Source organism: Perissodus microlepis, chromosome 12 (assembly GCF_051167445.1).
Source record: "Perissodus microlepis isolate ML-2025 ecotype Zambia chromosome 12, ASM5116744v1, whole genome shotgun sequence".
NCBI lineage: Eukaryota > Metazoa > Chordata > Actinopteri > Cichliformes > Cichlidae > Perissodus > Perissodus microlepis.
Genome location: NC_140472.1, coordinates 16185944 through 16330122, shown reverse-complemented (window position 1 = coordinate 16330122; position 144179 = coordinate 16185944). Strand labels below are relative to the sequence as shown.

The following is a 144179-nucleotide window of genomic DNA, read 5'->3' as shown; positions in this document are numbered from 1 at the left end:
TCTTTCTCACCACCTTCCCAAGCCTCCCCCCTCCCATCTCTAGTCTTTGCCTTGCCTTCAACTCCAATTTTGGGCACAATGAAGTTGTTCTGGCTGACAGTTTGGCCAGCAGAATAAGTGTTGTTTGAGCCTGCTGTGTGGCCCTGTAGTGGGCCCATTCTCCCCTTCGCTGGCTCAGTTACCGAGAGCCTGGTTGGTGGGACACGGAAGACATCCGTCCCCACACTCCCACCCTGACCCAAACAATTAGGCTCAAACCACCACGAGGCTCACCTGCACCTCCTCCTTACATGTTCCTACACATGCATGGATAAACACACATCTGTTATGGTGTAGCTGCTGCTACACAAAAGCCAGGTTGGCCTGATTTACTCAGTTACTCCATGTCTTGTAAGACGTGTCAGAAAGGATTCTGTATTGGGGTCAGCTGGAAAGACAAAGCCTGCAGCCCTCTCTCCTCTGTCGCTTTCAGTAAGCATCAACCAGCCTCTCTCTCCAGCACCCCCCTCTCACACACACACACACACCCGTGCCCCTGAATCCTTCTGTTTCTTCTCTCCTGTTTCCCTTTTCTGATGAGTTACCAATGAAATACAAAAATGCACACTATAAATATTCTTCCTCACGCTACGTCCAACTCTGCGTGTACACACACAAAAGGACAGTCATGCACAGAAGCCAGGACATGGGAAAGTGGCTGGGAGAGGCACTGATGGGGGGGGGACCATATGTCCAGACGTTGTATATCAGTCGGCTCACCCCCAGCGCTCTGCCAGACCACCATAACTTAGTTTGTCTTCAGCACAAAGTTTGGTCCAAGCTTGGCTGGGTTCATTAGGAACCTATTCTCTGGAACCAATGAAGCTCAACAGACCTCCAACAAAGGAGCTAATCACACCCACTGCTGCTCCCGCTCTCTTTTCCTTACCTTCAGTTTGATTCTAAAAAAAAATGCCTCTATCATTTCCAAGCAGTACGACTCCTTTACTTAATAGAAAACCAAAAAATATATAATCTGATGATCCCAAACAATGATTATTCCAACAGTTAAATGATGCCAAAAACCAGCAGTTGTCAGCTAACGATACTTTTTTATTCTTTTCTGCTACAGAAGCAAACGTGGATAATTGTGCCTTCACCAGAGAGTCACACATGCAGCTGCTTGTATATGTGGATGGACTTACAAAGTGTCATGTTCACACCTGACAGACACTTTCCTCCCTCAGATGTTTGTGCATTTTTGAATAGCTGTGTGTAGAATGAATCCCTGCATACAATGTCTCGTATGTGAATCCGAGTGGATGCGTGAGCAAAAGGATGTGGTGCACTGACAATGGAGAGCCCCGGGGTGCAGAATACTTGAAATGACCTTGAACCTCGGTATTCTCCATTCCCATGACTGCAGGGACGGTGAGTATGCCTATGTGTGTGTGTGTGTGTGTAAGAGTGTGTGTTTGAGAAGCAGAACAATGAGGCTTTGCACTTTCTTTTTTAAAACACATCAGCTCTTCCAAAATTCTTCATTCCAGAAAGTCAGGGATAAAAGAATTCCAAGTAATCTACGTATATATATTTAAAAAAAAAAAAAAGCAGAAGCAGTTTTTCCCTTTGATAATTGAATTTTTAGATATTTCTTTAATAAGAAAGACATATTTAGACATATTTTCAAGTTACTGTCACAGAAAAGACCTTGTGAGTTGAGCTTATCACATCATAGTGAGCTATCCACTGTAACATACTCCAGTACCCCCGCCAGCCCACAGCAACTGTATTTGCTCACCCTGTATCCAGCAGAGAAAGAAGCTTGCTCCATACCATGTTCCCTACTGTGCTCACAGGCTAAAGGCAAGCATGAACGTGGCTGATCTGGACATGGCTTAAACACACAGACACTGTACACAGAGGATGGTCCCAAAGCACACCAACACACACAAGAAAACACACACACTCATTGATGTGCACGCAGATGAAGAGGACTTGGTGGGTTAAGAATCACAGTAGGGGGTGCTGATGGTGAAGGGAGACCCAGCGAGGGGTGGTAAAGGCCATACCACTAGGCCCTGCTTGGACACAAATGTCAGCAGCATGATGACCTGTACACAGGAACCCACAATGAGAGAGTACAGGATATGATCAAGGAGGAGAAATAGATAAAAAGAGCTGGCAATGAAACCAAGGCAGAGGTATATATAAGGTAAAGAGAAGCTCTTAAAATGTATAAAGTAATTTGAGTTGAGGCTTTAGGAAAGAAGATACAAGCCGTGTTATTTTTTTATGTTTTGTCTTTTGTGTGTTTTCAAATGACAGCAAAGGCAACCTCTTTCCATCTCTTTCTTTGCAAGTGAACAGCTCACCAGCACTGGTGAACATTTCACCTTTTCAAGTGCAGGAGGAACAAAATGCCCACTGAAGCTTTAAACAATGAATACATTACACACATTTGAATATTCCAGGTGATTCAATCATCGTCCATAGCACACATACAGTATGAAATGTCGAAACACAACACTACAGTGTTTCCAAGAACTCAGAAGACAAGAAATATAAACACAAAGACACAAAAGCTGATCCAGTTACACACAAGCAAACAGACAAAAAACAAAGATATCATAATTAATCAATAATTATTTGCATATTCTATTGAGAAAGGATAAGATCTGGACTAATTGTGGTGTTGACTTAAGCTCCATTAGGTGTGGTGTCAAATTTCTCTCATAGCAAGCTCAATAAAACATACTGAATAGCCAGTAATAGCAGTTCACACACACAGGTATTCACTGACGCTTGAGTCCTGAAGATTAATTTAACAACCACCTGTATAAAACTAAGCAGCCAGGCACACAAAGCAGCCGCCATGCATGCACGAGTTTCTTGGCATACACAACATGGCAGGTGACTCTGCCTTCAAAGTGAAATTCTGCTGCTGCAAATTGACCTGCTTTTTGACCGTTTTGGGGGTGGAACTGGCTCCTGTGATTGGCCACTAATAACGCAGTAACAAGCACACAGTCTCCTTGATTGGCTGATTCAGTTAACTTCCTTCCAGTAAGTTACGCTGTGGCACAAGCATGAGCAACACTTTAGTAAGGCTTCAGAACCTGAATCTGATATGCAATATTTGCCAGTACCATAGGTACCAGCTGTCCTGCCTTTCTGTTGACCTATGTAGGCATGGACTTTCAGAAATCTGCCAAATTACGTTCTCCTACTTGTATGGAAAGAAATATAATTTTTCATGTTACTCATTCATTTTTCCACCATATGAGTCTGAAGTGGACTGAAGTGATAAGAGATGAGTATGTCTTGTATGTCTTTTTAAATAATTAATTAATTAAAAACAGACTTATAAGTATGTATATATGTATGTATGCAATGTTCCCTCCAAGCTGCGCACGTGCGCAATTGCGCACTGCTGGCACGGTCTCTGCGCACAGAAAATCTGCGTTGTGCACAAAAAAAATCTAACCTGAATTGAAATTAAAATTAATACTTTAACAATTCTGTTTTGCTGTGTGAGTCAGTAAGTGACTGGCTGCTCCCGTATGGGATTAGAACGATGCCACCTTATTCCATAGTCCAGCCAATAATGCGATTCACATTCGTATATATGCAGCTAATCAACGTCGTTGACAGGCTATGGCAGCGCCCTTAGCTAGCAAAGCGGCGTGACTGATGTGGAGTGAAGCCACGTCAATGACAACGTGTACAACCATTGGAGATGTGAGCAGGACAGACGGAACAATTGACGGAAAAAGCGTGGACTTTATACCAGTTTTTAAATTGTGTTGATAGGCCACGTAAAACCAGAGTTATGATAAAAATATTAGCAATGTTTGGTTTTCTTCCTGAATACTATCGTTGTTTATATTTACTGCGGGAAGAAATGGTAAAAACTGTGTTTTATAAGGAAAACGTTCGAAAGCACTCTCCACCAAAAAAACCCAGCCTTTCCTATTGGTCGAAAAATGTACCATGTCGACCAATCAAAAAATGATATGGCAACATGGCATTTAGTTGTTTAGGAAGGGGGAAGTTTTAGGAGTGACAGCGGTGTTTTGAGATGTGAGAGATTTGTGACGTTTAGCGCAAATCTTGTGTAGTTAGTGTGTAGTGTAGTCGATAGTTTTGTTGTGTGTGTCAGAACAATGAGGCCACTGCTGAATGTTACGGGTGTTACAGGAGTGATACATCTCCTGTTGTCAGGCCTGCAGGTATCAGGGTGTTGTTCTCCTTTATCTCATAGTGGACAGAGATTATTTTTTGGAGTGGCACAAATAATTTGTGTGGCATCAAATTTGATGCAGAACAGCTGATTGTTCTGTAAATAGTTTGAAATGTTTATTTAAAAAAACGCCTTAGCTGCATTTTTAGGTAAACAGCTGCAAAAAACGTTGTTGTTTGCATAACTCGGTTACTTTTTTGAAAAAGTAACTATGTAATTACATTACATTGGTCATTGTATACTGTATTTTGCAGACAGACAGCTACAGGACTCTCTCCCAGACCACAGACTCCTAATACAAGATTTTTTTTTTTACATTTTCATTGTAAGTGGGCTAAAGCAGTTAATTAAAAGTAGTCTAACATAAATGTAAATGCTGTAATTTGATTATTTTAATAAACCATGTAACTTGGATGGATTCGATGCTGGCGTGACCACAGTGCACACGTCTGCTGTTGCTCACAGTGGTCCAAAGGACCGCTCAGGGAGTTTGTGTGTTCGCTGAGACACATGAAAAATTAGAGGGAACATTGTATGTAAGTATGAAATAAGTATAGACTTTACTTACTTAACAGCTTTGTAGTAAAGCCCATAACGTTCATAGTTTATAGTCTTTGAATCTGCTGTGCGTTGTGAATTAAATATATTGCAACATCATTAGAAAACAAATGCTTTTTTGTGGTAAAACTAGAAAAATTAATTTTCCAAGAAAACTGAAGGATTGTTCTGTATTTTCGCTAATTTGACCTTTGAGACATTAATCCTTTTAAATGAGAAAATTTAAAATCATGTCAAGCATCAAAGTTCATTCTGAAGGACATTTGTACACCGTTTGTTTAAGAAATTGTATTCAGTGTTAGAGTGTATTATGCCCCATGCCACAATGGGAAAGGTGACTGAAATACACACACACACACGGGCACAATCTCTAGATGGCCATATTGAAAAGTGTGAATGCCCTGACAAAAACAGGAAAAGCTGATTCGCTGAACCCAAACCCGTGGCCATTTTTCTCTCAGTGAGCTCTGTCTTCAGGGGAAAAAAAAAAAAAACAAGTCCTGAATCCTCACTCATAATACAATTTTTCCTCTCTCTCATGTTCCTTCATTTCCTTTTGTTTCCTCTATCTCCAGCCTCTACCTCGAATCACAGCAAAGTTCCTCGGTGAAAGCAGTCTATTCTACTCATCACAGACACTTCTACAGATCCTCAGCCAGACAGTTGTGATTTGTGCCTGTGTTAAGGCAGAACTACTCCTTGCCTTTTTCACAATAAAGATTGCTGCCATTATCTGGAGCTATTCCTCTAGATGACACAAAAAAGAAGAAGAAAACATGGGGGTAAGAGGATGAAGGAATTTCATCCAACCACTGTATGAACTGCTGATGGAAACTTGACTGACAATTTCATATGCAATTGTCAGTGTCACTCACGGATACGTTGTCATGTCTGATTCCCATCTTCTCAAGCTAAGCTTTAGTGGGTACAGTGTGTCGTCAGTGGACAGCTTTCAAATGTCTAATAAACTTCGTATTGTTTTTATTAGTTTAGATAAATGGGACTAAATGGGGTTTGGGAACTTGTTTTCTAATTCCGATTTAATGAACGCTTTTGTTTCTGTTTATTCAGTCACACACACATGTGACCTTTGACTGCAGTAAAACCTGAGTAATAATTCAACCCATGTGGCGTGAATGTGGTGGACATGCAAATTCAAAACTGTCCCCTTTCACATTGATGTATCAAAGAAGATCTTTTGTGGCCACTGGGCATTGAGGGTGGGAAAAACAGAGATTCGAGGGGGTCCCTTCAGTCACTCGTTTGGGCTTTGAATGAGCCAGTGCCCAGGCAGGAAAGATGGTGTGCCAGTGGTGTGTGCTCTCTGCTAATTGATTGCCTCTGCTAACAAGAGCATAATGTATTCTATTGTGATCATCCTTTGCCCATGTTCATTAAGCCAGGAAGCAGTGTGATCTTTTCTTTTTGTCTCGGTCCTGCCTCTTTTACTCTCTCCTGCTCCTCTCATCCACCTCCCCCCACTCCCGCTCCTCTTTTTCTTTTTCTCCCTCCTCTTCTCTGCCTCCCCCCCCCCCCCCCCCCCTCTCTCTCTCCGGCACTGGATGGGAAAGGTGATACAAAGGTGGTATGACAGGCAAAACATCCCTCACCATCCCAAATGCAAAAAGAAAAAAAAAAAAAAGGGAACAAAGGGCAGGTGGAAGGAATAGAGTAGATGACTTTTAGAATGATGAAGGATGGAAGTATCGATGAAAGGCTGAGAGGGAAAGACGGGGTAGAGAGGTGTGTTGGAAGAGAGGAGGATATGGAAACAAGAGGGAGATGGTGAGAAAAAAGACACAATGATAGTGTGAAAAAAAAAACGAGGATCAGAGAAGGACCTCTCACTACCTTCCTCCATACCTCTCTTTTTCTTCACTTCCCCCGCCCGTCCCAGCTTCTGTTACTGCCAGGTTCCCACCTGCTCCTGCTCTCTTCTCAACACCCCCACCCCCCCTTTTCCCCCTCTTGCCCCTTTTTTACCCACCTCTCATTCCCATTTCCCTCTCCCCCATCTTTGGTTCACTTCTTAATTAGAGCCGACTGGACAATAGTACCACTGTTGCCCATGTTTGGAATCCTGGACTGAAACAATCGCTGTTTACCCAAGCGGTGGCACAGCCTAGACTCTCTCCTTCATTATAGCTGGGCCAAGTCTGATTACTTCTGTTCTGCAAGTGCTAGAATACACCACTGAGCCCGCCACTACGACTCATCCACTTTCCCATCTTTTCAGTCATAACTTCAGCTGCTCCCAGTTGCTAGCCTTAGTCTCCTTTTGATTTGCATATTCATTACCAATGACCAACAGAACCGCATTTACTACAGGAGGAGAATAAGACGGATAAACAAGCAGAGAAAGCAAAACAGAGACGAGATGGGTTATAAATGATAAAGTATTTCAAAAAATCATTTGTTGAATCTGATCTATTTTCAAAATGACCTTCATAAACTAGGACAAAGCTAATTTCTTTATTAAAAATTCCCACCGGGGTTGAACATGCTGCAGGCAGTGGCAGCATGACTGACTGCAAGAAATAAGAGAAAGCTCTCTTTCCATAATGGTCTGAGATAATAAAAAAATGGCATGGAGGTACTGTTATCAAGCTGATGCTTGTGGCGAAGACACGCTGAATCAGTGGATTGAAAGCCTTTTCACTCAGCCACATCCCTCAGCTCTGTGGCTTGTAACAGAAGTATGCTACCAGCACTATGCAAAACAGCATCATGAATATGCGTAATTAGGTGGGACTAGTGTAATTTTTCTGGGTTATGGGATGTGACATTTGTGGGGCAGGAGCATACATCAGTGCAAGCCCAACTGACAAATGCAAATCCCTTTCTCTGCAATAAGCCTTTTTACACTTTGCAATACAAAATATCCACTTTGCTTTTATTCACCTAATAGCTGTATGCAAAAAAACAAAAAACATACACAGGTGCACGTTTACACTTTGCATGCATAAACATAATAAAGACACTAAAAAAGCGCCTTGAGAACACAGCACAGCTTGTGCATTTGAGCACAAACTCTCAATCACACTCCATTTTAACAACACAGAGACAGGTAAGCACAGTACATTTGTGTTTAGACAAAAAAAAACAGCAGCAATAAATGAAGGCCTAGTTGCTTTTAAAGGTAGCGGACACGAGGGCATCACAATTACTTCATGATAATAATGAAAAGCGCAAATCAATACAAAAAGTCAAATTAAATGTGTCTCAAAAGGACTTAAAGGATGCCAAGAGTCCAGCAGGAAGGTTAACAGAGGGCTGATACGTCAATGTGTTTAACAGAGCTACATATGCTTTGATAATGAGCTTTTATTGTTTAAACCACAAAAAAATCCTCTAAGACAACCCCAATCGAAACGATATTGTTAGGAAATGTATGCAAGGTAAGATTTTCTGCTTTTTTTCTAGATTTTTTTACAATGTCATTGAGTTATGCTGTTATGCCTGTTATTGTATACCTTGTGTGTGTTTTTCTCTCCTTTTTGCATTAGTATTCAATTCAGATGAAATTTCAAAAGACCGGAACATATGAATTCACAAAAAAAAAGAAAAAAGAAAATGACAGGTACATGGCCAGGGGTACATTGCCAAAAGTATCTATTAATAATTGGATCATATTCTTATACAACCAGGCACACTTGCATACACACACAAGCATGCACACTTTCAACACACCTCTCTAGCTCTTCAGAGAGAACCAATTTATACATACTGTACTGAACCCCCCACCACCACCTCTCATCTCTCTCTTTGCCTTGCCATGCCCCTTTTCCTTTCCCCATTCACCCATATAGACACAAACACGCACACACACACAGAGACACGCACACATAAACACACCGGCACGCAAAGCACCCTGACACAATCCACCACCCTGCCACACATACCGAAGGGGAGGACACATCCCTCATAGCGCCCAGGAAATTAACTTGACATTTGATGCAGACAGAAAAAAATATATTTTGGTGGGGGAAGGAAGAAAAAAAAAACAAAGTGTACCAAAGCAGGGATAGCATAAACCCAGCCCTTGTTCACCCTTCCCCACTCCACCCTCCTTAAGCCCAGGGATGCATTCGAGGGGGATTTTAGCGATCTGCAATGCAGACGCCACTGGGTGCCCATGGAAAAATGAGCTTCATCTTTTGCCTGTCCTTGCCAGTATATGCTGTCTGTCCTTCTTTGTTTCCATCTTTTATGATCTAGCCGCTCCATTTTCATATCCATATTCGTGCAGATTTTATTTGGAAGGAACTTGAAAAATATGTGCCACACTTGATGTTGCTTGCATTTCAAATCAGCCACACCCTCTAAGATATTCTTTGTGAATAAATATGATGAAGGATGATGATGTTTTAATTTGTTTCAACTTGGCTTTTTTTTTTTTTTTTAAATTTAGCTGTTATCTGCTAAAACCTTGGAATGCTACACCCGCTGCTATTCTTTCGTTTACATGCAATATTTAAATAGCTTTGCAAATCTGGTTAATCACTCCAAAATGAATAAGCGTTTAAGAAAGCAAAAAGCAATAAACGGTCTATTGGTTGCAATTCTGTGCAAAAACCAAAGCAAACACGGATGTTTCTTTAGCAGCGCACCTAAAATTTAACGCAGCAGACTAGAAAATAAAGCGCAGCATGATCTTGCATAAGATTAACATAGTCTTGTAGTAACCTCAGCAAGGAGCACAAACACAGAGAGAGAGCAAGCCACAGTTAATACATCATTATGCCCTGCTACCGTTTATACCCGTGAACACACACAATGTGCAGCGAGACTGCAGACCAGCTAGTGTCTGTCTCAATATCCCCTGCATTAGACATGCAGGAATGTTAACATCATTATGCACAATTGTGAGTGTGTTTCTGTGTGTGCCCTCCCCCTTTTTTTCCTCCCCTGCCATATTGTGTCTGCGGGTTGGTCCGTGTGTGTATGTGTGTATGTGTGCACGTGTGTGTCTGAAAGAGGGCGGTGTTATTTAAATATGATTGTTTGCATGCGAGCAGAAGGCATTACTGACTGTTGACTGTTGTCTTGATCAGCTTTGGTCATCGGGGTGAGATGCTACGGGAATTAATTTCACATGCATAATTATATTGTGCAAAATGTTCAGTTTTTGATAAGGATTTTATTGGGTAACTGCAGGATTTATATTCAAATAAGGTATGAAAATGAAATACAAGCAGGGAAATCTAAACCCATAAATACATTTCAAGCAAAAACAAAACAAAAAACATTTCATCTAAAAAAAAAATGCTATGTAATTTAGGATGTAAGTAATGTGACTGAGTTTAGTAGACCACAAATTATTCTTTAAGGAATTCTATGCTGATGAAACCATGATGATGCAGTAACCCTGTCATGGCTCTGAATATCCATATTAACAGCCAATTCTAATATCAAGAAATATAATGCAAGCATATTGCTTTTTAGAGGTAGAGGGAAAAGGGCCTGGCTGTCTTTACCTAATCCCTATAGTTTCTGTATCACGTAAGATAAAGTTTTCACTGTGATGGCAAGGAGGAGGGGTGTGACCGTTATTAGCATGGTGCCACTAATATCTGCTCTGCATTTTTCTGAGGTGGTGCAGCCAAAAGATTGCATCATCCCAGCTCGCACGCTCACACAGACACATGCATGCTTTTTGCAGCCAGTGAATCACATTTGCATTCACTGCATTTACAATAGCGTCCTCAATGAGCACTATACATTTTGTTGCATCATAAAAATGGAACGCGATTCTCCGCACATAATACAAATCCATATATCGTTTATGCATTGTGGGTAAACAGAAATAAAGAGGAATTTATAAGGAGAAAGTCTTGAGAAGAGATTTACAATGAGATTCAAAAGCAGTATTCTTCAGTTATATGACACAACTTAAAGAAAGACTGTGTGCGTGAGTGTTGTATACAAAGTCCTTGGCATCCCTCTCTGCTTATACAAACTCCCCCCCTCCTGCTACTACGCTTTCTCTTGCTGCCAGCAATTTGCATGTATTTGCATGATTTTTACGATGTGCATATCCTTTGTTCTGACTGTATGGTGATGCAGAAGAAAGCCTCCCTAAGCAGCGCTATTACACAGCCCACTGAAAGCTACTTAGATATTATATGAAAAGGGGGAAAAAAGAACTGTAGCTTTATATATTTTAATTATGACTTGATAAGATGAGATGTGCACAAATACCAAACTCATCCTCTGGTGCATCCGTGATTAGAATGAAGGGTGTTGGGGGTGGGAGTGGGGAAAAAAAGAGATGAGGATGTTCTAGTTTTGTGGAATTTTTGAACAAGCATGGAAAAGACATATTATGCTATCGCTAAGAGGCATGAGCATCTGCAATATATAGCATGGGGAAAGGATTGCACCCAAGCATGAAATATGGAATTACTTGACAAATAGGAAATAGGAAAATTATAGATGGAAACTAAATCATTGAAGAGAAAGAGAGAGGGAGAAAAAAAACTTTCAGTATTTTACAGTGTGTTTTTTAAATAATTCACTTTTTCTCCCTTAATTTCCACTTTGATTTTATTCATCCTTTTATTTTTTTTTAATTGTCTCTTCTTGTATAACCTGATCATGAAGAATGAAGCCTTCATATTTACTGTGCTGTTAATACTGTGCAAAATTGTTATTTTGCTCTTTGGGATTGGACGAATGCGATGCTTTCTCGTATGCTGGCATCTTTTGTTCTGTGCTGTTGTTTTATCTACGAAGACCAGACAACATGCGCGCTCGCGCACGCACGCACTCGCACACACATACACACAATGACACTTTAGTGCTCCTTAATCATACAGACACATGCAGATGACTTCATTAATCGCTGTGGGATAGCACTGATGATACAGAAGCCGGCCTGCAAAGACTCGAGGGCTTCGCTGAATGCAGGCGGCACATTATAAATACTTACTCCCGCTGGCACCCTAATAGTAAGCAGCTGTACTTCAAATCTGCATGACTGATAGATGATTATGACTATAGCATAACAAATGAGGTGATGGAATATAAACAAACAATACTGTGTAGCAGACATCCTTTATTTTTTATTAGTACTTGTTTTAATGGTCGACAGATATGACTAAAGGAAGATTTACAGTGTAAATGTTTTTGTGTTGTCTAAGTTGCCTTGAGGCGACTTTTGTTGTGATTTGGCGCTATATAAATAAAATTGAATTGAATTGAATTGAATTAAGTTGTGTGAGAGAGGGAAAGAGAATGAGGGTGAAATTTAAGACTTCTACAGACTTTTGCAGTGACTGCTCCTACCAAGTGACTTGCCCTGACCTTCTAATTGGCTCTTCTGAGAAGTCCACCGAATGTGTACGAGTACTGGGAGTAATTAAGAACAGTAATGCCACAGGGCACTGTGACCTAAGGGTGCTAATATGCCACCATACCGGCGCTTCTTTTTTTTTTTTTTTTCATTTTTTCAGCATCAGCAAGAATCAAACTAAGAATATATGAGAATATATGATATATATATGGAATATTATGAGGAATATTTGCTCTTGCTGTCAGCTAATTTAGAAAGAATTTCATTCTTATGAGAACCATTCATTAAACTAATCATTAAAATTTTTGTCTGCCTACGATTGCATAAAAATGTTGCATGTGAACAGCAAGATGCCTTGCACATAATTAGTGTTAATGTGCGGGTTCTGGTAGCTAGAGGAGATGTTTCTTTTGCAATCACTTCCTGGTTGTAGTTAGTGTTTGTGTGTGCATTGTTGTGATGATGAATAGTGAGCAGTAACTTCTGTTTCCCCCGTGCTTGTTGTCTTTGGTATCGACCACAGGGCAAAGAATGGGTCATGGGATTTGATATTGCCCACGATCACGTTGCCTGAGCTCCCTTCAAACCGCTGTTATTCTGTTTACTGTGTCCTCTGGACCACTGCTAACATCTATGCCTTTATCCAACACACACGGGCTAACTTTGCTGCAGGCAAACACACACACGCACACACGCACACACACACATCGGTGGAGATAGGCATGGAGGGGGGAAAAAAATCAGTCAAAACAACTGGCAACAAAGAAATTTGGATGTTTCAACAAAATTCTTTATTATTTTGTATTCAAAACATCCAAATGAGTTTCAAATGCATAATAAGACCGCAACATGTGTCTGGCAAATCGATAATTCAATTATGTTTTATAGAATAAAACAATTATTAATAAAAAGCCAAGCAAGAAATTGGTACCGAGTGTTTTATCGAAATGTTTTGTCCTTGAACTACCAGAGGTCACAGTAAACTCATGTTTCTGATAGATACACAAAATGCACTAAAACTAAATGTTCATACACGTTCATTTCGAACAGTTTAGACCAACAACACACACACAAACACACACTTGGTTTATTAACCAAAGCTCACCTCGTGTGGGTCCATTAGAGAGCAAAACCCCCGAAATCTTGTGTTGACCTCTACTTCCTGCTGCAAGCAGTTCCTCTCTCAGCTCCCTTTCTCCAGCACTGCAGCAATGAAAGACATACACAACACAAGCAGGGAGTGTTTACCAAGCGGTAACCTTTACTTGTTGAACAACTCTTCCCGAGCAAATCACAATTAACGGGTTTTCACCAAAAAAAACATCGGAATGACAGCAAACACACAGTTATATGGTTAAGGAGGGAAATAGCTACCATAGCTAAGTTTGCTTGGAGGAATTCAAATTGGCAATAACTTTGTGCAAATGTCTTCTCAACCTTTACTCTTTGCCACAAATAGTACGCCAAACCTGGGACCTTACAGAACATGAACGGCTGACTTGCGTATCACTTGAAGGTCATGGCAAGCAGTTTTGCATACTTCAAAATATCATTATAAATCTTTGCTCAAATGTTAAAGTTTTTGCTGCGGCGTTTAACGCTATAATATTAAAAGAGTCTGATATTTCTTGTAAACTGCCTGATTATCTCTGGTGTATGTCAACACAGTTTCTGCAGCCATGTTGTTTGAGTAGTGCATTTGAGGTCAGAGATGGTCATTACAGACTGCAGCAGCCTATAAGGATAGTTTGAGACTTAATTTGTGACTTTATCCAGCGAGCCACCATGTGAACCTGAACACATCCTTAAACAATCAGGAGTATTTAATTTTAGCTTCTCATTTTCTGTCCTTTTGCCCCCTGTATATGAAATATGACCGGTGGAACTCTCCTCACCTTGAGACAGAAGTCAGTTAAAAAATTGGCCCGATGTCAGAAAGTTGAACATGGATGACAAAGCGTGCACTTTAGACATAACACTTCTTTAGGTTTCGCCGCTCTCATGTGGTGCTTATGACTCATTAGGAGGCTATGTACAGAAATATACTGTAGGCTACTATGTAGTCACTTTAGACTGGCTTTCTTTCCTCCTGTGTTCCCAAGTGATTGCGAGACTCTTTTAGCGAGTCAGTGTCAAACTGACAGGTGCCACATTTTATTAGAGCCCTGTATTAAAGCTCTCGCGCATGTGCAAAACAACACATTCACCCTTGCAGTGCGTGCTGTAAGAAGTAATTAATAATGCATCTACGACATCTTCTTATTTTTCCCATTTACTTGCCTTTTTATTTCATCAAATACAGGTTTTACAAGCGCATTGATATCAAGCACCCTGAAAGAAACGTGGAAGTCTTGCATCTCTAAATTCAATCAAGACTTCGGGAGTAAAAAAAGAACAAAAAAAAAAAAAGAACCTAAATAAATAAATAAATCACTGAGATATCGGTGCATATTCTCATACTCCCCACTGCAATGTTCCACATATTTCTGAGTGTGTCTTGCGGTCGTGTGGCAAACCAGTGTGCGTGTGTAAGTGTCTGCATTTGTGTGTTGCTGTGTCTATGTGTGTTTCTAGCCCTACGGCAGAGTTTAGGGTAACTATACAGCATTCCCCCTCCACCTTCACCCTGTTCCCTTTGCGGCTTGTGTGACTTGTCTCATCCCATCTCCCTCCTGCTCCTCTATCTCCCCGCTTCGCTCTGCTCCCCTTGCTCTCCCCACCACCACGCTTTGAGCCTACATGTGTGTTGGGTGGATGGGGGGGGCTGGTAGAGGTGCTACACTCTACCAAAAAAAAAAAAATTCAAGCTGGCTTTCTTTTAAGCGGCACTGTGGCGATGCATTGGATGCTAAATATAATGCAAATTGCAGACGTATACATATCACAGGCAATCGTGCACCGAGGCAATAAAAGAGAACATAAAGGGTAATGTACACGAGCCATAAAATGATTATCTTGTGTGGAGAAACATTTTTTTTTTAAAAAAAGCCCATTTAAGTGAGCTGCAGAGATTTGGAAGAGATTGTAAATTAAAATGGGGAAAAAATTATGTCTATTTTGACTGAAGTGACGCAGGATTGACGGTGTCTTTCCCACATTGTGCGACACCTTCCAATTGCACCTGCCTATATGACAAAAGGGAGTAGTCGCAGAACAAAAGCATTTGCTTTATGAGAGGTGTGTCTTCTCTCCACCACCGTGGCTTACAGTGTTTCATTATCCAAAGTCAAGGTCTGCTTTGCCACCCAGCTCCCCCATGCTGCCTGTCTCATTTCCTCTCAGTAACAATCCATTAGCCAACGCGAGATTCAAACTCACAGCCTTTTAATTATTCTCACATCTTTGGCAATGCGCCAGGGCATACCACTCATCAGAGGAAACCGGGAGGTAGGGAAGGGGATCAGCTGATATTGTGTATATACTTTATGCATGGAAAAATGGGACAACAGGCAAGTGTGCAAGGACGCAGAATTCACATGGGAATAATTACACGTAATCTTTGAGACAGTTTCAACGTATAAGGATGGCAACTCACAAATGAATAGACTAACAGCAATGCACATCCACGTACGGGAGTTAACGGCCATTTTAAGCTAAATCTTGAAATTGTAGCAAGAGCCAAATTTCCTTCGATAACATACTTTCCCCAGATTGGTGAGCCCCATATTTTTTGGCGTGTAAGCTGTGTGTGTGTATTTGTCATTGTATGTGTGTGTGTGTGTGTCTTTGCCTGAATCCTCGGGATGATGTGTGGCATAATTCATCTTGAATAATTTCCTGCACATTCTTTTTCATGCTCAGGAGCACTTCACGATGAAAGGGAATGCTAATGCTGCGTCTGTATCTGACTGCACAATGTGTGTTTGTGCACTGGGGATGTGAGTGCGTGTGTGTGTGTGTGCGGGCCCGTTTGTGCCCGTGTGTGCCAGCTCACTAAGCACATTTATGATAATTAACAGATAGGAGAGGTCAGCTAAAGTGTGTGTATGTGACAGCGAGAGTGAGTAAGAGAGAAGGAGACAGAAAATGATAGGGAGAACAGTAAAGCGTTCATTTACATAAACTTACAATATTGTCAGTGCCTTTCTTACCCTGCTCTGTAGCGTTCGTATTGTCATTTTTGGCAAAGCTTCCTTAAAAAAAGTATAATTGAAATTCTCAAAAAATTCCCTAAATTCTCACTTAAGGTAAAATGCTGCATCTTTTATCTATAATGTTTAAGTAAGCAAAGCCATGTATTTATATTATATACAAAAAGTACTTTTAAATTGGCAAGTGTTTGAAAATCATAGCAATCAAACAACTTAAAGAACTGCTTAATGTTTTAAAAAGATGGTAAATGCACACAATTTAGTTCTTTTTTCATATATATATCTATATAGATATAGATATATATAAAGAAATAGTTGGAGTGTCTCATTACAGTGCTTTCATCGGGGCCTTAACGAAGGCTCCGCTGAAAATTGTTTCCAGGGATAAAAATACACTGACGTGCCAAATTGAAATTCCCAAAATATTAGCAAATGTGATAGCCGCAGTGCCGGTATTAGCGTTCGTACACAATAAGCGGCGAGCAACAGAAAGCTAAACACAGGTCGATCTGCTAAGTGACAGTAATCGAAGGAATTAATAGATGCAAATGAAATGCTCGGCATGCATAGCTGCCGACGACAGTATCTGAATAATTGACTCTCAGATCTCTGTGCTATCCACATGCTTCACGGAAATTTGTATGCATTAATGTGTATGCGTGCGTGTGTCTATGCCAGCGGACATTTTAGGTCTACCCTCCCCACAATCTCACTACCGCCAAACGCCTTAAGATGGTGGCACCTTGAGGCAGAGAGAGACACTCTTACAGAAAGCCAGTCTCCTCCTCCCTTTCCCCCCCTTCTTTCTCCTCAGGTCCTCATGACAACACAGGACAGCCCCCCCACCCCCACCCCCCCTTCCTAACCCTTAGCCCCCCTAATAAATATTTAATTCATCCCTCTCTAATAAGGATATTAGGCGAGTACACCCCAGCCCTGGCGTATATGCATGAGTCCTTTCTCATCAAATTTACATAAAAGGGCCAGATGCTAATGCGAGCGTAGCAACTACTGCTCACCATTCTATATGCAGTGGTAGTGCTTCCTCATCCAAGTGCTCATATAATTTAATTGCCGAACAGCATATATTTTTCAAACGATTCTCCGTATTCAAATTTGTAGCCCGGCCTCAATACCACATGCCTTACAAAGCACGCGAAGATGGGCATATTTTAATTGTAGGGGATGCGCGTTTAAAATATTTGCGCTTATTTAATTTTTTTGCGAAGCCCCTCCTCTCATACATAATTACAGAGGCACTTGATATGAAAAAGGGGGGAAAAAACAATGAAAAAGGGCGTTGTGTTTTACACAATCAGAGCCCGCTCAAAAATGAATTACTAATTCAACGATTAAAGCCAGTAGAGTTTTGGAAATTGCGTTAGGATGACAATGCAGAGATAGTTTTATAATAGGAAATGATGACTGAAAGACTGAAAACAATGAGAGGCAATTTGAATTAAAACTGCACTTTTTGCACAGATTGCGGTTGTGTACACAATGTGTTCTATATTTAAGAAAACAACATCTGAGTGTGTGTTGCCCTAACACCCTAACACCATCTAAATGCACGCAATGAGTATAGCACGCAGTCTTGTGTATGTAATTAATAGAGAATGAATTATGCAGTGACACCAAATGTATTATTTACACGCTTTGAAGCAGGTTTCAGATGCAAGTGTACTAATTAATTTATAGTGCATAGTATTTGCATAATCAAAAGCCAGCAGAGCACAGATATAGACAGGCAGACAGCCAGATTCAGACTTTAGCAAAAATAGCACTTGTGCGTACAGCCTTAGTCTGCACTGCTGCTGCCACAGTGCTGATATCTTATCGTACAGCCACGAAGCTGAAAGCATATTTTACTAGTAAGTTGTTGTAATGTTAGATTTTGGGGAATTACAAACATCTTATCAGCTTAAAAAAACACTCCATTAAAAACTTCAACAGGAGGTGCAGATAAATAGTAAGATAAGCTATATATCAACTTGGATTTCAATTATTTATTTATTGATTGATTTTTAGACAATAAGGTGGGAAATTCTTTTTCTGTTTTTTTGTTATGCATTAAAAAAGGCTGGTTTGTATTTCCTCAAAATTCCCTCCTATGTCTGTTTTTTTAAAATTGTCTCAAAATTGAGCTTTTTGTGGAATATTTTTTACACTGTGATTAACTTTAAAGGGGATGCATAAAATATGGGGGGAAATGTAGGGTGCTTTGAGAGCATACTAGCATGCATACTGGCGTTGCAGATTAATAAGATTTGGGTTTGGGTTAAGTGAGGGGGTTAGAAGTGTCAGTCTTGGAATTACCAAATTTCAGCTTCACTTTTGCCTTTCCTTAATGTTCAGTTAATGGAATAAAGTTCAGAGTTTTACGCATGCTCAGAACATTTTCAGGTTATCATAAGATAGTTTTAAATGATGAATGTAAACTCATTTTGGTTCCAGTTTTTAAGTTTTGAAGATGAAATTTTTAAACGTAGTCAAAAAATTTGACAGTCTACTTACATTTTATTTCTAACATCATACTAAAACAGATTAATGGTAATATTAACAGAGCTCATAGTTGCTGACAAAGGCAGGATTACACCATACAAACAACAAAAATGTGTTGCTTTCAAACTCAATCCCATTATGTTGCATAACAGACATTTGACAGTTAAGTGACTGACTAACATGTCGGTCATGCATATCCACACAGTTAGTTGAAGGAGGGGGGGCATACAGTGTGGTAGAGCACAGCATTCCCGCTGCTCCCCACAAGACATTCAAGTGGCCATGCATGATGTCATTAAAAAGGGCTGGGCCATGACATTCTTTAGTGGATTATTGGCAAGTTATGGTTGGCTGGTCTGTTATGGAGAGTGGCTGATCAGATCCCTGTTAATCAGCAGTGACACCCTTAGTGAAGTTAGTGACACTTTTAAGCGTGCGTGTCTGTAAAACACGAATTTGCTATCTCAGACTCTGTTTTGTATTATATATCGAGACGCTTATGAATTTTTCACGAGCTAGATTACCATAATGACTTCAGTTTATGAATTAAAAAAAAGGAGGAAACAAGAAGAAACCTGAAGCTAATCAATTAACAAATGTAAGGGATTTAAGCAAAAAGATGTAACCTTACACAAAAAGCTGAGACAGGGGTGGGTGGCATTCTAGTTTCTTGCATAAAACACTCTGTATTCACCTGCGCACCCAGACACGCACACAAACACACACGCTGAAACTAGGAACCTGTCCTGCATTGGCAGGGACTGATGCTGCCATGCGCAAGGTGATCTCACCTACCGTTGCCAGGGCGACACCAACCAGAGGGAAAAGCTTATTGTGTGTGCGCATGCGTATGTGTGTATGTGTATGTGCTTGTGATTGTGACAGAAGCTTGTGCTGGAAGAAGAGAGGGAGGAGTAGGAGAAGGAGGGCCTGCAGGAATTCACATTGTGCCTGGCTTGTTTAAGGTTTATGCCTCATTCACTTACTACCCTTTATCAGGGGAAATACTGAACTGGCTCATTCAATTATCAAGGCAATAAATTCAGCACAGTCGTGTTGTTAAAATAGCAGGCCAGCGCTTTATTGGAGAAAAGACCAACATATGGGGAGGAAAAGAGGACCGTGTCAATTAATTTGCATATGCTATATGGAGAGACAAAGATAAACAGGAAAACATGGAGGCCTTCATGCATACATGCTCACACACTGACAGGCATGCAGACGCATACAAGGATGCACACTGCAGGCATACATGTAAGGTCCACCACACTTGCACAGCGCTACTCATTTAGGGAAACAGACAAAACAATCCCCCCTACTACCAGCTGGTAATGTTGAATTCTATTAGTGATGAAGAGCTAACTCAGACTATAGGAGTCATCTGCTCATCAATGGGTGGTGGTGGCCTAGGCTTGCTCCACAGCCATGAATGCACTGAATTCATTACCCCTGGTGCACAGATGGTGTCTGGCCGCCTGTCTCAAGTTCAAGTTCATGTCCAGGGGACACACACACACATACACACACACACACACAGATATACACAAAAAGAGTGAGACATGGCCCAAGCCAGACAGACGTTGTTGACTGAGACACAGCTATTGTTCCCTTTCATCAACATGACTGTGGTAGTCTCACTAGCTATCCACGATGCATGGTAGGGCATAAACGCCACTATGTAGATACACATGATGTCTTTTTTTTTAAACTAAGTGGCTGTAACTAACTAAGTAACGTGTATAACTCTGTATACCCACAATCTGCCAGCTTTTCTAGCTGCACAGGAATATATATATATATATATATATATATATATATATATATATATATATATATATATATATATATATATATACGTGTGTGTGTGTGTGTGTGTGTGTGTGTGTGTGTGTGTGTGTGTGTTACCTGTATGAGAACTATATACTATATTCACATCCTTTGTGTGGCGCACAAATTATCCAAGTCTGGTACATACTATAAACCTGCTATTGCACCTGCCTTACACAGCACAGAGGCACAGAGGAATCACATAAAGCGCCCAGACACACTCACATAAAATATGCTGATTGCACATCCAATGAATATGAAAACACCTTCTTTGATGGTCGTCATGGTTATGTTACTCAACAAATCAGGTGACAACAGTGGTGTGGCAGCAGTGGACTGCATGTGTGAACATGGATGGAAGGCTAACCGATTATATATATATTTAAAAAAAAAAAAAAAAAAAATATATATATATATATATATATATATATATATATATATATATATATATATATATATATATAGCTATATATATAGCTATAGATACGAGAATGAGAGCCTTGTTTGTATACTATACTGTACTAGGAACACCTCCGTGAATAATATAAAAGCTTCCTCACAGACTGGAGGACACTTAACTAATTTAAGGCATATTTTAGAGACCATGCACAACAGAAGATGCACATTTTCAGGATCAGTTAAATGTAAGTTTCAGATGGGGCCAAGTAATCATCACATGTAGAGAATGCTATTGATTATTTTTTGGACTTATGGCAGCAGTGGCTTCCACTTCATATAAAACCAGCATTTTGAACCGAATTAGAATTTAAAAGCCCAAAAACTACACAAATGCTAGCTGCCAATCATACTGCATCTTCCCTGCATGCAGCAAAGGAGGTTATTAAGTAGGAGAGACATGCAAGTGTGATTTGCAACTGTTTGAGACCTGATGCTGCTCTCTCCTGGTAATAGCACAACCAAGCATTACATTTCAAATTCTATTCACAAGCCTTGAACTAAGGTCCATTAGTGACTACTAGGATAGAGCAGCAGCATACACAAATTCAGCATATATGCTTTTTCTTTTTCTTTCTTTTTCTTCTTCTTTTTTTTAAGAAAACCAAAATATATATATAGCATAATTTGTAATAAGGACAGGCTGAATATGCCACAGTCGAAAATTTGGCTAATGACAGGCTATGAGATGTTGCCTTAGTGACGGAGGCATTTTTTTTTTTTTTTATATTCCTGACTCCGAGTTGACATTTGGTGTGCCCCCCAGACTTAAAAACACTGTTCTCTTTCATAACGCTAGACAAGGATTTCAATCGACTTAACCGAGGACAATAAGACTTGTTTTATTCACCGCAGCTCGGCCCAAATTGTGTTCTCAAATTTCTTTCGGCCAAACGACCCGGTATTGTATGCCGTCTTTGACAGGGGTCGGGAACAAGAGACACTAGTTTTGTCTGACGGTGTGAGAAAGTCTGCAAGAGACCTTTTCAGCAAAGCCGGTGTTGAATTCAGCCACTGTGCCTCTGTTTAACACGGCACCTAAATAATCCTCTGTTGCAAAAGACTCTGAACATATGCTGAACTTGAAATAGGACTTAATCAGATGGGGTTTTTTAATCTGAACTTTTTTTAAAAAAGAAAGGGAAAAAAAGAAAGGAAAAACATACACTGTGAATGGGAGTACAAAGAATGAAAATGAAGTTAAATCTGTAAATATTCAAAATAAACAGGCAAGCTGGAAACACGTGGGTTGCAATGGAAACAACCTCTCATTTTTAAGATCAGGCAATCATCGAGAAGGCTAGCAGGAATCTTCGCAAGCTTACAGGCGTTAAAAGCTCGAATCTACAGCACCGTGAGTGATAAACTTCTTTTACTGGAGGAAATGTGTTTTCTTTTTTTAAAGGCCCGTCTGAGGGAGGCAGTTAAATGTGCGTTACAACGCTTGGTCCCATGTGTCACCCCACAGTTTTATCTGTGCCAGCTAATTTTCTACCCCCGACATTGTTTTCTTAATCTCAATTAGGACGTTCGCGGTCAAGTTCAAATACAAAGTGCTGAGCTGTGATCCATTCAGCTGCTCCAAGACTCATTTGCAAAATTATTCTCGAGGAAAATGCCCGGATACGCGCGCACACAGGGCACATGCGGCCATAAACCGCACAGTTTTAAAATAATGACACCCCCTCCACCAAGTCCTCATTATCACTTGCTACAATTGTGGAGACATTAACGCATTCAGGACCGTTACTACTCCAAGTTTAGTAGCGCCGCGTCGGCTGGGGCTGGGAAACGTCGCCTCTTTCTTTGGGGATGCAGATGAGTCTGTTGCACTTGACGTCTTTTCATGACCCCTGTCGTCCCCCATCCCCCCACCCAGCCCCTCCAGGTCCTCACGGCGCTGTCTGTCATACTGGGCCTGGGCATGGCATTGCCACTTGCCCCACCGAGCGTGGGAATGGGATCGTCCAGTCGTTCACATCTCCTGCACTGCGGTTAACGGAATCAATTAAGCGGGCCCGATCCCCCACCCCCGCCCACCCCAACATCTCCCCAATCCCCTCCCTCCCTCCTGTCCTCCCTCTTCTGCCACCTCCCTCCTGCTTTTACCCCTATTCCCCACCTCTCTCTCTCTCTCTCGCTCTCCATTTTTGTCACTCCAGTATATGTCCTAATTATTACTGTTTGGGATGCCAGCGCCGTTTCCTGGCCGGACTCGATCATGCTGGAATAAGAAGCATGGAGTCGTACACGTGGATTACTACAGAAGCTCTTAATGCCAATCTTTAATGCTACCCATAAGCTTAAAAACTACATTTAGATTGAAAACAATTTGTAGAAAGTATGAAACAATTTAACATAAGTGTTTCAGTCTAAGGAAAAGTTCAGCGTGTGTGTGTGTGTGTGTGTGTGTGTGTGTGTGTGTGTGTGTGTGTGTGTGTGTGTGTGTGTGTGTGTGTGGTTAAATGTGGATAAGCTTGCACGTGTGTAAGGGGAGGGAGGGATACAAAAATAATAATAAATAAAAGAACAAAAATAAACCCATTTAGATGAATCACATCTACAGTCTCAGGTCCATGGGGAAACTGAGTAGGAATAGGTGGTCCAAAAGTCCTCGACGAGTCTGGAAGTAGTTTTTACTTTCGGTTATCTAGCTTTATGACGAGCAGAACACTCATACAGCTAGATAACCAAAGATAACAACCCACTTCCCAATCTTCAGCAATAATCCACATGTGTATTTCATCTTCTGGTCTCCAAGTTTCCATCTCTCAGAACTCAAATATACATAGCGGTGGGGGAAAAAAGTCATCAGTTTCCTGTTTCAAGTCACATTGTGCATTATATCCCTTATATTCCCTTATTTTTGTCGTTGAGGGGACCATAGTACAGCCCGAACTGTTAGACACCTGGTGTAAAAGAAAAAAAAAAGATATATATTCCCAGTGTTAATGTCATATTCACTTGACATTAACCAGTATTACTGAGTTGAAGAGGGCCTTCAAAATCGCGGTAAGGTGTAGTCATCCTTGCACGGGGGCCATCATTTGCAATGCAAATAGCTTCAATCCCACAAAAGGCTCTTTCGCCTCTATTAAGTCGTTGTGGCAGTGGCAATAGATATCCTGCGAGGCCAGTGGAGAAGAAACGCGGCAGAGAAGGTGGGAAATCCTGTTTCCTGTGGAAAGTGCAATAACAGCAGAGGGAATTACGACGCAAATGTTTCGGATTATGAAGACAGGAGCTTGTTATTTTTTTTTCTTTCTTTCTTTCTTTTTTTTTTGGCCACAGTGTCAAGTTGTCCGCTCGCATCCAACGTGTACTTAAGGAAAGATAAAAACCGATGACTCTGAGCCAAAGGGTCCGTTCTGCAGGCTTGCATGGTCGATCAGTCTGAAAAGGGGGGGGGATAAGGGCCATCCCCAAAGGATAGGGGGCTGGGGGTGGCCAAAATATGGACCAACCCCAGTGAGGTCAAAGGCCTCAGACCACGACAAAGTAACTCCGGTGATGTCATAAAAAAATCGCAAATGCAGCCTCATATCAATGCTCAATCTTCATCCATTACACAGAGCGCGTTGGAGTAAGTCCGCCTTGCAGCGAGCAGTCTGCACACCCTCTCTCACACAGGGATGAAAATGGATGGCAGAGGGAACCATATGTGGGGTTTTTTTTACACAGAATGAAAGCGATTCTACTGCTTTTAGTGGGAGACGCGAGCAGAAATTGCAGCTATTAAACAATAAAAACGAAACAACTTTGTGAGGAGAGCATCGCTGCGCTGCTTGAGCGCCAGCGTCTTCCTGTCTAGGCTGTATTTTTCTATTCGCAATAACACGGTACCCGTTTGCTCACTGCTCTGCTCCTCACACGAGACACATCTGTACAACAGGAGTCAAATTGCTCTCACGTGCTCGATCTTTGCGTCGAAATCCTTAATAGCCGCTTGTGTGTTGTTGTTGTTGTTTTTGTCTTTTTGCCATCGTCGCAATCAGATGGGCAGACTACAATGGCATTCAGGTAGGCTGCCGGTGTCGCCTCCCGCGGAATGAGACCCCAGCGCTTTTCCGCGAGGATGTTAACCCGCTCACTTTTTCCGTAGAAATGTAAGTAGTTAACTGATAGCTCGGCACAAATAGGTCAAAAATATAGTGGCTCTGTAAGTGTGTCAACAATAACACGCACATGGAACATGTGATGGATCATGCGCAGGAGCATGCAGCTGCAGGTTATCGAGTGTATTTCTTGTATCCTGTGCAGAACTTTGATTCTGTTCGAACTGCGAAAGGCTCTCAGCTCACAAAATAAAATTAAAAAAGTCAATCTCACACCTTGGCTGAGTCGGTTCATGCGTGCATATCAGTGATAAATTAACATCCAGTTATTTGTCAATGGCACATTAACTTTTTTTTCTCCTCTTCTTCAGGTGTTCCATTCACTTGCTACAGTTTTAGACCTGGCCCTCAAGTGTACTCTCGTTTCGTGGATGGGAGGGGCAAAGCAGAGGTGTTTTAATGAGCAAATATGAGTCACAGGGCCTGTGCATTTCAATGGGGGATTACTCTACACACTTTGCTCCTTCAAACGTTCACAGTCACATCTAGTAAATTCATATTTGCAAATCTCAGCTGTCCATTTCCAAACAACATATTCCACTCGCAACGTGATATATCCGAATTTGCCCAAATGCCATCTCCGCACAATGGAAAATGCCCCAAATTATATAATTTACGCACACATTGTTAATGTCTTTATTTCTTTTAATGCACCGTAAGCTTCACCACATCCAAAAATCATCCTGTCCTTCTGTTGATCTGTTGGGTGACTAACTTCATATCATTGCGGTTTTCATTATAAAGCACACCTGATTAAGGTAAAGAGGGGTTCAGAATGGGCCTCCACACAGAGACCACGCTCTCATTACAGCTCACCGTTTTTCAGAGGTAAGACCTGCTGATCCTTGTGCAATTACAAGAAGCTGCATTTCCGCGAAAGTTAAAGACACAATGCCGAGAAGCCAAACATTTCAGAAGGGTGCAGTTCTCTTTGCAGTATTAGCTTTATTCGAGCATACGACGCATTCATGCGTAATAACACCTACATAAGTAAAACTGTACAACGAACGCTTTGTTTTTAAGACGGTGTGTGACGATTTTGGTGACGTTATTCATTCAGAGTAAAGTCAAACTTTTTTGTCTTTTTTGTGTCTTTTGTACCAAGACATTTCAGGTCCTTCAACAAACATGAAAAAATATGCGATTGGATCTGTTTCTGTTCCTAAATGAGTCCGTCCTTGTTCTCCTTTCTTTTTTCAAACACATCGCTCTCGAAATCACACTTCTCTCACTGCATCCAGTCCACACAAACAAAACCCAAACACGGTGGATTCAATGGCGCTGAAGTATGCTTTATGTAGGTGTAATAATAATGTCAAATTTTGGACAGCACTTCTTTTTATACTCGGCTGTTTTTCATAACCAAAGAGGACGAAAGAAGATTATCTCTGACGCACCTTTTACTCTAGTAACACTGCTGACAATCTTTAAAGATGACTTAATTGCAGAAGGCTGAAATGAAAGAGTGAAGACGCTCTTAAAGTTAATAGCATTAAACTATTCTTTGTGAGAATAAAGCCTAACTTAGGATCTGAATGCATCTAAAGGGTGCCAATCAGTGTCTTATTTCCAAACTGTGCAAAAAAGGTTAAAAGCCACAAACTTCACATTTCTTTCCTGAAAGTGTAACGCAATTGCGAGACATCATTCAGCGACGTATTTTAAGAAAACAGCAGCGCACGCGAGCATGTTTTTAAACGATATTCTAGATTCAACTTTTGCGCACAAGGAAATATTTAAATCAGACACACAAGTTGCACTTACTTCCTAATGGCGAGTCACAATCAGACCAGAAGCCGTCCCAACCCGGTGAAGAACAACGGGGTCCGAGTGTACCGTGATATGGTGTATGTTCCCTTCAAATATCCCAGCCGTATTATTTGGTGGGTGGGGGGGCGGAGGGGAGGGGGGACTTTAAAATTGCCGCTAACACTCTAGCCTGTATTCGGCGTGCTACAGCTGCTCTGTGCAAAGCATGAGCATCCCACGCACATGACAGACGAAGAGAAGGAGAAAGAGGGAGGGATGGGGAGAGGGAGAGACACAACTTTCCCATAACGTCTACAAGCACCAAATAAAAAAAAAGTGCATGCACAGTTGAGCTCCTCAGAGTGTGCAAGTTTTTTTCTCCCCCTGTTGATGGTGGGTTCGGATGAGGAGGGAGGGGGTGATGATGATGATGAGGAGGGGTTGTGGGTTTGGGGGGGGGGGGGGTGTAAAGTCCATCCTTCTGTGTGAGCAGAGGACGTGCTCTGAAATTCAAACAAGTTCCCTCGGTTCTTTTGTTGCACGCACGAACTAAGGCAGCATTGTTCGCGGTTTGGCGTGGACAACTCCCTCCTCTTGCCTGACCAGGTTGCGAAGTGAGCCTCGCAGTTGGGTGGTAATGAATTTGCTGCAGGCGCTTCGCTAACACGCTTTGACAAACGGAACGCATTTACCGGTTTCCAGACAGAGGGGAAATGATTTGCTACATGCAATTCCCAAACTAAGTCTAGAATGGGGTCAATAATGAAAAGAAAGGGGAGAAACACACTTTTAAACTTCACTCAGAATCTTTTGATTCAATCTCGGTGTACAGCACAGGCCCATACTAAGACTTATAAATCCACCTTGGTCCCAGTTGCCTAATAAGAGGTAGGCTAATCTCATAACACACAGACCGCCCCTCCCAAATTGGACACACACACACGTACGCACGTATACACAGCTTGGAGAGAGAGTGAAAAGAAAAGAAAGATGAGAGATTTTTTTTACACCACAAAAAAAAAGTTAGAATGAAGTGACCCACTTGTCAGTAGCCTACAAGTAGCCAGTGTCTTTATATAATTCTCTCGGTGAAGACGTACTTTTTTCTTTTTCTTTTTTGGGGGTGGGTGGGGGGTGGGGGGGATATATTATACTGTTCGATATTTCCCAGTAAAACTAGTTAAAAGGCTTTCCTCCTGCCAGAACACCATTTCTTCCAGGCAAACGCCTCGGGCTTCCCGCTCTGTTATTTCCACCGGCCACAATTTCCACGTAGCCTATTTTTCATTTCTTTTAGCAAATCATCATGTGACCGAAACACGGAAAATGCAAAAAAAAAAAAAAAAAAAAGGAAAGGAAAAAAAGGTTGGCGGGGGGGGGGGGCTCCAAGCATCCTCTCTCATTTACCCCCCTTACCCCAGCCCCATCCCTTGCCTAATTGCAGGCGTATCCATTAGATTCAACCGGATTCACGTTTTAGTTTAACAGCGAGGGCACGTTCAATGACGTAGACAAGCATATCAGCTACGTGCAGCCATATTTAAATACATCAAGGCAATTAGCGCATCAAAATATGCAAATCCCTCTTACTACATAGTCCGCCCGGCCGCAGTCGGAGTATTTCCCCTCAGCCTGTTCTTGGTGCTTTGCCGTATTGAAAGCCAACATAGCTTTGTTTTGTCTTCCAAAGAAGCTTCCCTAATGTGAGCAGGACAGAATTAAAGGGAAACATGAAGAGAAGGAGAACCCAGGCTCCTGCGTGGAAAACCGCCCATGCGTAATGAGACGACCCGCTCCGCCATTCTCAATTCTCCGACGCCGTTGGCTCTGGTGTGCGTATTATTTTTAATATTGATGCATATTCAGAGGGTAGATTTGCATTACACACTTCTTGCTTGCTGTTTATTGCGACGCATTTCCTCATGTTTTGACCGTTTAGATCTGTGCAGAGCTCCTGTGCACCTAGCGATGATTTCCTTTATTTTTCAAATGCAGTAATCAAATTATTTGACTAATTCTGGCTTATATTAAGCCGACAGCGAAGATAGCGACGTCACTGTGTGCTTAAGAATTAAATAAAACACTGGATCTTAATGTAAATCGGCGATGTCTTTTGAATACGTAAATGCACCATGCATGAACAAAGAGCTCTCTAGTGGGCAAACAATGGGCACTCAGCATAGGTGATAGCTTAGAGGTGATACTGATACGACTGTCTCAGAGCAAGAAAATGACAGTGTCGAAAAGTAATAACTAAAAAGTCTGCTGTCCCGTTTGTGAGGAAAAAAAAACAGTGACGCAGCGCTGACATTTAGGTTGCAATTGCTCAGCCTGTCTCCTTAGTGTCCGTGCACGCGCACAGAGCTGATGCCAGGGACGAGAGCGCGAATGCAAGTGCTCTTGGAGAAAAATATCCACAAACATGATCACATGTTTATATGAAACCAAGTAGAAATGCGTTAAAACATCGCAGTTTTCACCTTTTTTCTCCTCCCTTTCCCTCTTTTTCTGATTCATTGTGTTTCCGCACGGGTCTTAAATGAAAAATCTGACCACTTACCTCCAAGTTATAATCCAGCGCTGCTGTTGCTGCTGCTGCTGTTAATTTGTGTTTGGTTATAGGTCACTTTTCGATCAAGTTGCTAGGACGTTTTCTGGGAGGTCAAACTTTCTTCTAGCAGCCACAGCAGATGCAGCCCCTATGGCTACTCCCCTTGTCATTGAACCTTATTCTTAAATTGCTCGTGACTCAACACCAATGGTCAGGCTGGCTCACGTAAAGATATTCAAAGCCACAAGAGTCCGTCACCCCACCTATGCGTGGCTTCTAACTAGAAAGCAGCCTAACATTACTTGTTATAAAAAAAATCTTAGAATATTTGGGAGTCCATTCATCATCCTTTGTTGCATCACACACGTATTCATCACCATCACCAAAAACCAAAATGTAACGCGTAGGCCTTTATCGTTGGAAATGATAAATAACATAGCATATTGATTAGTGGTCAATTTTAAGAATGTTTAGTGTTCACTCAGGTGCTATAGCCTGAACAAAATGAACGATTCTTGCGGTAATAGTTATGTTGTGATTTAATGATGACAATGTGAAGAAAGGTTTTTATAGTAAAGGGTCTGGAAAGGAGGCTTTCTCTTTTTTTTAAACAAATGTAACCTTTTATTATTTTACTTGTTATCCTTTTAGTGTAACCAAAACGGCAAAAGAAAAAAAAAGAAATGGATCTGCGCAATTCGACAAAGCAAAAGAAAGAGCTTATGATGTTATACGTTTTAATTGGGAGACCACTACGTTTCTGAGCACGAACTTACATTTACACTTTCCAGTTCTGTAATCGGAGTTGGGGAGGAGATCAATTCGCTGTTCCGTCATCCTCATTTGAATTGTATATAGAAGAGACACCTTCATGGTGGATTCCCACTGTTCCTCATGGTAAAATCACTTGTTTGCGTGGATAATACAGCCTTTATCTCGGGTCTTATCAGGACAACAGATCCCCAGCAAATGAGACAATGTGATTTCAAGTAGGGGCACAGAAAATCGAAAGGCATGTCGTTTTTAGGAATAAAAATATATATATATATATTATTGAGAGATGAAGCAGTGATTCGGTTCTCAACATGCTGAATTTAATCCTCGTTTAAAAGGGAGCAAATCAATGAGCGAAACCAGTTTGGATCAGATAACATTAACTGATCTTCGAAAAGACAAAAATAAATAAATAAACAAAATAAAATAAAAATATTGCATATTTTCCCATTTGAGGCCAGGGTAGACGTCAGCCTACGATGCAGTTTGTAAGAGGACCCGGGGCGCTTTGTCTGGCACATGAAAACGGTATTCAGAAACTGGCGTAATGAAACACCTCCAAGGTAAAGAACCAGCCAAGCTATTTTTAAACTGAATACCTGAAACTGTAAAAGTGCGAGGTCTCTCTTGCAGCTGTGTTCAAAAATAAAAACTTTTTTTTCTCTTATAGTAACAAGAAAAACTGCATTATTATTATTATTATTATTATTATTATTATTATTATTATGTCACAGTTGTTGTTGTTTTTTTTCTTTTCTTTGCAACACAGTACACATTATCATTGTTTTCACAATCGGATATTAAGCAGTAATTGTTAGAATTAAATGATAATAAATAGTGTATTATGTATTTACACTTACCTCAAAGAAAAATGGATGAAGCAGCTGGTGGAGTACACGGGACCATTCAGGGTCTGGTCTACAGCTTCTTTTGGAGAAAGACGGTGAGGAAGATCCAGGTTGTGAGGGCATCGACTAAACAGCTAAACGGTGACATCTAGTGGTGATTTCTAGTTTGAGTACTCACGGTGAACGAGTGGGCAGCCTACAAGGGTGAACGAGTACCTGTTCCTACCAACGCCACACTGAACTTGCGCAATCCAACGTCATGCGTGCAATTTAATGTACATTCATGATCTTAAAATAAGCCTGATGCTGGAAACACACATGCCCTCAGAACTCTTTCGCTTTTAATGTTACAAAAGCAGCAACTGAAGCCCTAACTGGGCTTTAAGCTAAGAATGTATTTTAGATATTGTTTCCCCCACCCTGTAAATGTACAAGTGCTGTCTTGATTTTAATTTATTTATTTGAATTTATTCACCCTGAAGGCGCTGATTTTTTACAATTCGTTTTTTTTCCCCTTTTTTCATTTCTATAGGTTTTTTTTTTTTTTGTTTTTTTTTTATCAAAAAAGTGGCAGCCCGTTTGCAGATTCAGGTTTATTGCATCAGTTTGAAAACTGTGAAAACTGCTGTCACAGTATATTATTTTTGATAGATAATTCATTATGGTTGGTCTGCAGTGACCTTACAAACCTTCTTTCACACGTTACTTGTAGAAAACTCTTCAAAATCACTTCAGTGTGTCTGGTATTAATGTAATGGCGAAAGAAAATGTGAACATTTAGACAGTTTAGGAAACAGTGTCAATAAAGATGCTGTAAACATTAAAACTGTTACTTGCCGGCATCTGCACACTCCTGCTCCAGTCTGCACAAGTGAAGCAGTCAGTACAATACATCGGAGCATTAGCCTCATTGTTATCTATAATTTTAAAAGAGTAACTCCTTTACTTTTAGATCGTGCATAATTGTTTAAAGCATATTTAAAGCGATGCATGTAGACATGTTGCTGATGTAGCAATTACTTGTGAAATAAAACAATATCCAAAACGTGTTGAATCTGTTTCTTCGATTTGCCACCTTTAAATACGTGCAATTAATAGATGACGTGTGACAAGTTTTTGTATCATTTCTTGTTACCTATTAAATAAAAAAAAACACATATTTCTCAGCGAAAGAAACGACGGCCAAATTGTAGACTACAAACCGAGTAGGGAGGAAAAACGGTAGAAAAGCAAACGAAACCTAAATGCAATTAGTTTCTCGATAATTCTGAAACCATCCTACAGGTAGGCCTATGTTCACAGCAACCCACTGCAACGTTTCTCTTCCTGGAAAATATATTTATTCATATCGATTCACAATTTTTCTGCATGTGCTAAGTAAATAAATAAATAACGCTAACGTTAAGAAGCGATAACTTCAAGGAACAATGACTTCAGACTAACAAGAAAAGATAGAAAAGGGGCCTTTAGAAAATATAGACGGTAGACATATATTATATATATCTAAAAAAAAATAGAGATTTATATAGAAGAAAAAAATGAAAAGAAAAACGCTATCAAAAGGTTTTCTTTGGCATTACAAAATGTTCGAAATCTCGCGATGGATTTATTTTTTATTTTTGTAAAACTGTAATTCGTTTGTTTTTTTCTGTGTGTGTGTGTGTGTGTGCCTGTCTATATGGGTATTCACTAATGTTATTACATTTTCATTCGAAAAAAGTGATTCTTTCAGGTAAGCTATACGGACCTGTACTGCCTGCAGAAAAATGCATGAACAGTCAGGAAAATTTCTTCATCTTTTTGCGTTTTGATAACAACACAACCCAATAATTGTTACAACAAAGTTAAGCTATATTTTGGGGGGTCAGTCATTGCGAAATAACTGTTATAAGAAAAGCTGAAAAAAATAAAGACTGTCATGGATTTTATAGAATAAGCTGTCCACTCTTTCTTTGATTCACACTTCTGAGTTGTTTTGGTTTTTTCCCACTTTTTTTTATTGAAGAAAAAGCGAGTAGGACAGGAGTAGGCCTAAACCTTTACCTTGTTTCTTGTCGTGTGGGAGCATACAACTGTGATTGCATTGTTTAGGATCTATGTGCTCTCATGTTTAAATGTAGTTTGATTTACTACTCAGAAAGACATGCCACTGTAATTGTGAGGCCAACTGTTAAAAAAAACCTGTTTAAAATATTAAATAAATGTTGTTGCTGTTGCTTTTTTTCAATTATTATTTATTTGTCATTATAAATATAAAAATGCATCTATTGAAAAAAATGTGGATGTCACATTATCTGCGAGTGAAGTTGCTATGGCACCATGTCCCTTCTCCATTTCCTCATGGAAGCTCTTTGTGTTGATATGAGTCTGCATGGTATGAAAGCAATCGCTGTATGGGATGCATGTAGAAACAAGTCAAACACAATGAAATCACACCAAGTCACATCAGGATAACTAAGAAAGCCAGTAACTTTACTGAAATCTCTGCAAAATACAAATAGCCTTTCCCTCCTGCAGAGGAGACTTTTATTTCATCCCCATACGTTTTCACTACATACAGCTGAATCAAGTCCCTTGAGTTACAGAGATGTGATTTTAATTTAATACCATCTTAGTCTCAAGTGGCGACAAAGGCCAGCTTATGCCGCTGAAAGCCGCTCCTGCATTCCAAAAAACCTTAGTTACAAACGTCCGCCCCCATCATCAGGTTTATACAAGCTACATTGATACTACAGACTGACTTTTTAAGTATTTTAACATATTACTCTTTTTTTTTTAATTTCAGCTTTTGAGTACAACTTAAATAAACCACAAACACAGAGGAGCAACAAAGAATCCCGTAGCATGTGAATGTTGGGACCTTAAGCGATTGTTATTACACATGGCTGTACAGGTGAATGGTCTCCCCTTTGCACGTTAAGTGACTTATCAAAAAATCAGCTGAGGTACTGCTTGGGTCAATTTTGAGGTACCAACATTTAGTCTGATATAGTAATGACAAAGAACAACTGATCAACAGATGAAGAAAAAAAATTGGCTTCAAATTGAACAAACGTAGAAAGAAGAAGAAGAAAAAACAACATCAAAGATATAAAGACAAGCTTTCTCCATGTCTTTGGTTAAAAATACTGTCAAAACTATAGCACTCTAATTAACTGTCAGGACATGTTGGCATTATTTTATTCAGCGAGCAAGCAGTGTGTAATGTTGATTGATGAAGTGAAAAACAAGTACAGCTTTCACACGGGCCTGAATGATTCCGAGTTAAGTAACAAATTGTAAATAGAAAATGCGTTTTTCCTTTTCTTTTTGTTTTTTTCCCCATGTAACCTTTTTCGATACGCTGCACAGGGAGACAAATGAACAAGAAAACAGGTAAATTAATACGATTCCTATGGACAATGCAGTTTGATGGCTAAAGCTACAATAACTAACTGAAAGTGAAATGTGAAAACAGTTGAATTTAAGCAGAATCTTTTATTATCTTGTTTCAATGCTTGCAAAAAAAACCCCAAAAAACCCCCCATATATGAATGTGAAAATAAAAGCTGACTTTACAACACAGAAATGCCACTGGCTTTGGTTTCTCCACACTTATGCTGCCTGAAACATCATATTTATTTTTTTCCCAACCTTTTTTTTTTCTATTGAAGTTTAAAAAAAAGAAGAAGAAAAACACTGTTATAGAGGCTCTGCCCCATTTGACTACACAGACTGTATACAGTAACAACCTAGTGATCCTGCATGAAATATGCACATAGAAATATCATAACACTTAAGTGACAGCAGATACGGGTGTGGGAGGCGGAGAGATATGTGGCTAGTTTCATTGTTTAAAAAAGAGAAAATCAAAGCTATTCATCAAGAATAAACAATTGTGCTTCTCCCATACCAGCATGATCAGTTTGTTCTTTTTTGTGTCTTACGCTGAACTGTCTGTGACAGTGTGGTAAAGGATGTGGAACCCTGTTTTCGAGACTGGAGCGACACAGAATTAAATTAGGTTTGAAAACAAGAGTACTTAATCACGATGCATAAATCGCATTACGTTAATGCGATTCAAAGGAAGATTTTACAGTTTGCGTCTGAGCGACATCTCCAACACAAGGTAGACTGGGTCGAAAATTGAAGGTGATATTCAAAATCGATGAGGTCAAATCTCTGTTTTATGACTGCGATTATTAAATTATAATAATTTGGACTCCTAACGAAATATCCGGATGCATAAAAATGTATTCGGAGACTCCGGCTTTGTCATATTTCCTCATCAGTGTGACAATCGTGTACGTTACGTGTCAACATTTATTTCTGTGTGGTCTCCAGATTCAGCCTCGTGACATTTTCCACTAGAAATGAGGTTTTTCAGCATTCAGGCTTCAACCCTGGCAATGCTTTCCAGCTGGTTTTTAAGGTTAGTCTAAACACCCCACCCAAACAGCCCTGTTCAGAGTTAAAATGAAACAAACCAGACAACATGTGCAACAGCACATAGAAACTTCACTAAGAAACCAACAAAAAAATCATTATTATATATATTTATATATTAGAAAGCTATACACAAGCATGTTAATTTCACAGATTTTTTTTTAAAAGATTCTTAATATTACCATTATTATATATAATAAGAAATACACGTTTAAAAACAAACCTCTACAAAGATTAAACAGTTCAGCAAAGCATTGGATCTCAGTCTGTTTTTCATGGCTTGGGGCTTGAAGCCCTGTCATTTCCCCTCTGGGTGAACTATCCATCTCTTATTGGCAAAGCTATCAAAAAACACATTCTGGCTTATAGAAACTACAAAAAGCCACAAAAATGCTTTGCATTTTATTCCTTTCATATGAAAATATAAGCAAGTGTATTGTACAATTGTTTTTTTCTCTTTTTTTTGTTTATCAATACTGAATAGTTAATACTAGATCCAGAGATTTTCTTGATTACGCCGACATAGCTCTTAGATCAAAGAGTGGTCCTCACTCCGTTCTTTAAGGGGAGCACGAAAACGATCAAGGGTTCCACACATCTAGCATCGGGTTTTCTCGTTTACCTGTACAATCCTTCAAATGTTGCATAATAGCTTTTTCATTTAGTGAGTAAATAAATCTTGTAATGTCTGGCGACTTTTGACCCAAGGCCCTTTTACCCCTTTGACCCGCTATTTACATAAATACGTTGAACCTGCAACATGACATCATCTAATGTTAACACACATTTTTGCAAGGTAAAACTGCAGAGAAGGTCTATAGCAATGAAACTGATACTGTACACATGTATTGTTTGTCCAACTCAAGTGCTAAGGTGTTTTTCACTGGACACAATCACGCTCATCTTGGTTTTTTTTGTTGTTTTTTTGTTGTTTTTTTTTGTCTCTATTCACTGATATAGCACTGGGGCAAATTGTAAGTACGTTTTATGAAACAGAGTACCTGACCTTTTTTTTTGTATTTGTTGATATGCACATCTGTAGACACGTGTTACACGCGTTAAGATATATGCATACATGATTCTTTTTTTTTTCCACAATACAATTTATGCATAGTTCCCCAACAAAAATACCCCCAGATCCCATCCCAAACAACAACTACCCTCCCAAGCCCCCATTACAACACCCAACTGCTTTATATAATGTCAATATGTATAACACGCACACACACGCACACTCAGCAAAATCAAAACAAGGAACAAAAAATAAGGAAAAGAAATTACAAACAGATTTTTGGAAAGGGTTGTCCCTTTGCTTTCCTTCAATAAAGAGAAAAAAGGAGAGAGGCCATGGGGTTGGGCGGTGAGTGACTCATGAGATCGAGTGCGAGGAGGAAGAGGAGGGAGCTGACTGTGGGGCATCGTAATGCTGCATTGTCGGGAGCTCGGGGCAACTTGGGGCACTGCAGAGGAGTGGACAGTGCAATCATGTCGCCCATCCTTCTGACAGGCGTACCCGTTTGATGGAGGGGCTCTCACGCTCATCCATGGCGGGCCGGGCCAGTCCCAGAGGTGAGTGGAACTCATTCCTGTGCTCATCGCGGTCGCTGCCCTCATGGGAGCTGCTACAACTGCTCAGGCTATCAACAGGGGAGCGTCCCGAGTCCTGGCGGGACGAGGGGTTCTGGGGAGGTGGCACCCCGCCACCGTAGCCCCCCGGTGTGCTGCTGGTGCGATCTCTAGGAGGAGAAACAGGTTCGGACTTGATGTGGAGGCTTTGAGCAGAGGGCAGGGACAGATTTGAACCCTGACATAAGTGAGAGCTAGAACAATTTCTGTTGGAAGGAAAGGAAACGCAAAGGGGTTACAGAGTTACAGAGCAAGAAACAAAGTGATTTTAAAAGTCAGCTCGTAACACGCACACATACACACATGCCGGCATGCATACATACACACTCGTGAAAAAAAAAAGTGAGGTGTCACTTGTGTTCGATCTTGCAAGTGAAGATTGAGAACAGTAAAGTAGATTTATGAGTGTGGCATTTCAAAAAATAAAAAATCTCTGGGAGTAATTCATGTGTTACTTCATGCACTTCCCAACAACACCTCAGAGTAAGCTCTGTGCACTCACCCTAGCTGGCCCAGCGCTGAATGCTGCATGTTCTGAAGGTGTTGCTGTTGCCACCCACTCATTGAACCAAGGTGTAGAGAGCTGCCACTGTTGAAGCCAGACAGGGAGGACAGGTCTGTGCTATTCAGGGAGTACTCTGTGTGCAAACACATATGAAAAAGAAGAGGAAGATTCACATTATGGTTTGTTCAATGAAGTGAAAAAAAGACAAAGTTGGAGCTCTGGTAAATCCTGCTGTGACATGAATGTGTTCAAGTCACTGGGTGGGACAATATCACCCTCTGCTGTTAGATTGCTGTATAACACCCATTTGCACCCAGAAAAGAAAAGCTTGGTATACACAATACAGAGTTTAAAAATAAATTTGGATTTGATGGGTCATTTTGCGTGTAATGCAAAATTATACAAACTGCACAAAATAACTCTATGTTTACAGACACACTGGGCAACGTACCGGTACCATAAGAAGTAGAAATGGCAGATGGGTAACCGCCCATGCCTTGTCCTGGTAGAGTAGGAGTTGCTACTGATACCACTGGGGTGGCCAGTGACTGAGCAGACTGAGAGTTGTTTATTCTCTGGTTCTGTGGCAGAGGAAGAGAAGACAGAGAGAAAAAAGGGGAAGATGGGAGAGGTTTGAGAACATAAAATCTACTTCCAGACAAAACAAACAAAAAAAGTAATAAACCGAGAAAGTTTTTTTTTCTTTCTTTCATTTCTTTCTTTCACTCAACAGATGCTGAAAGAATGAATGTGATGCCAACTTCTGGAGAAATTAATCACTTGACATGCGGCAAGGCTGAACCCTGCCAACCCTATCATTTACCACCCTTTTTCCGAGGGCCTACTGTCGCTATAGTAACACCGCCGGTTTCCACGGCAACGCGGGGTAGCAAAGGCAAAGGAAAGGCACTTTAGTGAGGCAGAGGGGAGGGTTTGTCAGAAAATCATGGAGGTTTGATGCAACATGAAAGTGTACTCTTTTGTTGCCTTTCATTTCTACACTCTGAGCAGTCCTGTGAGTTGCACATGTGCAACGCACAATTCTCCATGCAGGTGAAAAAATATGAGGAAGAAAGGGAGGAATGGATACACACACGCACACATACAAATAAAAAGGCCAGGTTGCTTTTACTCTGGCACACCACTGGATGGCACCATGTGCCCTCAAAAAACATCGCACGAGGCGACACTGAGGCCTTCAGCAGAGTCAGCAGCAATAAAGGTGAAAGTTTCTCTGCAGTCAGGATGGGTTTTCTTGCAGTAATAAGCCCTTTAGTCAAAGCAAAACTGGATTCAAATTAAGAGGTTAGTATCAGGGGACTGCATCGCTCTAGGATCATTATGCTTCTTAGAGGGTTTTTTTTTTTTTACTGGAAAACTCGACAGCTTCAGAATGTTTCGACTGTTTCAGGGTTGTTCTTTTTTTTTTTTTTAATCTCTAATTTTGAGTTGCAGTCTGACTTACCAATAGCAGATCGACATCCTCAGACTGATGGCATTGAAAGGGGAGGGTAATACATTCAAATTAGTGAGTGTAGGTGAGCACACACAAGTGGTGGTGGCTAGGCGTGGATCTAGGGATGGAGCTGCATTGGAATTGAGCCAACGGAAGCAGAGCTAATGTGAAAAGAGGATGCTAACAGCTATTGTAACTCTACTAACACACTCATTTATAGGAGGGAAGAAAAAGAAATAAGGGGGACCTTTGGAAGAAGCATCAGCATTCGCAAACAGACACAGCAGAAGTGATACACTGTAACTGCCAGAATATCAGCCTTGGGCCAAAAGTACATTTTAAAGAAAGGCTTTGGTTTAACAAGCTGCCAAGACTAATCAGAGAAATGTGTACCTTAAGTCACAATTATCACAAGCATAACCTCATCAACCCAAGTCTGATACGATAGGATGAAAGCAGCAGAGAGGACATGAAAGGAAATAAACAATAACAGCCAAACCTGACAGGATACCCCCACCCCTAGAAAGGTAGCAGGATATGCAGGAGGGAAAGTGGATGAGGAAAGGAAGCAGGTTGAGAGAGGGATGCAACCGCTACTCACAATGGACGGCATGTTGTTCTTGGCACCAGGGGGGATGAGCACACGTAGGTCAGGTTTGCGGTTGTTCATGCCCAGGTTCATGGGTGGGGGAGACTTAGTCTGCATGTTCTTGTTCATGCCACCTGGAGAAACCAGCAGACCAGGCGAGTTGCGGTGGTTCCCATATCCATTTCCTAAGAGAGAGCACAGGAAAAAGGCAGAGAAACATTTAATACACCAGTGTTCTCCTTTGGTATTTCTAGGAAGGCGCACTTACATGTTATTAAACCTGTGTCAAAAGTTTAATGAATCTCAAAACTCCTGCTGTCCGTGACGGTGTGACCTAATTATGAACTACAGGAATCCATTTTCACCTTGTACTCCCTTTCAGTGTTTCTGCCTCATCTTCACTTCCTGTGGTAGGAAATTTATTAGCGCACCGTCCTGAAAAGAAGACTTGTAAATGGTGCTTCATGGAAGCGGTGCACACTGCTGGCGGAGCAGATGTGCAGTTTTCGTCTTCATTACCAGTTTTTAGTGCCCACACGACAGCACCTCACCCTAAAACTCTGCTACCGTCACTGAAGGCTATATTGTTCCCGTTTCAGCCAGCGAATCTTGCCGAAACATCTAATTTTGGGTAGCGAGACCACAGAGGGATTGGGTAAATCGTAGTTAAACACAGTTCTGAGGCTCTTCTAGACAAAAGTCGTGCCTTTCTCTTGTCACTAGACCTGGATTCCTCTAAACATGGAAGGTCAAGCATACAGCACCAGTTTCTCCCTCAAAAAAAAAAAAAAGAAGAAGAAAGGTAGTCCTAGCAACATCATTAAAAAATTGAAAGTGGAGACTTATTGCAAGCAACATGGTCTTTGTTTCTAACCCAATCCCACAGACTGCTTCCCCCCCCCTTCCATTCCTTCCCTCTTCCTAGGGGTAGAACACAGGGCACTGTGTGGACGTTCCCACTTGAAAGACGGGCAGGAATTATACGTTAGACATAAATGAATTTCCTAATCATATACTTCAGGGGAAAATGAGTCACAGATGTCTTCCTGGGCAATTTCCCCTGCTGATCTTTGTTTAATTTGAGAGCGAGGTTTTTGTTGTTTTGAAATGAAAAGTCTCAAAAGCTCAATTTGAACAATCTGAAGAGTAAACGACCGCTAGCAGCGAGAGAAAATGAGGCCGCCTGACAGAAAACGAGAAAAATAGTGTTGTGTTACTGTTGGCGCTGATGTGTGTGCCGACGCGTGAGGCCTGGTATTAGCGCAGACTTTGTGTGTCACTGTATGTTTTGCTCTATGCAATGTTTCACGCTATAGGCGCCGTATGACTTGAGGCTCTGTGAGAAACGTTGCTTCTGCACGAGCCACGCGTATATGGATGCACATGTGTGTTTTGTATTGGACCCTCTTAGTTCCAATGTCAGTCTCACATTAGCAAAGAGGCAGCTGCCTCTTCAGTTTTCCCGCTCTCTCATTCTCATGGCTGGCCCTTTGTGAGATCGAGTGGGTGCATGTGGAGACAGATGAATGAGATCTCACACACACATAACACACACCCTCCCAGCACACATACACATACTTTAGTAAATAACCCAGCAGGAAGTACATCACTGTTTCTGTACAGATGAATCAAAAAGACAGTGAGCAATGGAGAGACATTAATACACACTTTGGTCAAGATGACACGGACTTCATCTTGGTGACAGTCACTCAGACATCTGTGTATTGCTACCCTGTGGAGATGGCTGCAGTCCAGTCAATTATATGCTGGATGACTTTAATCATGAGTGGCACAGGCCAGTCCTTTAGCACTTCAAAAGTAGAATCACAAGCCAATTAAGCTAATGAAGCGAGAACTGTGACTCAAATCGTTCTATTCTGCAGCGTGATCAACCTGATTTTAGGGCGCACGCATTCAAAAGAGACAGATGATAACCAGAGTTCATTTCCACTCTCCTCCTCTATTACTATTTTGCGCAGTCGAAGTGCGGCGCAGGCTGGCGTCAACTGTTTAGAGGAAGTACCAAAATTAAACACGGCCCAGCAGGGAGTCTTTTTGGCTGTTGCGTTAAACTCGATATAGGGAGAACAATATCTGATCTCAGATTCAGATAAATAAGGGTTTTTTTTTTTGCTATTGCTGAGTTGTGTGTGTGTGGTTGGGGGGGATAGCTAAGGTCAGAGCTGAATGATTACAATCTGGCTCCATGGTTAGCTAGGGCACTTCGAGATACATGTGACAGACAAGACTCCCCCCCATCCATCCCCCCATCAGAGTGTTCTCTCTGTGTTTTTCCATCTTACACACACACAAAGCGCACACACAAAGGAGAGGTGTGGTTAAACTCATGTAGATTTTACTGTTACTGAACAAATTTCTGATGTCCTGTTGTGGTCTAACAGGCGCGCTCCATTCTATTCCCCATACACACACTCTTCCGTTGCGGTTTGGCCAAACGCGCATTCAACCCTGAATTCTCCAACTGAACAAAGGTGTCACACTTGTTCAGTTGGTGTAGGATGGTGCCGAAACTGAAGCAGACAGTCATCAGCTTGACCTTTTGTCAGTTACTATATGTGAGCGCGTGTGTTCCCTTTTTTTAAAAAAACTTGAATGAATGCGATCAGAGATGTCCTCGAGATGTACCTTCTATGCAACTCATTTAAAGGAGGAATCGAGGCACGAGCAGAGTGAGAGGTGAGAGGAGATTCTTGTTAATTCCTCGCTGTGCTTTGGTGAGAAGCGTGTGGACAGATGACACTTGCTTAATTGCGCGCATTCAGGTGGAAAGGTTTTCACAAGCCGAGGCCTCCATCCGGACTTCTTTCCTGAGTGCTCTTTTTTTCTTTCAACTCACATTCTGTCTCTCATCATGCAAATTGACAGATCAAAACATATGCTTAGATGTAGGCATGAAAACTTTCCATAGGAAAGCTACGATGACTCAGCCCTTCAGTAACATGTCCTATTTACACCTGGACTAGAATCACCAGGGGAACTTTTGTGATTTGAATATACCCCCCACATCTGGGTTTCATGTGGCTGATTTGCAGATCTGTTTCAGTTGAATATACAGGCATGATCCACTGGATTATGTACAGATATGACTCAACGCAGCATATCTTTGTGCACTGAGAGAAACAGCCGAGGTATTTCTTTTATTTCTTTCATAGAAGCACAAAAGAAGTTGTGTGTTTCTGTGTGTCTTAAGGCTCCTCTTATGTTACTTAGGGCACATGACTGATGACACATACACGGGGCAGACGGCCACTCGTACAATCATCTTATCAAAACTTACACTGGGGAGAAGAGGAGTGTTAAAACAGTCCTCGAGGTGCCACAGTGGCTGTGCCACTTCATACTGATGATTTTAGAGGAACATCATTAAAATGGCTGACCGAGTTCGCAGAACACTTCCATCTGTGTTCCCCCCTCTGTTTCTCCTTTGCACACATGCTTCCACCATTGGTGGATATTCATCACTGTGCCCCCCCCCCCCACTCCACCCCAGATGAGATTTAAGAGAGCACTGAATGGAATCTTTCAGCTCCCACATGACTCTCTCTCCACGTTGTGTTTTTCGCCGCTGCTGAGCGACGCGCAGCGCTCACAGAGTGCCTCTGTTCCTTCAGCGCAGTGACACAAAGGCTACTTTTGAAGGATGCACTGCAAAACGCAGTCAATGGAACACACGCCACAACAAATGGGCCTGTTGTGCGCGCGTATGTGTTTGTGTGTGCGATGACTGTCCAGACAGAGAAACCAGGCACTGACCCCTTGTGATAGAGCCTCGGGGGCCAGACAAGGCTGCCCAGCTGTGACCCACTGACGCCCCCAATTCTCTCTTTTTTACACTCTGCACCGTACGCTGAAGTCGTAAAAATTCAACCCTTTAAAAGGGAGTCTCTTTGTTATAAACGCGGGCCTCACATGTCCTCAGGGACAAACCCATGTACAAACAGAAGTTAACACATAAGATGCTTTACACGTGTTTCCCAAATGTGTGTTGCTGAGCTACCGGCAGGATCATTATCCCACCGTGACACTCTCTAAACACTGAATTAATTTGGTTCTAGACAGAAATCCGAGAGGTGACAGAAACAACAAGACAAATTTGTATGTGTACATTAAAGAATCTAGCAATATCTCTGTTATATCTGCTGCCTCAGGATATAATGCCATTTTACTTCTCTTCCCCCCACTTGCTCTACCATTTTATAGATGAACACAGGCAGGATGTGTCACAGCCCAGGCACTGAGCAAACATTCCCAGATGAACTCCACGACCACTAACTTCAACACATCATGGACAAAATCTCCACTTGGGTTTGGGTTAGTGTTAGTCATGCATTTTATGGCCCCAAGTGGGTGAGTGGGTGCCATGTATGTGTGTGAGTGGGTGTATGTGTGTGTGCATGTTAGCAGACATCTGTGTGTGAGAAGAGGAGGGCTTTCTTACCAGCACTGGTGCCTGCGCCAGTGGTAAGGTCGGCACCCATGAGGCCACCTGTAAGATGAAATAGAGAGCGCAGCAAAACGAGAGAAACCCATTAGAGGATAGACACCCACACTGGCTCCACTGCACCTTCTGTCTCTCGCTCGGTTTAATCACAATGTGCTGTGTGTGTGTGTGTGTGCGCGCGTGTCAGGCCGTCATATGTGCACTGACACCAGAAGCGGCGCAGCTTCCCGCTCCAACTTGAACACGCTTAGCAACTGGACACTACGAGCGGATGCATTAAGCTGCCGTCCAAGAAAAATGACACATTATTATTTTTAAGGCATAAGAGGTGGATGAGTGGGAGGGTCCAGAGCGTGTGCGGTTTGGCATGGATGCTGCAAGCGCCAAAACTCATATTTAGTTTGCGCTGGCATTTCTAGCATCCAGTTGTAATGACAGGGTGAGGGTGTGGGCAGCAGCCTTCAGACCAAAGGGACAAAAAAAGGACTTTGGACAACAATAACAAACCAACAGGCCCAATTTGCTTATGTCACCAGCAACTCGGTGCCTATATATAAGGCCAGACGTCCTGTGTGTACAACAGAACACTAAATCAGCAGGCCTGTGGCTTGGGATTTTATATTGCATTAAATCATCAGCTCACTTTGAACAGAATACTGAGCAGGCAATATGTGAATATATGTGGGAGGGGACGACTTAGGAATCATTAACTGCCTTTAGGTGGAAAATTGTGGGTAGCTGTCATAAAATAAATTGCACATTTCTATGTGCGCCTCTATTAACATGACAGACAGGTACACACAGTTGAGAAGATAGACAGATGGGATAACAGCATGTACATGGGTGCATGAGTGCGTGCGAGACCCGACCTGTATTACCTGCACTGGGGGGTCTGTGTGTAACTCCAGGAGACATGCTGTTTCTCTGTAGGCCGTGGTGTGCCAGTGGCAACAGATTGTGGTTGCCTAGGGATCCACCGGGATGGCTGTAAATGAGATTGTTCTGGTTGCTAACAGGAATGGACACGGGCATGTCGTAGTTCGATGGGGGCACGGCCTGCTGAGAAGATAGAGAGACATAAACATGGGTGTGATTAGACTAAAGATTGCAATGATTCTGATGCTTGAATTGTTATAAAACAAGGTTTTCGAAGTATGAGACAAACAGAAAGAAAGAGAGAGGAAAAAAGCATGACAGGTCAGAAATAGTCCAGGAACACAAAGAAACTTAAAGAGTGAAGTTCAATAGGACTAATGGACAGATGAACTGTACAGGACTCCTTACAGCAAAGAATAAAAATACAAGATAGCAGAGTTGGGCAAAAGCAGCATTGCATGAAAGACAAAAGGAAAACTCCTTTCAGAGTTACTCAAATTGCCTCAGTGATTATATAAATGGACTGGCGGTACTTTTTCATTTCAGTGTGATCGAGTTACTTTGGAGGCTACTAATGTCTTTACGCAGGAGTCAAGTGCTGGCCCTGACATCTTGTAACATTTGCCATTGTAAAGTCAAAAGGCTGACCAAAGGAAATATTATGCTGAAGTCATTACAGTCACACATAAAAAAATGGAAGGCTGTGGTTCACAGGGAACAAAGCCAATCGTTTTCCACTGTCCCAGTGCTTAAGATAATTCAGTCTATCTTCACCTCACTAACAAGCCTGCAGAATATCTTGCAAAAGTAAAACGGCACAAGAGAACACAATGGGGGATCACTTATTTTCAGATCATATGGAGCTTATGTAAAGTGTTTTAAGTGACGCACTCAGATCAGTCAATAGTCTCACCAGGAACATGAAAAGCCTCCGGCATCTAGTTTGTCATTTTTATTGTGTCACTTGGCATAAGGGTTTAACCTTGGGAGTGCCCTGGAAGTGGTTGATCCTGCATTGTTAGTTTTAGGAAGTAGAAAATAGCGCCCTAAATTACTGCCATGTGTCTCAGAGCCATGGAGGGAGTGCATCAGGGAGATCATCAGCCTGGCTCATGTGGAAGTGGGCGATGTGCCTCAGCTTCTTTAATTTTCTCCCCTCTGCTAATGTTCTGTTGGCAGGCCAAATATTATTTCAATGTACAAAGATGATTACTCTAACCATATTTCATTATGGGCCTCTCCACGTTTCGCTTTAACTGCGACTTTGCACGGGAGTGGCTAGCCAAAACCTATATATGCTATTTTTTTTTTGAGGGTCTGTCTCTGGTTCTGTTTTATTTATTCCCACCCACCCTATTACTTATTCCATCTCTGACTCTTTGGTGGACGTTTTTGACCTAATTGGTCCCGGTGAACTATTATTTAAAAATGTGTGAGCTGTCGCCGTACATGCACATTTCTGCATGTGTACACACACACACTCTACTGCTGGGTGTAAGGGCCCCGTTTCTGAGCTGTCCTTTAACTGGTGCCATCCTTCCTGTTTTCACTCATCTTCCTCCTTTGCCTCTCTCCGCAGTCCCCTCAACAGTCCCCTGCAATCCAGAGGCCCAGTGCTTGGCAGCCACTCTGACCACACACTGAACTGCCACTTGTTGTTTGCAGAACCCCACCCCACCCCCTCCATCTCCCCCACCACCACTCAACCCCACCCATTCTCCGATCCCAAACACACCCCACCTCACCCCGACGCACCACCCCAGCTCACCAACCACTGCCTCGCTTCTAACCACATCTCCTCCTACTCCACGCGGCTCAGACACTACTCTTCTTCTCTGAGTGATTTACCGTGGAATTATCTCTTTGCTCCGTATGGCCGAAGCGCTAACCATTCTATAATGTGCTCTCTGAATGAGTGGCAAGCTCAGTTTATATAGAAAGAAGGCCTCAATTTTGTGGTTTCTGGCAACAAGCTATAGGTTAAAGTCTTCTGTAAAGTTGACACTACATAATATAAATCCAGCAGATAACACATCTAGGCATATACAAAGCTACAAAGGCGTTTGCCTGAGGAGAGATAAGCAAGTTTTTTGAGTTAGGAAGACGTGCTTATTAAGAGTGTTCGAATGCCTGCAGCTGTTTCACTGCCAACACTGTCTGTCCCTGTTGTTGCAGGTCACAGACCACTGGGTTTTGGTGCAGGAAAAGGAAAAGCGCATGCAGACCACACCTCTCCTGAGAGCCAGGCAAGGCATTATGGGTAGAGCGGGTTCAAGGTGGGAACCGGGTGAGGTTAAAATTTGTCATAAAAGAAACTATGCTGTTAAATCAGCAAACGTGCCTACTAGTTATGGTTGCAGACATGTCAAATTAAAGGACCATTCCTCTACTGTAAACAGGAAAATTCAAAGATCTGTAATTTTGCAGAGTGCAATTTTACCCCGATCTTACTCTCACTCTCACTTTGTGTAATTAGTCTGCTTCCAAACAATGGTGGTTAGCTGGGTTAGCGCAACAGTTACTTGCCAGTCAGCATTTTGTCAGCCTGCTGAGTATAACCCAGTACTTACAGGTATCTTATGAGTTTTAATCATGTGATCAAACTCTTCGTTAATCTGTTTGTATTTCTCCTCAGTGTGCGGGGTGAGGATGAGCGCAGACTCGAGCTCGGGGCTCTCGCCACCTTTGTTCTCCTTCTTGCTCAATGCCTGCCAGGTCCCACAACCACAGAGAAGGATGGAGGGGAGACACACACATGAAGGGACGGAGAGATGGACGGTAGGAACAGATGACGATGACAGGGATGAAGCAACAGAAAGCATGTGGGGGGAGGGAGAGAGAGGAAAGAAAAGGTGAGAAGAAGGCTCTGGGTTTAACAAGAAGTACTTACACACAGTCTCTGTCTGCTGATCATCAGATCAATGTCCTCATTTATTTTCCTGTACTTGTCCTCAGACTCGGGGCTGTGGCCAACCGAGTCATCTGCGTCGGGATCTGGGCTGTCACAGCCGTTTAGGCCCTTCTTTCTCAATGTCTGCAAACAGAGCAGTTGCACAACATAGTTGAAGGGCTTTGGGGTAAGGAAGAGAAACCCAGGTGAACAGCTTCGGAGGGACATAATGGTAATGAAGTGTGAGGAGGTTCATTTACGAATGCAAGTCTGATTAAAGGACATCTTGAAAAAAAAGAAACACTTTGGAAAAGTTCTTAAACTGATGTGGTTTTATATCAAATTAAAAAACAAAGAACAAATCTGGCTTACTGCGTAGAGTAATGAGATCTTTGCTACAAATTATCTTAATTTTTAAAAAAGCTTTAACAAAAAAAAAAAACGCTCACGGTATGAACTCTAACAAGATGGTATGGGGTGAGGACACACGGCCTATTTTTATGAACAAGTAAACATGCCGCTAAACACAGAAAAAAAAGGCACAAATGATTCAATCACATTCAATAACAAGACATAACAGAATGACAAATCAAGGGGGGACCTTAAAACCTCATAATTGCACAGAAAAGGGAACAGTCATAAAAGTAAAACATATTTTACAACCATAATTATCAGCGGGCCGTGAAATAGAATTAAAATACAGCCGAGGTGCACAAGTTTATGAGTGTGGTGTATGTGCTATTAAATGTGGCAGTTTCTGTTCTGGCCACCTGATGGCCACCTGCCCCCATTAGAGTGGACAGAAAATAGCACGCTGAAAGAAGAAGGGGGAAAAAAGCGCACACACACTCTCCACACGATCACCACTCCCTCTCACTGGAGGAGAGAGACAGACAAAGAGAGCATTGGAATAAATAAGAAAATGAGAGGTGGTGGTGGTGGTTGGCGCGGGGAGGCTGTATCTGTAGCTGTCTCTGTCCTTTTTTAGATATTGTTGACAACCTTAACAACAGGGATAAGTTTCAGAGCGCATTACTGTGTGTGATAGCACGAGGGTATGTTTGCTTGAGCAAGTGGGCATGTAACGATAGGTGCTGTGTTCATTTGCCTCGCAAAAGTGAGAGAGACAAAGACCGAGCGGCAGAGAAGAAAAGTACAGTAGCTGACAGTTAGAGAGATCTCATCAAAGACACCACCTCTTCCTCCTCCTCCTCCACCCCCCCCCCCCCTCACTCCCCCTTGCCTCTCTCCTCCTGGCTTTAATAAAGGGAGATTAGTCTACGGGAGGAATATCACGGGCCTGCTCCTGTCTGTGCAGTCATCGCTTCACACTGCGCTCTCCTACTTTCATCTGAAGCTCCATATCAGACAGACGTAATTAAATTTACTTTAGCACACCTTGTATTTGATGCTGATCAAGTGTGTGAGAGTGTGTGCTTCTCTGTATATGTTGTATAGTGTGTGTGTGTGTGTGTGTGTGTGGGTGGGGAAAGAGGGGAATGAGTCTGTGTGTGTGTGTGCATGTGTGGGTGTGTGAGAGTGGGTGTTAGAGTCAAGAAAAAAGAAAGAGCGACTGAGCAGGAGAAAGGAGGAAGATAGATGCTAAGATAAGTTAATCTCGGTGAACTTCTTCCTCTCATTTGTTTGTCTCTGTCAGTACTCACTCACAGAAGAGATACGAGTGCTAGCTACTCCATCACAACCAGCAGCAGAAGTGACAAGGAGCGATCTGCCTGCTTAGAAAACAAATAAAAATCCAGTCATCTCTCATGTCAGCACAACAAAGGCCTGTTTTGAGTGTGGTTTTAGTGAACTTAGAGGGCTTCTTTTGTGTGTTGTGTGATAACTGTTTGATTCCTGAGGCGTCTCGTGGCGAGGCAGCTACTGTAAGTGTGTCAACATTTGCTGGCTCTCCTTTTTCTCTCTCTGAATCCTCACTTGGCCCCTGGAGTGGAAATCTGGAATTCTGAATTTGAAAGCATCTCTCACATCTTTGACAGTCTTCAGGAAATCACACCAAACAAATCACGCTAGGCGATGCAGGAGATCTGACTTCCAATAGACCTACAGTGAATCAGGCACTCTTGCTCTATCTGAGGAGGATGAGTCAAGAGAACAAAAGGGGCACAGAGGTTTAGCATGCTGTCTTTTTTGGCAAAGGCGTGAGATGTAAAACTTTGCTATTTCTTTTGCGTAGTTTCAATCTGGCCTTGGCGATGTATCATATCGAACTGACAAGAGCTGAACCACTGGCCTTTTTCCGCTCACATGAGAATGCATGCAAGGAAAAAAAAACAACAAACAAAAAAAAAAAGAAGAAGAAAAAACAAAACAACTTTTCTTCCTACTTGCATAGATTTCCACCTACTGCCACCAGCACATGAGTCCATGAGAGAGTTACTTCCATTCTTGGAAGAATAGCTGTGGAGCATTGCTGAGAGAGGAGAACGGGGGCCGAGTTAAAGGTGACACCCATATGGGGTAATTGAGCTGGCGGTGTAGCAGTAGTTGGGCAATAGTTGCTCTGTGTGTTTATGGAGGTGCATTTAGCCAGGGTGTGAGTATTGCATGACTGACCCAGGCTTAGCTTTCCAGCAGGCCTCGGTTTATTTAGGGTGCAGTACAAAGATGTTATGCCATTCATCTCAGTTATGCCCACCTGTTTAAAGGCATCACACCTGTTGCCAAAGGCCTAGCATACAACCCAGTAACCAATCAGAACTGCTGAAGAGCTCATGTAGCCTTAGAAGGACTTCTCCCTCTTCAGCCTTCCACCTCACCATCCTGCTGCCCTACTTTCAAGCCATCCTATGTGTTTTACCCTCCTCTAATAGCCCATTGCTTTATCTGCTCCTTGAATATGCCACTGAGTGCTGCTCCAAACTTTCAGTCTGTTATACAGCAACATCACCATTATATAAGGCACATCCAAGACTTATATTTCAAAATAATGGGGAGAATAATGATCAGTGAAAAAAAAGGTTGCTGTTGTAATATTGAGAGAAACAGGAGTACAGGAATGAAGACTTGGCATGAAAATGGAGTCTTTGGGGAATACGGTAATAGGATGAGGATTAAACAAAAACACTTTGGTGCAGTTCACTTGTGGCAATAATTTTATGCACAAAGAATTCCCCCACATTCTCATGCCTAAATTAAAATTATTCAATATTCTAAGTAACTTCATTTTCTTTCTGTATTCTTAAAAAAGAAGCTAATCTTTTGGCTGCTGGCATAAATGAGCATTATTTAAGTTTATAGCATTTTTATTACCCCGGTTTGCGATGACTGACATTTTTTTCACATTAAATATTACCCTCTGCTGCCGTGTTGTGAATCACAAGAAAAAAACGGCCAAACGGGGACACCAGATTATGAGGAGAAAGTGTGAGAGGAAGGAGGTTAGAAGACAGCAAAATGCTACGGCGATGTAAAGAGTCACGCAGAATGCTATAGAGAGTTCGTGCTGTAAACGTGAGAAAGAGGAAGGTGGGATATAAAGTATGGCGAGGAGCAAAGACAGCAAAAAAGCTGTGTCTTCTTGCTTGGCTCTGTGTTTCTCTCTCTGGCCCCTTTGGAGGCTTGCTCCTAATTAAACTCCTTCTTCATGATGCTCCCTCATGACTTGACTCACAGGGCCTGTGTGAGGCAGGCACAGCATAGACAAGGTGTCCTACATACTTGAGACGCCCGTCTCATTGGTACCCTTCAGTTTTTACACCCTCAGCTAAGCTGGCCTAGACTGGGGCTGGTGTAAGAGGAACGGCAGGACGCCGCTGTAAAAACCTAACGGAGGTAACCCGAGCTGAGACCGAGGCCGGCTTGAGCTACAAAGAAACTGATTCACATTCTAACACGCTTGCCGTTCCCTAATGTTTTAATTGCAGGAAAACGCTTGCTCTATATTCACTTCATAGGTTGGGGGTGTGAGCGATAACTTCATTTAGCTCCTGAGAAAAACAGCGGAGAGTATTTGGGTGTGAATCCCGGGTGGCCCCAGGGAGTCTGCTAGGGACAGCTGACGCCTGCCCAGAGCTCCTGCCATACCAGGATCCGTCTGCTCGGCATTCTGCCACCCTGCTCACCCTCTCTATCCCTCAATCCGTCTTTCTGCCCCCATATTTCTGTCTCAGTCTGTTGCTCAGTCTGTCTCTGTCTCACCACCTCTGCGCTAGTCCCCTAATTTTCTGCAAAACCACCACATCTCGACAGAAGCTCAGTCAAACACTGTTGACTTGACGGGTACATCTTTATTTCTGATAGACTCTGGGCAGTTGAGGATTTGTGTTTGGAAAGAGCTCCATTGTTGACCATTTTCCCTCTGTAGTTATGCTGGCAGTGGCTGAAGGCTACGACACATTCAATATTGTGTTTATAGCTATTGGCGACGGTCAGGCCAGCGAATGTTCCTCAGTGTCTTCAACCCAATAACAGGGAGCATCGGCACAAAGGCGCTCCACCAAACAGCCAGTGTATTACAGGCCATTTATATCTCTGTCAACACTGTGTGATCTTCAGCGCACATGCACTACGGTAAGCTAAACCCAGAAAGAAAATAATACATAATAGCGGGAATGTTTCCCACCATAAATGGACCCAGTTTATGGGGTTTGCGGCATATTTCAGCAGTGGGTGGGAAACAAGTCTGTGATAGACAAGTGCAATATAAAAACATCAGTAACAGCGCCACTTATGGTTAATCATGATTGCTGTGCTGTTAAACTAAAATAAAACGGCACTCAAATGAAATCTTTTGTCTAGAAGGCTCCAAGCTTGCCATTGTTGCACTATTAAAAATGGCTTTACTTTATTCCAGCTATCAAACATTCTCAGTAAGCAGACTGTATATATCGTACTTTGCAAAGTGTGAGGAGTCAATGTAGGCTGGGGTGTGTATCTAGTTTAGAAAACCATCTCTTGTCACATTGGTGAGAAGCAAAGGGGTTTTGTGTCCATAGGGGCGCACAGACGAATAGAAACATTGTCTTTCTTATCAAAAATAAGATGGAGGTAGTCATGAAGTGGACCTACTGTGGATTAAGACCTCCCAGCACCAATTCACAATAAGCACCAGCAGGGTGGTCTTCCTGGCGGCAGGGAAGAGGTAATAGCATGTCTGAGATGTGATCTTATTCTTCTTATTTTGTTTCTTCTTCTAAGTTTTTTCCTCTTTTTTTCGTTTTTTTTTTTTTTTTTTTTTTTTTCCTTTTTTTGGGTTCGTTTGGCTCAATCTAACTTGCTCCCATTTTTGTCTTTCTTCCTCGCTCGCTGTCTCTCTCGCTCGCCTGTCCTTTCTGTCTGCCTTTCAGAGTGGAGGGAACATCAGAGGGATCAGGCTGGCTTAGTTTATTGGAAGCAGATGGCAGACCAAAGGCAAGAGGGCCACAGTTTCATGAAGCGTGGTTTGAACATGCCAGGACCATGTCGAGGGGCATGCCCATGGATGATGGCTACATGGAGTGTGTATGTGTGTGAGCGATTTGGGGGAGATGGTTTATTTTGTAGGTTACCAATCTGAGGAATAGGACCTCTAATCCCTAATGTCCCATCTAATGTCCCTGCCTGCTTCTTTTTTTAAGTCATTATCTCTGTATCCTTATTCACTGTTTAAGAAACTATCGCATCATTGGCCTTTCAGTGCTTTAGCAGCTTTGATGCCCCTTACCCCCGCTGCACTGCTGCACTGTAATAAGTAACCAGACGTTGGCACCTGGGATCCATCATCCCTGGTGGTAAATTCTGTAATAACACCGCCTAAACATGTGATTATTAGCTTTCTAGAGACTACAGAGTTTACTCAACATTACAAAAGGGAGTGAGATATATAGCAACAAACAGAGAGAAAGTGTTAAGGCAAGTGAGAGAGGCAGAAAAGAAGACAGAGGGAAAGGGCACTGTGTGCAACAAGGTTCCTCCACATTTCTCCAAACTGTGCCACTTTGATGGTGCATGTGCTAAAATCACTATTAAGAAGAGCCCACTGCAGACGAGAGCCCACTCACAGACACACAATCTTAGCTAGCCAGTACACATCAGAATACCAGATGGTGCAGTGTTTCCCATATGGAAGAGACACACACTAAGCACATGTCAGAATCCAACACTGTTTGTTACAGCAGCATCCTGGCCCTGGGAACAAAGTGGTCATTCAGACTTGTCACCACACTGTATAATTAGCCAGATAGACATAATGAGACACAATGCCAGCTCAGTGAAACTGGATAAAGAGGGCACTTATGTCTGCGCCCTTAACCTAGCCATCTTTCATCCCCATCTACACTGCAGTTGAATAACGCTTCTCTATTCAAATGAGAGAAATGAGTGCGGGTCTATATGTATTTCTGGTGCAACGTAGAAATCGATTCGCAATGGTTAAATTGTGTGTTTTCCACGCGTAATTTAGCTTTGCATACTTTGTACAGCGAAACTGCACGTGGTCTGTTTATGCCACAGTCATCATGTGACTGTACTACACCATGAATCATATCAAAAATGAACATACTTTTAAATTAGCATCAGATAACAAACCTCAAGCCTCCTTCGCCCAACCTCTTTTTCATTTCTTGAAACTCCACCTAACCCCCAACCCTTTAGCAACAACAACAACAAAAAAACACAACCACTACAAATCGTCACTTATCGTCTTTTGTCTCTCTGTCTCTTATCGCGTGGTGCCAAAGCAGGAAAAGGGAGCCGGGGGGAGGCCTTCAGTAACAATGACCAGCCGGCTGACCTCTATACAGTGACCTTGAGTTTCCACACCCTGCCCAAAGCAGTAACCATGGTGGGGGTGGAGGAGGTAGGGCCAAGAGGAAGCTCTAGGCAGGGAAGGGAATGCCATATGTAAAAATAGATCTTTATTCTGAATTTTCCACAAATAGTTTCAAAGAACAAGGCATCATTTCATCCTAATGGCTGGCGTGAATTGTTTTGGGCTGTGTGTAGTGGAAAAGTCTTGCCTTTTGGCAGCGTGGCCTCAGAAGTGGCCTGCCTTTTTCACTGCTCCTCACCACGGGGACCACATATTGGCACATTTCAAACAGTCTATTTTTAAAAACCTTTTGTTGTTGTGTGAGTACTTCAGACTTCCGTTTTAGTATTGACCTTAAAAAAAACACCTCTGACAGCGATCTAAGAGGTATAGTTTCTTGCCTTAGCTTTTGCTTTTCTGGTCAGCGGGCATGTGATGTGGAATAAAGTGCCGCGCCCGTGGATCACATATGCTGTATTATCTGAAATCTTGTTCTTAACCACTTTTTCAAAAAAGGGGTGGGTGGGCATGAATTTGTTCTCTTTGTGCCTTGATGCAGGGTGGAAGCCACAGACATATGGGTTCTCCGGGCTGATCAATTGTATGTAAAGCAGATCTGCTGATCAAAACGTACTCAGATCGGCCCAAACATATGATAGCAATTCAGAGAAATGAATTTCCTTTTTCTGTAATGGAAAAGTTTTTGAAAAGCAGACAGGAAGGCTCTGTTTGGTGGAATGAGGCGGGGGATCAACAAGAGAATTGCACTAAAAAACAAAACAAAAAACAGACTATTTCATTCAAAGGACCAAATGTTTGTAGGCAGCTCAGGGTCTCACACCAGTGGTCTTATGAATGTGGTCGCCGAGGGCAACTCTTCATAACTGATCAACAAGAACAGAGAGAGAGAGAGAGAAACTGGATGAATATCCTGACACTTTGCTTACTCACTCCTCTGTTTCAGAAACAACCCCCACCCAGCCTTGTTTAAAACACAAGGGTGGGGGGGGGACAGAGACAGTCTTATTCTTCTATTCTTTCACAGCAAGAACCGCCAGCTAGACGTCTATATTTAGTTTCACCGTAGACTATTTTTAGAAAGCAACTACTTTTTGAGGAATTTATTAAGAAATGGGTATTTTAAAGAAAATGGTGGGTTGTTTTTAGGCTGTTGCTTTAAGTGGTGAGCTCGATACATTTTAGAGGAGTGGAGTAGCTGAAAGTACGTACATTTAATGATCAATATTTTTTTGTATCTCAAGCTTCGGGTTGAAAAAACGTCTTGCGTAACTGAATGAATAAAGAGGCAATGTGTTTAGTTGATTTCAAAGGAGGCCAGAGACATCTGGCAACAGACTATTACACTAGTCCAGTATTCTTGTAAATTAATAGATGAATTGTTGCTAACACTGTAAATATGAATTATGCACTGATGATAGAGATGTGTGAAGCAGTATTGAAAGTGGTACAATTTCTCTTTCCTGCTTTTCAACGTTAATTAACATGCACTCAACCCCATATACAAGGAATTTTTGACAACCTGCTACAGCATGTAAACAGTCTGTCATCGGGAGCCTTTGTTTTAACAAACCGCTTTACTACGAGCTCGTCAGTGTCACAAGGTTAATTTACTTAGTCCCTCAAAGCAGTTTCAGAACTTAATCCTTAGCTCATCAGGACAAACAAGCCTTGATGTCAATCGCTTCATCCCCGGTAAACACCGAGGCCTCGTGCCGACAACCCCTTCCCATGTCATACCACATGCAACCTCTTCCAAAACACACAAAATGACTGCACACTCAATTACCGTGGACAACCAAAGCACAAGATATGATACGACGGCCTTATTTCTCTTGGAGGCGACCAACGCAAAAGCAATAGGGTATAAATTGCATTCTTGTTGGAGCAATTAATACAGTTTTAAGAGCTATGAGAAGAAGCCATTCAGTGAGCCGATCAGCATCGAAAAACCGCTCAAGGCTAATGTTCTCGTTGCTGTTTAGAAACCAAATAAGCACGCAGAATAGCACAGATGCTGGAAAATATTTTCATAAGAGCGAGGCAGAACTCGAGCATACTAGCACTTCAGAGAGGGAGCTCAGGTCTGGTTGGCTTGGAGAACTTGAGAAAGTAAGTAATTTTTTGAGGAGATGGCGAAATCGGCTAAGCAGTGCTTAGAATGTATGGTAATGTGATGTTCTTTCCAAATGGCTGAGCGTTGAGCTGGTATGCATATACCTGCTTGATGTACTTTCTCTTTATGTTTCTTCATTTACACCCCTCCAGCAGCACACACCACCCCCTCTCTCACACTCTCCCTCCCTCAAGTGTACTGTCACTGGGCTGAAATCACACCTGTGCTTCTCGCACATCTCGGCACACGGGTGAAACATACGCAGGGTGAAACATGGTGAGGGAGCTTTGCTGAATCTCATTAGCCAAGCAGGTAGTCATTAACAGAATGACCTTTGGAAATAATTACCAGCCTTCCTCCTGCCATCCCTCTTTCCCTCCCTCCTTCTCTTCTCACACTCATCCATCCCTCTGTCCCTCCCGTCCCCCTCTCATTCAATAGCTTTTTTTTCTGGGTAAGGACAGAGGGAGGGAAAGTGAAAAAAAAAAGAGTTGAGGATAGGCAGGGAGTCAGATCCCTGCTGCTGCTGTTTAAGATTACAGGGTGAGCTGAACTTTCAGATTAGGTTAATCTGCTGGAAATGGGATTGGCCAGTGGCCATCCTCTGGCAGGTAGGCAAGCATGCAGGTCACTTCAGTACCAAGAGCCATGTGCTATTCCATGTGATACTTGAGCCAATGGCATCGGAGCGTGTGACCCTGGCTGAGGTCATCACAATGCCATTAGTGCTGCAGGGTTTGAGCCAATTGTCACTGTGTATGTACACACACATACCCATGCAGTGAGGCCACTGTGAGAGCACACCTACACAGCAAACACATTAGTGTATTTGTGTGTTTAAGCACATATATGCTATAAGTGTGCATACAGGCACACAAACACTTTTTCATTTGCGGGTTTTTTTGGGTTCTTTTTTTAGGTATCGAGGCGATATAGCTTCAGATCACCACACACTCACTAACCCTTCAGTTGTTTCAAAAACCTGTGTTCTTTGTTTCAACAGCGAGGGAAAACAAGCACATTGTAGAAGAGGGATTTGGCAAAGCCGAAGTGCGTTGTTGGATTTGGGGCTGTTCGATCACGGCAAGACCCAGCCAATGCTTCTTAGGTTTGGGATAGATCTGCAATCATCAGGAGGGGAAGAAAGGACTCTTTCATGTGCTATTGCAATTAACAACCCCCATACCGGAATATAAATCACCAGTAACGGCTCAAAGTGATTGTTCTTAAGCATGAATAAAACCAGCGAAAAAGCGAGTGATGAATCTATTCTATTGTCATTTCCCAACACAGCTTACCATTTCTCCTCTAATGCTGTTCACATGTACAGGAAACTGGCCTGGCAGACAGAGAGTATAGGAAATCTATCTGCATGTTTGACTGTTTTATCCGGAGCCAGACTCAGAGTGTGCTGTAGACCTGCCAGGACGGCACACTTGGAACCTGCACGGACATCAGATGATGGAGGGTCTGCCTCTGTGTTTGCTTTCATCGAGCTACTAGAGAGAGATCAGCTTGGATGTGTTTTTGAACACTTAGCATTAATTAAGTGGACTTCTCCGTATTTTTATGGAAGAGCTACATATTATGTTTTTATTTAATCCAGTCACTGGAGTCTGAGTGGGCTAACAGGTCCTACATGAAATAGGATTAAATTGAAGAGTGTATAAGACTAACAAAAAAAAAATGCTCACTTTGTTTCTAATTGCTACTCTATTGATTAGTATATGTCTTTCAGTTCATTCAATTTTATTTATATAGCGCCAGTCGCCTCAAGTCGCCTTTATATTATAAGATAAAGACTACAATAATAGAAAGAAAGGCCCAAACAGTCTAAGAAACCCTTTGAGCAAGCACTTGGTGACAGTGGGAAGGAAAAACTCCCTTTTAACAGGAAGAAACCTCTGTCAGAGCCAGGGAGGGAGGAGCAGGTTGGGGGTGATGGGAGAAAGACAGAATAAAATACACTGTGCACTGTGAACATAATTTCCATTAGTGATGTCTCTTTTGTTTCACCACTTCTCTCACAGGAGGGTTAGCTTTGGTTTATTGTTCTTTTGCTTTCTCATATATTTGAACAAGTGTCGTTCCTAGATGAAACGGTTTTGCGGTGAGTCATCAGACCTTCTTTACTACTCCTCTCTTTCCTTTTTCTATTTCCTATTTCTGTCTTTCAAATAAATAAACCCATTGACCCAAACATAAATTCTATATAATAATAATAATGAAAAAAAAAAGAAAAGCCTAGCGACTCCAATGAGAAAATAGATACAGAAGAGAAAGGCAGACTAGAGTGAGAGAGGTAGAGAGAAAAGCCCTCCAGCCTCTTGTAAACATGCTGTTGCTAGAGAGGCTGTGCAACGTACTCAGTGCCACTCTCTCAACAACGCTAATTATCAACCAAAGACATGCTAATTACATAGAGCTTTATTGCTAATGTAGCGGGCCTCTATGCCAGCCGCCCACACTCTGAGCTCCGCTCCCCTACCTCTGCCTCTCCTCCCACTACACCTTCAGGCACAGCAGCAACAGAGGAAGAGAGATGCATGCATTTGAGCATAGTGGCAAAGACAAGAGCTTTCTACAAATTTGAAATTAAATCTGACATATATAAGACTTCATATTTAAGATTTTTATTTTTTTTTGCTTTGTTTTGTTACACTTTAAAATCAGCGCCTCATCTTGTTAAGAACCTCCTCTTTTCCTTTTCATCATCCTGCCATCTCAAGAGGAAGTCTGCTCTGCTCCTTACTTAAAACTCAACACGCCACCCATGTTACTGCAGCTTTGACGTCGGCACACATGGCTTGTAGGAAAAGATCTGACCATGCTGTTCCCCTTTGTTCCCCCTCCCTCTCTGTACCCCCCCATCACCCACACACCCCCCCTCCCTCCCACCCACGCTAAACGTGCTAGTGTCAACCCTGTGGCCAATCCCTTTAGCACACCGCAGCTCAGGCTAAAGGCCTCTTCAGGTCGATTTCTCCCGCTGTGAGTCTCTCAGAGATGGCAGAGCTTCCGTTCTCCAGGGATCACATTATATGTAGTGCTTTATAGCACTCTCCCCCCCACCAGGCTCTTTAGCATCTCCCCCTGACATGGCTGTTTACACGTTAGCTATCCTCTGCTCTCTAATGGAGACAGTTAGAGAAAGAGCTTCAAAGCAGGGAGCTCTTGTCACAAGCACTAGTTATACATCACTCTCTTCATGGGTTCAGCTGGGGAAGGATAATAAACTGACTACAGAGTGAGTGAAAGACTTGGTGAGCAAAGGACACCTGTACTGAGAGGCAAACTGGTGATAAAAGTATGCAAAAATTACTAAAGGCATACAATTAAGGAGTATGAAACTCCGGCAATTGATAAGTATTTCTAGTAACATTAAAAAATAAGCTGTGGTTACACATAAATCTACACAGTGTTTGACAAAGATCATCATTAGCTAATGCCTAATGCACTTAATGTACAACAGTAGTACAGCATTTCTTACCACATCATTTATTTTGGCTAACTCCAAACATGACATGTAGAAAACGTGGGCAATATGTACATGTACATGTGAACACCAGTTGATGTTAGATGGGCATGAAGCCCAGTAACAGCCATATGGAAAAAAAAGTCTCATACTGTTCTGTCCTGTGTTAGAGTGGCCAACCGCTTCATAATGTTAATGTTTTTATTTATTTATTTTGTGTATCTTCCATGAACATAACCAGGTGACCTATCGTTTGCAAGAAAAATGTGTTGTGAATCAGTTGTATTCTACAATAACAATTGATTTAAAAATAGGGGATTATATATGGACACGGACTCGTTTCTTAACCTCAAAGTCCTAAACAGTATTTATGTAGTATTTACTGTCACAATAGATTGCTCTAAAATTAAAATGGGATACATATTATTCTACTTGTGCTATTGTGTTGGTCGGTGGGTAGAATTGGAAACATCAAACATAAAGAGGATTTTAATTCTGGTTAACAGGCAAATGTATGGAATTAGCAAATGTTGTAGTAAATTGAGTCTAATTAAATCTGGATTTATATATTTAAGGATTCTGTGTAACAATAAAGACAAAGAGCAGGGATTCTAATGTTTATATATATACATATATGTAATATCCATTCAGGATTGCTTTGTGGGGCAGGCACACATACATTTGCAAAGCACAGTGTGAGCGTAATTAAGAGAGAGAGCAGGGGAAAGGGATAAACTTCACATGACTGCATTCATGTTTGTGTGTGGCCCACGAGGTCAGAGCTCCAGAGTGAATGTTGCATAACAGGTACACGTTGAAAGCTTAAGGATCCAGGAGGGTGCTAGCGTCATTTCCTGCTTTATCTACCTGCCTACTGGCTTGGCTGACAGCGCTGTTTAACATCGCCTTGAGCCACTCTAGCGACATGTGTCCAAAGCAAGTCCGATCAACATCCTCCTCTCACAGGCACATCAATGGTGACAAGACACCAAGGGCACAGCGTGGTGATTACACACCACAGGTGACAGTCTAAAAGGCCCAGATCAATGATAGGCTACTTCTTTTATGCTGCAAAGTGCAGGCGACACAAGAAGGCAATTTGAATAAACACGCTGTCTTGAAATTAATGACTTATTGTGAGTCTTAAAATAAGTTTTTCTAACAGTGATTGATAGTGGTACTGAACCCTTGGGGAAAAGTGACAAACTATGGGAGCAATTATTTTGTACACTATGTTAGGTGTGAAGACTAAAAGAGAGAAGTAAGGGTTGCTGAATGAGTCACAAATGCTGTAACCATCTGTCTGCTTGTGCGTTTGCATGAGCGTCCATGTCTGCGCCCGAGCGTGCGCTCCTGTGTGGCTGTGCGCGTGCACGCGTGTGTGTGCCGTCTGTGTTTTCTCGTAGCTTACCTCCACAATATCAGAGTTGGTCCTGCTCTCATGGGGCTCATTGTACTCAGTGTATTTAAGCAGGACCTTGTCCATGTCTGTGCTGGCATACTGGAACAGCTTGTTGGTGCTGTTGAAGATGATCAGGGCAATCTCACAGTCACACAGCACGCTCAGCTCATACGCCTTCTTCATCAGGCCAAACTTTCTCTTTGTAAATGTCACCTGAGTGAAAGGAGAGAAGAAGGGAGAAGAGGGATTTGTGTTTAGTTTACTTTTGTGGCACACTTACAATCAAACTAAGCTGTTTTATCTGACTTGTTATAAGAATTTGATTATGACAACAAAAAAAAAAATCCCCCACCCTCAACCGCTTCGCTTGCAATGAGAGAATAAATAGGAATTTGACACAGCAACTTTCCTCTTTAAAAATTTTGAGTTTTCAGGGAAATGGCATTAAAGGAAAGTGAAGTCTGCTAATGGTTTAACACCCACTGACTGTAACAGTCTATCCACTATACCAGGAAAAAGGAAAAAAAGAAGCTGGGCTTGCATTTAAGGAACTGAAAATACTCTGTCTCAGTCAGATAACGGTAAAGAAGGTCAGTTATTGCTTGTACATCAAAGCACACAGAGTCTCATCCTGGAACATATGTCAAGTTAAATTGTCTTTTTTTCAGATGGTCCGAATGTGTGCTTCTGCACAAAAGAAACACACGCTATTTTCATCTAAAAATGAGCTGAGATTAACCGTTTTCCATGTAGCGACATTAACACTAGCTCGGTTATTGTCTTGCCCAATTAACCGAGTCTCATAGCAAATAACAAGCAGTGATATAAATAACAGATAGCTTCCTCGACCATACTTAAAGCACTTAGTCAGCGCACAGATCGTGATAACGTGCTTAACATGAACCACAAAAAGTGTCTCTTTCCCCTCTCTCTTACTGTTCCTTCATATATATATATATCTGTGTGTGTATGTGTGTGAAGCCCAAGACAAGTACCTTTAGTAATACAGGCACACAAGGACCAACACTGTCAAAATAGAACAGCCTTATTCCTCTATTGTTTGAATCAAAACTAGAACAGTGAAAGTGAGTTAATGCCAGTGAGCTGCACCTGGTTTCTTTTCCAAGCCATGTGTGCGCACTCTTTAGTTGAATGGGAAAAAAAGAGAAAATGCTCCACTGCCAGCTTGCCTCTCTTAACACAGCAGCATGTTTTTTTCCTCCCCATTTTTTTAATAGAACTGTCTCTTGTGTTCCTCTGTGACTGTGTGTATTATTTACATTGGAGACTTGTACTGACAAAATATTTTTTTTTTTTTTTGTTTTAATAAAGAGGAAATTCTGCCAAAAATGAGCCCAGCTGGTAACTAACAATCTCAGTTTGTTGATTAACTGCATTTTTGCCCATTCTCCTCTAGCACTTAAGTGGGCCAAAGATACCAGATGAATGCAGAACAAATACAAGCTCCGAATACAGTTATAAGGCCCTTATAAAGAAAGCCTTGCTTGTGATAGATCCTGAATAGATTTTTTTGGCATTTACCTATCATGCCTTGCCCTTCACATTTTCTTTTTACAACTGAAAGAGGAGATAGGCTTGAATAGATATTGATAGATAGTTTTGAATTTCTTGAAACAATATCTCCCAGGATGCACCAGGGGAACGGAACATCAAACCATCCCTAACCTCCACCCTGACTTTCTCTTGCTCTACCTTTCTACCAGGACTGGACCGTCTTATCCTGGACCCTCTCGCTGCCACCCCATTACCTCACCCCACCCCATCTTAAAGTTTTCCACTGATGTCACCGCCTCATGCCAAACTATCTTGTCAGACAACAGAGGCTGAAACCAAAGACACGGACATGCGGCGTGCTACCTCCTTACAAAGCACTGTGTCAGGTTCTATACCTCGGTACACACACGTGTGACTCACTGACGAAATGTGTAGAAAAACGCTCCCCTGGGCTCTAAATACCATGCTGACATTTATACAGGCATGCTGAAAAGTGACAAAAAAAAAACAAAAAAACAAGCCTCACTTTTATAGTCTAAGATCAAATGGCATCTTGTGACAATAGGATTAATTGTCATATTCAAATCACTCTGCGCTCCTTATTCACAACTGAAAAGTGAGCACCCCAAAAGAGGGTCTGCAAGCCCTACAAGAGTGAGGCTGAAGTACAAGTTGTGCAGGTAAATAAGATGACAGGACTGCAGAACATAAGGTCAAGGCGTGCTTTTCAGGGACAGGACAAGCAGAGTGTTGTCTTCCCTTGGTGTTTTGATGCATGGGGCACCGGGGGCAGACGCAGGACACAGCTAGCTGGCGGCCAAGCTCCGTTATCAGCCACTCACTCAGTCACTCGCTCTGCTGGGGCCATTAATGTTTCAAAAAAAAAAAAAAAGTGTGCACATGGGACGCACAGTTGGAAAGGGCGTGGGTCTCAGAGGTCCAGATCAGCCGGTCTCAAAGGTGAGGACTGCCGCGAGCTTCACCGCACGCATACAAATGCTTCAATGTACTTTTCAGAGACACGCATTCTCGGCTTCTCAGCTCAAAATGCAGAAAACAAAGAGCGGAATTCAATCAAAGTTGTCTTTAGCCTCATGCTTTAAATGAGGAACTACGTGCAGAAGCATTTCGCACATATTATAATTTACACATAGTCTGGCTTCAACAGCACCACAGGGAAGAGAATGGGTGCGATTATGAAAAGTTTTAACTGACCAAACTATAACACCTACATAAATATCACATCACACCCCCCCGCGCCTTATCTCAACCTGACACGTACAACATGCTACCTCTAAAACACATACTACTACGCTGTGTGCATACATCCACGAATATAAGAGAAATGCACGCAAGTAAACAGAGTGAATGCTTAAAGTCCGCAAAGATCTTACAAGGCATGGAGGACATGCTGATTTGCACCGCATCAATGCAGGTTTTGAAGCTCAATAGTTGACTTTTCAAGATAACTCTGTTGTGACTTCCTGGCATCATATGATGTCATCTTGCAATACTTTTAGCCCATCAACGTCCAATTTGCTTATGTCACCTCCAGTCTTTTCTGTGCAGGCTTAAAACATCTCACTAGGCCCAAACAGAAGCGGTTAACAGGTACTATGAACCTGTTTTCCAAGTTCTTAAAACTAAATCCATGTGAGGTGTCGTTGGTCTACAGTCTTTTGAAGAAACTTGATAAAAAAGATGAAGTTTTGCAATATTTAAACACTTACATGCTATATTCATAAGGATCAGGACAATAAGCTTAATTTGTAACCCAAACACTAATGTACCTTACCTTGTGTTACTATTTCTAAGTTTGTAGGGACTGAACAAATCATCACTTTCAAAAAAACATAAACATTTACATTTGCTATACATGCAAATGGATGAATCTGAAATCTGATACATTTCTTTTACTGAATGAGTCCTCTGTCTTTGTTGTTAAAACACAAAACATTTTGTAAACCACCCATATGTCAGTGTGGGTGTAATCTTTGTTTCCTTGGTCAGTGGGTGCTGTTAGTCACATCACTATGTTAATAACAGAGAGAATGACATTACAGTGCCGTGCATGCTGGTAAAAGGGAACAGTGCGAGTGTGTGAGTGTGAACCCAACTGTGTCTTTTCACAGTATATTGGTAACAAGAGTGTGAAACCTATCTTCACACACATAAAAGCACACATACAAGTACGCAGGAAAAATGCGTTGACTATTTTTGGTCATCGTTAAAGGTAAAGACCTAAACTTATTGGAATGGGACACATTACTTTACAGATGTCTTGGCATGCTCGTCTAACCATATTTAAATTCTAACCCTGACACATAAATTCTTCCCATAAAATATGCAAAAAACGAGTTTATCAGAACTCAAATCTCAGTGATGTCTCAACGTTATGCTTTCTGATTTTCATTCTTCAATAAAAAAAAAAGACAGAATTAGGAAGTTTGGCCTGAACCTTGCAAAGGTTGAATGAATGCATGTGCAGGGGAACCTCGCAAGTATCAGAAAGTCCAAATGTTACTTCAACAAGCTTAAGCTCCTAAGAGATTACTCAGTTATAGAAGAGATCTTGGCAACGACTACCTTCAAAAGACCCTGTGAAGGACACTAAATCATCCCCACACTTCCACAGCATCTACAAACAATTATTAAGTACTACTCTGGGCATTTATTTACATGAACTAAACTATTCGTAAACTGTACACTCGCTGCAACACACATCTTATTCACTCACCCCTATCCTCCTCCACAAACCCCATCCCAGGAGAGCTTTAGACTAATGCACACACACAAACAGACAACCCAGCAACCACTCAGCTGCGTTACCATTAGCTGCCCTGTTAAAGTCTCTCTTTTGTAAATTTTTATTGAACAAATTTGAGTTAATTTGTTTTTGTTTTTCTTTCTTTATTTCTGTCAGCTTGTGAGTTGGTGTGCTATCACCAGAAAATGACTGGTGAAAAAAAACAAAAAAAAATGTAATTCAAACTACTGTATAAAAATTTAATAATTTCTTCTCCGCTTGCTGCATTTGATCTGGCGCACATGGAGAGAAACACCCAGGAAAAGCAGAGGGACACAGAGAAAGGAGGGGAGAGAGGCTGAATCTCTGCCACATGGGTGAGAGAAAGACGAGGGGAAAGACGGAGGAGAAAAGAGGGGGCGGACGCACAGGAAGCACATTTGTATGCATTTCCTCTCATAACAGGAAGAGGCCAGTGGCTTCCCCTTCACAATGGCTTCGCTTCTGCTTCCCACCTCCTGCCTGCTTCCCTGGGGGAGGAGGAGGCGAAGGAAGAGGAGGAGTGGGGAGACAGGCACCAAAAAACTGCTGGTTAGCAAACCAAACATGGCCATGTGAAGACACACACATGCACACACACACACATAGATGTCAGTCACCTATGGAGCAGCGAGATTTGACTTGAAACAAACACTTATCCCATTGTCAGGGGCCGAGCAGGAAGACACGAGCTTACGCAAAAGGAATAAGAGGAGCCGAAGACCTTGGCTTGAACTTTGCCTCACAGCCAAGACGCTGTTAAGAGAGGCATTACGACAAAAGAGGCTTTGTCCCACCTCTAATATATGCCGTGCTCTTCTCTCTCCTCAAAAACCCCACTCGTCATCCTATCACAGGGTGCACTGTACACTGAAGAGCAGGAGAGAGTGTGGTCCAAACGTTTTGTATCTTAATCCCACGTTAGTTAAAAAATTGCGTGTGAAAGTTAATGGTGATAGCTTAATAATGGCAGGTACAACCATAGATGTCTTCAAGTCCACGCCAGTTTAGATTGTTTTTCTTAGCCGAGCAAGTAATTACATCTCAGCATGTTCTTGTTTATGCTGAAAAACCGCAACTGGAAAAGGATATACCCGCTGACTAAAAAAAGGGGATGTCACATTTGCAAGGCCCAAGTTAGTGGTCAGAAAGACAAAAATAACTTTGCTGTCATCCATTTGAAGGGTATAAACTGTCAGTGTGGCACTGAGGCCGAGGCTGTATACTTTATGCAAGGGATGCTATTTTTACTTTTAGCAGATTTTCGCAATAGGAAAATAAGTAAAAACAAGGAACTAATTGGTTTAAACTCATTTCACTTTATCTACATGTGTGTCTGATTGTTCCGGTAATCAGTTCGGAAGAAAACCACATTACCCCATTTTTTATTTTTTTTTATTAATACATGAGAACATTTTGGTGAGAGTGCAAATGATCTGCAGATTACGAGCTCATCTGAAAGTTATAGATGAAAAAAAAAATGAATAAAACCAAGGCCAAATAAAAAGGCTGGTGTCATTAGCAACAAACTTTTTATGGTATGCCCTCTATTTTTAATTTTTTTTACTTATCCAGCAAAATATGCTTTCATTAATACACAGATTTCTTTTAATAGATCAAAAAGGGATGAATTCCAGCGCACACAAAGGAAAGGAACTATTGAAAGCTATAACATTGATGCTTTGTAGTGGGGAGAGTGGTTAGAGTGAAGTGACGAACTGGCGGATGAGACAAAAAAAAAAAAGAGCGGAAAAAATGGGGGAAACAAAGTGAAGGTGAGAGCTTAGCGAGCCCACAGGTTAGCTGAACATACAATAGAAAGGAGTGCCACTCGGTGTGGTAAATGAACGAGATGGTAAAAGGTGGGAAACAGGGAATTAGAGGAGGGGTGCAGGGGTGAGGAGCTACCCTGTGGGCCTCATTATTTTCCTGCTGTTAATGTCACTCGCACATTTTCTCACCCCGGTACTGTTGATTGGAGGGAAGAACGCTTTGTCGTAGAAACAAAAAGACCCTCTTACTACAGCGACAGCGGTGCAGTTAACGTGGCTCTCTTCACCAGAGAGAAAATTTTTTTTAAAACACACCAAAAAACAAAGTCACAGCATTTTTAAAGCTTCTTTTGGCCGAGTGTGTGCTGGTATGGCTGTTGTTTGGGGGAGTTGGGAGATCCTCATGTTTTACTTCCTGTCACTGATGACCTGATACATGTTTAACCTTTGGCCTCGGGTCCCTTCCCCCATGAAACCCATATGTCCGACACAAAGACGCACACACACAAACACAATGATTCACACAAACAAGTCATCCTAAATTAAGCCCACTGAGCAGACTGGCTGGAGAGGTAACACTAATTAGAGCCAATTGCAGCAAATTAGTCGATGCACAACACGGGCTCCAGAGAGATAGATGTGTTTTTAGATGTGTACATGTGCATACACATATGCGTTTGTCACTGCTGCGTTAACAAAGGCTCCAAATGAACCGTCTAAGGTGTGTGCTACGATCGGTCTACGCCCACGGTATCGACGCGTGCGGGCGCGTGCGCACACCTGTACGTTTAACTTGTGTGCGCCTGCCCATCTGTGTGCGTTTGCAAGCTGGCTCAAGAGTCTGCTCTTTGTGAACAGCCCATGAGTTTATGACACAGGGGGTTCTTTCATGTGCCCGAGGCTAGGAGAGGGTCTGAGTGGTCGGGCGGCTTGGAGCCAGGGCTCACACACTGCTACCCACTGTCCAGCACTCCGGGCAGCCAGTCAACGCCAGGGAGGCCTGGCCCCTCTGCCACTGCTCTTGGGAAGTGTTTCGGGGCCTGGAGGTGGCAGCCCAAAGTGGCCGCCCAGAGAGAGCCAGGCCCTGTGCCCAATATGATGGTGCAGCTGCATGGAGGGCAGGGGTGAGGAGGCACTAAAGCCCTGTAGGTGGAAAGGTAGCGTTGACAGCTACACAGAGTGGTGCCACTCCAAAGAGGGCTGCGTTAGAAAGAGTGTCATAACCAAGGAAATGTTACAGTCTCTCTATATATTGTATTGAAGGACAATGCAGGAATTGCGCCATATCCTGTTTTGTTTTTTATGCAACTCCCAAAACTTTTGGAAATGAATATTATGGAAAATAACAATATATTTTATTTTATAACAATATTCAAAGAAGATCGTAACCTGCTAAGGCTGTAGAAGGGCTTTCAGAAACACGTAAAACACTGAAAGTATGTGAAGAATGTGAGGTCAAAAGCAACACTGCAAAAAGTCCTCTGGTGTTTATTTGGCTCAGGCTCTGGGACATTTCCTCAAAAAGGAAGTGAAAATATGTAAAGCTTAAGCTTCTGGTTTTTTTTCTTTAAAAAAGAAAATTTAAGTTTCTGTGTCTGTCTCTGTCCCTGTCTTGTGATATCCGCCTCTTCAAAACACGGTGATGTCATTTTTATTTTAGGCTGTAGGTTTTATGACATTATGCTCCACAGAACATGTGGTGCTTTCCACATGACTCGATGATATAATATCAGGACGAATCAAAATCGCTTAAAAGCAACAACGAGTACATAATATCAACGAGCACTCTATGGTTTTAAGGATCAAAACAACAAAATCCTGCGATATATTGATTTTCTTTTCCCAATGAACCCTTTCTCTCTCCTCAGTCTCTTCTCCTGCCTCCTTCTTCTCTCCCTGTAAGTGAAGCCCGGATATCTCAGGCATCGATTTCCCTCAGGTGTCCTTCCTGTCTCCCTCTTTCTCTCCTTTTCCTCAGGAGTCGAAGAGCCCGGGCCCATTCTTAGGTGGGATAAGAGAGGAGGGCTGAGATAACAGCAAGGAGGAAGTGTGGGTGCTGCTGAAACACGATAGTTTTAGTCCTCATCTAAAACTCTGTGACCTCTTCCTTGCTCTTTCTTTGTTTCTCTGCCTGTCTGTCCGTCTGGCTCTCTCAATAACAAACAAAGATATACCATCTCACATCCTCCATACTTTTCAAAAACTGTCTCTATACATGACTCTTGGTTACACTCTTTCTTTTTATGCTGCATCTGTGATTCTGAGAAACAACATTTCTGATGTGACCTTCTTCGAGTCCAACACGCAAACTTTCTTACACACTTCCTATTATCTTCTTGTTTCTTGCAAACACACTTGAGCTTAGTCACGACAAGGGCCAACATCTACTTCAATTACTCCCCCGGCACACTCCAATCAATTCACAGAGCCTTTGCTCTGGCCACATATGACTGTGTTTGATAAAAGCACATTGTGAAATGGCTCAGAAATATTATTAAGAATGTCACGCGGTGTAGAAGTCTCAAGCAGCATTGAAACAGATTGTGTTCAGAACTGTGTGTGTGCTGGTGTGTGTGTGTGTTTGACCTGTGATCCGGGGGGCACATTAGCAACGTATGGATCCAATTGGGCTGCCAGGAAGCTGACAAAGTGTCAGTGGTCAGCTATGCCACAGGAAGTGATCGATTGTGGGCCTCAAGGGCAGTGAGAGAGCTCTGTCTCCTGCCTGAGACAGTAGTGTCCACAATTTATTATCCCAAGTCTCAAGTGATGCCAGCTGTCGTTAAGAGGATTCTTTGACTCTTAACATTGGTTGTTGACATTTTGTTTTAAATTAATGTGTATTATTCTAAGCAGAGGAAAGCTACAGCACTTCCACTGTTACTGATTTAGCTCGAGAAAAATAGCATTTCAGTGTTTGCGTCCCAGTGTGTCATTTCAGACCATCCCAAACCCTCTGTTTGGTTGTTTGTTTATATTTTCCTCCACCCTGCCTCACTGGTGGTACCACCCTCTGCCCGGTAATATTCCACTGGCAGGGAGCTAAACAGGGTGGCATGGTGTGAGGGCTTGGGTGTGTGAAGGGTGCTTCAGTTGAGCGTAGGCTGCACCCCTCAGACTTCTCTGTGATATGCAGAATGTGCTTTAAAAATCCCAACAGTTTTAAAGCAAAATCCATTTTAGGAAACACTGTACACTCCTCGTGTCCTCACACTGGATTGTTAGATTGAAGGGAAACAAACATTGCTATTCTAAGCCGATGGAACTCCTCCACCAAAAGCAATATCTGTACTTTCCCTGCAAGGACTGCTCTGTCTCCCAGCTCGCATATTGCCCAGACTCCCAGAAGCCTTCATTGTTAAGAGCTATATGGGGTGTAGGGTGTTTCTCCTTCCTCCCTCCTCCACCCTTTTCTCCCCCATCCTCATACTCATCCATCCTCCCATCCCCCCGGGACTTACCTGTCTGTTGCGTTCATCCATAATCCGCGTGATCTGAATCTTTTTCCTCCCCATCGTCCCCGTCTCTTTCTTTCTCTCCTCTTTCTAAAGAACTTCAAGCTTTCTTCTCTCTTCTCTTTCTTCTTCTCTTCTCTCTCTCCCGTTTCTCTTCACGTTTCCGCTCTTCCTTTGCTTTGTCTTTTCTTCTTTTTTTTTTTCCTGCTTTCTATTTGTTTCAATCAACTCAAAGATTCCAGCATCTGTACCTGCAAGACAGAAGGGAGGGGTCGGGGAGAATAAGCATTAAATGAAATGAAATATGGCAAAATACTGAGAGGGAAAAAAAAATAATAAAAGTGGCATCGTGGCAGCCACAAGGGAGGGTGAAGAAAGACAAAGAATCTGTCAACAATGTTGTGAGAACCGCTGTGTTTTTCACTGTCGATATCATGCAAATCAGTTTTTGCATTTTTTTTTCTTCCTAGGCACCGACTATGAGAGGAGACAGCACTGTCAGGATCTCGCCTCGTTCACAGAGAGTTTGACAGTGTTTTGGAAGTGCCGCTAACTTAAACGCTCTAATCACCAACACTGTAACATTACCTCCACACTGAGAAATACATTTTGTTTCTTCCCATGAAACTGCACTGTATTGACAGTGGAGCTGCCAGCCGCAACTTTTTTCTACTCTATCTGCAGCTCATCTCCAAAATGGCAGATGCGATATGCTAGGATAGTATACAGATGTAAAAAACGAGGACCTAAGAGTGCTGCCATGTTCTGGTAAAACAAAGCCTTTGTAAAAATAAGTAAAATGTGGCAACTTAACAGTTTGATACACGATGGTTTCTTGGAGAAAAAAAACCTTGCATGTCCAGAAGATATCTGAGTAGCCAATAAACGCGTGCACAGTTTAATGTGTGTGTACCTGTGTTCCAGAGGTGCAGGCCAGCAGCTGAAGCGCTGGACTGAATGGGCGGAAGAGCAGAGTTGCGCTCCGAAAAGTTTGCATGACTGAGTGACTGCGTGTGTGTGTACACGTGTGCATGTACATCTGTGTGTGTGCGTGCGCATAACTGTGTGCTCTTGTGTGAGCTTGGCTAAGCCAGAGCTCCAGTGCATCTCTCCAGAGTGCTAAAGTAGGCCAACCCAATCTATCTCAGGGAGGAGCAGAAGAACTGTTGTTGTGTTTTCTTTTGACAGTAGAGGTGATAACGTCCCTCGTTATGCAAATGAGCATCCCATTATTTAAGCTCAGTGCAATGCAGGGGAGCTGTCAACGCCGTCACATGAAAAAAAAAAAAAAAATCCTCCATCTACCCTGCCTTTTTTTCTCTACTTTCCCCTTCTTCTCTCTTCTCTCCTTTCTGAACCAGATTTCCGGCACCTGGCAGCACAAGCATCAGACATTGATGTGGAAGACGACACCGCTTCACCAAAAGACATGTCAGTCTCAGTCTCTTTCTCTATCATTCTCTCTCTCTCTCCTTTTTCTCAAACACCCTTGCTCTTTTCCTCACTCTCTCATATTCTCTCCTTTGCGCACTCCTGCACACATACCTGCACATTGTAATGCACTTCCTTTCCTTTTTTTTTTTTTTTACCTCCTGCTAACCTGAATCCATGTATTTATTGAGTAACATGCATGAGGAAGCACAAGAAAGATATGAACCCCTCAGGTGAATGCAGCACATTGCTATGCACTTGACCTTTTTGTGCTAGAGAGTAGGACATTGATAATGAAAACTCATAATAGAGACATCCAGGGATGCAGTGGCTCTTAATGACAGACCAAGGCCTGTAGCGCAAGCAAGGCTGTAGCTATCTTTTCCATTTGCAGCATGAAATGCAGGCTCTGTGCTTTATTCACGACTCAAAATTTAGAATCCTGCATTATAATTAAGGCCTTCTCAGTGTATGTATGCGAAACACGGATTTAGTAAGTATATTACATTGTATTAAAGAAACAGCATTGCATTGATTTTTATGGATTTTATAAGATTGCCTGCCAAAAATGTCCATCACACAAAAACTGAAAAAAGTGAGACAATACAGTCTCAACAATAATGAAATGCATGACAAAAAACTTCCTGAGATGATGGTTTGGAATACACCCACTCATGGAAGAACTGAGATACGAACATAAATGCGTCATTTGGCAGTTAGGACAACAGCCGGACTGCACCATCATAATAATAACAAGATCTAAAATAACTCTGTGGCAGCTCTGAAGAGGCTATCCAAAACATTTTAGCATTGCTCTGTGCAAACACACCCATCCGTAGACAGACACACAAAGAGCTGCCCTGTGGAAGAAAACAAAAAAGGATGTTGTCAGACAAACTAGGATTACAAGCCAACACTAAGGCGCTTGGCACAAGACAGCCAGACAAGGATATCAATCAAGCCAGCGTACCTCAATCACAGGCTGACAGCATCATCCCCTCCCAGTCTTTGTACTCAACACTACCCAGCCCGGGCATCGCTCCAAACAAGGAGGCGTTACCTTCATGATCCCTGCCTCCTGGCCTGCACCTCCTCCGTGTTCCTCCCACAGCACGCTGAGTAGAGTTGAACCTCTCAATGTCAACACCCGCTGGGGCAACACCTTAGGCCTTACGTAACATTAACACTAAGATTAAGCCCGTGTCCTGAACATTTAATCCCCGCTTTTGGCTCTGAGTACCAGCCAACGCTCCCTGAGGTGAAGCTCTGCTGCTGCTTACCCCCATGTTGGTGCCTCTTAACTTCACCCAGCCTCCTTCCCCATCCCATCTTTTTCCTGCTTCCTTTACCTCCTCCTACACAACAACAACAACAACTCAAGTTGCCCCCCCCCCCCACTTTCCCTCCCCACTCCTGCCACCACCCCTCACTTTTCCTCACACCCACCCCCGTCCCTTATGGGTGCCAGGCAGCTCCTGGGTAAAAAAAACAAAAAACAAAACAAAAAAAAGAACAAGTGCCCACTTCCCCATTGCGTTCCCTTCCCCAGCGCCGTAGAGATCATCGGTTAACTTAACAGATTAGCAGTGAATCACTAAATCCAATTTAGCCTCGTGACGCCAAGACAGTGAAGTGGAGGGGAAAGCAGGAAATAAGCACTGCTTAGTGAACGTGGTCAAGTGGCACAGCACAGTTGTCCTTGGCAGGAATGTCTTGCAAGGCAGCGACACTGACATCTGACCTTGACAGGGCAAAGCGGATGAGAAAGAAACAAAACAAAAAAATGAAGACACGTGGTGCAAGACAGCAGAAAAAAAAACCAACCTAGCAAACTTGCACATTAAGCCAATTTACTAATCCCGAAGCAGGCAAGGAGGGAATGAATCTGTGGGAGATGAAGAATAAACAAAAGAGCTCCGTTATACTCTGTAGACTTGTTGACTAGCGGTATGCCTGTATTCACACTAATGTGTGGTAACTGGAAGGAGGCCGGGGTGGGCAAATGCTAAGGTCAGAGGGCACGCCGGCATCGAGCGTGCTGAAGGACGACGGTTATGCCTCTGCCGGTTTTATCGTATCTTCGAGCTTTAAAGGTGACAATAAAAAGAGAAGAAGAGCGCTGGGAGAAAAACAGAGAAATGGAGAGAAGCATAAAGAGGGATCTTTTGAACAGGCACCAGGCCTCTCCAGGGGGAGGGGAAGAGCTGTGCCCACGACCCTCCCATCTGTTAAGCAGACGGATGGAGAGAGAGAGAGAGAGGGAGAGAGCCAGAGAGGGAGATATGAAGGTTGGGGGAGGATGGGAGAGATGGAGAGAGAGGAGCAATTCAGCACATAGATCTAATGAGCATTTTCTCTCTGTGTCTCAGAAGTGTAGCTGAGAGGACAATGAGAACATATACACTCAGTGCACCACAAGGCTTGATTCTAGGTCGCCTCTCCCAAGTGTTTAGTCACTAAAAACTAATATACAGCACATGGCACTTTTTCACATTCTAATAGACGTCTGTAGGGTGCTTGTTAATGTGGCTTTGTTATTGAGGACATACACTGACTTCTTTGAATCAGGGGGCAACAAAAAACAGGAACTTTACTTTAACTCATGCTCAGGGCTAATTCATCATTTTGAAAGACAGTTTCAGTTTGTGTTTTTTTTCCCCCCTTTTTCTGTGAATGAGGTGGATGGACGTGGCAATAAATAAGGAGAAATGAACACACGATCCACTTCCAAGAACTAAAGTTGTGCACAACCATCTGTTGAGATTATTTCTGCATTCAGAGAATTTCTGTGGGAAACGTAAAAACAAAACTGGGGCAACTGTAAATGAACTGTGTGCACAAGTGCAATGCCAGTGTCCTCCGTCCCTCATGGGAAATGTGGTTGTGAGAATTTGAAATAACATCTTACACTGCAGTAAGTAAACCTTTTAGGAGGTGTATGGTACATTTAAATAAACGCTCTCATTTTTAAATAAACTCCCATTTCCTGGAAGACGAGGATAGAAAAAAAATGTTTTAATACCATTTTACACAAAACAATCTCAACGTCAGTAGTACACACTCGCAGTGCTCGATTTGTACGCGAGTTTTTCTGTTATGTAGGAAACTCTTTGGCTCAGAAACTGTTTTTCATTTTTTCAGTGTAGATTTTTCGGAGGTTTCTTTCTTGTGTTTTTGCTGCAGCTATGTGCATGTTTGCATGTTAAATGTGCACTTTGTGCATTTGTACTTTTGATTTGGAAATAGCAGCAGACAACACTTTATCTTCTGTAAGGCGAGAAGAAGGCATAACAGCAGCAGAAATGAGAGGCGGGGAAGAATCAAGCAAAGGAGCAAGTTGATGGCTAGGCAGGATGGAAAAAAAATGTGTATCAGGTCTCATTGTGCCTCTAATGTCATTACAGGCAGTGACTCCTCTATGTGGCACGCCACACTCCCCATCTGTCAGAGCAAGATAGGCAGGGTGACGAATGGCTATCACTGCCACCCCCCCTCCCTCCCTCCAGAGTCTGTATCTTTTTTTGAGTGAAGGGGGAGGCGAGTGACCTAAACCTGGGCGGTAGCCCACACGTAGGTGGGCCTCTATGGTTTTGAATCTCAGCAGATATTAGGGCTAATTTAACATGTTAGCAGCTAAAGAGATTAGCAACATGTACATCTGGGGATTAGAGTGATAGCGGTGGATCATCTTATAATGTGTTCATTCCTTTTTTTTTTTTCTTCTTTTTTTTCCCAGTGAGCATTCGAGCTAAACTTGAAACTGAGAGGCTGCTGTGTAAGTGTGCACGTATATGTGTGTTGGAGGATATGTCTTCACCTGTCTCTCTCTATTAGATCATGGTTTAGTTGTATCATTACCGAGACAGGGACGCTTTCTCATGTATTCTATTTTCAATCTCTAGGTGCCTTAGAACTGAGACACCCGTCTATTGATGAGGAGCAAAGTGAGCCAGTAGTCTCTGATTGGCACAAGTTTTAGACACTCTCCCAGCAACTTATAGTGTGAGAGACATTATAGAACAAAGTAAATAAATATTTATAAATATATTTTAATAAGTCCTCAAGGTCTCAATTCCTTACCAACCCTGCTTTAACTTAAAACTTCATACCTGAATTTCAAACTTCAAACTGATTTTTACAACAGCAGCACTGCCTGGTCTTGAACGACGGAAAGACGGGAAGTAAACAGATACGCGGGGAGGGGGAAGGATGTGACATCAGCAGACATAGACAATCAAAGGTGCTGAAGGTCTTTCCTTCCCCAAATCGCAGGGTAAGAATTAGGGTTCAAAACTCAACTGCTACGCTCCCCTCTCATTTCCAGAGGTCGACAATGAGGACAAATGAACATGTTTTTCTCAATACGAAATACTTCAGGCCTCAGTTACTTCTAGTTCCTCAAAACGTGTCTCTTGGTTTTGTAAGGCTATGACATATCTTGAAGGCGTGTGGGGGCGGGGTAGGGTGGGGGGTTATGCAGGAACTCATGAATCAAAGCAAAAGGCAAAAAGATAAATGTTGAAATCATAACCTTTCTGTGACGCATCAGACGAAAACACTCACTGGTTTCAACATTTTTGAACAAAAGAATTTGTCAGGTTTGTTATGAGTGCATTTTTAGTTGTTCTTGGTTGCACACCCCCCTAAACTTTTATTTATTTTTTTACTTTTGAACACATCTGAGCATCTTTTGTGGTAAATGCATACCTGTGAGGGGAGTGTCAAAATATCCCCATGAAGAAAAGTACCTTGATGCCGTGAACGTCATTCTTCTTCTTTATTCATTCTCTGTTTACTTTGCTGTGGCTTTCATCACAGCAGCAAACTTTACCAAACATTTTCAAATTAAATTAAGGCATTAGGATTATAAAATAATTTAGAGAGTAAATGTGAATTGGAGGACTAATGCATAAATGATGATGTGTCTGTTTTTCGTGTAAACTACAAGAAAGCTTACAGACATTTAATTTACGTTTAATTGTGAAAGCGTTTACGGACGCTCCCACAAGTAATGTGTCTATATAATCACTTTTGCATTTTTCTAAAATTTTAAAGTATCACATTGATATGATGAGTGAATAGAAATGGAGGCGACAGTGTACAGAGGTCTGCCCTTCGTTTGGGCAGCTGTACGTCTCACTCAGCACCAGGAAATGCAGGCCTTGGGCCATCAGAGCTGCAACGCAGATAGGTAGCCATCCGTCAGAGCCAGTATGGAGACAGGTGAGAGCCATCTTTCCATAACCTAATGCTGCCTGCCCCAAGGACAAAATGATTTGACACGATGCGTCAACCCCTCTGTTTGAAAGGAGGCCAAGGGCTGTAAGCAGCAGCTGCTAGGCCAAAGGTAGATGAGCAAACATGCCCACGCTAAAGCTAGGTAAAGCTAGCTCGACAACAACAGGGAGAAGGACTGGCTGTTGTGGCTCAATTCTCTGCAGCTTTTTGTTTTTTGTGACTGTGACTTACGAACATGAGAGATATATAAATACATTTTGAGGACCGCGGCTCGCCACAAACATACTCTTGAACCAAACTGGAAAAAATGGTATCAGTGAAAAAAGGAGAAGAGAAGAAAAAGCAGAAGCATAGGCAAGCCACATTTTGGAGAGGCCCCGGAAAGACTGGAGTGAATCACCATTTCGTACATTCAGTCTTTCCATGGCTCGAGCATAAGAAGTGACAATGGCTGAATTAAAGCATAATGCATAGATAGAAGTTATATATTTAAAAAAAAAAGAACGATTAGCTTAACAGAGGTGACAAAGTACCCGACAGATCAGTGTACAGTGTGAGAGGCTGAAATTAGAGGTATCAAAATGGTTTTGAATATGGAAGTGGTGCTGATTGTGGCGATACACACATCTGATGTTTAAACACAAATAACTTCACTAGGTTTCACTTTATCATCACCACCACAGTTTCTTTCACTTCTTCTTCATCTCTCTCTCCCCCTCTCTCACCCTTCAGTCAGCATTAACCACTGTCTCAACTCGCATGTTTCCACGTTTACCGAAGGACCCAGGTGCGACCAACTGCTGACACCAAAGGTACAGGAACAGAAAATTAATGCACACACGTGCTTAAATGACCACACTGTCACATCACAGGACAAGGTCTGCGTGCACGGATCAGGAGTTACATGCTTATCTGGATTTAGAAGAATACAAGCAAAACCATAATGAACAATAAGCCAAATGTAACAAAATTGCAGTAGAAACCCTTTAGTGAGCACACCCAGCCCCCCACAGGAACAGCCGGGAGTCATGTCACTAAGAACACAAAGCACTGACATATTCACCCAATTATGTACTCTGCCGAGTATGACAATGTCTCGGGATGTTAGCAATGTTCTCCAGTTGGAGGGGAGGGGAGAAGGGCAGAAAGTGTGTGTATGTGTGTTTTGAGTCAAGAGGTTTCAAACTGAAGCTAAGGCCTCATTACTGTAGGGGCTATGCTTACTCCAACCCTGTCTCCTAGGATTGAGGTTTATATATACAAGTAATTTCTAATAGTGAATACATTTTGAAGAAAATTTAGCCCCAATCATAAGAAAGAAATAGTGTCTGTTTGGCTGGACATGTCAGTAAAGATTTGAAAGTTAACCCAGTTCCTTTATTTATCTCAGCCGCAGAATGTAACAGGTCTTTGTCTGAAGCAGGCTTGTTATAGAGACAAACCTTCGTTTCCCTTGACTACGTTAAAGTTACTTCATCAGTCTGTTAGAGGACAGTGACTCATTCTGGATAAAACTCAGAAAAACAGTTGAGTACTTGGCACTCGCTTATCTCTACCAACACGGAGACGGTCATCAACCAAGGGACCTAAAACACTCACACAACAGCTGTAGCTGAACTGTATACGACACAGAGCAGCCAGCTTAATTTTAAACACATCATGCAGCCATTTCAAATTAAAAGTTCTTTTAATAGAAACAACCTATTATTTATTTACTTTGTTTAACTGAGGCTTTTATTGTGAACATGCAACAAGATTAAGGTGAGAGACGGCCGGCCAACATTCTGGGTTCGGCCTTTGTTCCTGTCTGCGGCGGTGCCCGCTCAGCAGACACAGAGGCACGGCTTTAAATAGAGCATCCTCTTTTAATTGAGGAAATATTACATTAATAATTTTTTATGTGTGTTTTTAGATACTAGCAAAACGTATCGATCTGGTTGAACAGAAAAAATGTCAGCGCCGGTTAGGAGCTCTTGCAGCACAAATTAAAAAATACAGCTCTTGAACTGCTAGATTTAATTCGCTCCACATTGAAAGCGATAAAAGAATTTGCTCCAATAGGATATAATTTCTAGGGCGAAACGAGTTGCTGACTTATAAGATACAGACAACTTCCCATAGCAGTCGCGTGCCCCAACTCTTCACCCCGCACTGTATCAAAGCCACACATCACGGTGAAGACAATCCACTGATGATTTCATCACACCCCCCACCCTTTAGTCTTCCTCTATGCCACAGTATTCTAATCACCCTAATTAAAAGCTTTGTTCATTTAGAAATCTCTGATGACAATTTGTTTCACTCTACCCTACAGCAGTGGTGGCTGTGAAGAGAGGAGAATTAAATTTGATCTTGTGACAGCAATTATTAAATGCTCCCTCCTGGCCTCAATTAAGGCCTTCAGGCTAATGCTAACATGGCTAACCCTCACGCAACTGCAAGGGGCCAAGTGCAGTTTTTGTTCACCAACTTCATACTGTCACCCAGTTTGTTTGTGTCTACATATATATATATATAAATATATATGTGTGTGTGTGTGTGTGTGCTTCAGTTTGGTAGCTATGGCAATGAGAAGTCGCTTATGGGCTGTTATCTCTTTTGCATTTTGTTGATGGGAAGAGATAAATAGAACAATTTCCCTTTTTGAGGTTGTTGGAACTAAGTCAGCATGTACAGACAGGCAGACCTATGAGGAAGTTGTGGAATTTACTATTTTTCCTTTTCTCACTTCATCAGCAAATTTAGAGTCCACAACGATACCATTATATAAAACGATTATATTTTTGTCCTCCGCGACGAACGAGCGCCGGAGCTGACGGTACATCGGCACCTCTCCCGTAGCTGCGATGCTCCCAGCAGCGTTACATGTCATGGTCACAGCCTTGCGGAGCTGAAATGGGAGCCACAGCTCCGCTTTGACTCTATGCACAGTGTGTGGGTAATTTGCAGAGAAGTAGAAGGTTGCACACTTCAACAAGCATGTCCTTCATAGATTCGACCTTCTGTTTTTCTTTTTTCTTTTTCTCTTCCTCCGGTCCCTGTGCTCTGCTAGGAAACCAAGTAACCTAGATCATAAAGTAGGGAGAAAAAGAGTGAGTAAGAATGAGAGACAGAGGTAGAAAAAGAGACCGAGAACACGAAACTGCATGACAGACTGGCAGGAGACAGCCACATTATTACACCCTACCACTAACAACACTTAAGAACACACACACAAAAAAAAAAGAATACAGAACACACTACTTGGATGATGTCATTTTTTTCTTTCTTTCTTTCTTTTTGTTACCGCAAGCTGATTGTGCTGATTATTGGTGAGCATTGTTTCCCTGTTGATGCTGAGCATCATTAAACAGAGATTGTTCCATTGTAAGTGTTTGTTTAAGCATGGCTGGTTTAATGTTTCCAGGCACTGCCTTTTCACCACAGACACACACACACACACACACACACACATGCCGCTCAATGTAAACCTGAGACACAAGCTGTATGTGCCGCATCTATAATTTATGCTACTACTGGGCTTTTGTTTTAAGCCTCGAACGTAAAGAAAGCCGTAAACGCAAAAGCGAAACAAAGCACTGAAAATGTGTCCAGCCTCATAAAGAAAAGAGAAACAATACATACATATATATAACATGTAACGTGCACAACTGCGTAACGCAAGTCTTTTCCACCACACAGCCTGAACTCTTCTGCTCTCACAGAGCGTTACAGTTCCCAGGGGAAGGGTGGTGGCGGTGGGGTGCATGAGGCAAAAGGTTGTATGGAGTGTGGAGGGCGTGTGGCGGCATACGGTACCTACAGATCAGCCTCTGTTTAGGGGAGTGGCCCCACCAAGGCTCGAGCCAGGCCAGACCCAGTCCAAGCCTCTCATTAGTCATCGGCTGGGTGCCGCGCTCCTTTTTGGAGTGGTTAAGGGGGAACTGGTGAGGGTCTGGCTGTTCCACTGTACTCCACTCCCAGCACCATCACAAACCGACCTCATCAAAGTGAGCGCTCGTAATTTGTCACAGAAAGCAGCCAATTAACATATGTTAAGGGAGGAGGGAGGACTAGGAGAAGGGAGGAGAGGGTGAGTGAAAAAAGATAGCGTGTGATTAAAGAGTCTGCACAGCTGCACAACATCAAGATGGCAAAGTGAGGTTTGAAAGAGACCTCAGACCCAGTAATCTGATAAAGCATACTGTTACTTAAGCCTCATAAGCAAGAGCGAGAGAGAGGGACAAGGAGAAAGGGGAAGAATGAAATAATAGAGACAAACAAATATTAAATTACTGCTGTGAATCTACAAGCTTTGGCAGAGTGCCTCTGCTCTCAATATGTGGCCGACTGCGAAGGCCGCTCTATCACACAGAGCTGACCACTCCCGCCAAAGCGCCACTGCCGTTTGACCACACTCTATTTTTAGCTCAGCGCTCACCATTGTCTTTGACGTAGCTCACACTTACGCTAGATTCTGCCAGGAATTTTTTTTTGTCCTTTTTAACTCTTTGTCTTCCCATGAAACGAAAGCTGTTATTTCATTTTTCATTTATATTTTTTTCTTCTTTTTCTGTCACAAAGTCTCATACAAGTTGCTTACATTCTGACTTGTTTGTTTGCTTTCAAATTCTTGTTCCTCATGGTTGGTTTTAAAACGTGCAGCGCGCCGATATTTATGCATGTGTGAATGCCTGTGTGCGGCTGCATGACTGCGCCTCGGCGAGCGCACGCGCGCGCGCGTTTATGCGTCTGTTGTTGTTGTTGTTGTGGGGATGTCTTGTGAAGTGAGCTGTGTGATATTCTGCCTTGTTGTTGGATACGGTGGCATGCTGAATGCATTAGCAGCGCGCGCTGATGCCATTCTGTGTTCTGTCGTCTTTCAGCCACCTCTGCCTTGTCTCGCTCTCTGCGGCGACTGATCACACATCTTGACAAGCGAGTTTGGGTCGTCGTCTGCGTCGCCATCTTTTTCTCTACGTGGGCTTCAAGTTTTTTTTGTTTTTTGTCTTTTCGTTTTCCACCGGGGAAAGGAAGAGAAGTGTGGAGTTAGCTTTAAACAAATTTGAATGTTAAGTTGTTGGGGAAATCCCCTGAATAAAAAAAAGACAGAAAACAATTCTTTATTCCTTGTATAGTTACTTGAGAACATTTAATTATAAATTATTTTTTATCATCATCATCTTCATCATTATTATCTCGTTTTTCAATTGAAAATCAGAAATGAAAATGCATAAACGGATGGCAGAAAAGCACAACAGGCATTCTATATAAATCGTGACTTGCTCCCCCCTCTCTTCTTTCTCTCTTTTGCACTCTTATCCTTGCCATCGACCATCAGTCGTTATTTATTTATTTTTTCCTATTTGGGGAAATAATGGGCTAAAGTGGCGGAGCGGAGGAGCAGAGGAGTGTGGGATGGAGGGACAGTGAACAGAGGGGGCAGAGGCGGGTTTGTGTTTTGCTTCGCTGGGCTTGTTTCTTGGTTGAATTTTTCTCCTCTCATCGGCTTCGCGAGCTGGTGGATCAGTGAAGGACCTGGCCGCCTGGAGAAACCACCACCCCCACCCCTCCACCCACTCCCTGCACTCAAATCCCTCTGCTGTGAGCACAGCTGCACCGTTCACATAACCTCGCATGTCCCCCTCCCACCCTACCCCTGCCCCTCACCCCCTCCGCTAATGATAGCAGAGCACGTCCCCTCCGCAAGGCAACAGCTTTTTCCACTTCACGTACATACACACATATTCTGCTGTGCACTCCCTCAAGAGCGCTGGACACATGCATGCACAGACCAACGGGCACGACATGCCCCTTTTTCCTTCTTAAGGTTTTTCCCTTGATTTTTTTTTTCTCATATCATTCAATTCCCCCCACCCTCCACCCCTCCACTCCTTCTCTGCCCTGAGAAAAATCCCCCAGCCTTATGACCCAATGAAGGCCTGAGAACATGCACAAGAAAGCACACACAGATACACACACACACTTAGATGAACCCTTTAACTGCAACTGCCCATTTTTCTCCCTCTGTACAAATTGCCACAGCGAGTGACCTGCATCACAGCTGTGTGTGGGAATCTGAGTAGGAGGGTGTGTTTGTAGGAGGATTGAGTGTGTGAATGTATGTATGAGCACATACCTGGACACGTCAGTGTTCACACCACATATGCTGCGTCTATATTTCTGCATAACTGGCTGGGCTATATGTTCACTATATCTATGTATTATCTGCTGCGGGCCCGCGTGCGTGCACGTAAGCGGCGGAGGAGGGAGGCGAGGGCAGTTCTGGCCTTCTGCAGCACCTACTGTGCATTATCCCAAATAAACAACTCATTACACGTGTATTTAACCAAGGGGAACTGGCGAGTAGTGGAGGCTAATCCCCGTCATCGTTCCCAGCGTTCCTTTTCTGATTAGGCTACAGGGAAGTGGAGCCCAAGAAGGTAGGTTGCTTGGTCGGTGCAGGAGGAGGAAGAGCGAGAGGAGAAGAGAAGAAAGAAAATCATTTGAGTTAACTTCCCACAAGTGCCTTTCTTAGTTATAGTATCCTTTCTCCCTCTCTCTCTCTCTGTCTCCTGCTACCCTCTCGCCTTCTCTCCGTTCTTCTCCCTGTGGATTTTGCATTGCTCTTCCTTGTTTTCGACCATCTCTCAGAACTGGGTCATCGACAGATTGTGCGGCACCATTTTGAAGAACATGGGAGGGGAAAAAAAAAAAAAACACGTTCTTGCTGTGAGAACAATCCAAGGTTTCTTTAACAAGTACCCCGCTTATCAAATTAAGCTGTCAAAAGCACATTAATAACAGGCAGCACAATTCTCTTCACAGAGAAAGGGGTGGGTGGGGTGGGGGGTGGGGTGGGGGGTGAAAGCGCATTCGGGGAAAAAAAAGATTTCTCATTCGCTGTGTAAAGAGACAGTCAACCAAGGGCAGTGGAGCTTTTCAAAGATTTCTCCCTCTCTCTTTTTTTGTCCCACTTATAATATGATTATGGGGTCCCTATTATGAGGGGCCAAGATGCAGAGTGTCACTCATTTAAAGGGTGAACAATATCTTGGGTTAGAGTGTAGCAGTGATGACACTCGTGTTTAAAAGAATTACAGATGAAAGAGCATCTCGGGATAATAATGCCGTTTCAAAAGCAAACAATTAGATATGGGCTTGAGGAGCACGATGCCCTGTAAAGAATACCCGAATTAATCAAAAATAAATGTAGTCATCCACCCACAGAAGTGAGACAGTAAAAACGAGTTTGACCCTGGAAAATGTGAGTCTTTGAAAAAAAATAAATGAATGTCAAATGGTAAAATCTAAATAACATCCAGTTCTGCTTCTATAGCTAACCCTATTTATTAAATGCTCTCGTTGCCTTCGCAAATCTGCAGTCAAGAAATTGAGAGTACAATGAGAGGGGAGTGAGGATCAGACTCAAAGTTAGGCCCCATAGGCAAGACATAGAAATGAAATCAACAAGACAACTCGGCATTCAGATGACAGATAAGAGAGCAAGCCAGCCCGTGCCCTTCCACACATGAACTAACTGTGGAAAAACCCAGTTCTCACACACTCCCCTTAAAATCTTTTACTCTCGACTACATTTGAAAAGAAAAAAAAGGGGAATTAGCTTGTAGGGTTTCTAATCTGTACGTTACAAAATCTGACAGTGTCGGCTAAGACTTCTCACACTAAACTGCGAGCCCTTTCTGCGCTTTACTCCAGAGGCTGATTTTCTCACACCCTCATTCTGAGTCCAATCCTGTTTGCACGGGCCCCAGAGGGGCTGCTCTGTCATAGCCTGGAGTGGGCCGGCGGTGGATGGATGTGACGTGGAGGAACTGGGACTCTGCTGTGGGGAGGCTGGAGCCACGGCAGGTATCCCCCGCACTTCCTCAGCTATTTTTAAAACCACGAGTCCGGAGCTGGGCCAAAAATAAAACAGAGGCCATTTTGGCCCATGACAATAAAAGCAAATAAAGATCCCTCACTCGCACACTTTAACGCACACGCGCGCGCACCAGCGCAGAATATGAGGAACAGAAAAGTATCCACGCACACCGCCAACAAACAACAACAGATAAGAAGTGAAAAAGGTCTTCACCTGACAATGAAACTATATGTCCTGCTATTGAGCATACACAGATGTGCACATCCGCACATACACAACAGACAAAAGTCAATATCAAGGCTGAGCTATTTCTGTAGAGAGCACTATTTAGGAAGTGCGGGCAAAGTGCCAGTATTCTCCTCAGTATCGTCTGGCTGTCATTGCAGTTATACAAACTCACCTCTTTCCTCTCTCGCCCGCTCCTCACCCTTTCCACCCAACCCCTTGTTCCATTGTCACTGCTCTCTCGCTCTCTCTCTGTTGTTCTTATATACACACACGCACACACACACACACACACACACACACACACCAAGGTTATTTGTTTTTCCACTGGGTCGAACCACAGTGGCAGGTGAAAGCATCTATTGGCAAGATAAAGAGAGTGGCTGGTGTGAGAGCACAAGGCCTCACTCTGCCCAGCAAACCTTGAAGTGAAGCGCCGGGCTGGAGTTTCAAACAAAGTGCCCCCTCATTCATTATACATGCAACTGCACTGAAAATCTCCTTCCGCAATGCCATCTTCTTCCCATCTCTCTCTCTTTCTCTCTCTCTCACTTTGCCTCTCCAGGCCTCTCTCTCTCTTTCCCTCTATCTTCTTCCCTCTCTTCTCACATCGGCCCTCTTCGTTTTCTCTCATTTTTTCCAGACAGAGCATCCATAAAGTATGAATAAAATTAATGACATCACAAGCTGCACTTTGGAAGAGCCACTGTAGGAAAAAGCCATACATCACAGTGCAGAAGGAACTGGGCTGAAAGAAGAAGAAGACAGAGAAAGACAGAGAGAGAAAAGAGTGCGTGAGGTCTACGCTATTTCACTCTTCACCGCCTCCAGGGCCTTTCCTACTGTGTGCTATAGTGTCTTATTAAGTTTGACTTCAGATGCACATTAGCTGAAAAAGTTTAAACACTTTTATTATTGTTCGGCTTTTTCTGCATTTCTTTGTCCCGCTTTCTCCTTAATTCTTTGGTCAAAACAGTCCCGTGTAGCACATTATTTCATAGGCTGGCCTTTGGTGTGGGAATGGCACAGATGACAGTGGAAAGAAACACTGGTGTGGGCTTTGGCAGGACACTGGCTGGTTAAGCAGTGTGCTCTGCAGAAAAGGGAGAGCACTGAGAGCATGGATTCTTTTTTTTTTGTTGTTCCCCAACTTAGAAAGTGTTAACAGCATTTTCAGCGACACAGAGGATCTCCTGATTTTACACAGGTTGTCCAGATTTCTAAAGCTGTGGTGAAAAAAAAACAAGCACAAAATTTGAAAAAAGTCTACGATATTCTTCCTTGGAGCACAAAAAGAGAGACAGACGTATCAGTCGTGCCATCTATTATTGGATATTTACTGTTGCGTTGTTGTATTGAAAAAAAAAACAGCAACATCACATAAAAAGCCTGACGGGGTAGAATTCAAGTCCTAATTCCTCTGAATTCGGTGTGAACACAAGATCTGTTATAAATATCCGATCGCGGTGTGACGCTCAGCGGCAGCGCGGATGGGGAGCGGTGGCGGCAGCGGCGCGGATTGTGGCAGCCGAGCGAGCAGGGGGTTTCAGATGGATGCGAGCTTGTGTGAAGCCAAGGCACAGAGCTACCTCTGTGCGTCTCACAGGACTCTGTTGCACAATGACTCGGCTATGTTGCAGTTGTGACAAAGATAAATTACAGCGACTGGAAAACATTTCTACATTTTTTTTCCTCACTCTCCCCATCCCTACACCTTCTTTTTTTTCCCTTTTTTCTTTTTTTTTCTTGGCATTGGGTGGATTCCAAATGCGTCCCACACCAAAGGAATATGGTGAAGGCGGGTGGGGGCATCTCTCTCTGAAATAATATTAGGGCGTAAGAAGTTGCTCCTAACTATTTACGGGTCAGGAGCAGGGTTTAATCAAAGAAAATGCCTTTGGCTGCTACATTTCCATAAACAGACAGGAAACACTTCTCTGACAAACTGGCTTCTAAAAAATCTGTCAGATAAATTCTGGTTTCGCCACGTAACGGTTCAAGTCAGCATTACAGATGTCATGTTTGCGTTACCTCTAAAACTGTCTGCGCTGTGCAGGAAAAGAAGAAGAAAAATTATCTCAGGATTGAAAGTTGGGTAAGTCTTGGGAAGTTAATGTGCCAGTTTATAAGCCTGAAAACTCTCATTTAACTCTCATTTGAACATTTAAGTCTTGATGTTGGAGGCTTTCAACCTAATTGGAATGATCTCATGTTTGGACAAAGAAACCCAAACTCTGCTCTAAATGTTTCTCTTTGTCTTATCATTCAGACTCCTGCTCCTGCACTCCTCCAGCCTTCTCACCTCCCGGGCCTCTCTCTCTCTCTCTCCCTGTCCAAATATTTCAGACAGCAGGCCTCAAGTATGGTGAGGTGTTTTGGGTGTCTCTTTAGGTGGGCTGCAGCTGATGATATGATTGTGCGGTCAGCACTGCCGAGCACAGACCACCCAGCAGGCTGCTGCCGTAATAATGGCCAACAGGCCAGGCAGGAAACAGGAAACAGGATGAAGAAGGGCAGGACATCCTGTTCATCTAGATCACTGTGTTAAACATGACATCACGAACGCATCGAGATCTTAACAGAGGGTTACCTGAGCGGAGGCCGAACACTTTGTCGGCGTGCTCTTAACTAACCTCTGCTCAAATAAATTTCCATCTGCGTTCTCTCTGCGTGCGGATCTCTCTCTGTTTTCATGTGCATCTGTCTTCTCAGTTTGCCTTTTCAGCCCTCACACTGACACTGTTTTCCAGACTGCTCCATCATCGCAGACATCAAATCCTACCCTCTTCAGTGTGAGAATAAAGGAGAAAAAGAAAAACAAGCATTTTCATTTGAATATACACCAGCAACAACCTCACAAAACTCAGACGAAGGGAAAAAAAAAAAACACGTACGCACACAAAAGCACAAAGATTCCAGCGCACGAATACACAGAGACAAGACGCAAAGTTGAAAACGCACACACACACACCTCCCAGACACACAGCACACACTGACAGACAAACACACAAAAGAAACAGCAAACACAAAGCACAGCACAGCCAGAAGTCTACTTTATGCAGAAATATTCTAAAGTGTGTTTTACAATACAATTAAACATCAAAGGCTGATATATTCCTCTGTGATCTTTAACACCCCAGTGAACAAACCCCACACACCCCCATCCACTTACAGCATACAGAGAAAGTTGCTGAACGTCACTGCTAATTACTAGATAGAGACAGAAGAATACTTTGCATCATTATGCAAAAACCAGGACATATTCAAATATATGCATTCAATCCACCAAAAAACCATTCAAGGACTGCATTATTTACTTTTTGATTTTTGTGTGTGTGTGTGTGTGTGCGTGTGTGTGTGTGCGTGTGGTAAGTTTTATGAGTAATTGCAGCTCTTATGAGAAGATACACAGACAGTGCTCCTAAGGCAAAGATGCATTTGGATAAACATTTCTAACACGCACAACAGTTAGGACAATGAAAGCGAGATCTGCTGAAGACGAGTAAATAAACACATGGTGAGGTTGAGCCCTGCGTATTTCACTGGTACTATAAAACGTATGAAAAGAGGAAAAAAAAGAAAGAAAAAAGAGAAAAAAAGGAGACTATTCCTCCCATGCAGCAACTAGAGAACACCTGCCATGTGCAATAAACAGGAATGCAAGAAGCCTTTAAGTTATTATAAAACATAAGCATTTTCATCTGCTTATAAATTGGCAAGAAGAATTGTTTTCTCAACAAATGCCTTAATATTTCTGTTATTTATGCGAGGCAAATTTTACTACACACACAGCCTGCACTTTATTGCGTTACATATGCTGCTAAACCAATTAAACGTTTTCACATGCGGGATACACAAGGTCGTCTCTCAGCATTTTAAGACATTTTCTTACGTTATGAAGCATTGCATGTGAGGCAAATACAAATGTCTACATCTGAGTCTTATATCAGCCTCTCATTTGAGCCAAAGGGCATGAAGTCCACTTAAGAGTTCTTCAATATCTACCTCACGATCTTGCCAACCGGCAATCTGCAAATGAATGTTTTACTGATGTTTAACTGAGTAAACTCTGCAAACTTCTTCCAAAATATTTGAAGCCATTAGTGAAAAAAAACAAAAACTTTAAAGCACAGCTAAAGGGGCTTTTAAACTGTTTGCTTAAACATAAATACATTGGTTGTCTCCATTAAGGAAAAATGTTTTCATAGATCTGGTTTTCCATAAGGTGGGGATCTTTGAAATGTGACTCTTGTACAGTATTAAATGTCTATGTGAGCAGAGATCAGGGAGCACAGTGGTATAGTTTACACCTCCCCCCCCCCCCCCTGAAGATGGAAACTTGGTAGCAGGAATAGAAGTTACCACCAGTAAAACTAATTTATGGGTGTTAAATGACACATTTATAAGCAATATATTAGGCATTTCAAATGATAAATATTTGCTAATTATGCTGATTTTGTTGCAGTGCCTTGAAAACACATGGCATTACCCTGACCGTGGCATACAATGTGTTCCCTTCCTTCACTTAACTAAAGCTTTACTGAGCCCCTGGCGTACAGCAAAGTGCCCTGACAATCGGCTCAATGCCCTGGCCAATCACAGAGACACGTGACCTTCTAATCCCTCTCTGTGAGAAGGGTAAGAGTGTGTTGTCGCTGTTGGTTTTGTGAATCAGCGCCTAAAATCCCAAATGATTTGTCAAGATGGAGAGGTCTTAAGAGAATAAGAGAAACAAAAGCAGCGCAGGCCAAATAGTGTGGGTGTTGATGCATGTGTGTAAAAGTGTGTGTGTAAGGAGGGAGAGAGAGAGAGAGAAAGGAGACAGAACATGCTTTTGTGCACCTGTGTGTGTTTGTGCACGACTGCATACAAGTGTGTGTGTGTGTGTGTGTGTGTGTGTGTGTGTCCGTGTGTGTGTAGAGGGTCTCTTAGATTACAGAGCTTGGCTGACAGACTTCTCAGTGTGTAATCGTGGGTCCACATGCAAGTGCTCACCTTCCTCTGAGCGGATTAACCTATCGCTAAATCCCAAGAGAGCAACAGGCCAGACAGGCCACACAGAACAACTTCATTGACGATAGTCAGAAAAGGAAAGCCACACTTATGATGTTGTTTTCTAAAAAAAAATATAAATTAATGCACTCTGACTTTTTTAAGACTAAAAAGTTCACATAAAAGTTTAATAAAGGGTTACTGGACACCACGTTCCCTTCAGAAGTTCTTAAAAATCTTAAAAATTACATACGCCTTAAAACATGGAGCATCTCTCTTTTTTTCTGAAAGTGAACTGAGAAATGCAGTCAAGCGGTACGCAGTGTGTTTTAAACGCACACATTAAATAAGCTGGTATACAGCTACACACAGAAACACTTTTACCATTCTGTAAGTGCCTTAAGATACCTCATTTACATAGCTGTTATTTTAAAATTAATTTAATAGTTTAATGAATCTCAAAATATTCTCTAAAAGTTACATTAATTATATTTAATTTGAAGCAGTTATCACTATATTAAAGCCCTGTTCATTTCTTACTTTTTTATATAATTTATTTCACAGACAAAACTGTGTTTCAGCTTAAGAACTAATTCAGCCCAATATAAGTAAAGAGATAAACGTTTATCCTCACATTAAGCATACGTTTTTTTGTCCACAGCCAACTCAATCCCAAAATCTATCTAAATGAAAATGAAATGTATAATAGTAATTTTAAATGTCACTGCAAGCCCGAGTTTCTCTGCACATTACATGGTGGGCCTCGTGTCCGCACACTTTAAGTGTAAAACAAAGAATCCATTTTTAGCTCCAAAGCTGAAACCTGAGAAAAGTTGCCACAAGTTAATTGTAGCCTCGTGATTTTTCCTCTCATCGCAACAGGTTTAGCTGAGCAACGTGAGGCTTAACCAAACTCACAATATGAATTTAATCATACTTGCTCTCTTGTAATAAGTCAGTCTCAGTCACAAAGGAACAGAGAAGAAATTATAGTTGAGCCTGAACAGCCAAACCTCCTCTAAAACACTGATTTACAGCACAGTCCGCCGTGTCGCTCATCTACATAAATTTACATCCAAATAAGTCTAAAAAAATGTTTTCCCCTGTATTGCAGCGATGATATGATTAGCTATTTATTTAATAATTATCAAAGCTTCCTACATAATATACCGGTTTAAAGTTTAGCACGGCATAATTGCCATCAGTTCACCTCAGTTTAGAACGTTTATTTCGTGCGCAAAGAATATCCACAAACTAGGATCACTGTTTCCCTAATCTGTTGCTTTGATGGAAATCTGAAATGTAAAAACTTGTGCATCTCCTTTTGCCTTTATAATTTTGTTTGAGGTAGACTGAACGCTACATTTTACAACCCAAATGTAACTTTTCATATGCCACCCTGCCCAAAGGCGCAAAAAGAGGGCATAAAGTATAGTGTTAATGTGACCATCCTGTTCATTGGCTTCGGGACTGTGCGCCTGCATGTGGACGCGAGAAAGCTGCACAAGGTCGACACAGCAGTGACACCTAAAATCACCACACGGATCTCCTAATACACCATAACCAGTGATTTGATGTCGCTCGGTAACTATATTACATTGCTGTTACCGGCACGAGTCGAAAGGGGGTCACAACAAATCAATACACGCAGTTGCTGTACTTTGTCAGGGGAGACAACGCGCATCAAACTAGACCCTCAAGTTTTCCCTTACGGAACATTTCAAATAAAATAAATAATATTTTTTTTAAGAACCATACGATGGAGTGAGGTGTTTGCCAGTGAGTGCCAAGTGGTGCAAGTGCGGTACTTACTTTATCTGAAATCTTGTCCCGAGTGAAGCGAGAGAAGGCTACAACAAGCGGTCCGCCGGGTGTTTGGTCCGGCCGTTTGACAGGAAGGTTGGAGCCGCTGCTTGATGGGGGACGGAGTTCGCCGAGACGCACTTAAAATCCAGGAGCGCAACTAAGCAGGAGGACGGCGCCGAGAGGAAAAAAAAAGTAACCTACAATACGTGGTATGAGTCCCTATAATGTCAGAGAAAACTACCCCTCTCTCTCTCTCTCTCTCTCTCTCTCCTCTCTCTCTCTGATCCAACAGAGCTCGCTCAGGAGGCGCTGAGGACGCACCGTCTGGTCTGCTAGTGCGTAGTACCGGTGAGCGGCGAGGGACTCGGTGGAGCGGCTGTGTTGGAGGTGGTGCCGGTATTAGTACTGGACGTCTGAAGCTTAATAGTGATGTTGCGAAGCTGTTTCTGTTCCTCCCCACAATCCCGACCAAGTCTTTCCCTAAACCTTCTGCTCTCCTGCGTGAAGAAATAATCGATTTTTTTCTCTCTACCCCGTTTTCTTTTTTTAAAAAAACTCCTGAAAGGGGGCGGTCTCACATTTCCCAACTCCACTTTAATAAACGAGGCAAGGCTCTTAACGCTTTATTATCGCGCCAGGCCCGACGGAGTGGACACAATTAGTGCTGAGAGAGGACCGCTAGAGGAGGAGGAGGATGATGAAGATGGGGCATGTGTTCTTTAACTAATGATGTCACGGAGAGCACCCCGAGGTCTGCAGGCGACAGCATGCGATGAAACCCGTACCGCGAAAGTTGTGTTTCGCTCAGGCAGGCTAAGTTTTCAGCCTCTTGTTTCATGCGAGTCACATCAGATGCCAAGTACACCAAAACTTAAGTCTGTCGTAGCAAGAAGCAAAACACTTCAAGTGTTTCAGCACCTTTAGTTTTTTGTTTTTTTTAGAAAATACTTAAAAAAAGACACCATTTTCTACAAACACACACTCACAGATGATCCAACATCACTCATTATTTTAACAATAAGAGTTTAAGATTAATTATCACATTAAATGACATGATTCTTCCCTCAATGCGATTTCGCTGGAAAAGTAGGAGCAACTTTAGCAACTCCCGAATAATGCCATTTTCTAATTCTCAACAATTCCTTGGATGTCTGCTCTGCCTCCTTTCTCAGACGCTGCAACACTTTTGCACATCCTGCACCCCGCCAATCATTCTTAGGGACCCAGCTATCTCCTACAGATAAGCCCTGACAGAGACAGTAAGCATTGGGGAATTGCCTAGCCTTTATCCGTCCAACCAAATGATTTCAAAACATCCACTCTATTAGTGTGAAGATAACAATTAGAACAGCAAGTTTGCCACTTCAGATAAGACACAGACAGGCAGTGCATTGGCTCTCTGTACAGAGATGTATACCAGATAGGCCTCATAATACCAGAGTTCTATTATACTCACATTATATGGGTGCCGTAACACGGTTTTAGGATTTTTAATGGCTGCCCTGAATGGAGCTTGTTACGCTACAATACACCGTTAGGCCCCATTGTTGACTTTATATCAATTTAACATTGAAAAAAGGGAAAACATTATCACAGGCTTCCAAAAGTTTCTTCCATCCTGATATTTTAACAAACCAAAAAAAAAAAAAAACCAAAGAAAAACACTTATGGTCTATATACAGTTAAACAGCAAACCCCTTTCTCTTTATTAGCTTTGCACTGTAAAAGCAATACAGACTGCGTGTTGTGTAAATAGACACCGAGTGACTCCATAATCTTCCCCTTCCCTTTTGAAGTTCACCTACGACGCATAAGCTATGCAAGCCGTCAGCCACCCAGTCAATCAGTTATTCAGTCAGTGAGGGTAGGAAATGGTAAGACATCAGGTAATAAATAAATCAAGCTGGCTAATCTGCTTGACGGGTGAACATTACAGCCTGTAACCGAAGCCGCTGGTGTCTGATGACTCTGAATGCCACCTTCACATCACCTGACCCTTTAATCTTTAATAGCATTTCCTCTGGTCCCTAGACCTCCATACTAATCAATAAGGTGCTGTTGGACACAGCAGGTTCATAAACGCGACACGGCAGATATCAACGGCGTTACATGTCAGCATGTATGAAACGGCGAGTTCACAGAGTCACAGTTTCAACAGACATGATTTCCTCCTTTCAGACTTCTTCTGGTGCTCGCACCTGACAGTTGCAGTAAGTCTCCAAAATATATGGATAGCTGTGGGTGCTTATGTGATTGTACATACCACATGCAGTGTTCCTTCTTCTTCTTCTTCTGTTCGTGTCCTCCCTCTTGTAGCTTTCTATGCTGTTTGCGAGAAGTTCACTGAAGAGGTCCTTTCAGTGTTCCCAGTGCTTGAGGTTGTCATTTGGTTAGCACCTGAGAGGAGAAGCAAAGTAGGCAGGCACGGTGAGAAGAAGAGTGAACCTGCCAGTGAAGTGCTTACTGCTTCTGTGTAAGAGTAGGTACTTGCACATAGTGTGCAAAGATCTATGTTAACATCTGTGTAACGTGTGTGTGTGTGTATGATAGCCATGTGAAACACAGAGAAAAAAAATGGGGGGATGTGGAATACATTTGAATGGTGAAAAATCATTAAATGAGGCAAACACTGGCTCATGCTTATTCATAAATGACTGACTTGTCTACGGGGATAAACCTATGGTGAAACCATACTAACAGCCTCCCTCAGTTCTCATACATTTAATGCAAAATAGGGAAGACCTGCTGTATATTTTGCTCTTGAGACTACTGAACACAGGTCTAAGGCTAAATATCTATATCTATATGTATTATATACAGCATTATAACCAGGCTGATATTAATCCACATTGCAGAGCTGAAGGTGTGCCACATTGTGCTATTAAAACGGATAAATTTAGAGTTAGTTACACAATGACTGTGTGCAAATAAGCAGAGCGCGTCGTAAGTTAAATATTATATGTTTTGGCATTTGTGTTATCTTAAGACAAACTATTTTCTCATTAATCAAAATGAGCGAAATTATTAGTTTCTTGCCATCTGAAACTTTCCCAGACCTACTCATTAGCCATTGTCCCTCCCTCCTACATGCAATCCTGAACTTGTGTTCTGAGGAGTGTGTTTGCGAGTGTGTTGGAGTGTGGGTTGACAGTCTCATCAAAGCCTGGTGGAGGAAAAAAATCAGTTTAGGAGTTTGCCAAACAATTATGTAATTTCAAAATATGTCACAGTGTGCATAAACACACACTTTAGGCTTTCGGGTAAATTCAGTTTCGTGAGGTTTGGCTTCGGCTGTGCATAAAAAGTGAAACAGGGGAAACTGCGACTGGATCTTAAGTCAAACATATAAGTGCGGTTTGCTGATATTGATCTTGGTTGGATTGTTTCTTAAGCCTCTCCTGGCAGCCACTTCACAGCATGTGTCACACGCACGCACCGAACGCACACGTGCAGAACAGCTTGCCTAAAAATGTATGTGTGCGTGCACGCCCGTTTGTTTTTGGTAACAGAGGGAGAAAGAAAGAAATGCCTCTCTCAAGCAAAAGATAAACACAAACACATTTCCAGGGCAAACAAGAACAGCCCGGGCTCAGTGCAATCTGTTGTCGATCATGCTCACGTGAAAACACAATCTGCCTGTCACAGTAGATGATGTTGTCAAGCGCTCTGCCTCACTGCTCCTGAGAATTAGCCAGCGATTACAGAAGCACTACGAAACACGCAGAGTATTTGTTGTATGTCGGATATGTCTGAAGATGCTTGCAGCTTTATTTGGTATTTACCGCTTTCTCTTCCTGCACTCGTTCCCTAATGAATTTTAGACACGTTTGTTTTTTTGACAATAGATTGATGCTACATGATGTGACGACCAAAGGCTTCACAGAAAGCACAGAAAGACCTGCAGGCCAATTTAACTCACATGCTCAGCTGGGAATCCATAGATCTCACTTTTGCAGGTGGAGATGTCTTATGGGTGTTTCAAGGGCAATCACAGCAATATTTTTTGACTCGGTATATAATGCTAAAAATTCAATGCATATTTATTAAAAAAGATTTTTTTTTATTATTATTCTTATTCAGCCTTATTGAAATGCATCACGTATTATGTATCATTATAGTTAGGGTTAGGGCAAACCTAGATTGATTAAAAAAATTTGGAAAAAAAAAACAAAAAACTGTATAATAATTAAAACGTTATTCATAATTGTGAATCATTTTCACGTGCTATGTGTATGTAACGTGACAGTATACATTCAAGAGCACAAATATCGAGGAATCCACAACATGGTCCGTTATTTTATACAATTATTAAACTATAACGTCATTCATTCTTTGTTCATTTGAACTCCTAGTATCTAAGCCATACAGTTCTCACTCAGCCTCAACATCTGGGCTCTGTTCTCAGGAAAAACACACCTGCTTTAGAAAATGAGAGACATTCCCCCGCTGATCTGTGTTTGGTCTTTGGGTAAGTCATCTAAAGCATGGTATTATAAATAATTTGAAGCTCGTTATTAATAAGTATTATAATGAAACTCACAGGGCAATATCATCAGTAATTATAGTCGAAGGAATTGTACTACAGTACTTTATAATTAAGGGAGCAAAGGTTAGAAAATCAGGTTTAATTAACTGAAATCATATTTCTCCTTGTTATAATATATATAAAACAAAGAGAGTCATATAACCATGAGGAAGTATTTATTTGCACTTACGAATGGTTTTTTTTTTTTAATATGTGAGCATGCAATTCAGCTATTAGGCAATATCTCCTTGTTTATTTTATTTCTGAAAGAAAGCAGCGACGCAGTTCTGCCTTAACTTGGCACTCATGCCTCGAGGTATTTTGCCTCTGCAAGAATCAGTTGTATGCAAATGTAAAAAGACTTGATCAAGATACACATATCATATATTCATTTCATCTACATCATAACTTTAGGTCACTATTGTATCACTTTACAAGAAAACAGATTTTTAAAAACTGTTGTGTCAAATATTTCTACATCCTGTAGTTTTACTTGTTATATCTTGAAATGCAATAAATAACAAGAGAAGTGACCTGCTATATTTCAGTGAAACTGTATACGGTTTTCATTTTAATAACACTTTTTTTTTCTACCATGTGGCTACATCTTTAATAATATCTATCATCCAAAACTGCAATGGCTATATAACAAGCCCTTAACAAGCAGTGTCAGTCAGAGACAGCTCGGGTGATTTGCATGTGTTGCGTTTAACCAACACTATTCTGTCTGTACACCTTTCCTGCATTATGGATGAGGCACAAGCTGAACAACAAATTCTCCCTTTGTTCTTCTTGATTCTCTGGTTACATCACAGGAAAAGCTCCATGGTCCTGTCTGTGACTGCACTGGCACACTGAGACACAGCGATGCTGGGCGCGCTGTTAATCAGACCTGTTGCTTCTTCGCTTTGTTATATCGCATCTACGTGGGCTTTTCGACACGCAGAGACACAGACCACAAAGCAAGCACGTCTTCCACATATTTAATTCGAAGAACTAACCGTGCCACCTGTCGAATGGATGATAATAAACAATTTCAATAAGATGATCACATTGGGAAGAAAATAAAAATAGCTCACGTCGACTACAGAGGTGATTATTCAGCCTTGATACCTGCAAATTGACTGCCAGCTTATTTTATTTACAATCAAAATGCTTTAATGTCACATATATCATTAATGTGACAGGTGCCATCAGTGTGTGCCATCTGCTATATATGAACAACACAGTGTACAGGCACTGCAATTAAGTGTGCTGCCTGCAGGGGAGGTCTGCACCCTTCTTAGGGGAATGGAGAGGTTTAGCACAGGGGTTAACTGGAGGTGTTTTCTGTGCCCCAAAGTTTAACCAACTTTTTACCCTAAACTACTTCAACACGGTCGTCTGTTTAGGCATTTTAGCCAAGTATTTTTTAAAAAAACAAATATTAAATATCTCTAACCGCTATCCCACAAATATTTTAATTGTTTTTAATTTACTTCCTTCATTATTCTAATCCCTGATGGTTTTTTCTCCCCCACCTCCTCCTCTCCCCGTGTCTTCTTTGTGCTTAACTGCCACGCTTACTGTCTGTATATCAAGGGCTCAAAGTTCTCTTTGTCTCCAGCAGATTGCTTCGCGAGAGGGAGGGAAAAGAAACTCACTTTCTGCTAATGATTTTTCCTCATTTTGAATGGTCGGAAAGTAATTCCCTATGAACTGCTCCAACAAAGGCACAGTTATTCCATTGTTCTTGCTGCCCTTTCTCTAATTGTGCCTATAAAAGAGAGATGCCAGTGATACTTTTTTTTTATGTCTCAGTTCAAGGGGTGCCCACCGGTGTTTCCTGAAGTGGTGCAAAAGCTGTTTCTGAAACAACATTATTAGTGTTAAATGTGCAGCAGTGGAACAGAGCCCACGTCTGAGCAAAGTGCCATGATCAACATGTCAAAGAAGAAATGCGGACTTAAATTACAGCTGAAGTTTGGCTCTGTTATGTATTTGTAAATAATATCGAGCGTAACATGTGATGGGAGACAGCTGTTTCTTTCTTATTTAACCATCAACTATGGTTTCTTTAAACCACATCCATGATCGCTCCCTAAACTTAAGCGCATTTTAGAAACTAGAACTGGCAAAACTTGTTCTGCTGACAAAGGAGGCAAATCAGAAAGCATTAATACGGATCACTGGCATTGGTGGTTTAATTAGAGGCAGCAGATGCAATATAGTTACATGCTGAGCAATAAAAGTAGTTTTTAATACTGAAGAATAAGTAAAGTTACATTATTTTTAACAGAATATTACAATATAAAGAGTAATATAAAGATGATCGTTTGTAAAAAGTTGCACTTACACTTCCTGAATAACAAAAACCAGCTGCAATGCATCCAACTATAGCACGAAAGTCTGCAGTTAGCTTTGTTTTGATTTCCCATAATAACTATTACACAGCAAAAGTCCCTCCTGCAGCTGTTGACCTCAGCCAATTCTCTTGACAATTAACAATCATTCAGCATGGCTCTGCAACTTCTCCCACACTCTCACCAAGCAGCTGATAGTGTCTCACTGCGAAGAAAAGCAACTAGAGTGGAATACATTGTGTATCTAAACGAGGATTTCCCAGCTCAGATGTATGATAGCGAGGCCGACCATCGGCGCAGACCTGTGTTACACAGTAGAGCTTGGCAGACGAGCGGCGATGTCTAAAGCTCTTTGTGCCTCCAGGATCACCCCCAACTCATTCTTATTCAGACATGATCAGAGGAGAGGCAGGCAACTGAGATTAGCTGCAGATCAAAAGAGCTGCCTAGCGCCAGCGCTCGTGTTTTGTAGATTTAGGCGGCCCCGGCACACAAGCATTGTATCGTGGCGGCGGAGCGTCATACTGTTTTCTGGCCTCGACAGTGCTCAGGGGGTTAGAAGGAAACAGAGTTTTTAAACAGAAGGATGGACCGCTGCTGGAAGTCTTCCAAAATTAAATAATAAAGATAATAAAAAGGGGAATGAAAAGGAAAAAAAATAAGAGCAGAATTACTACGCTGTTACTGTAAGCCATTACAGAACCAAGGTACTTCATGCATCACAATTGAAATCACTCCCATATGTGTAATTGGTCTTGGTTCAGTTCTAATTTGTTTTAAAAATGAAATGCACTTTCTACAGTAACATAGTTTCAGTAACTCGGGAGCATCTGGATCAGTGGTGCCACAAAATAACCATGGAAACTAAATACTACCAATGCTTTCTGTCAGCAGCAGCTACACAGTAACAACAAATCAGCAAATTACTTCTACAGTGTATCTTAACGTTCCCTCTAATTTATACAAAGACACTGTGACACAGTGGAAACCACAAAATGCATATCTGCATTGAATTACCTTCCACTTAACACCAGACAAAGTGAAACACTGAAACTAAAAGCTACATTTTTAGGGAAAATTTGTGCTCGTATTATCACTGACCAAACTTTGACATTCACATTTGAGACATTACCATTTAAGTTAAAAATGTATTAATAATTATAATTTACTTACTATTCATACAACATAAAAAACAAACAAAACAAAACAAAAAACTGGAAGCAACAATGAAACCAATAGCTGACTTGGAAGGTGGAAAGACAGGATGAGGTGAGTTTCAAAGGCAGAGAGGCAACTGCACAAGAGCGCTCACCACCCTATGGAGAAAGAAAACAGTGCGTTTCCTCAACTCCGCTGACCATCAAAGCCATGGAATTCAGGGGCAGAGAAGCAGTAAAGTAAGGACTGCACTGTTCCTGTAAACTGGGTCAAAGTTTCTACTGTTCTGCTTTTTGGGTGAATAATATGACATGTGTGCATGTGTAATTCTCAAGTTTAGATGTATATTAAAAATGAAAAATAAAACTGTTTTACTTTTAAAGTAGGAGTATAATAAAGTTTTATATCCACTGTCTGTGTCAACAGTTGACTTAGTAACGGTTTTAATAAATAGTCTAAAATACCCTGAACTTCAAATTTAAAGATATGAAATTTATAAGCATCAACAAATTTAAATCTAACGTGGAAACAAACTTAAAAAATAAAACCCTTTTACGCAGTTTGGGACAAATGACATATTCTTACATCCCCTGGTGAAGAATAGTCCCCTTTCTGTCAATCAAAAGTTTGTCCAGTATGTCTTCATTAGACACCAAAATGGGAAACACACGTTTCATCTGAAGTATGTATTTGCATCTAGTGCAGCCACCTTGAGGGAATGAGTCATTTCTAAAGCAAACAACACTTTAAGGCCACGCTCTTTCTTTCACTGATAATTCCAGATCGTGCAATGAGATGTTCTGAGCAATTACCCATAACGGTACAAGTAACCTAAACTGACTGTGAAGAATTAGAAACAGAGAAACAGCACAATATAAAGTTCCACTTTACTGACTTTAACCATTTTTCTTGCCTTGGAGACATAAAAATGTACACTCTTAAAACTAAACACACACACGCACTTCCAGGAGCCTCAATCAGCTATTCCCCAAGTGCTCAACAGAGGTGATTGGCACCAGCTGGGACCTCGCTCCTCCTACAACACTGTTTGAGATTTTTTCTCTTTTTTTTTTTTTTTGGTGTCTTTCTACTTTTTCAGGAGCAGGAAAATCTAAATGTAAACAGCAGTTAAGTAGATATTCTAGCCTTGTTCATACTGGTATAGGCACTTCTGTGTTGGGTTACATGACAAAGACATCATTCACTAAATCCTGCGAAGCTATAATGAAACAATTAGGCAATGCGGCTGCAAAATAAATTTCAGAATGGTTTAAATTGTGCAGCTCAAATATCCAAATTATGGCTTAATCTGTTAAACATGTCATGACCTGCTGTGCAAAGTGTTTGAAGTTCTGACAGAGACAGGTTTTCCACTAAGAGAATGAGATTCAGACTAGAGGGTGGAAAAAAAAGTGGAATAGGTGTAATTTATAAACTCACCCGTGCCTTTTCTCTGCTTCTCCAGGAAGCTACACCCTCCAGCACCAGCTGAGGCCCGACTGAATCAAACAGGTAAAAAAAAGTTGAAAAAGAGAAAAAAACAAACAAACGTGATAATGGATAAAAAGAAAACAAAAGGCCACAAATGACCTTAAATAGATGTCCTGCATGTAATAAAGCCAGACCAGCTGGCTTTGAATAGAACCCCCAATTTGGGTTGTCTGTTTGCCCCCGGTCTCTGACTGAACTGAAACCAGGTCCGGTTCTTTCCAACCATCTCTACCACCCCTACCCCTCTATCCCAGCTGAATCCACCTGCCCCTATCACTCTTGGGTAAATATAGCCTTCTGAGGGATCAGTGTCACCCCCCACCCCCCATTTCCCCTGATGCATACACATGCCCCAGACCTTTGTCAGCACTGGCATATAAGCCCTACCAAGAATGCTGCCACCTCCACAGTGGCAAAAAAAGACTCCCCTTTTTGCCCTTTCACATATCCACAGTTCTGCTGCACACAAACTTTCAATATCCTCTTTTAATCTTTCTTAAAAGTATGCGTATATATACATATACAGTATAACTTTACATAACAAATACTCCTACTCTTTGCATAACCAATCTGTGTAATTGTGCAAATAAATGAGCCACTGGAAGAGATTTGTCAGCATTGATAGCATCTTGTCCAATGTCAAAATACCAGGTGCAGTGGTATACACCTATAATTTCGTAATTATAAGCTCATTTAGCTGAGTTTATCTATGACTAACATCCACCTACAGTCTTGTTTTGTTTTTTTAAAGAAACATATTACTCAGGAAATGTTTCTCCTTTTCATTGCTACCTGATAAAAATCATACATCTTCATCCAAAAGAAAACTTCTGAATTTCCCAAAGCCACTGGCATCCAGACTGTAAGCCATTTTCCCTTCTAAATGATACATTCAGTAGGGTGTAGGAATCAACAAGCTTAAATCATAACATCCCCTGTGACTGTTTGTACATTAGCTGAGTTTTGCGGGGGTGGCACAGGGGTAATTGTAATTTTATCACAAATTTTCCAGTCACGCTCTCATACCTGATGCCAAAATCTAATGTAGATAATGACAGAACAATACACCTAAATTAGTGTTTTATATATCCCTCTTAAGTCAACCAATTTGCTAATGTGGAGACTGATGGCACAAAGGAAAGATGAGTAGACTATAGATTGGTATTTTCCCAGAATACATCCAAAAGAGTGGATCCACTGAGACACGAGATAAAACAGTGGTGTTCCCTGGATGATAGGTGTTCACACTCCTGACAGTGAAATATGGTTTGTATTGATCTAGTTGTATTGTTTTCATGTTTCTGGGCACAGATAATCAACTAATCTGTTTATCTGGGGAAGTTTTTCTGTCACCATGACTACCTGCACACCTATCCAATCCAGGGTACCTATACATTGGTACATTTGCAGTGACATCATGAGCAGGAATTCACTAATCTTTTTTGAAGGGAATTGGGTGGGGAGCGGGTTGTTGGGGGGAGCTCATTTAATTGTGACCTACCTCTATGAGGGATTCAGTGTCTTGATCGAAGATGATATGACCGTGCTGTATTGTATTATTGTGCATTTTGGTTAAAGACTTCCCCTTAGTACACTTCTTTCTTGCCAGTTGGGAAATAGTGGGTCTGTCCCCCCCCCCCCAATATCAATAGAGTGCACTACAGATGACCAAATCCTGGTTGTCTGATTATGAGTGTGGAGAAAAATGGTAAGAAAGGAGCACAAGTACCAGTAAAGCTGTAGCACAATCACAAAACCTTTACATGTGTATCTTGTCCTAATGAGACAGTTTTAATTTTAGAAATTTTTATATTTCTTAAAAAAAAAAAAACAGTTTGTACTTTTCTCTGAGCTTTGTGCTTTACCTTATCTAAAGTCATATCTGTGGGAGAGTAAAAACAAAAGTCACTTTATAAGCTATAATAAACTGTATGAGGACGTGTCAGCTGCTCAGGCAGAGAGGAAGCTGTGTGTGATTGAATGAGGGTACCTCTCTGCACTGGTGGATATTTTGGAAAGATACTCTGCTAAATGTTTATTCTTGCTGAGTGAGTGTCAGGAGATATGTAAAGATTAAGCAGCTGATTAAAGTACCAAAAAAATCCCCCACAACAATTCAGCGAAGTCAAGGACAGTCGTCTTAGATTTGAACGGGTAAAATTAGCAATATCTCAATCATAGCAGTTATGCTAAGTGAATAAAATCATAATTCGTGATGTGCAGCTGTTGCATGTCTCCTTTAGGTATCGCAGTTTCTCTCCAGTAACTTCTACTTTCATTGGATGTTGCACTAACTCTCTTCTGATTTTGACAAGCCCTCATCAATACCTTTGGAACAATCTAACAAACTTCCTGCTAGTTTTATCAGGAAACCTGAAAAACCCCACAGCATTGCACACTGCAGCTATATGACAATGTTCTGTTTTTGTTTTTTTTGCATGTGGATGCTTAAGTTTGAGTTTTATTATATATTTCTGATTAATTCTCGTAAGGCTATACGAAGGTGGTTTCATAATGTTATTTATAATTGCTAATCAGTTGTATGCACAGGCTGCAGATGTCTGTGCTGAGCTGGTATTCTTTGTTGGTCTGACTTAGGTATTCTCACCCAGGAACTGATGTGTTTTTTTGTATTGCTTTTATTTTTCTTTAAATTAACAGTAAAGTATGGTAATCCTAATTTGCATCACCGCTGGGTTGATGATGATGTTTTCATAGCTTTTTCATGCATGTGGACTGTTAAGCATATATTCTGTGTATATATTGTATATGCTTCTAACTGCGTGCCAGTGAGGGTGAAGGTGTTTCTTTGCTATGGCTCACAGCACTGTGGGCTATGCCAGCAGTGAAACACAAAGTGTTCTGTCAGCTGAAAGGCGACAAGTGTTCAACAGGAAACATGGCCTCTCTTCTGAAAACTGCTTTCACTGTTTTTTTATTTTCTCTATTTTTTTCTGTTGCTTTATCATTAAATCATCAACAGAAAATTAAAATAATTATTGTAATGAACTCACTGACAGGTTTATGTAACTCTGGGTGGATTTATGGGTGCTTGTATAACAAGTCCACAGTAGTCTGGGGCAACCCTGCAGTCTCACTTGGAGCTGATGATTATGAGAATCATGTAGGAATACGTGCAAGTGTATTTAGCGTTAGTTAAAAAAAAGATAATAACGCAGAGTCGGGTAGAACTAATGCTTTTTAGTGAGTAATTGTGGGTGCGTGTGTAATCCTGAAGGATCATTTTTTTCTTTTGCCAACAGTACTGCGTGGTGTGAGCTGATTTTAGTGTGTCTGCCCACCCCTCTGCTCCACACAAGGTCACTCTGTGTGTGTTCGACTTTGGAGAATGAGGGGAGGCCATGGCACACAATCACCACTAAGCACATACCTTTCTGCCCCACAGCCCCACCAGGCCAGACACAAACCTGTGGGCCGCATGTTTATCAAGCGTCTAAGAGTAAAACTGCTGATTTAAGACCGCTGGTGCCTTTCACCATACATTTCATCGTGAATCACTCTGAAAAAAAAAAGATTTGAAGTGCTGACTTTTTATTCGACACTCTGGCATCTATGATAAATATTAGCTGAACGCAACCTAACCAGGACTTACCGAGCCGGGTCTCCAGAGGTCTGCCCTGATGAGCTTTTGTTGGTTTTATAGGGGAGACCTTTGACAAGATCAGATAAAACACAACAGGAGGAGGATTTGAAGGAGTGCTGGAAAGCACAAGAGAGAAAGATTGAGAGAGACAAGGACGTAGGGAGATTGAAAGAGTGCAAGAGTGAGAGAACACTTACACACCTCAATCCAAAAACAATATTTTGACTGAAACCTTACCCTTTCCATCTGGCTCTTTTGAAAGGTGGGTTATGCCCAGTGCCATGGCTAACTCTTTAGCCCACACTGTTCCTTCTGTAATTCCAGTCTGACATTTTTCCAAAAGGGTAGTTGTACATGAAATAAATGTGAGTCTTGTTACTACTGTAAGGAATTCAAAATATACATCACATGTAGTCATGATCTTCAGTTTAATGAGTGAAATAAATCAGGCACAGAAGTTAAAAATGTCAAATACACTTAAATCTGTATGAAAGAAATAAATGAAAATATCTTCACGCATAATACAGTTAATCTTGTATGTAATCAACTAACATTCAGATCTGTCATGAACACATATTTTTCCGCATGCTCCCCTCTCTGTTCATCATCTCTTGTGCTGGAGAAAAACACAAAGCATTTTCAGGTGGCCATGGTAACAAAGCAAAGCAATTTCCCTTGCACTTACTGCTCTGTATTTGCCTTAACTTCCACATCAATCTCCCCCACGTTTTTCACCCTGTTTCCATGGGGCTGAGTGTAAATTGGGAAGGAAGGCTATTTTCTTGTTACTGTAGCCAATGTACAGTGTATTCACCCTAAATACATTTTGTAAAATAAACATATATAATATGCTTTTTGAACTTGTAAGACGATTGCGAGTGGCAGAAGATTTAAATTAGCCTAATGTGACATGTGGTCCAATATAGGACATCAGCCCTATAGTTACAATGTAGGGATAACATCATAGATATTAGCGCAGTAAGAAAGGCGGGAAAATGGGATGATTTATTTCTTAATTAGGGAGATCTCATAAGCTTTCAGACCAGTCGATCAGACCAAACTCACAGTATCACAAATGTAAACTTGATTAATATTCACACATTTAAGTCAATGGAAGAGGGCATCCCCCAGTGGCAGAAAGCAAACCAGAACAAACCCTAATGAACTTTTGATGCCATTCATTTAAATCCAAACTAACTGCACCTTATTCAATATTGACATATTAACTCAGTACAGGATCCAGTCTTTCTTTGAAAACATGCCAAGAAATAAATCGTCGAATAGTGTATCTTTCTAAGACTATATTAAGCATGAGCATAAACAGCAGGTCTTTTGCTTGTAGATTCAGAGCAGTGCATACCATACTTCTGCTGTTTCAGTTAATATAAGATAGGTTTTCTAAATTTTTTTAGACAGTAAGACTGTCTCTTTAATTGTTTATTTTTTTACTGACTGCATTTTAAGTAGGATACCTCATTATTTGAAGTGACTCTGCTTCTATGAGCGTATGTCCTATATTTACATATGCTCACTTTTTCTGGATGTCAATATACAAAATAGCATCATTTTTTATAACATTTTGTTAAACCCTGAAGTTTAGGTTTTAATCAGTGTGAAAGCATACATAAATAAATAAATGAACTAATCATTTCTTAAGTTAAGTTAACATTCTTTATGTACCTAGGGTCAGGGTAAACTAAAGAATTAGTGATCTTTGTGTGCAAAAAAAGTATCTTGTTTTTCGGATATAAACACCTCAAAGAATTCATTCTGTTTGTCAAGTTTTCTAAGCTGTTATTTCTCCTATTTGGGGGGATATATCACTTTCAAAAGTTAAGGTTTAGTTAGCAAACCACCAACACAAGCCAAAATCAACCTATTTATCTTCTTATGCAGATTCTTTCATTACCAAACCTTCATGACCTAATTATTGAGCTCAGTCTTGGGTCATTTGAACTGTGGTATACCCAAACTGAGTCATATAATTTTTTTAGTCATAATGTTAAACACAAACTGTTTACAGCTGTCTTTGCTATTTTTACATCATTAAATTCAAATCAGAATCACTAATGCTTCTCTTTTCATGTTCAACACTCTTAAAGTCCCGGATACTACTTCAGCTTTTCTAGCAAGTCCAGTAATCTGGCTAAGGTGTTTCCTACGAGCTTTCAGAATATGGCAAACGTGACATGAGAGACTACAGTTAAACAGCCACAGTCTGCAGTTCACAGACCAAAGTCTGATTAAGTATTGTGCTTTGGTGCCTAGGGAAAACAAAGTCTCAGACCAGAGGTTTAGGGTGTTGCCTGCCCCTTCTGTCAACTGCATTTAACATGACAGAGCACAACTCTGACTCAAACCGCAGAGATAGAAAACGTCTGACTATGTCAGGGGAAAAAATAATATGTCAGTTGTTTCATTGTGGCATTGTGTGATTGCCACGCATGCAACAGAGTGAAGGTCCTAACCTGCTCTAATTTTAAGAATAATTTTTCCTGTGTAAGAACCTTATTCTTCTACAATGATTCGGACGATGCAATGCATAGGGTATTTTCTTTACATACATACAAGATAAAAGTCCTTTTTTGTTGCACAAAACTCATGATTGACTAACAATGGCAATTTTATGACGCACAGTTCGTGATTTTAGTGTAAGTTGGTTTCAGCCATTTGGTAAACATGGGTGTGTGTATCATCAAGACACAGGAGACAGGAAAAAACCTTTCTGCAAGTAGAGGTCTACAGAATCAAAAGCGTACAGATTTATGATATATATTGGAATCAGAATATCTATGAGAATCTACATAATCTACAATCTGCTCTGAATGTGATACTATGCAAAACAACCAGCTGATGACAATAAAACGTTCTTGTAAGTACAATAAATACCCTTTATTAAAAGATTTGTAAAAATAACATTCAAACATTTAAAATTTTAATTTATCACTATTAACATTTGTCACAGCAAACAAGATAATCAACCTTCAGCAACATTATGAGTGTTGATGTTGCATAGTTTGTCTATGTCACGACAACCAGCTGATTCTGAATATCTGATTTTTAAATCTCCAAATATGAGTATTAGCTGTAAAACCCCTCATTAGTCGAGCTCTGTAATTTCATCATAATTTCATTTTAAAAAACGCATTTTCCTTTTTTTTGGCATTATATGTTAAGGTTTCATTGAAAAATATTTATTTCATATTTAATATTAAATGTACCTAATTAAGGTGGAACATCCCTTTTCTCAGGCTAAGTCGTCCTTCCACTGTTGCATCTGCATCTGCGTCTGGTTTATATTTGTCCTTCTGATTTATATTTCAGAGAACAGTGTGATATTTCTTAAATTAGCATCTTCATTACAAGGTGTCTTATTTCTTCCATTAGATGCTGTCATTGTAGCGATACTGTAACGCGTCTGATGTAAAGCTTTTCTGCTTTGTGGTGCCTCTGAGTAAGAAGCTCCACAGGGCTTATACTCTTGCCTGCCAGCAATATCACATGCAAGTTCACACATCCTGATGAGTGAATGCAGACAAAGACACACAAAGACATTTATACAACACGCTTACAAGCGCACGCTTACAAGCGGAGCACAGAAACTCAGGCACTGTGAGCACAAGCTTATATAAATGTACATACTGACACTCTGCATAGGTTCACAGAAGGAGAAAGAGATAGAGCGAGACTTGTCATCCACCTGTCAGGAACGGTAATAATTTCAAAGTGTTTCTCACTGCGGCCTCTGCCACACACCCTCCGTGTTGAACACTAAAGAATAATCATTTAAATGTCGCCCAATCAGCCCTTTTGCCATCTTCAATTACACCTTTCCAACCTTACATTTATATAATTTTCTAATCTAGCTGATGCGTGGGGCTGTCAAATGTGCCAGAGAAAGCAGCAAAGCACCAGCAAAGACTGACAGATGGATCCACCAGGATGGAGAAGCATGCCTCTAGATCTTCCATATGCCCTGGCACCACTGGTGGATTATGGTCACATCCGGCTGGATTTTAGTTATTATTATGGGAAGTACCAGTGATTGTTTTCTGTTTGTTAACAACAATGCATTCCACTTTGAAATAACAGCAAAGCCGAACTACTTGGTTTCTGGAAGAGCATTTGTAAGAAAGGGAAAAAAATAGAGCACTATCAGTTCACACAACAAAATGACTACTACATCTAAATTGTTAGTAGGTTAAACAGAGGTTTAGCATCACCCAGGTTGACTACTTTTTCTGGTCTAACACATTATTTGGGCTTGCTGTAGCTCAGATTCTCCTCAGTATTGATTTTCTGTCATTTTACGAGTCTAGAACTTAGTACCTTTGTGTAGAGCCATTAAAGGGTAAAAGCATTTTGAAAGGGCAGCTCTTGGTTGTGCTTAGTTTCTGGTAGTGCTGTTCTGAGTAGATGGACATGGAGTGCGAGTATAACTCTGAGGTGTCACCCATTACAGTGTTTTAGGTTAAAATGCCCAACTGCCCACTCTCCTAACATAAAAAAACACATCTAAAAGGACAGTGAATGGTGCTTTTTATTTATTTATTTTTTCTTGGAACCTGAATCATGGAATTATGGAACTTGAAAACATAACATCCATGTTTCCTGTCTCTCACAATAGTATCTGCATTTCCATAACATGTTTCACTTGCTAGTGGCACATTCAAAACAAAGGGGAAAAAATAAATGTTTTAAGACTATGTCACTAGTTAACTACACTTTGCAAAATGATACAAAATCTAATCGGTGATATTGCCATTGCCAGACAATGACAATGTAAAAATTATTTTTTAAATGCTTCTAAAATAGGAGTGCCACAGTAATTTTTAAAAGATGTGTGCAAGAAACACACACTTCCTCTTATACTTTTCCATTCCTGTCCACTTCTGACTGAGAGTCCTTTGATGGTGAGTATATCCGGTGGTGATGGTAGTTGTGTTCCACGTGATCTCCATTGCTGTCACCGGGCTATCTTTCGTCCTTTCCTATGCGGGTCTCAGATGTCAATGTAAGCACTGATCTTTTGAGTGCTTATGTGTTCATACTGATTCGCAGGCCTCGTTACCACGTGATGCATAGCCTCGGTGATTCTGAAGTTGGTATTTACTGAGTGAAATAAGCAAAAATATAAATGCATCTCATTTGGCACTTGCAAGACATCTTCTACATTTTCAGTTTTAACTAGCACTGTTGAAAAAATGACACAGACACCAATTTCCAATGCTTGAATGGATCTTGTCAGACACTACAGCTCCATTCCCGATTTACCCTGACCTTATCATGCGACTACAAGTGAGCAGTCAACGTCCTGATTTCTGTTGACCCCAGCCCATAATGTGTATTACACATAATGTGTAATACACATTATGGGCACATTTTTTTAGAACAAGGTGCTCAAATACTTGCCTCATGCAAAGTCACACTTTCAATTTTAATGGGCATCATGGCTTCAGCATCATTTATAAACATTAGAAACAAATGCATCTCACCTGTTTAAACTAAAAAACTTTAAGAAAAGGAATTAATAAACAAATTTATTTTGCATTCAGTAAGCTTAAAAAGAGGTTGGCACTTCCAGGTTACTCATCATTGGCTGAACTGAATCTGTACCAAACCACTGTGCGGGCAGCAGCAGACAACTAAAATCAAGTTGTTTTTTTTTTTTTTTTTTTTTTTTTTCAATAAACAGATATTGCTAATATTTCTAAATCTTTTTTTTCTGAATTGTGTTTCCTTGTGACTTTGATAGAATCTGTGTTGGCTTCATCTTTACAACACAGATGTGGCAATTTAAAAGACAGAGACCATCTTTTGTCACCATCTGTTTAGAGTAGTTTAATCCAGTGCTTCATGTTATATTTCATGTCTTCAATTTTCCTCATTTCTGTGATATTGTTGAGTGACACATTTTATTTTGCAAAGGTCTGAGTTTTTACTAAAACAACTGATAACACTTTTATTAAAAAAACTTTTTACTGTTAGCTAAAAAAATAAAAATAAAAGGAAAATTAACGGGAAAGATATTACATTTCACCAGCTGCGCAAACTTCACCAGTAGGTTCTGAGAAGCTGAAGACAGAAACACTAACAAACCGATCATTTTGAGCAAGTCATGCAAATGTAACGCTCTCATATGCATCACACCATTGTGTTCTTCTTGCACTGATACATGCAACATAAGCTGTCTTTGCTGGACAGCTTTCTTTATACGTGTAGCTGTTCATATTTTCCTCACCGGACTTTTGACGGCCACGTACACAAACAGAAATGCAACACCTCTGCAACAGATTCCTCACCATGACGGAGGAAAGGAGTGTGGGAGAAAGTGAGTATGAGAGGAAAACCCGACATTGTGTGTGTGTGTGTGTGTATGGGCGTGTGTTTGTGTGCGAACAATATGTTCTTAATGTTCTTACCTGTCACTGATGAATATTTTATTCTCAGCCTGTTTAAAACAAGACACTCTCAACTTGCTATGAATAAGAGTCATCTGTCAGCACTATTTTCAGACGCGCTCTCAAAACTAAACACTAAACTGGGCATTCCTCTTAGAAGCCAGGAGTGAAAGTTGACACAAATCACACATTATAATCTTTATGTTTGAAGACAGCTGAACTAATTCCTTAATTGAAAGTAGGAATCAAATGTACCATGAATGATCTTGTTTACAAGTTTAAGGAAACACACAGAAATTGAGGTAATCCACTGGAGGTGCTTCTTTTTTTTCTCTTTTTTGCGGTAAGGCAACATGCTGCACTTTTATGCATTTCCAATAATATAAAATGACACTAAAACAGCAAAACCAATGTTTAACACTGACATGTGGAGGCTGAATATTGTTCTTTACATGAATTTTACATTGAAGGGTTGTCATAGTGACTCATCAACCAACTCGGTCTCCCGCTGTTTTGCACAAAACCTGTCAAATGGAGATTTTTTTTCTTTAAATCCACAGATTCTTATGCTTAACTTACATTTCCACTAGGTAGCCAGATTATTCCATTTCTTATTCGATCAAAACACAACTTTTGAATTTTCATCTGTGTTTGGATTGCAGATTTTCATTTCAGGGTTGTATGTGACATGCTAGTTAACTATTATTTCCAGTTAACATCCTCATCTTTCTTTGAGTTAAAACTAACTACTGTTTATTCATGGGCTGTTAATAAACCAGGCTGCTGTAAAACTACAAATTCTATCTTGCAATGGGACACATTCAGTGGTAATTAGTTCTCAGACCAGGCCTGTAAAGTACCTACTGTACCTTTGTGGTAGTCCTTAATATGGTAGGTATAACAGGATCAATATTTACCAGGATCTCTCTCTCTCTCTCTCTCTCACACACACACACACACACACACACACACACACACACACACACACACACACACACACACACACAAAGACACACAGACTCACAAGCTGAACGTTCCAGCCACGCTGTGGAGCTGGTAATAGGATACAGAAAGGGGAGAAGGTAGTTGAAGCTTATATCCTGCACTTCTAACTAACATTTCTAAATATGCGTATTACAAACAAATAAATAAATAAATAAACAAATAAAAATAAAACTACAAGACTTGAGACGAATTTCTCCTCCAGATGCATCTTGGTCATATCCATCACTCATGAGTGTTCAAATCTCAAATGATAATTTCTTTGAATTATATTATGATTTCCAAGAAAAACAAAAGCTTGAAATGCCTGGGTTTAAAGAAATAGATGATAAAATATTTAAATACCAACTTTAAAAAAAAATATATACAGACATGTTATTTTTGGTATTCAAAAGGAAAAATGTGCTGCAAACACAAGCTCACGCTAGAAACAGATTAACACATTTCAAAAAGTTTTTTTTTTTTCAAAAAGCTTAAGGAGCAAAATAAAATGCAGAAATCTGCCAGTAATTGTCTCAGCAAAACTTCATTTTGTAGCCGAAAAGGGAGGGTTTGGACCTCCACTGCGACTGATAAGGCTTTGTGTGGAGTTAGTTATTTTTTGTGGGAGTGGTGCAAACCGACTAAGGGACTTTATTGATTCAAATTAATTAATCCACTTACAGAGGAAGGGGATTCTGTAGCTCTGGAGCGTCTTAAATAGTCCACACAAATTAAACTGTAAATTTGTTGCCTTTAATGATATTCCCAAGTAATTGAATTGCAGGAATGTTTCAAAATATATGGCATTAGCATGCAAAAACCATGTGTTTTAGCAATGGATAACCCAAATAAATTTGATATAAATTAATTTTTGATACGGTTGAAGCCTATTTAGTGTGATTGTAATTACCATCTCTGCAGTGAAGTAAATGCATGTGGATTTTAGAGAGAAAGACACAATAAAGCTAATACATATTTATGTTTTTGATGTAAGCAAATATTTTACAGGAAAACATATGTGAAAAGAGGGTTACTTGTGCATTTATCTTAGTAGCACATAATGTCTTTAGCTATTGGTATAATAATTAATATAATAAGAATTAACAACATGACATTCAAAGAGTTATTGAATGTTATGTATTTTCTTTCCTCTTCTTCTTCTTCTTCTTCTTCTTTTAAATATATATACCAAATTTGGTCTGGCAGGAAAGTTGTAGGTGTCCCATATTGCTCCTGTTCCTCTTTTTTTCTCACTAATACTTTGTGACAGCCATAGCACGACATCCTTGGCTAATCCCAACAGGAAAAATATAGATTAGACATTTTATACCTGCACAGATGATTTTACATGCACTCTATGACAACTGCCACTTCTCATGCCAAAACCAAAAAAGTGAAAAAGATAGACACGGTAGGAAAATAAGTACGACATAATTATCCCTTTCTAATTTACTGAGTGAAGTTGGTGAGATAATTGATGCAGTGTTGTTCCTAGCGCATCTGTTTTTTTTGGTTTTTTTTCGGTGACACATGGCACAGTGTGTGTATGCATGTGTGTATGTGTGTGTGCGAGTGTGTGTCTGTGTAGGTTTCAGATGCTTCCGGCTTTAGACAGGTGAGAGTGCCTTCACACCTTTGCTGTGGCTGTTTTTGTCACACAGAAAAGCATACTTACACAATCGCTACACGCACAGAACCGTAACACATATGGCTTAGTTAAAACAAAACAAAATGACATAATCATCTCATTTCCTTTGTGCATATGAATCAACTTTTATTTGTGCATATGTAGCTTGAGTTTGATTTGAATACAATTAGACTATGTGACATAGTTGACCAATCAGAGAACGCACTCAAAGTCACACTAATTATTATTTATTTTCCCCATGACACCGATATTCCATCAAAACACATATTCAAAAATTTACTAATTGGATGGTTGGTAATTTCCAGGCAGCCATGTAACTTTTCAACAGACTTCACTCTAATACGACTTTTTAAGATTTTAGCGTGTATCTAAAAAAGTAGGTTTCCTATATACAAACATTGTGAGCATTTCTGTGATATTGCAGCAGTCTCTTGAGATGCTGTGTCTAATATATTTTCACTAACAGTGCTAAATCACATTCACGTTACAGCAGACGCAACAGGATGACCTCCGCAGTCAAAGCTTAACCCCACGCACCCTCTTTTAAAGGATCCTATGGAGAGGGCTAATGAAATACAACCCCTTTCCCGCTCCCCAGTGAGTGCAAGAGGGTTTTTTTTCTGATTGAAAACTTCCTGGATGTGTCTTGCTTGGTTTGTGAAACGTTGTAATTACTGCTGGGGGTCTCCTCCTGCTCTATTTGCAGGGGGGCTGAGCAGCGTTTGCTTGCACTCCAGGGCTCTCCCTCAGTTCAGAACACTTAGGCCCATCTAATTAGAGTCTCTGCCACATCTCTTTACTGCTGTCTCCACGCACAGCTGGGGACAACCCCCAAATCAAGCTGTGGTGCGCAAACGCTCACAGACCTACGTTCTTCAAGCAACAACAGGCAACACTCTCAATAGGTTCTGAACATTAATGCTTTCCCTTGCTTTCTCATCCATCCCCTCCCTTCTTCTCTTCTGCAACACCACCACGACTCTCTTTTCTCCATCCTTCTTTTTTCCCTTGCTTTGTTCTCCCTGTTCTCCTCACCAAGCTCAGGCACAGCAGCTACAAAGAGCCCCACATAGGAAGATGAGAGAGAGAGCAGAGAGTGAAGAGGGTTCAGATGTTGCACAGGGCTTGTGTGTTCGTATGTGTGTTTGTATTTCGGTGTTTGTGAAACTCTGAAAGTGTGAGGCGGCAGGAGATCGCCAGGGTAGTGAGAGTTGGTAGTACACCCAGAGGCACTGAGAAAGAACAGAGAGAACACTTGCCCCCCCATCAAGAGCAGTTGTTCAACCCCCCGAGGCAAGGTGATGCAGGGATGGGGGAGCAACAAAGGGCGGAGAGGTGGCAGGCGAAGCTACACTCTTCTGCTTTTCTCTTTCACCTGTTCACCTTTACATTCTCTTCAAACTCTCCCCCCACCCCTTCTTTATACCCAGTGGGTTCATGGAGAATGGTTGTGTAGATTTTTATCGCACTCCTCCTTGTCTCAGATGAAGTTGAGAAAACACCAGCTGTCTGTATACTTGCAAATCTATAAGATATGAGCAGATGTAACAATGTCTTGGACAGGTGAAATTCCTGTGAATGTATGGATGTATCTGTGTGCCTTTGTGTGCATTACTGTAAAACATTCGTCTAGAACTGTCCGAGCTGTTTATTCCTTTGAGTATTTCATTATATGTGGCCTTTGATAGAGGCTGGAGTTTCGCAGCTACTTTAGTCAAACCTCACCTTCGACTCTGCGTGTGTTACGTCTGGTGCTTACACCAGTGCTTACATGTGCTTACATGCATTTGTGTGCGTCATTGTGCTCTAATGAGGGTGGTATTTTAAAAATGTATACATATATATATATATATATATGTATATATATATATATATATATATATATGGAAGGAACAACAGTCTTTGAGTCACATATGATGAGGGATGGAATAGTGTGTAACACAGAGCATGATGCACCCCTGGGACACATACTGTACTCATGTCCCCGCAAACACACACTCACGCACTCTCTCTCTCTCTCTGTGCATCTTAATCAAATGATAAAAAAGAACACAAGAGCAGCAGTATTTTGAAGCGGCCCTTGTTCCAATTAGTTCAAGCAATGCATATGTATGGATACGTGCATTTTTCTTTCATCTCTTATATACACAATAAAGAAAAAGTGAGGGAGGGGGTGGTAGAACAGTGATGCCATCCTGCACCTGGAAAGTTGAAGAAGCGACCAAAGACCACATGTGCTCTCAGTTCTGTTCTGGCTTTCCCTGCACTTCTCTCTCGTCTCTCGTGTTGAGAACACACACCTGCAGTCAGCCTGTAACCACGCGCCACGCTTCAGTAATCTGCTGACTCCCTCTGATTTACAGCTTTATGCCTGGTAAGTAGCCAAAGAACTCTGACTGCCTGGTAACTTTACAATGAACACTATTTTTCAGACCCACTCGCCTACACTGTGTAGTATACCAAAAGGAAGGCAGCATGTGTCATGGCTAGGTTTTCTCACTGAAATGCTATCTTTCAGAATGTGTTATTTCGTGACAGGAACACTGCAACACTGAAAATTGCCTCAGTTTCATGCATATGGAATAATGTGCATGTGTGCATATATATATATATATATATATATATACACATTACAACAGCAATTGGTACTTTTAATCTACATGTATTCTTGTGTTACTGTATTTGTATTTACTAATCTAATATGATGACACAACGCAACATACAAAGACATTTTTATTTCTTTTTTTGCCCACTAGCAACTCACGTTCAAAGAACATAGCATAGGTGATAACGTAACTGTCAAAAGAAAAGCTCTTAAAACGAAGCCTGTCATGCCATTTCCCACCACAGTGTAGGCTGTGCGGATGAACTTGTCATCAGTTTAGTCCTCACCCTTGTTTTAACACATCTCCAGGGATCACTCCCTCTTGAGCAGACATTTACATTTACTCTTTTACACTGATTTTTTTTCTTCTTCTCTTTAAACTTGTTTCTTGGCAGGTTGACCTGTCGAGAGGAAGCCCAGGGTGCCTCACAGCCAGTTGAGCTGTGTTCAAAAGCTGTTAGAACTGCATTCAAAAATGGTTTCTCTGGTTTCAACCTCTGGGGAGCTCAAAATACTCCAGAGAGCAGCTTTTCCACGTATGCCAAACATGAGAATATGGTAATATATTTATAACATACAATAATAAAAAATTGTAAAGAAAAAAATACACAGCAGTTATCACCTTAAGATTTAATTTGTTGATGAAATCACTTCACTTTTGTTTTATTAAGACTGCGGAGTAGCACTTTAGTGAATAATTCTTTTCAATTATTACAGCAAAGAATGAAGAAGGGCACATGAAAGAAAGTCTGTGATGAACGATATAAGTAAAAAATCGGCTGGGAAGTCTCTGCCAGTAAGTCTGAAATATTAACACTGGCCTTAAGCAGAATTTGAGCAGTTTCTCAAGGTCAAAAACATGAAAAGCACTCAAGGCTTAGAAAAGCAAGATTATGGCTTGTCCTCAACAACAAATATAATCTGTGAGAATATTCTTTAAAAAATGAAAACAAAAAAATGCATGTACAGAATACATATGTAGAATATATATGTAGATCACAAGTATACATAGCAAGACTGAGTGTGTGTTGTGTGCTATAGTGTCAAGAGTGATATAACTGCGAAAGCAAGAGGACGTAGGAGGCAGCCGGGTGGGTGAGGGGTGAAAGGGAGCCCATCTAAACTAATTTTGAAAATCACAACTTCTTTTCTAAAGTCAGCATTTCAAATCAGAGCGTGTCCCCTCTCATTTAATGCATCATTTTGCAAAGTGATAAATTTGTGAATTAGACATACATCCTTTTTGCTTTTAAGATACTGGGTCTCATAAGGGAGGGAGCACTGAGGAGGATTTAAGAGCGTTTCGCCGTGTCAAACATTAAAACCCACGGGGAGAGCATCAGCACAATTAGACTAGGGTGAAGGAAAGAGAGAAAAAAATTCACAGACAAAATCAGGATCTTAAGAGCAGCGACGTTATTCGTCTGTACAGTAACGTGGTTATCTGTCGCGGGTGATCCTTTTAAACGCTTCGTTTGCAGGGATAAAAGCAGAGCTGAGGAAATAAACTTAGTTCTGCCTCCAATCTGCAAATCCTTGGTGGTCATGGAAGATGATCCCAATTTGCTTCTGAGCAGCACTGTCAGATCTCACAATAATAAATAATTTAAGACTTTAAGCAGCAATTATGCTTGATAAATGTGGAAAGCCTTTAGACCACTGCTTGCCATAGCAAGATGATGCTTAGGTTCCTGCAAAAATACACCGGTCTCTACTTATGTCACAGCCAATAAATCATGTAGAAAGGTTAATGAGGAAAAAAAATATTTATTCAAGTACAATTCGTGACCTACTGCAGGTCTTTAAGTTCCTATCAAAATTCTAGGAATTACTTTGTTCTCGTTGTTTGTTCTTCAAAGATGTTGTGTGTCCTGGCAATGGCATTCAGTTAATTAATGATGAATACCACCACCTAGAGTTCTGTTTAAACTCTCTTTAACAGTTCAAAAATATGGATTTTACTAGCTTGTAATGTTAAACCCTCCCAGCATATAAATAAGGGGTTTTTTTTTTTCAAATTTTAGCAGACAATTTAATCAAAAATAGGCCTATAATGTACTATTACGTTACTATATATGTATGACAATATACTGATATAACAGATTTTACTTCTTGCACGTAATAAAATTACAATGCATATAAGCTCATTAAAATATGTTATGGTCATTTTCCATACTGTCATTTTTGGTCACAACGTGGCTCAAAAATTTAAAAAAGGAGACCGCATATAGTCTTAACGTGACGTTAGGTATTTTAATTAGATCAAGAAGAAATGTCATCAAATTAGCATGTGTTCAATATGCATGTGTGTGCTAAGTGTATGAGTAAGTGAGTGCAAGAAAAAATAAAAAGAGAAAACCAAACGTTCTGTCAGCCAGCCAGCCTGGGGAAGAAGAGAAACACTAAGAGAAGACAAAAAGCTCTGGCAACACTGCCTCACAGTGCTCAACCTGCTTAGGTGTACTGCACCTTTAAGTTGCTCAGCTACACCCACCAAAGAAGACATACACAGAGCAATAGGGAAGGCACTGCCCTAAAAGAGAAGGTACAAGAAGCCAACCCAGTGCCTGTCATATTTTCCACAAATGCAAACGCAAGAAGAGGTTCTAACTCTACTCACATTTATTATTTTTTCTTTTTACATACTTAGTAAAAGCAGAAAAGGAAGGAAAAAAATGATTGGTTGCATTTATCACATAAAATTTAAAGAAACATCAATAACAGCTAAACGCATTAAACTCGCTGCATGAAACTTGATCTGTCATCTCTGGTGAGTGTTGTCTTTTGTTTCATTTTATCCTTGTAGCTGATAGACAGCGCTTTTCAACTACTACCTACTCAGCTTGACTCGACTTTGTTTTGGTCGTTTTCCATTATAATCGAGTACCACCTAAATTGTGTAGGGTCATCATGGCAACGCAGCCGGATGTCCAGTAACGTCATTCATATGCAACACGAACACCACAAAAATGAAGGACATTAAGTGATGATATACCTGGCGGTTGGTGAATGGCTGTTTATCAGGCTTGGGAACCACAGCCTTGTTTTTTTTATGTAGCCATTTCCCTCGTTGTCAGGTTTTAAAAATTGTGGTTTTGATTTTTGTGAAAGAAATGCTCTCATTACTCATCGAGTGATGCCCCTGATTAGCCAATCGGTGGCATGCAGTCTGTTGACGTCACATTTTCAGATCGCTTCAGATAGCTTGGTATTAGGTATGTCGACCTAATGGAAAACCCTAAAAAATGACTTGAGCCGAGCTAACCCGAGTAGGTACTAGTGGAAATGGGCTATGACCACCTTGAAGAAACTAACCACAACAAAGAGGTGGAACAAGAGGGAAAAAAACCTGCAGTATCGTATGTAAAACACCAGGGTATGACCACACGATAATTAACACATAATGCAGCACCCACAAGCACAAATGCCGCCAACATCGGCTACTTACATCGTAGACTCTACAAAGATTCCCTGGAGAAGTCTAAATCCCTGGAGAAGTCTAAATCAGCTCCTAGACTGGATCTGGATCTATTCTTTGTGTGTGAAGCATTTTTAACGGATTATCTTTCTATTATTATGGGTTACTGTGTAGTACAGACTATTCAAGGAATGTGTGCTTGAGTTTTGGTGATTGAAATTGTATTTTTTAACAGTCTGTTGCTTTCACTGAAAAAATTTATGAATGTAGCTTGCTAACCAAGTGTCCTAGCTTTAGCTGATAAATTAGCACTGCACTCTTTCATTCACATGAGGTAAAAAAACAAACAAACAACAACAGAAACCCCCATAGCATGGCAGCAGCAAAAACCCGAATACTGAAGCTGCAAAATGCAGAACTCAAAACCAACATTTAGGTTGACAGGGACTCCTTGAAACTATTGCATGTAATTTCAGTTCGTGTCACCGAGAGTCTGACTGACTGGAATCCAAGAAACAAATCAGTCAAACAGCAAGTAAACAACAAAAGGAAACTATCTACTGCAATGTGTGCACAGAGATACGGCCTTCTGATTTCATAAAGCTGTGCTTTTGGTTTGATTTTTCCTCAGTGGTGTGGTTTGTTCTCCAGTGAGCTCTTCTGCAGGCCCATATTTGCATTTTGTGTCTACCAAGAGCATGCCAAATCCTCAAGTCTCTTACAGGTTTCACAGCTGCTTAGGTGAGATATTAAGTGCAGAACAATAATTACATAAATTTCAATAAAGAATAGAAAATGACTCTCAACTGCTTAACATGTTTGTTCTTTTTACAACTTAATGTCATTTTAATCTTTTTTATAAATATAGTTTTGAAGTAAACCTCCCCCCAAACCATCATTAGTTCCTTTTCTAGAGAGAAAATAGAGCCAACACAGCATTTACATTTATTACTGACTGGGAGCATTTAATTCCAGGACATGAATTGTGAGGTCTGTTAAACAGCATGTTCATTTTCATTTTTAATCTTGTGATGGGTTCAGAGAGAAGCGAATCCACGGAGCACAAAAAAATGAGACGGAGATACTTACAGAGGAAAGGAGACTATATGGTTTATACTTTGGCACAAGCCACTATTTACCGAGAAGAGTCACTGTGTCCACTTGGGTTAGATGGTTTGGTGGCCACTGGAATCCAGTTTGTGAATACCTGCATTGAACCACTGGGGCAGAGGCAAGGCTGTGAGGCAGACAGGAGCCACTGGTCACCACAGTTTGAAAATGGTGCCCTCATGCTGTTTACTCCTCTGCTGCCTCCTCTGCTGTATGGCCATCATTGTGTTTTCTCAGGTGTGGATATGAAATAGCAGCAAATACGAAGTGATGTGTGGACTGAATGCCATCTCGCAGGAACCACGATGCGTGTTTACTTTATTCCTACAATTTTTTTTCTCATGTGTGCATGTTTGTCCAGCTCATGAAAAATTCAGTTTAAGAGATTTGTGTGTTCAAATGCTTTATTATTAAACACATAAGCGCTTGTAGAGGAATTTTATTCGGTGTAAATTTTAAATCAAAACATTTTAAAATGTTTAAAAATGATCACCATGAGCGCCTAGTGGATTTATATCTTGTCTACACTGTTTTTCTGATTACTGAAAATTTTTTTACAACATTTAATCAAATTACACTAAAGGGTAGAAAAAACAAACAAATGGAAATAAATAGTAACTATTTCACAAACCAAGAAAGATGATATTTCTTTACATGATTAAATAAATTTGGGCTCAATTTTTATCATTATCATTATAAATGAATTCTTCAATTTATTTACAATGATAAAATGGCTGCATTAAATACGAAAGGATTGAAGGAGTACTGACTGGAGGAGGAGATGACTAACATAAGACACATAAAACTCTCTGTCAGAAGCCTACAGTGAAATGTTGGGAATTCAAATGGCATTACATGAAATAGCATACTGACATTTCACAACAGACATTGTATTGACAGAAAGTTAACAGCCCACAAAATTCATCCACTAAAATATTAGTCCATAGTAGGACTGTTTACTGTGGTGTGTTTTGGTGGTGTCGCAAATAAGCTTATTATCTTATTTGACTCTGAAAATGCTTCTTTTTTTTAAATGAAAAGCCCCATCTCTTCTGTGAGGCTGACAAGTAATGCTGAGTGGCAGCAACTCCAGAACAGTGCCAGGGTCCAGTCTGTTGCTGAGGTTATGACGTTATGGCTGTCAAACGTGTGGATAACTAATATTGCGGACAAAAAAAATAAATAAAAAGTATCTTACCAGAATCGTATGCTGTTAGCATTTCCACCCATTAAGAGTCAGGAGTTGTGTGGTTGTCAGAGGAGGCTGACAGAGAATTGGCGAACCAACACCATTGCTGCAATAGTGTTCACGCCAAACGGCAATTTGCAAAATTTATGGAAAAGCAAATTTAAAACTGGCACAGATTTGAACTGGGTGACATAAATAGAGGGAAATCTAACTTCCATGCAACATTAGCTTGACGCTGTGTCGCAAAAGCCCATCAATGGCCTTTGTCCCGTAGCCCATCAGAAACAACAAGCTGATTTATGAGATGGGCAACACACGGAGAAAAATCATAGGACTTCCTGCTAGATAGATAGATAGATAGATAGATAGATAGATAGATAGATAGATAGATAGATAGATAGATAGATTACACCATTGTCATTGTTTTGTTGGAGAACATTAAAGTAATAACAGGGAACAACAGGAAGAAACTTACAGTCTGGCTTTTGCACAGTATTGTTAGAGAAGCATAAATGTCCCCCTGAACATGAAGAGCTCTGTTGTCTAGTCAAGTACATTCTGAATGGAGCGTAATTTCATGTCCTTGTGTAAAAGTATACCCTATTGTTTGAGAATTAAGCACAGCGTATAGGCCTGTAATTATACCTCCACAATAGCGGGTTTTCAGAAACAGGCTGGAAATAGCATTGGAGGGTTCCGGTCTGAGCTTCAAACTACAGAGCTACTAACAGGCTGACAGACTGTAAAATGGTAGAGAGCAGAGAATAGAATCAGAGACTGCTATCGTTTTACTGCCTGTGGATTGGAGGGGGGCACCGCCATTGTCCACTAACTTCCTTATTTGCACTGTGGTGCCTTGTTTATAAATGTGGGTACAATGCTATGAAAGCTATTGTTAAAGGCAAAACTAGTGCAAAGAATGCTTGGAGGCGAGAAGAGACGGAGAGAAAAGTAACCAAGATATGTGAAGACTGAAAAGGAGGCAATTAAAATAGAAACATGATGTGGAGATTTTAAATAAGACTCTCTATATCTACAGACCCACTCCACAGCCATTTCATATCCTGAAATAATATCATAATGGTACCCCAATTTCATAAGAGAGCCGCCTGGCATAGTGCCTAACTACCCAGCAAATAGAGGGAATAATATCATTATATCATATACAACACAGGGAAATCCCAGTGGTGAGCAGGCTGCATGAGCAGCTGTCTGATTGAGACAGTAGGTGTGCACTCATGTGTGTGCCTGTATGTGTGTCTGCATACTCTATTACAAAAAAAAAAAAAATCATAGAGAGAGGTTTACTGTAGCTGTGCGTGTGCGTGTGCTTGTGCACATCATCATTGACTTTGGCTTTATAACAGGCTCCAGGGCAGTGCTTTACCTGGGACCTAATCAGTCAGTGAGCCTTACTATCTCCTGGGACCTCCCAGCTGGAGGGGGAGACAGAAAGGAAAGAGAGAGAGTTTAAGGGGCGGGGGCTACAGACTGTTGTGCTGAACAGAACGGCCTTTTGGGAGCCAGTACAACCCCACCTTCTCAGTTTTGCTGCCCATGGCTCTCTCTGACTGACCACAGTCAAGGTGATCTTCTCTTTGGCAACAGACACCACCACAGGTACATGCACACGCAGAGACAATGTAAGTGTGCAGACATACTAAAGCATCATACAGAGAGACTGGAATGTCATGTTGTTACATTGATGTATAGACACAGATGTCACAAAACTGTGAATGATAGCAAGGTCATGCATTTTTTTCCATATCCAAGTTTGGGTTTTGGCTCCAGTATTGGAGGGAAATAATCTGCACAGTTTAATCAGGCTTCATTGTAAATCCTAACTGACTCTGACAGCATTCACAGGACATAGCAGTCTTTGTCTGGAGCTGGGAGCGCTAAGTATGCCAAGGCGGCAGTCCTTCTGGATGAGGAGAAGCTGGATGTCAGCCGCACAGAGCTTCAAGAGCCCCTCGGGCTTCAGTCCCTGGGGTGAGCATGGGTTCAGTGAGAAACCACGCACCAGTCAATTGCCAGTCCACAAGCCTAAACGGCCAACTTCCACCTGGAGAATCACTTTACATGGTGAAAAAGAGGTGATGAGGTGGAGAAAAGGAGACCAAAGAGAAGAATCATGGTTTGGGGGGGGAGAAAACATAGAAGGTTGCCATGACAAGGAAGGAGTGGAATAAAACATAAACAAAGGCGGGTGGCACCAGGGTTCTCGGGCTTCAGAGCAGTGACAGGCTTTCTGGCATGGCTGGCACAGTCTTATGCACAAAACCTGGTGGACACAGAAACTCAGTCTCTTCTCTTCTCTTCTCTTCTCTTCTCTTCTCTTCTCTTCTGCTGTCCTCCTTATAAAGTCAAACATCAGACAACTGTCCTTTATTGTTTTCATTGAAACTTATGCTTCTCAGTCTCTTGTTTAATATAAACTGTCTTGTTCTATGAGTATGATTACCTGTCTGCACTAATCCTGCATAGTCATGGTCCACTGGTTGTGACAGGAAGACCACCTGTGGTCTGGCAAACCGTGACTGTGACCTAAATGGAGCTGCTGGCAGGTCGGCCATTGTACAGTATGTGTGTGTGTTTGTGTTTGTATTATCTATGACGTTAATAATTCCATTTACACAGACTCTTATGGGCTGTTTGGGTTGCATACTTTTGCACCTTTTCTAGCCTAGCTGCTATTTTTGAATTGCTCCCTGTAAATTGTGTTCTGTCAGTCATACACAGAGGACTCTGACATGATACTGTGAATTGGCAAAACCAAATGTACTGTTAATCTCCCAATAATATTTCAATACATTAAAAGAAAACGTGCCAGATATTTCTCTGACTGGCAAGCTATCTAACATCATCGGTCACTGAGGTCATGGTGTAGCTGCACAACTCTAGCAGAGTGTAAATCACATTTACAGATGGATGAAAATGTTAAAGCAGTAAACACAGTGCCTTAGCCCTCCGGAAACCAGTTTGTAATTTTATTAAACACCAACGTTTTAACTGTCACTACACACTGAGTCTGAGTTTTAGTTGGCTTTGCTGCACAGCCAGAGCCTGCAAACGAACAAAATAGGGGCTTGGTCTGAAACGCCAATTTTGCTTACTACAATCCTAATATGTGAATATTATGTGTGATTTCAGCGTGTGCAAATTAGATTTTCTTTGTAGATGACATGCTTCCACCAAATCTGTTCTCCCAGCTCACAGATGGGCCTGCCTTATAATGCTGGTAAGACAATAACGTGCAGACATACTGTGGAGGACCTGGCAGAGGAGAGCTGGCTATTTGTAATAGGGGAAAACAAAAATGATATAAGATTTATTGAACCAACACAACAGAGCAAATGAACAACAAATGAACAGAGCTCAGTGAAGGATCAAATAACACAATGGTGAAGAGGCATCCACAAACAGCAGTAAAAGCAGTCCCGTATTGATTTGGAGCAGTGAGCCTGCCAGCTACTGCTACCTTCCTCTTTCCAGGAAGACTCTGCACGTACAGGATATACCTTAAGGCGTCTCACTGTACCCTGCTTGTGTGTGTGTTCATGGACAAGTTAACAAAGTTGTGTAAACTGTATATTATACTAACTATACAATATATGTATACAAAGTACAATATATGTACTTTGTAAATCATCTTCACTCTGGGGTCTCAAACTCATTTGAATTTGATGCCAGCAACACATTAAAAAAAAAAAAGCTGGGTTTTGAAAAGAAGAGGGGGACATGCCCTCTTCTTTTCAAAACCTTCTCTCAACTAAGTTCCCGAGTGTATGGTTCTAAGTGCCTAAATGTAACCAAGCACCTTTTAGTGCCTAAACCTAACCAGGGGGTGAAAATCAAAGTAAAAAGCGTGTGAGACTCAGAATTGAGTGAGAAAAAAAGTGAACTAAGTGCGAAACGCAACGGTCAAACGTCAGGCAAATCACAGACTCATGGCTCATAACTCTGCAACTTATGACCAGTGCCACCTCTCTGTGGACTAAAAGGGTGCTGTTATCTCTAGCCAATAAAATATTACCGCAGCTGGTGGACATCATGTGCATAATAGTGGAACATAAGCGCATCTGATAAAAAGGTATTGCGTGATGTCACTTGTTTCTTGTTTATCTGTTTGTATGGGGTTTTTGGTTTGGGGTATTTGGGGGTTTTTTTGCATGGTGGAGTTAACTTGCATTCGTGGCACAGTGACGAACTGTGTTTATGATTTTTGGAAGTGTTCCTGAGCCCATGCAGTGATTTCCACTCCTCTGCTGTTTTAATGGAACAGTCTCATTCCTTTTTACTGCCATTTCTCTGGATTTTCTGAGTCTTTTAATTATGTTATGTACCATAGATGATGAAATACCAGAATGTCTTTCAATCTGATGTTGGGGAAAGATTTTTTTTGTTAAATTTCGAACCCATGCAGTCTCTCTCTTGCGCCTTTAGTTCTAAAAGTTTTGTCTCTCTTGGATGCTCTTTTTATACCTAATTGTTTTATTAACCTCAGCAGTCTTGATTTCCTACAACTTCCCAACTTTTCCAGTGTTCTGTCATCCCTTAGCCTAAATTTTCAGATTAAATCAGATTTACAGCCATACAACCAAATTTCCCCTTTTGGGCATTTGATTTGTTACAAAATGATTTGAAAATAATTGCACTTTCTTTCGTTGACTTTTTAAACACTCTTTCAAGTCATTTGCACATGTATTGGTCAACACACAATATAATAGTGATTGCAAATGAATTAGGTGACAGTGGGTTGAAATGTCACAGCGCACACAGTGACTCAGTTAACCACCTGGAATATATGACACCACGTCTCCTCTGGTGAAGACAGCACATCCCAGTGCTTTGGGGAACTGGGTCAAGGCTGAAATATTTATGGGGTAGACTATCACACACACATAGACACAGACACAAAATCACACATAATCACACTGGGACCGAACTGGGAGGTGCCAGCCTGATGCTTGGGTTGAGCGTTGCAACAGCAGCTAAACTTCCTGGTTTGTATATGTGTATGTGTCTGTTTGTGTGTGTGCGTAATATAATCTGTTTTCAGGACGTAAGGTGACAGCAACTGGGTCCACACACGTGGCCATTTTGGGTCTGCTTGCAAATGCATGGTTACAAACCATCGGCCCTAACCCACAGACCCCAAGGTTATTTATGCATCTGTGTAAGTTCAGGTCCATTTTCATGTACATAGTCAGGTACTGGGTGAGTTAAATAAATAAATATATATATATATATATTTTTTTTTTTTTTTTTTACAAAACATCAGATGTTCCTATTAAAATCGCTGCTGTGGTTTTACTATTTTTTATATATTAAAGCGGAGGAATTGCGTCTATCTCGTACGTAAATTACATATTACCTACATTAGTGTCTTCACTCAACAACATTCTATACCATTCGAATGTAGAAATTCACTTTCCTGTTCAGTGAATTTCACACGCTCGTCAGTAGCACACTTGTTAGCTAACACTGTTCCAATGTATCCGCTCGTGAGAATGACACCATGCCACAGAAATACTTTCAGTCGTCATCATGTGGTATTTTCTCAAAGGAGGGTGGTTTAGCTCGAAATTTAAAAGCAATGCTAAGAGTGTGGGACACGGGCAAACTGTCGAATGTGTATACTCCCCCAAACCCACCACCCAAACTTTAATTTCAATGCATAGAAACCAATGTACAGTTTATTAAAAAGATAAAAAGGAAAGCATTTCAGTAGAGAGAGAGTGGTAACTTTCACATGAAATACTCACACACGATGCTGCATATGCTCTGTAGCACATTTTAATAAGGCTACAGCTGTGTCTCCCACACATTTTACAGCTTCTCTCTGAACCCCTTACAGGATGTCAATCGGTAGTAATTAAAATGTATTTATGTGGAGGATGCCTGTTTAAAGTGTTTTTTAAAATTAAAATATAGATAAAATGTAGCAATTTAGAGTCAACAATTTCAAAAATATTATTTATACTAATGAAAGTTTATGCAATGTTTTTTTTTTTACTCAACCTAAGCTTAGGTGGACTTTTTGTTTATGCATTTTGTTTTATAGCTTTTCATGGCCCTAAATGTACCTGTTTGTATGAAGAATTGTAAATATTCAAACTTGCATAAATGAAACTTTTTCTGACATTTTCTTATTACTTTATTATAATTAGGAATTCCATCAGATTATTTTTAATTTTAATCAAGCTGTCTTTCATTGTTCGCTGTCAAAAACAACATATCGCCAGCACGTTTCTTTTTTTTTATTCCGGCACTATCACTGTTGCCTACATCTATATTAGGAAATTGGGTTTACAACAAAGTTTGATCCAACACCATCTACTGTACCATCGCATCCTTACATTATGCAGTAAGATTTTTAAACATCTTGTTGTTTCACCTCGCCTGGTGCTCGGTATGTTCAACACTGTAAACAGATGTTATTGTTGTACAGGAATAAAGTTTCTGTTTCCCAAACGCCACAGTGGAACAGAAAGAATCAGACTCAGCACTGTTCCTACCTCTGCTTTACACCACGCACATGCACACACAGGCACACACACGGTGAACTGAGAACACAGCCCCGGCACAGCGGCACAAACAAACACACTAAAAATACAAACTACGCATATCCAAACACTCTCACTCCTTAATGAGCTAGCACTTTTAAGAAAAGACTCCGCCACAACTCTATACCACACACTGATACCTTGAGGAGAACTTGCGATCGGAAGAGACGAACAGAAGAAAAGAAGCACTGTGGGATATGAAAGGGAGAGAAAAAGAGGAGGTGAGAGGAGAAATCAAAAAGCGCCTGGAGAGAGGGAGGAGAGCAGGAAGAGGAAAGTGTTGCACCTCGCTCCTCATATCTCTAAGGAAGATGATAGAGGGGATAGGAAGAAGGGGGGAAAGGAGCAGGAGCAGAGGGTGTCTGGGTTGGCGGTGTTGGTGGAGGAGGGGTAGCATGCTGTCGCTCTCGGCAAACAAACAGGTGAGTAAATAGACTCATGGGCTTAAAGAGTGGTGAAGGTAGGTGAGGCAAGGGATGGGGTAAAGGGGTGAGGAGGGTGGGGGTGCACAGATGCTGTTGTGCTGGGGGAAACTCAGCTGTTAGGGCTCCATCTAGAGACTCAGGGCCTATACGTTGATGAGAATGCTGTATCTGTCTCGTTTCACCAACTCATACCCACCAACCCACCGAACTCCCCCCCAACACGCACCCTGCTTGCATCGCTCTCCCATCAGCACTTCCCCCCGCTGTCTTCAAACATCCATAACAACCATCTTCTCCATCCTCCTACCCGCTCTCACCCACTCCCTTTCTCCCCAGCCCTGCAGGCCGTTAACCTAGCTCTCGTCTCCCCATTCCTTAAGCCCTCCCCTTCTTCAGCAGCACCCCCACCACCACCCTCTGTCTATCAGTCTGTCTCTCCTCCTCACTCCTTCTCTTCACTCCCATCCACCGATCATATCCCTTGGGTATATGCACTGCTGCTCGGCTGATGAGGGGGAGGATATCGCTGCCAGTGCTTTGATCCTATGAAAGCTGATATCCAGAACAGAGCTACAGATCCCGCCACTGGGCACCTTGGCATTTGAACGACATTGCTCCGTGTAAAGCCTCAGCGAGAAGGCCATTCCCCTATAGCCTGCCAGCTGGAAACTTTAAGTCTAGACAGGTGGAGCTGGCTGGTATGAAACTGATCATGCCTAAAAGGTTGTATGTAGAACATAAGATAGTAATCAGGGCAGTTGGTTGGCATCAGTTAAAGTGCTTTTATTAGGTACACTGCAAAAATAGTGTCATGTGATGCTGGTTACATTGTTTCCAAATATGCAAAAATAATCAAAACTTCCTTTACTCTCACATGGAATTAATAAATAGATAAAGACAATAACACCTTATATTTACTACTACTGCACACTGGAATGGCTCAGTTCCCCTTACTATCCAAAAACAACTGCAGGGCACTATGTGGATATTTATTGATTGGCAGGGTGCTCATACACAACCCTGCTTCTTTTATGTTTTATGCTTCCCTAATATAATTATTAGAGGTCATAAACTTTGTATTAGTAATAATCTGATTTTATGAATGTCTAAATTCCTCTAGAGTGAAGAATGCTGATCAGGCAACTTGGTGCGTAAAACCCCAACAAAAAAACATAGCACGGTCTGTCTAGCGCACTCAAAAAAACTGTGTCATGTTTTTTCACAAGCACAACCGAAGGAAATAAATGGGTGTAATACTGCCAAGCAGGACCAGTGAAAGAAAACAAGAAATATTTTTTTCAGGATGGAATAAAAAAAATGAACATCTTTAGGAAGAGACCATTGTGCCACATCTTAGAGCACGAGACACACAATATCTACTTAATCCTTTCAAATTCACATATGGGAGACACTAAGCTAAAATAAACTTTAGTGCAATGACACACAATAATTATATATTAAGAGAGCGTAATGGAAAATATTCAGCTTTCGACAGACTTCTATAAGTGTCTAGCTGGTTACATCAAAGCAATTGTGAAGAAAATAAACAATTAGCCATGGACTGGGAATATGTTCATAAATAATGGATTTCTTTTTTCTCTTAGAAAATAAGTTCTGCAGTGAGTAACCTTATATAGATCTAAAAGTTTCATGCTGTGAATTGACACACAAGATATTAGCCTTTCCCCCACAGGCCACCAGAAGGGGAGAATCAAAGAATGCCAATGACATTTGCGTAAAACCAAACAGCCACTGAAAACTTATGTTTCAAGTTATGTAGAAGCATGTGAAGTTATAGTATAATTAAGCAACACAGAGAACTACTAATACAAAGGAAAAAAGAGGGGAATAAAAGGAAGTTCCTATTCTCATTTTTTATTAAAAGTTTTTTTTATTTGTGGTATTTTTTTTTCTTTTTTCTGCGACTTTCAGAAAGAGTGTTTTGTTCACTGCACTCATAAACGCAAATGCAGGCGTATACAGACACCTCTGAGCTACATTTACAGCAGGTTGTCATAGTGTCAGTGGAGGATGGGAAAGGAGACCAACAGGAAAATAAAGTTTCCCGCTTGTCCATCACTGAGCTATCAGAGTGTTATCTGTGCCAGACGCCCACCATCCTCAGCAGTGATACTGAGACAGCATCCAGGACCTCAGGACGCCGCGGGAAACACAGCAGGACACCAAGAGAGGTGTGACAACGTCACTGGATGCAGCAGGCGTAGAATGCTGAACACACATGTAAGTGCACAAACGCACAAATCCTTACAGTACACACATGTCCACACAATGGATACACATGCGCATAGGCAGACTCTGAAGACAGAGACAAAGACAAGCACTAAGACCATCTGATATTGCTAAACTGTCACGCCTACACAAAACAGACGCTAGAAATGCTGTAAGACAGATATGTGTGATCGTCAATCCTATCATATAGAGGAATTAATTAAATTGGAAAAAGCACAGCTGAAATACTGTGGATATAATGTATTTTCACCATATTCTGACAGCAAGTAAGCCCCTTTTGGCATAGCTTCTATCAATACAGAAGAAAAATCGTAAATGATAAAGCTCAAAAGCTAAAAAGGAGGGCAGACAAAAAGTAATAAATAACAAGGAGATAGCTGTTCATAGCTACCCATGGCCACAAGGAGAAGGAGAACACAACCAAGAAAGCGAGTCCAAAAAGCACTTGGAAAAAAAACAGATACTGCATGTTGTTCAATATTTGGAAGACTTGCTGACTGTCTGCTCAAATATTGCCCCATGGCTGTTGGGCTTGAGAGAGGAACAGAGTGGCAGTGAGACTGACAGTGAGATCTCTGTCCATAGCCAACACTCTGTTTATCCGTCTGTCTGTCTGTCTGTTTATCTAACTGTCAAATTATCCCTCTCAGCAAACAGCTCACCATGAGCTGAATGTAAATATCATGGCCAAAGTTTGTCACGTGAGCGTGCTGGTCCGCTCTGGTCAGCTGAGGGTGGCCAGTTTCAAAGGAAACAAAACAGATTTTGGCCTCTGTGCAAGTAAAGCTGTTGCATTTTGGCATTATAACTATATCAAGTGCACAGAGTACATTTGTAGCCATGGACACACGTGCTAGCATTTACAACTAGAGCTTTTCCATTTGATTTGGAGCATTTTAATGCACTTTCCTTACAAATAATTAAACTTGCTATGTATTTAATTGTATTAATAGACTAACCAAGAACTCAGTGTTACCTAATATTAACTAGGGTGTCTGTTCATACAGTATATGGCTGTATTGCACCTTGCTAACTAATCTTGTTAGCATTAGCTGATAGCTTAGCTATATAAGTCAGCTCTAAATCAGGTCACTTCTGAATCTAAAAAAAGCAGAATGGTACCGTCCATAAAACTAAAACTGGGACTTAAAAATGTTGAATCCACAAACCAGTGGGTGGTTTCACAGTGAATATGTGGACTGGCATTTATATGATGCTTTTCTTGCCTTACTGACCTTTCAAAACACTTCAGACGAATAGCTACAGCTATATGGCCGTCTTATATAATTTTGTTCGATTTCGGTTTTAGAGTCATGACTAGACTTAGATTTAGCTTAGCAGTTTAGGATTCTTTCAGTAAGGCTTGGTATTAGGCATTTAACTGTAACATGTAAAGCCATGAGAATCCAGTCAGCTCTGGTCTTTACAAACACAGAATCTGTGTGTGCACATGTTTGCTTCTTCTGAGTGCTAGGTCTCACCTGAACATTATGGGCTTGTTTGTCTGCCATTTTCCCTCAAGTCACAGTGTATGCAACAAATTACACAGGTTGGCCTTGTGAGTGACAGAAGCTTTCATTAAAATCAGATCATCCCGGATGAAAATATCCTCTGTTGAAAATCTGATTCCATGCGGATTACACAGCAAACATACAGCAGGCAGACATAAACAGACACATGTGAGAGCACTGATTCATAAACACACTTATCATTGTCAAAATGATCTCTTTTCCCATCAAAAAATCTAAATAAATGTCTCATCAGCTTTTGACATACATGATTTCAATACACGGCACGCCAGAACCCATTATGAATAAGAGCCTGACATGGATTTAATGCACAGGTCATATTCAAAGACCTTAATGTCTTTCAAAGGGTTTTAGAAAAATGTGTTAACTAGAGATTATTCATTTTACATCATGGCTTGTTGTTAAGAAACCTTCCTTTTTGCCCAAATTTCTTGTTAACTCATTTGCTCCTTCCATTATATGTCTTAGTCAGTCTTGGTTTTGACACGTGTAAGCACATAGATTCACGTCTTTCCCCTAAAAAGTGTACCAATCACCTTGAAAACCAACAGGACTTTCCATTAGCGGTTGTTCTAAACCCTTTGGTTTAATAAGGTGTATCAGCCAAACCTCTTGGGGCAAGACTTACACGAACTGATATAAAGCACTCACTGTGCAAATGTCTGTCTGTGACAATGATTTCATTAATAAAGTTGCTCTTTAAAATTTAAACAGATGGAAATGTGTTTTACAAATTTAGACTGAGGATGATTTGAATGAGTCAAGACAATACGGTTTTCAACAGTCGGTTGAGTGCCAATATCCAACAGAGATGATAACTAACATATAACTAGTGAAAAACTCTTGGTAATATCGCTGAACAATAACATTAAGAACTGTGATTTGAGCAGTACAAAGCACGCCTTTGTGTCTGTAAAAATATGGCTATAACTCACTTGTCACAATGACAAAAGGCAAAAGTCAGCACTCTAACAGAAGGGAAAACTCGATTTCACATTTCTCTGTAGATTGCCATGCAAAGTACAGAAGATAAAAGATCTGCTTCCTTTTGGCATTATTGAGTCTCACAGGATCTTCTGAAGGAGGACACAGTTATACAGTCTGTGTGACTCCGCTGAGATGCAGACAGAGAGATGGTCAGAGAAGGCAAAGGGAAAGAAAGACTAGCATGAGCCAAGGAGACAGCCCTTTCACTGAGGCCTGAGACCTGATGCCACCCAGAATGTATGCCAAGGTGCTGAAAAAGGGCAGAGAGAGAGGGGCCGGCATCCGACCACTTCACAGGAATGAGCAGGATGTTTGGACACAGCTCTGTACTTAACAAACACCACTGGAGCCTAAATCCTGTCCTGCAACCATGTCAAGGCTGACCTACAATATTGGCTCAGACAAAATATATGGATGTCTGTGTGTCAGACTCCCTATATGTACACCGACAGACTATTTACCAATGAGACTAGCAGCAGGACTTGTCTGTCAGTGTCTGTACATGATGTTTGATTATGCGTCTCCATGTGTATATATATATCAGTGAAAGATAGATTTTGACTTGGATATGCTGGCATGCCCACGTGTGTGTTTCTGCATACGTTTATTTATGCATATGTGTGTATATGACTGAGGAGGAGAAAGATTGCGTGTAGAAAGCCAGTCCTGCTCCTAGCTGCTGCAGTCTAAACCTGTGAGGCTGCCAAAGAAAACTGTGGTCGGAAGAGTCTGCTAATAGAGCATGAGGCATGTCACCTGAAACTAGAATCATCTGAAACCCAGAAACCACAGCAGGCAGGCATCTCTGCGGTCCTCTATTAAAGGGCCGCCAGAAGCCCTGGGTGTGTGCCACCCTCCCACTGAGGTCCTCCCATTAGGTAGGCCCCTTCCGTTCGTGTGCCCAACTGCACCATGGGACATCCAGTAGTGTCAGATGCACTACTAATGACTCTTCCAGTGTCTGAGCTCACCTTTGCACAGTTTTACTGGGAACAGCCATCATGTGCAGAGGGACCCCTGGGGAAATCCTGCTGAGGTATATATCCTCAAAGTCATGCAATCTATCACAAAATTATGTGCACATGTGAACCAATACTTCTAATTTGCTTTCTTAACACATGCTCAACCAAGTAACATGTATGTGCAAGTGCTTTTACAGGAACTCTGTGATAATTCATATATGAGGCCTCAGTCACACAGGCCTAAAGACTGGTCAGCAACTTCCTGTTGAAAAATGTGCAGTCCCCAACTGATTGCGGAGTAGTTATGGAGTAGGTTGCTGGCTGTAATGTAAGTGATTGCAAACAAGTGTTGCAGCAGAAACCTGCTTGTGATTGTGTTGGTCACTAGCATATTTTTGCAATTACTTGCCATTTGCATGGAAGACTTTCCTGCAAAAGCTCACCATTTACTCTCCAAGCCGTAGTGAAACTTAAAAAAACAGTGACACCCTAAACCCTAAGTAGTTAAGGTTTGTGATGCTGGACCATATACCTCTTTGTGACCAATTTCACTGCCAACAACCTCCAGACGTACACACTCTTCCAGGGTGTCCTTTCTAGAATTAATTCGCAATTAAGTTTCATAAAAACAGTCAGGGAATACATATTTTTCCCTCATGACTGGTACTTATCAGACCACTCCTTAGGCCTGCGTGACTTAGGCCTCTGTCTGAAAGAAATGAAGCTGAATTTATGTGAAGCCTGGATATCTGATATATTTGCTCTCAAGGGTTACAAACATGTCTCCTGAGCTTGTTTTTGCACATCAAAGTGCCATTTATTTTTGCAGTAAAAGAGTAACTTTAGTTTTTACTTGAAGAGTTCATTATAGAAGTAATGACTTAGATAAAAAGAACAAACTCGTTCATTTTCAGCAGACTGTAAAATCAAAAGCTGTCACATCAAAATGCCATTTTTCTGTCTCTTTTTGTTGAATGAAGAATTGCTACAGGCTTTATCCTGCAGAGTGAAGAAAACCTCAAATACTTTTCTTATGTCACACATTGAATTTGTCAGTTAAGGAATGCCCAAGTTGCCTCAGGTTTGACAACAGAAAGTGCTGTTTCTTTACCCTCACAGAAACAGCACCTTTCTAGACAAAACGTCCTATTTATTTCTCACTTTAGAGCATTAGTAAATGTAAAAAAGTTAACAACATTCAGTAACTGGGCCACACAGTTTGGGAATCAAATCAAGGACTCGTTGCTCAGGACATCTGCACCCCAACCGCTGGCTATCTGGTCACCCCTACACAAAACTTCTTAGAGACAAGAATGCACACATCTCATCTTAGCACAGGTGCAATAAAATGTATCCCCGCTGCAACAGTAGCAATTTGGTGACAGGCTGTGGGTGGTGGGAAGACGAATTGTGTCAATGGCAACCATTAAAAAGGACCACACATTCTCCAGTCACTGGCGAGACATGATGGATGATTATCTCAAGGTGTGACAGGTGCTGCAATGGTGGGGGAGCGCTTGGTATCCTTCCCATTCTGCCCCCCTCTTCTGTCTTTCTCAGCCTCTCTTAGCGTATCTTGGTCAATGCTTTAACACCCCACTAACATGACTCTATTGACACACTCCAGATAGCGTCTGGTGGCTAATGAGTGTCTGAGTACCTCTCTCTTTCTCTCTCCCTCTCTATGTTTCTTTCTCTCTCTGCTCTGCATCTCCTTGTTATCCTCTCTTTGCTTTCAGAGCAGTACAGTCAAGCCTATCTCACACACAAACCCATTAGAGCATGGCTGGTCAGACACACAAGCACACACACACACACACACAAGGCATGAAAAACTGCACACAAATGCGTCAAAGCACAGCTCATATATACACTGTAGATTATCATGATACAGTTTAAGGTATGAAATCTATAGGTTTACGTAATGAACATTTTACTAATGAAGTCTGTGTTTTTCCAGATTTGCACCAAAGCCTTTTGAGGCAACAAGTATGTGAGAGTTATGTTTTTTCTGGTTCACTCGCAAACCAGGAAGTTTGTGCAGTCTTTAACATATGACCCCAGACAAGAATAAATCATTGTGCGCTATATTTTCCCCAGTCACAGAGAGTCAGGGGAGTTTCTCAAATGGAAAATTAAAATATTTAGGAAGTACAAGGTTACAAAAACTCCCCTTTTTTTCTTTACAAACATGACTCGCTCATTTCTTGCCATTTCTGATTACACAATAGTATCTGAACAATCTCCTTTGAAAAGCAGAATAATTTGTAATAGACAGTTGTGGTTTATTGTGTGACGTATAGGGTGGAAGTGATCCAGTCCACCGTTTTTATTCTTTGTGGTCTGAAAAACAGACGAAAGAGGGTTTGCCAGGTTGGGAGTCTGGAGGCTGGGGGTGGGAATGAAATGTAGTTGAATGCAATAGAGCTGGCGTTTAAAATCACGACACCTTAATTTTATCCAAACTTTATGTGTTGGTAATGTTCACGTGTACGATCACATTCATTCAATATAGCTTCAGCATCCACGCGAATGCTTTGAGACTAATATATATAATGGCAGATGAGTTTGTGGTATTTTAGCTGACTTCCATAAGTCTAAAAGTAATTAGTCCCAATTTACGTAGTTTTTGAATTACTTAAATGTAATTTTAAAATCCATCTCAAGCACTGAACACAGTAGCATTTGGAAAAGATCTGCTATATTATTTCAGACACTGAATTTTTCTAACAGATCAAAACAAAACAAAAAATAGAAATGACATGTCTTTAAACCTGATGCAATTATTAAAAAATATTGTTGTTTTTTTTCATTTCAAATTCACATTTTCTAATTCATATTGCTTTAAGATTTATGAGCCACGGAGCCCATAGTGTTGATTGGAAGGTAGCCATCTCCTCCGAGGCTGCCAACATTGGGCTCACAGTCTTTGGCCATGTGGCACGATGCCTTGCTCATTTTTTTCTGCCAACGATCAAGACACATTCTCCTTACTTAGTGAAAGAATTGCAAATCTTGTCATCTGTGTACCAAACATCTAAGCTCACACTTTTTTCCTCTTGAACAGCAGAGGTCTGGAGATGTTTAAATTAGTTCGATTTTATCAGGGCAGTGCTTGTGCCTTGCCTTAGTTTCCTGTTACTGCTAAGACAGAATAAGTGTAAATTATTTTAAATTCAAAGTCAGAACTTTTGAGTGGGTTAATTACTAATTAGTAGATAGTAATTAGTAAAAAGAAAGAAAGTTTCTTTGCTGGAAATTTTTTTGTCACAATGACACCTGGTTTTGTATTTGTGTTGTTTTCATTTTCTTTTTAATCTGTTTTCCTGATAGCTTGGTTTCAAAAACGGAGTTTAAAGGTAACTTATTTGTATGATTGTAAAATAGTTAGAACTACTGTTGAGCTGATGAACATGAATATTAACAAACTAATGCATGACTAATCATTAATCAATAGCAGGGAAAGAGGTAATGTCGGAGTAAAACAGGCTAACTGATTGTGTACAGTGTTTTAGAACTGATTTTAGCATGAAAGCAGATTGTTTTACTGTCTGAAATTATTTATAGAAAATTCCCGTTCAGGTGACTTACCTGATATATGTTTATGGAGAGTGTGCTGTTTGTAATTGTTCATTTTACTGGGGGTCTAAAGTGTCAATATCAATAACTACACCGCCGATATATATTCCTTTCAGTTGTTGTCAATCTCAAGTTTAAAGCAGCAGTGAAATAAACAAATATTTCTAACCTCTAATTATACAGCAAAAAAAATGAAGTAATTGCAATGCCCTATTTTGAAAAAAAAAAAGGAAAAAAAAACAAAAAGCAGAAATATGAAAACAGCCAATTAACATGAAGAAAAGACCAAAAATAACACAAATAAATACAATACGTTCATTAGTCAATGTTGAATAATGGCTTTTAAGAAAAAGAAAGTGTTAATCCCCAGACAATAAGATCCTTCTGATACCTTCATTAAAGACTTCTTCCCTGCACTGTATGCTAATGAGATGTCTTAGTCATATTAATATTCGGAAAGAGAATATTTTAATTTCCATCTCCTGAGTCTCACGAAGAAGAACAGGAGGTGTTTCAGATCAGGGCCTGTCAAACATAGACCACCATTTAGGCTAGATGTAGGACTGCAGGACATAAGATCCATACGGCACTGAGATGGTCCTGCTTGTAAGTTTATTTATGAATTTGTAACAGCAAGTACGAGTGTGTGGTGATACAAAATACTATTCATCCAACCTTGATTCAATAACGCAAAAATGCTATGCATGTTGAAATGGTGTAGTATAAGAGTGACTCCACCACAACTACTGGATTGCTGCAGTTAAGCTGTAAGGACAGACTGTGAAATAAGCAGGGCCCCCCGCTCCCCATCAGACCCTTCCCTCTGGGCGGATGGTATCTTCCGCACTATATCAATTTCACTGTTACTGCCCAAATTTCGAGGCTCTGTGAAATGGTGCAAATAGCGTTACAAATGGTGAGAGATAAAAGGGTTAAACTAATTGCAGTTAGATAGTAATAAAAGTGATTCGTTTTATTCTACTATGCAAGACTGTCTGCACTATATCCTCAATAATACCCGGCTGATTAAACTTTTTCCCTTGTCTGCTTCATTATTAAATGAAACAGTGTTATAAGACTCAGTGATGTTGCCTATCTCAGAAGACAGAGAATTCGACATGCTAATTTTGAATTATCACACTTACAGTAGTGCCATATACTCAAAAGATCTATGCCTATAACTATCACTCTCATTCTCTCGTTAAGGAATCCTATTGTGTTCTTGGGTTTATAAATCAGTTCCACTAACAAGACGTGACCAATCTAGAGCCACATATGTACATATATTCACAATATGCTGACATAGCTTTGATTTTCTTGGATGAAGTTGCTTTATTGTGTTTTATCTTAGGTCCTGTTGCAGCGTGGAGTCACTTAAATATCTCAGACAATGTGGAGAGAGAAAGTTGCCATTGATTTATACTGAAACTATAAAGGAAAGGAGGAAAAAATACCCCCCCCCCCATTTTTTTTTGAATAAATTGAACACACCTACCTACACACACGCACACATGCTAGATTATTTACAACCATTCAAGGGTGACAAGAAGGCCGCTAGGTCTTTGGGCAAACAAAGCCTTAGCAACATGTGCTGTGTCTGTGCCAGTGCATTGAGCGTTTATATAATGCATGGCAAAAACCCATTATGTCAAAACTAATTTCCTGCACAAGAAAACTAAACAGGACCTCTGTAAAGAGGGAAGAGAAAATGGTAAATATTGTATTTTGAAAAATTGATTCAGCTTACCCGACCATTGCTGAGTAATGAGCTTGAGAGACATGACTGGGTGTTGTTTAGATAACATCCAGGTAGCACAATATGTCTGTACAGCACTCATTAGCGTTGGTGAGAACAAAATGCGGAGAAAATAACATATTGCATATGACCACTGAGTCATGGAAAGCAGTGCAAAAAAGCTTCATCTTCAACATTCTGGTATACATAAAAAAGTATTACGCTGTGGCTGGCTGCGGTGAAGTCGAAGTTTGTTTCTAATCTTTAGTCCTACAACAAAAGGAGCTGTCACATTGCAAGCATTTCAAGAACTTACCCACCTCAAATAAACTTTTTTGATAGTTCCCCAAACAGAACTAATGACCTTGAAAGGAGAGCAAATTAGCAAACATACAGAGCCATCTGTGTGCCCTGCAGGCAGGCGAATTATTTCGTCTTTGCCAAGGTAGTGTAATGAAGCTCGTACATTTTACATGCAAATCTCTGCCTAATCTTACTCTTACTCCCTGCCAATGTCGCCGCCAAATAAATATATAAAACCCAATTATGATTTAATTAATAGAAATCTACCGTTCCGTGGAATTGCTACTTTGGCTGGGTCGACTCCGGGAATTGAGCATATTAGTTGCACCGTTAAACCACTATGTGGTATCAAAGTGAAGCCTCATCAGCTCTTGCTCTTTAAAGAGGCCCCCCGGGCAGAATAGAAGGCATCCTGAGGTCTAAGCACCACAAACCCACCGACCCTTACAGTCAAAGCAAGAACACCACTAGGATTAGGCTCTCCTCCTTGCTTTCTATTGTTGATGCGCAAAAGTTACACTCGCTGTCGTGACCTCAGGAGAGCTCTTAATCTGCATCACTCCATGTGCTTTGGTGAATGATTGTGTCCGCCCTCTCATTCTCTGTCACTGGAAAGAAAGCGGACATGCTTCATTAGCCTCCCAATGGCAAGGTGTTATTAGAACAGCCAAAATCCAAGAGACTGTCTTTTTGCCTCTTATCCTGCCACACAGAGGACAGCAGATTCATAGTCACTATATGTGCACACACAGCACTTTAAAACTTTGTTTTTATGTCCAGAGTCACTCAGCTCAAGTGAAGTCAGCGCCAGCTCAGACTGCCTATTTCAATCTGCATGACTCATTCACTCAATCAGATGCACGATAGGCAGTTCCTCCAGACCTCTTTGGTTTCCACCTTATATGAGTCAATCAGTCATTCGTTCCCAGTCCAATTTCTTGACGACAGAAATGTGACTCAGATGAACCTCAGTCTGCCTGCTTTGCCACTAATGCACGCACACACAGGTGAAGCATACAAACAGAAAGGCAAAACACACTTTAGCTGTATCTGGGCAGTTTTGACACTCACAGACGCACACATGAATGTACATACATAGCTTTTATGCCTAACACCATCACACAAATGAACAAAGTTTTTCCTTTTCTCTGTAAGTCATTTACTAAGTGCCTTGTATCTAGCTGCTCCTGAGTCCCAGCTGATAGGAGGACATACACACAAGCTTAGCCTCTGCCATGCCAGTCAAGTGTCTGCCCATTAAAGGACATGCCTTTGTACCCTATTCCCCTGTCCTGTCTTCCACTCTGCTCTGGCCTGACCCTCTGCCCTGCAGCCTAAATGACTGGTTTTTCCCTATGGGAAGCTAGTAGGAGATAATGGCCAGTGCACTAGAAGTCTGACTTACTGCACTAGAGGAGAGCACACCATTGTCTACATCTGAAATCTTTAGTGTCACTGTGAGATGCATAAAATCCTGACACAGTGTGTTGGGCACTTTGTGTTGGAGGATGGGATTCATCTCTGTCAGACAATATAAGCATTGACTTTAGAAAGACTACTGATATCTGCTGCTGTCTCCTCTGGTAAACATTATGTCGACAGTAAGACAAAGACCCGCACATTTCTTCTTCCTTTTGTCTTTCTCTGAATTTTCCTTCCTCTTTGACAGCTTCTGTCATTCCCCCTCTGCTTTCCCTCCTTCGAATTTTCCCTCTTTAACTCTCAGTAGGTGTATAACCTGCCTTTCATTTTCCCTTTCTGCGTGGTAGCTTCTTCCCTCTCTTCCTTCTGTCTCAAGTTAGGGATCCAATGACTGATACAGAATGATTTTCCTGGGACTGAGGGTTGCAGAGCAGCTATCTGGGCCTTTCAATCTCTCCACTGCGGAGGGCGATAGCAGGATCCTAATGGGCCTGTTCTATCAGCAAGCGGCTGGTCCCTGCTCTGGAAGTAGACAGGGTGTGTGTGTGTGTGTGTGTGTGTGTGTGCGTGTGTGTGAGACTGATCGTTCTGACGCCTCCATCTGATAGCACTGGAGAGGTCCCTTGTCAAATGATACAGCACAGGCTCCTGTCTTTCTTTCTCTCTGTTTCTGTTTTCTATTCAGTTCTTTTTTCCTTCCTCTGTCTTCAGCCCGTCTATTTTCCATCTTGAAATATGCATATTCATTCTCCTATGCTGAGCAATACGCTTTTTTTTCTGTCCTTCTCTTTTTATTGCTGTTAGCCACAGATCATATTCGCAATAACATATTACTGGAGAGTACAAACATTGAACAATGATAACAAAAAGGTATCTGTCTTCTAATATTATTCATTATACACCTTTCCCACTTTAAGTGCATTGCTGTAAATTTTAAACAAGTTATCTGTATCCCCACTTCCACACAGAGACAGATACTTATCCCCCCATAAACACCTTCCACCCACTCTTTCTGTTCTCACTTTGCAGCAATTATTGGGAGCTAATAGATTTGCAGTGTTGCCATTCGGTGATCCAATTACTAGGATCTCCATTAGCAATTAACTTCTAGCTAAAAATAACAATAATGCCAATTACATGCACACTTAATCACATAATCAGCATATTCTGTCACTACACAGTTATTGTGATTACCTCTGTGTTTCATGAATTGCCTTGCCAGAGGGACGAGAGCACACATCAATGACAATTTTGATTACATGAGAATTACAAATGCAACATC

At 41.3% G+C, this 144179-nt stretch overlaps 1 protein-coding gene across 7 annotated transcripts; it reads right to left on the bottom strand.

Moving 5' to 3' along the window:
• Positions 1-33438: 33438 nt before the first annotated feature.
• mef2cb (myocyte enhancer factor 2cb) lies at positions 33439-102292 on the bottom strand. Of its 7 annotated transcripts, XM_084946903.1 has the most exons (12): positions 102127-102292; positions 94925-95058; positions 71112-71356; positions 61588-61791; positions 47817-47960; positions 44929-45109; positions 44048-44095; positions 39601-39773; positions 39009-39032; positions 37995-38124; positions 37541-37676; positions 33439-37244 (listed from the first exon to the last, which is right to left on the bottom strand). In XM_084946903.1, the coding sequence occupies exons 3-12, from the start codon at positions 71163-71165 to the stop codon at positions 36896-36898; spliced, it is 1443 nt and encodes a 480-aa protein (XP_084803029.1). In that variant the 5' UTR covers positions 71166-71356; positions 94925-95058; positions 102127-102292; the 3' UTR covers positions 33439-36895. The 7 variants fall into 7 exon arrangements, with proteins under 7 accessions (XP_084803029.1, XP_084803030.1, XP_084803028.1 ...); XM_084946904.1 differs by lacking the exons at positions 94925-95058; positions 102127-102292 and adding an exon at positions 92668-93313 and having other exon boundaries at positions 44929-45106; XM_084946902.1 differs by lacking the exons at positions 94925-95058; positions 102127-102292 and adding an exon at positions 92668-93310.
• Positions 102293-144179: the final 41887 nt, after the last annotated feature.

What these genes read in the sequence shown, in the direction of transcription:
- mef2cb (XM_084946903.1), bottom strand. Translation starts at nt 71,165, where the DNA reads ATGGGGAGGAAAAAGATTCAGATCACGCGGATTATGGATGAACGCAAC. An exon ending in ACACAGACCCCCCAGTGCAG is followed by an intron (nt 44,096 to 44,928) that starts GTAATACAGGTC and finishes TTCATCTTACAG; the next exon opens with GTGGCCTCATGGGTGCCGAC. An exon ending in AGGATGTCGATCTGCTATTG is followed by an intron (nt 38,125 to 39,008) that starts GTAAGTCAGACT and finishes CCTCTGCCACAG; the next exon opens with AACCAGAGAATAAACAACTC.